This window comes from Plecotus auritus, assembly GCF_963455305.1.
Source record: "Plecotus auritus genome assembly, chromosome: 9".
Lineage (NCBI taxonomy): Eukaryota > Metazoa > Chordata > Mammalia > Chiroptera > Vespertilionidae > Plecotus > Plecotus auritus.
In genome coordinates, this window is record NC_137783.1 from 108,198,176 (window position 1) to 108,313,466 (window position 115,291).

General features: G+C 39.4%; 1 protein-coding gene and 1 pseudogene across 11 annotated transcripts; one reads left to right on the forward strand and one right to left on the reverse strand.

Annotated features, from left to right (window-relative positions):
• Nucleotides 1–2,438: 2,438 nt before the first annotated feature.
• On the reverse strand, nt 2,439–81,459 carry EMSY (EMSY transcriptional repressor, BRCA2 interacting). Of its 10 annotated transcripts, none has more exons than XM_080642996.1 (21): nt 81,327–81,459; nt 79,498–79,606; nt 71,024–71,123; nt 69,374–69,448; nt 68,038–68,079; nt 64,228–64,403; nt 61,883–62,032; nt 59,484–59,743; nt 51,028–51,304; nt 48,085–48,339; nt 40,616–40,765; nt 37,428–37,598; nt 29,231–29,367; nt 26,358–26,531; nt 25,568–25,763; nt 17,282–17,446; nt 15,404–15,559; nt 11,198–11,349; nt 8,691–9,254; nt 7,240–7,740; nt 2,439–4,480 (listed from the first exon to the last, which is right to left on the reverse strand). In XM_080642996.1, the coding sequence occupies exons 2-21, from the start codon at nt 79,565–79,567 to the stop codon at nt 4,286–4,288; spliced, it is 3,966 nt and encodes a 1,321-aa protein (XP_080499122.1). In that variant the 5' UTR covers nt 79,568–79,606; nt 81,327–81,459; the 3' UTR covers nt 2,439–4,285. The 10 variants fall into 10 exon arrangements, with proteins under 10 accessions (XP_080499122.1, XP_080499120.1, XP_080499124.1 ...); XM_080642994.1 differs by having other exon boundaries at nt 61,883–62,035; XM_080642998.1 differs by lacking the exon at nt 68,038–68,079.
• Nucleotides 75,825–76,143, forward strand: LOC308257677 (cytochrome c-like; annotated as a pseudogene). The gene has a single exon. The product of its transcript is annotated as a cytochrome c-like (transcript).
• Nucleotides 81,460–115,291: the final 33,832 nt, after the last annotated feature.

Genomic DNA, 115,291 nt, shown 5'->3' on the forward strand with positions numbered 1-115,291 from the left:
TAGTCAACCAGTCACTATGATGCACACTGACCACCACGTGCAGAAGCTCAAAGCAGGAGTTGCCCCCTGGTGGTCAGTGTGCTCCCACAGCTGAAGCGCCGCTCAGCTGACCGACCCGTTCCAATGGCCCACCAGCCCGGCAGCAGCCACGCACGCCCTCAGTAGTCCTGCAGGTCCAATCTCTGGAGAATGGGCCAGACACCGAAGGACCAGCACCACTGGCATAATCCCAACAGTGCCACCGGCCTCCTGAAAGGCAGCCTTGGGCCCCACAGCTGCTTCCCCTCCCTAGACGCACCACAAGAAATGATATAAAAGCGGCCACCAGATGGCTCCTGGCATCCAGCGTGACCGTCAGCAGGACAGATCCGGATCCCAGACTGGCAAGGGCATCCCACTGCCCTGCCCAGAGGACTGATTGCATCCCAGCCCCCCAACCACCCCCATTGGGATGGGCGCCAGATGCAGGGCTCATGGCTGGTGAGCGCTGCTGTGGCTGTGCGAGCCTCTCCCTTATCGGGATTGACTGGGCACGAGCCCGCGGCAGGCACAGGGTCGGGATGAGCGGGAGCGGCAGGCAGGAGCTGCAGGCGGCGTTGGACTGTGGGTATCGGCCCGATCCCCACAGGCGACCCTGAGGGACCCCACCTGTGCGCAAATTCATGCACCAGGCCCCTAGTCTATATATATAAAGGTCTAAGCGACCATTCGACCGGTAGCTATGACATGCACTGACCACCAGGGGGCAGACGCTCAACATACAGGCATGGGATCATGGAACAGACTGATGAATCTCAGAGGGAAGCGGGGAGGGCAGGAAGAGATTAACCAAAGATCTTATATGCATACTAGAAGCCTGGTGCAGATTCATACACCGTTGGGGTCCCTCGGCCTGGCCTGTGGGGATCGGGCCAAAACTGGCAGTCTGACATCCCCCGAGGGGTCCTGGATTGCAAGAGGGTTCAGGCCAGGCTGAGGGATCCCACCAGTGCATGAATCCATGCACCGGACCTCTAGTTATATAAGAAATTGGGTGACTTAAAAATAAACAACAAAAAGTGAATCCTTGCCTACACAGAGCACCGTTATGCAATGCAAATAATTTGCAGTAGGTTGGTTATTAATGGTGAGCACTAAGTAAATATGTTTATCCCCAAATGCTAGAGGAACCCAGCAGTGGGGTGGGATGAGTCCTCGTTGAAGAGCTCTGGGAAGTCTTGGGGGAGGGGAAATTCAAGCTGGGCTTTGAGGAATGAGACTTTTAAATGCAGAGCAATAAAATGTGTGTGTGGTGAAGGAGACAGGCAGTAGATCAGGGACGTGAAATGGTTCTGAATCTAGAGACAAAGATTGAAGCTTTGGCTGAGGCCCTGGTATGTCAGATTCAAAGTACAGTATTGGGGAAACCATGGAAGATGTTTGAGAAAAGGACAAAAGGAGTTGAGGCTGGCATCAACAAAAGATATGTCAAATACATTTTTCTGTTCTAATGAACCAATGTAACTCCAAACAATTTGTAACTATGGTAATTCATTTTGCAAACTCCACTGCCTGAAAACTTTTCAATGACGTCTCATTGTTCTTAAAAAGACCCAACCCTTTATCATAATCCACAGGATCCATATAATTCAGTCTGTACTTTCTGCTCCCACCACACTGGCTTACTCTCCATGCTGCTGCCACACTGGCCTATTCAAAGTTCTCCTCCCACCACAGGGCTTTTGTACCTGCTGTCCATATGCTTGGACAGGTGCCCCCCCCGCCCCTTTGCCTAGTTAAATCCTCTTCCTTCAGATCACAGCTTAGGCATTCCATCCTGAGGGAAACTCTCCAATCTCCCCATTTCTATCATGGCACTGCAAATTTCTCCATCACAGCACTTAGTTGCGGGCTCGATCCCCAACAGAGGGCGTGCAGGAGGCAGCCTATCAATGATTCTCATCATTGATATTTCTCTCTTTCCCTCTCCCTTCCTCTCTGAAATCAATAAAAATATATTTTAAAAAATAAAAAATGAAAGGACGCCTGGAGATACACATATAGTGTCACCATACACTTAATCAAGAAACCTGTTTCTTATTTCCTCCTTCCTTTAGCCCTCACATTCACTTCATCAGCAGGAAGTCCTGTTTATAAACTCCATACGGGTAGAATTTTCTGTTTATTCGGTATAGTATCCCTGGTGGCTTAGAATAGGACCTGGCACACATGAGATGCTTAATTAATATTTTTTTGAATAAAAGAATTCATGTTGCCCTTGAAAATACCACCTTTAAGAGAAAACAATTTTAAAACTCTCATTTGAGAATTTGTTAATATGTGCACTAATTTTTAAAAAATGTAGACTATGGAAGTTTCATTTGCCATTCCAGTTGCTGAAACACATTAAAGCTAAATTCTCAAAGGGAGACAGGTATGCTTTGCTGCCAGAATATATATAGAAGTAGAATGTAATAATTTTATTCAAGTTTGTTCTTGTTACCTGATCCACAAATATTTAAAAGATATTTTATTTTATAAAAAATTACACCTGCAAATAATGAATTGACCATAACAGAGGGCTTAACTTGGAATACAGGATATTCTGAGGGGGCCTATAAACCCCTAAAATTATATGCAAAATCTAACATGTATATTGGCATGTGTATCTTTTTGGTGAGAGAGTTCATAGCTTAATCAGATTTTCAAAGAAGTCTATGACCCGAGAGGTTAAAAAAATTACTTAACTATAAACAGTCACAAAGTCTTTTAAACATGAATTTGTACAATAAAATAACATCCAACAGCTCCATCTATGGGTAGGTCATCATCACCTAACAGAAATAATGACAACTACCAGAGATCAGTGCATCTTATGAATGCTTGTGTTTAAATCATGTCACTCTAGTGGGAATTTATTAACTATAGTATCACAGTTTTTCTTTCCAGATATAGATGCAAAAATTAGGAGACTGCTGATGAATTCTACTTACAGTACTTCAGCACCAAAAAATTGGGCAGTTATGCTGATATATGTATGTACAGTTCAACATTTGTCAGTCTTAAAACGCTCATTTATAGTGAAATCTATATAAAACCGTTAAAAACATTTCTATTTACATTTTTTAAAAATGAAAAGTATAATTTCCTTTGCCACAACTTGTCAAAACTGCCTTATCCTCCCACCCTCTTACCCCTCACTCTACTTGCGACAGTGGTCACAAGACCCAAACATATTGCTTAAACAAACTATGTCCTAAAAAGGTAGAATGCTTAAAAACATTACATTTAGAACTGTAAATGAACCTTTTATACATTTCAAAGGGGGTTAAACAAAAGTATGTAAAAGATTTTTCAAAGTCTCAGTCCAACATGAATGTGCAATTTCAATGTAAAGATAGCAACATATGAACAATTTGTTTTCCTGAACATAACTGAACATTTCCTTTGGGTCAGAAAATGTTTCTTTTTCCTCTGCTTCACAATGAAACATTTTCTTGTAAGTTTTCTTAAAGTGGGGAGAGGGGAGGTGGAAATGTAGGCAATCCTGGTTCACAGGAAATTTGTCAGAAGGAATATAGTCTGCTTTAAAATGTTTACATTTAAATAAATAGAAGGCAAGTGTGCTGGCCAGGAGCACAAAGGAACAACAACACAATAAATTAGCATACAATTGGTGAGAATGTACAAACCACCAAAAAAGCACTTCCCACTGTTTAGGGATCTGATTTTTCATCATCCAACAAGGACTCTTTAATGCCAGTATTTTTCTAGTTATTTTATAAACTATGATCTGAGCAAATGTAAAATGTTGAATTGGTTAATTCAACCCTTCCAGGGATTTGCAAAAACATACAAGATTAAAGGGGGGAAAAACTGTTCCTGTCACACTGTTTCAAAGTACAAACTATTCACATTCTCTTTTTTTGATGGTGTTTTGCTCAGTAGAAGCCAGCAGAGGAACATTCACAGAAAAAAAGTCTCTTTCCACTGCAAGGCAAACTTTTCCATCAGCCACGGTCCAACAGAGGAAGAATATCAGGTCTCCTGCCCTGTAGATGTGCATCTCTTTTTCTTTTTTTTTTTTTTTCCTTTTTTCTTTCTTTTCTCTTTTTTAAAAGTACATTCCCTGTTTTATTTTGCTTTAAAATGCTTCTCCTGCAGCAATTCTTGTTGAAACACTGCTGCTGCGGGATCTACAGCCTAAGCATGGGCAAAGTGCTCTCTTTACACATCAAAATACAAGGGCTTCCCTGGACCCTTGGTAACCAAGTAGGTTTTAAAGTGCACTCCTGTGTCCGAAACACTAGGATCGTTCAGCAGAACTCTGAGAGGGACTGGGCTCAGTTCCATCCTCTGTGCTACTGTCTATGTCCTGCTCCATTGCTGTTTCATCGTCATCCAACTGCTGACTGGTGAAGTTGTTTAGCTCAAGGAGCCCGCTGGGCTCTACTACCACATTGGAGCTGGAGTGACAAGGAATAGCATACTGGGGAATGGCCTGGAAGAGAAGACACAGGAGAAAAGCTTTATGGAAAGAAAAGGTAATAGAAAGATTATCCAACAACCCTAAAGAAGGAAAAAGGAGTCTGACATTTATTAGACAATTACTACACGCTGGACACTGTGCTGGGTACTTTCACATGATATTCTACTAAATCCCCATAGTAACACTATAAGGAAAATACTATTCCCATTTTACAAATGAGGAAACTAAGAGGGTCAGTGACTTAATCAACGTCACAAAGTTGGTCAGGGTTAATGTCAGGATTCAAAGCCAAGTCCTATTAAACTCAAAGTAATCCTTCTACTCTTTGACGGTTCCTCTTCTAACAAAGGAGGATGAAAGCTGTGCCTAATTCAAGAGACAGACTTTGAAGGACATTTTCATTTGATCATTAAGCACATTTTAAATGTAAATGTAGTCAGATTTTTTGTTTGCCCCCCCCCCACACACCCACTTTTCACATAGCTAATCCTTGTGAAAAAGTCTCAGAGTCAGGAGATCAGGATTTTTTGTTCAGCTTTGGCTCTAACTGTAGACCTCTGAAAAAATCACTTCACTTCCTTGAGCTTTTATACAAAAACTTTTATACAAAAGTTTGCTTTTGTGTAAAATAAGATAGTTGAAGAAGATATATTCTAAAGATCCTTAGTTTTAAAATTCTATGAATTCCACATATATAGACTCTTTCAGGATAGTAGATATATTCTATCTTGTTTACTACTCTATTATCAGCACCTAGCACAGTGCCTGGAACACAGTTAAATAATACATGTGGAATGAATGAACAAACGAATGAATGAATGAATAAACGAACTATACATTACTAACTCTGTCTACAAAGAATCATGCTTTTCATTCAAAGCATTTACTATCTGCAGACTTCCTTCACTCATCCCCATAGGTATTTTTCCAAATCAGTAAAATCAGTATGTACTTCAGGTCAAAGCTAAGTATAACTAATAAGATCTGAAAATGTTCTAGCAATGCATTAATGATAATTATAATAACATGAGCTATTTTTATTGAATCTAACAGACACTTGACCAGCTGCTTTATATACATCTTCTGACCTAATTCTCAAAACAACACTGTGAAGCAAATGTCATTGTTTCCATTTCATAGATGATAAAACTGAGATTAACTTTGTTGCTCAAAACCAAAATGCTGACAAGGAGTACAGGTGAGATTCAAATCTAGGTATTTCTGACTCCAAAACTTGCTTCTTAATCACTATGCTGCTCTTCCCTCTGACCCAGCAATCTAGCACATGATACATGCTAAAAGTTAGCTGAGTATTCTGAAGAGAAACTATTAAATAGCTATTATCCTGATACATGCAATAGATTGCATTTTCACCCCTGTTCAGAAAGTGCAGAAAATAATTTCCAATTAAGCTATCCAAAATTATTTTCAATTTAGTGAGTATACCAATTTAACCCCCAAGGAGCTATAATAAATTTTAGTAAAAATAGTATTAACTACAATTTATTGGGCAATCACTGTGCCAGGTACTGTGCCAGGTGCTTCATCTCAATTTTATGTAATCCTTACATCAATCATGTAAAGTAGGCATACTTTAGTCCCGCTTTATTGATGAGGAGACTAAGATACAGTGAGGTTAAGTAAGTAGCCTTGCCCAAAGTCACACAGTGAATGGCAAAGCCAGGAAAACATTCCTTTTTCACTACACCTCTTCAGAGAAAAACAACAACAAATCCCTTTGTCAAAGATTATTTAATTCACTAACTTTTGTTTTTTAATAGGGGGGAAAACAAGATATTTAAATAATTCATTGGCCAGTTCAATTTGCCTTTAAGCATTTTCCCCAAAGTTAATTATATCATATTTGGATTAATACTGGTTAATTTGCATTCTCTCAGAGCTTGGCATCATGGAAAAGGAAGTTTACCACAGGAACTGCCAAGTATGAATCTACAGTAAAATCCTAGACTATTCACATTTCATAAATCTAAAAATTCTCAATTAACTAAAATTGTTGCTCTGATACCTTCTGAGACAAGTATCAGTTTATCAAAAAATGACAACTGTCAAACAGCCTGGTACTCTGCAAGGGGAGAGGGAATAAAACACAATTCCTAAGGACTAGTCCAAACCAAATCTTGGCCTATTATGCATGATGAAAGATGAGTTTAGAATGAAGAGAATGTGAGACTCATGTTCACTAGCCTCTACTTACCAAGACAGGGCAGTAACCATAATGAGATTTTTCAATAATAATGATTGAAATAAAAAGCAAAGCTTTACGGTTAATCCCAAGTTAGATATAAAGTTAAATTACTTAGAAAATTTTCTTACTTGTTTCTCCAGACATTTCAGTTAGTTAAGTTTTTATTATCCTAAAAACCATAAATTTGGATCAAGATCAAAAACTGTATTTCCAAGGAAAGATTAGGGAGTCCAAAATTGACCCTAGGAAGTTGCCAATCTTCAGGGGTGACCTACTGAATTTAACATTTTGAAGTGTGACCTGCTTAAATCAAGCTGACATATGGGCTCAGGGCCCTTGACTGTCTCTAAGGTGTGCTGTCTGACAATGTCCATCAATTTTCTGGGATTCACTTACAAAAAATTAGTATAAAATTGTATATTTGAATAAGTATTAAACCAAATTTGTCAAACACCATCTCAAGGTAATCTGTCTTTGGTTTGACTTTTTCTGTGATATCCCAAAATCCACCAAACCCACCACCCCCAAGGTGCCCAAGAGTTCTCATGTTCTTTCCAATTCTTACCTGGATGATAATTTCTGCTGGGCTCTCTTCAGCTTTCTTTTGGCCTACATTCTGAATATGCATGAACTGGCCTGTTGTAGGCATTCCTGCTGCATCGATTTTCCTTGTTGTTAGGGGAGGACCAGCAGCAGATGGACTTGAACAGGACTCTCTACATTTCTGTTGCTGGGGAGTGCAATTCGCCATCCCTGCCACCACCACATGGGTGGAGGATGATGATCCTGCTTCACCAGCGAGCATACTAGTGGCAAGAGCCTTCTTTGGGGAATCCACTACCATATGCTCTACATTTGTATCAATCTGAGCTTCCATCAAAGACATTTTCAAAATGTCTGACACTGCTGTCTTCTCAGAGGCCTGAATGGGAGATATGCTTGTAACAGGTGATGTCAGCTTAGGCACAGAACTGCCACCAGTTATCTTTGTAACTGTGGGTGGCTGGCGCCCCTCAAAAGTTATCTTTGTAACAGAGGATCCTTGGGTTATAATTGGCTGCTCCACCTGAAAACAAATTGGGGTTGTGTGTGTTACAGCTACATCTTTTTGAAAATCTATCAAACACCCCAGACAATATGGCAAAAGAAACATTTGTGAGGTATACTAGGAAGACATTTTGAAGCTTGGTGTTTCGATAAGAGGGCTGGTAGGGAAGAAACTGGCTACTCGTACAGAACCTAGGGAAAGAGGAGGGGTCAAAAGTTCAGCCAGCCAAAGTTCATAGCAAATTAAAGGGGGAAAAGTTACAGCAGTCTTGTTTTCCTTTAAGATTTATACTCCCACACAGTATACCTTTAATCTGTCTCAAATTATTTCATATAATCTTTGGCTTTTTAAAATAAAAAGGTTTTTTTAAATCTTTTGCTTCAAAATACATTTACACAAACATATTCTATATATTTATGTATTTATAATTTACACATACACACGTCACTCCAAAGCCACTGACTTTCCTGAAAATAGTTTTTCTTTCAACTATCCAGAGATAATTTCTCTGCAATCTAGAAGATAATTTATTAACTAGATGGTGATGATGCAAACTACAAAGGAAGACGTTCAATGAAGCGCCTTAAAAGACTATAGTTTACTTAGCATTACTGTCACAGAAATAAGAGTTTACAGGCATAGAAATAAATATTTTATACCTAAACAAATAGAAATAATTTAGGGATATCGCTTCTATGCACTGTTGATCAATGCTGAAGTGATTTCATTAAAAAATGCCTGGAAAATCAACTTCCGAGTGCTATAATTTTTTCCCCTTCCTATATTAATGATGTGCATTTCTTCCCTAATGTCAACCTTCTGATGGGGTAAACTAACACCAGCATAATGAGGCTTTCGAGTTTCCTCTTGCCAGGAGAAAGCACAGCTAATCATGATAGGGTTATGACAGTTTCATTTTTTCTGTGAACAGAGAAGTTTAACTTTGCATGCTATCAATATTCCGTTACCTGGCTTGCCGGCTGTTTCTCTGACGAGGCTGGGAGCGCCATTTGGCTCTGGGGGGTTTGGGGTTGCACGTAGATTTTTGGTTGGTTCGGAGCCTGCTGCAGTTTAGGGAGCTGCTGTGTGGTTTTCACGGCAAGCACCTGAACTACAGTTTGCGGGGGCTGTGCCATTAAGGTAGGAAGCTGCCTGTCTTTGGCCACAATAGGATGCTGTGTGTGCTGTACATCTGGCTTGGGCTGTGCTTGTTCTTGCTGGAGAGGGGTGAGTTTTTGATGCCTGATGGAAAGCTGGGGCATTTGCGGGAGTTTGTGCTGGAGCTGGTCTGCCTGTAGGTGGATGGTCTGCTTCTGTTTAGTCTGGAAGCACTGCAGAGTTTTCACTTGCAGCTGAGTCTGTTCCAGCTGGGGCTGGCTAAGTTTCTGCTGTTTAGCAGACTGTGACTGAGGCAGGGCAGATCGGTAAAACAGACCTGTCTGAGGGTCTAAAGTGTCCATCTCTTCAACCTCACCCTCCTCAGTTCCAAGTTCCTCGCTGTGTTTGGTAAAAGCAGTGTGGCTGCTTAATGCCTAAGTAAAAAAGGCACAAAGTAAGAATGAAATAAGAAAAACACCTATAATGCTACATTTTCCTCAAATTGGAAACGACTGTTATGAGATTCATGCAAAAATTATCAGAGGGAAGAGCCTAAAAAGACCAAGAAACCTCGAGATTTCCAAATCTAAAGGGGGCTTTACATTGAGACTCCTGTAATTTCAACTCTCAGACATTAAGTACTGTAAAAACTATTCTAATCACTTCTACTAGTATCAGAAAAATTTGAGAGGGTCCGAACTTATGGGTAAGAAGAATAAGGTTGCTCTGCAAGCACCGCCCAACACAGGAAAAAAAAGAAAAGGCTGCCCTGGCTAAAGAAACAGCTCTCAAGACTGGTAATCAGAGATGCTAACCATACAAAGATGTAGCAACCCAGGAGTGAGGCGTCCGGAGAAAAGCCAAGGTTCAGAGAAGCCTACTTTGGCTGTGTGCATGCCCAACACTGTCCAGAACAGTGGTCGCCAACTGGTGGTCTGCGAGGTCCAAAAGGTTGGCGACCGCTGGTCCAGAAGGTAAGAATTGTTGCCTGAGGACATGCCCATCCCAGTCCCACAAAGGGCCTCTCTGCTCAGAGTGGAGATGGTTTATCAGGCTTCACAAAGGTCTGCGGAACCACCCTCTGCACTAGCCCTCCTCACCTCACCCCTTTGCTCAGATTCTAGGCCCACCAGGCAACAGCTTCCCAGAGACCTGGCTCCCTGGAGAGAAGGAGGGGGAGGGGACAAGAGCACTTCTGTCAGTGGAAAGGGAGATTGTCTGGTGTTGGTTATAATAGTGTTAGGAGGAGCATCGATCTTGAGTGACATGATTGGGGCCAGCCTGTCTGACCTCTCTGGCTGTCTTGAGAAAGGTCGATGTCAGTACTGGCCAGAAGAGGGTCAGACTCCAGGCTGAGATCTGACACCTAGCAAAACCTCTGGCCATCTGACTTCCCTTAGTGACACCAATCCCATCCTTGTCATATGCTGTACCTCTATAAGATTCAATTAAAACCCTCCCCCCATCTCTTAACGAACTTACACCTACAGGTTTTTAATTCAACATTTTCTTCATTGCCGTTCAGGTAGTTTGCCTACTATTAGGGTCAACTGCTACCGGTAGTTGAGAGCTGGTGATTTATGTAAATACTTAAATGTGATTATCTATGATATCACTTTATAATAAAGGCAGGCTACTTTGAATTTAAATCCTGGCTCTTTCACCTAGGATAAGTTACTAAACTTCTGTAAGCATGCGTTTCCTCATTTGTAAGAGGGATAATACACCCATCTTACAGGATCATAGAATTAAACAAGTTAGTGCATTTAAAGCTCAAAGCACAGTATCCAACAAAAAAAATCAACTTATCAACATGTTTTCTTTCTCCCATTATCCTTGGTACCAGATTATCTGTTTTAATTAATTCATTCTCCCTGTTGAGTCTTTTCCTTCTTCATTGGTCATATAAAATTAAAAAAAAAAAAGGTCAAATATTTATTTACCTACTTATTCATAATGTTCCCATGAGGATTCATTATAAAATCAAAAAGTAAAACAAATAAGAAAAAAACACCTCAGTAACAAAAACCGAAACAAGCCAACTTCTATTTCATTTGAAATTTATCTCAGTGATAAATTCTTTCTTAACAATAAAAATCATAGAAGCAGCGACCAATTCTGATGTCATAAATTCATCTAGATAGCCCCACCCTTTCAAAATAGTAAGAGTTCAAAGAAAATCCAAGAATATTATTTCTTAATTACTTTCTGTTAAGACTTTCAATTCATTTCCTCTATTCACTCCTCACAGATGAAAGAAGTACATAAAACACTCTCTGATTCAGTTATTGCTCCTTTTACAAGAGGAGATGAAACTAAACCTCATTTCAGGCAAAATGCAGTAACAGAAGGTAGGAAGAAAAAGAAGAGGTACAACCTGCTGCATAATGTGGGTGATTGCTCCTGGGGAAGATGCTGGAATAGACTTCACCACCACTGAAGTCTGTGTTGCAGTCTGTGACTGAGCCACATGCTGGAGTAGTGTCCGCTGGGGCTGGGAGGGCTGTTGGGGCTGGGAGCGATGGCTGACTGAAAACAGAGGAAGTGATGATATTTCTCCAGAAACCACTACAGCATATGTAGCTAGTAGTCATTTTAAACAAATATATGTGATACTGCATCACAGAGAAAGTGTGAAGTGAACTAGGAGGCAGAAGACCAGAGTCTGCCCATCTATGAGCTGTGTGACTCTGAGAAAGTCACACCCTCCTATGAGTTGTACTCACTTTCTCCAGTGACCTTTATCCCACTAAATAAAATAATAACCAGTTTCTGTAATGGAATCCCAGATTAATTTCTTTAGGGATCGTAAGACAATACAAGTTTATTTAATCTCTTGACCCCAATTCCAAGTGCAACAAAAACCAGAAGCATCCACTCCTTTATGTTTATACTAGAGGCCCGGTGCATGAAATTTGTGAATGGGGGGAGGGGGGTTCCTCAGCCCGGCCTGCACCCTCTTGCAGTCCGGGATCCCTCGCTCCTTACTGCCCACCTGCTCGCTGCTCCTTACTGCTTGGCTTGCTGCTGCTTAGCACTGCTGCAGAGGAGGGAGAGGCTCCCGCCACCGCCACTGCGCTTGCCAGCCGTGAACCTGACTTCTGGCTGAGCGCACTGACCACCAGGGGACAGCTCCTGCGTTGAGTGTCTGCCCTGTGGTGGTCAGTGCACATCATAGCAACCGGTCATTCTGCCGCAATGGTCGCTTAGGCTTTTATTATATAGACTAGTGGCCTGATGCACGAATGAAGATTCGTGCAAGAATGGGCCTTCGCTCTGGCCGGAGCAACCTTTCCGCTCCGGCCCAGAGCCGCCTTTCTGCCTTCCCACGCTGCCCAGTGGCTGGGGTGGTGCGGAATGCCTGCGTCGTCACCATGGTGATGACGCAAGCATCCTGCCCTGTCCCCTCAGCACCTGTGTATGCAAATTAACCCGCCATCTTTGTTGGGTTGATTTGCATACTCACTCCTGATTGGCTGGTGGGCATCGTGAAGATACGGTCAATTAGCATGTTACTCTTTTATTAGGTAGCTAGCCTTACAGTTCTTAAAGCTATAAGAGGTCAAGATGATACTGCAGAGAGTGTCATCACTAAGAGTCACACCTGGATTCTGCCCCACTCTGCCACCAACCAACTGTGGGAATTTGAAGACATCATGTAAACTTTATTTAACTTCTGAAACTTAAGAGATTTTGTTTGTTTGATTTTTGTTTTTTAATGGGATAATAATAATTTGTTTCTACCTAGAAAAGGACCAAATAAAGTAATAGATTGAAAATATTTCTTAAATTGTTAAGTACTAAAATATAAAGTTAACAAAATAATAGAAAAATCAGTGTTCTTTCATCTTCTCTTAGCTCATCTGACACAAATAAGTAAGAGTATACATTGAAATAACCCCACTTCTTTTTCTTTCGCTACAAAGATCCCATGTAGTAAACTATCTATATTGATGCCAATCGATCATATTTTACCAGCCTGAATTTCAACATTTTAAACAGTATAAACATTCACTGCTTCTTATTCTACACAGCTTTAAACATGTTTATATTTACTGAGAAACCAACTTTCTGAATCAGGAACAGAGTAAAAAATTCTAGAAAATTAGCTAAGAATTTTGAGAATATGAAAACTCAATAATCCATGATTCTAATGCTCATATATATATTTTAAAATATATTTTTATTGATTTCAGAGAGGAAAGGAGAAGGAGAGAGATAGAAACATCAATGATGAGAGGGACTCATTGATCAGCTGCCTCCTGCACGCCCCCTACTGGGGATCAAGCCTGCAACCTGGGCATGTGCCTTTGACCTGAATCAAACCCGGGACCCTTCAGTCCGCAGGCCGACGCTCTATCCACTGGCCAAACCAGTGAGGTCTAATGCTCATATATCTTGATCTACAATTTCAAGTAGTAGTGGTTTCATACTTAGAAAAGTCATCAGTGGGGTATCTAAGTGTAAGATGATCACTACAAAAATCAAGGTAAAAATGCCATTTATGTGTAATAAGTACAGAACTTTAAAACTATCCAGTGAAATATAAACAAGCTTTATTTCTATAACACATTCTATCTATACTCAAAAACGCATTTTTCTGTTGTTGCTGTATGTACATACTAGTATGCCTACATCTGATATGAAAGATTATAGGCATCACCAGTCTTATTTTATAGATGTACTGTAGTATCAGTTTGCTTTATTTTTCATTTTAAATTATATGAATTAATAAAATCTTTCATTTGTGCTCAACCAAACTGGAAAAAAAAAGGAGTTGGCGTTTATATCAAAACAACTAATGAAATCTACAATATGACTGAATAAGAGAAAAATAAATCATATTAAAATTAATCAAGCAAGTTAATGAAATTTTTGATGAAAGCATCATAAAAAATGAAAGGTAATTTTAAAAAAAAGAAACTTCTGATGATATTATCAGATTATATAAAACATTTCTGCTGTCCATACTAATCTTTACACTTATTACTTTAATTTTTAAGAAATGAAATGAATTTAATAGAAGATCAACTAAAACCACTTAAAAATAATCTTTATTCAAATACTATAAATCTCTTCTCCAGAGTACAGGAAAGTTAAGACAGAACTAACACCCATTGCAGGATAATACAAGAGGCCAGGGCCATGAAACTGGCTTTGAAGTCAAAGAAAATGCTGCAGGTGATTGAGGATATTATTGGGAGGAGATTATGAAAGGAGGCCACAGAGTGAACATTGGAAAACAGCTTAACTGGGCCAAATAAATACCATAAAACAATCACTTACTTCTTTAAAGAACTCTTTTTTTTCCCAATGTCAAATTGTTTTTTTCTGAGAAAAAGTCCCACTATTCTGCAAAAAGAAAATCTCTCTTCCTTTCTTTTACTGATTGGAGCTTTCCTTTCCTCTACAAGATCAGAGTAGAGCGCATACATTGAAGTGGTTCTCCCCTAAAACAATCATCTTTTACCTTTGGTTATACAACAAATGGATGCATACCACTCACCTAGAAGGGGAAAAGCAACCTCTCTCCCCTCATCACTGCATTCTGAAAAGGATAAGTATGGGAAGAAATCATAGGTCTTTTCATCTATTTATGATAATCTAGTCTATACCAAGGTCAATACTGATTTCCCTAACATACTGCCCTCTGCTTTATTTAGCTTTCTGCTAAATATCTCTAAAGTACTAGTAAATGCTAGATGGCTTTCCATAATCTTTAAATGGATTTTCCATTTGGCAATTTTAACCCATTAGTCTTAATATCTTCTAAAATGATGCCAAAGAATTCCCTTTCTGCTTCAGTATTTACATCCTTCAAATATTTTTAACTTTATGTTCTCTTTTAATCACTGCTAAGGAATACTTAAGACAGGTGTTCTTTACATAGTGCTTCATAAGTCCTCTCTCCTAACCCTGAATTATTCACATTACTACTCTCTGAACTATTTCAAATCTCAAGGTAATGAAGTGTCCAAAATAGAAAGCAGTATTCCAGGTGTGGTTTCACTAGCATCTGAAAGAATCTATTATCTTTCCTGCTCCATTCTCTATATACGCCATCCAAAAATCTCATTAGTATTTTGCTTCCAGGCTATATTTTAAACAAATACCTAATTCACTTTCCACCAGAACTCCTAAGTATTTATAATAACTTAAAAATTTCCACATTTTTTTTCCTTTACATTAAAAAAGGGTTGGATTTTCTATCTTCTTTCTCCCTTGATCCACCTCTCCCCCTCCCCCAAAATTAAAAAGTTTGGATGCATAAAAATGTTTATTTCTAGATTAAAAAAAAAATATTTATCCTCTCTCTATAAGTGTCAGCCTATAGTCACAGATATTATTTATGGCCAACTTGCAGTTTTATATTACTTGCAAACTGTAGCAACCTATTATCTCCGCCCCCCACCCCCCCAGCCAGTTGTAAGAGTAAATCCCAAGAACAAAGTGAATTTGCTCTCAGAGCAAACTGAAAGAGATCTGGAAATGTAAAAAATATATTCTCCCCCAAACAACCACCCTATGAAATGCAGAAAGGTAGCTCTCCTATCTTAATACTACTTTTCAAAAGGACACCTACCAGTAGTGATGTATTCAGCAACTAGTTCTGACTCTACTACAGCAATTGATGGACTCTCCGGAGAATGTCTCTTTTCCTGGGTCATCTGAATAGGCACTGCCATTTGACTCAAGTCAATAGTAGGTTGTCTTGGTTTAGATTCCAATTTTTCCTTTACTGCATAAAAAAGTCAGGGGAAAAGTTAACTTTTATTACAAACAAGTACCAAAACCAGAGTTGTCCATGGGAATAACGAACCAGACCTCTGGGGTGCCACACTGGCAGTGACTAAGGAGACAATGAGTTGAAAAGGAAAAATCAGACTGCTATGCAAGGGTATAGAGTCCACAACTTGTGCAATCATACCCAAAAGCCTAGCAAAAAGGACTCATATGCAATCAGAGTAAAATCCCCCCTATTATCATTAGGCCAGACAACTGGTTCTGTTTCCCTTATACACATTTCCATTAGAACATTTTCTTTAGCCTTCTGCAAGGTAGTCCCTGGTATCCTTGAGTTCACCAACCTGAAAACCAAGGGTGAATAAGCAGTACAAAGCATGATTTCCACTCAGGCACACCTACCCTGAATAACACAACTCAGTGATCAGTTTAATTTGTTCTATTAAAATTTTAAGATAATCTCTAAAGAAATATTATAATGGTTTCAGTGACTTTTAAAAAATAAAAATTTTCAACATTAGAAAAAATGGCTTCTGTGTTCCTGCAAAAAAAATGTCTTCTGGAATAGTCTGGAATCAGGAATGGTTTCCGTGGACAGATTTATTTTTCTATCTTAACACTTTTTCCACAGAATCTACTCAGTTTCTACCTTCTTATAAGGCATTAATGAAAATGGCTGAGTATGTAAAAAACAAGGAGCTGAGGAAATAAATGACTAAGGCTAAAAATAGTATCAATATTTAAAAATGTTAACTGAAGACTTACATTAAAGACTAGTATTCTTGGGGTAGTGTAGAGTGGATGTCACAACAAAGAGTAGTAACCAATAATCAAGTCCACTGAATGATCATTCAGATTATTCCCACAAAGCATATAATGTGACAAAATCAAGATAATCATTTAAACAAAGAAAACAAAACAAAACCAAAAGAATACAAAAGTCACCCTATAAGTAGAGAGGACATTGAACTAGGAATCAAGACATTGAATCTCGCTCTGCCACTAACCAACTGGGCAACCTCTCTAGGTTTCAGTTTACTTATCCATAAAATGAAAGGGTTGGATGAGATCATTGCTAAGGTCCCTTAAATACTCTGACAATCTTTGACCTATTATAATAGAGAGGTCAGTATTTATAACACAGGTTTTGCCTAGTTTGTTGAAGATATTTAGTAACTAGAAATACTGACAGAATCTTGTGAGGATAGCTTTGCATGAAAGTTCAAGTAAGTAAATTATACAAGGAAACATGAAGATAAAATTAAAACAAATCAGAATGCTAGAAAGGGCCATTAATGGTATTTTATGAACATAAAACTGTCCCACCAATATCAAGGAGGATGACAGGGGCCCTTCAAACTGCCTCCTACTATTCTTGAATAGAGCTGGTTAACTGTATCTATCTTTCCACTTAGAAGTAACAGACCTACTCCTTTCTGGTAACAAGAGCAACAGGATTGTCCACTTAAGTCAGGAGACAGAGAAGAAAGAGCTCTGCCATTTTTTTCTACCTTTCTACTGACTATATCTATCCTTCAGTACTCCTGTGCACATCTTAATGAACTGACAAGTAAGCAGACTGCACCAATGATTATAGACAAGTCCAGAGGGGGGAAATGTGCTCAAATAACAAAGAAAATAGAACAGTGGTAGTATTTTAGCACAACCCATCTCTAGAGAAAACATGCTTCATTCAGTTGAGCATGTGAGTTCATACCTGTTGTCTGTTGGAGTTCTAACAGAGCTTTGATTGTTGAAGTAGCTGATTGTGATTCACTGGATACATCCTGATAAATTATGGTGGGGCTAGTCTCCATTGCAATCTCATGTTCTGACCAATCCTGACGCCGGGAAGCAATTACATGAACTACAGGCTGGGAATCTGTTTTATATTAGTTAAAAAAAAACAAACCCTATAAACAAAGTTTCTCTTAAAAAAAAAAAAAACAATTAGCTTTTTAAAAATCTTTGTATTTATTGTAAACTTCATGCTTTATCTCCCCAAGAAGACTTGTAAGCCCCCAGAGGGCAAATGTCTTTCATGTCTGTATTCACATAATCATTCATTCATTAACTGAACAAACTGGGCACCTATGTGCCAGAGTCTATATTTGGCATTGAGGATACAAAGAAGCTCACAGAATAATCAGAGGATTCTCAAGAAGCACACAATCTGGTTGGGGAGACAGACATGTAAAAAAGACAAGTTACAATTCAATGTGGTAACTGCTGTAATAAATAGGTGTGTACTTGTGTAAGTGGGTATATATTTATGTAAGAACAAAATGCTATAGGAGTCTTATTTTCCCAAATGCAGCTGAAAATGTGCTCTGTATTACAACCTCAACATTCAGTCAACACTCACTGGATGACTGATTTACTGAAAGGAAATCTTGTCCACTGACAACAGGACTGGATAGATAATTTAGAAGCAACCTGATATAATAGGACACATATAACATTTGGAATTCAACATCTGAGGTTACAGCCTCACCTCTATCAATTATTAGCAAGTTGGTTCTTTGGATCTTAGTATCATTATTTAATTATGGCAACTATAAAATCACCTCTCTACCTCACAGAATTTCTGAGGATCTGAGGATATAAGGAAATCATACATGTAAAAGAGCTTTGTAAACTATGAAGGGCAATAGAAATATTGTTGTGGTAGTGGTGCCCTGAAAGTCCTCAATTCTAAGACTTTTTGATAGTTTCAAATTAAATTACACCCTACTTCAGGGTTTATTATATTCATGCTATACCGGTATGCATGTAAACACTAAATGTGCATCAAATCGAGCAACAAATTATTTATGAATTTGCCATCTACAGAATAAGCAGATTGGACTAGACTACTTTTAAGTTCCTAAACTCCTTTGTCCAAGACACCACACAGAAAATTATTCAGGGTATATAAAGGCATGATCCCTACTCCCAAGTTTGGATTATAATGAAAGAGACATAAAATAAAGATATACATATAGCTTTGTATTTTGGGGTAAAATCAAATGATGAGGGCAAATAAGATGAATACATAGAAAGAAAAAGTCTGCTTTGAATTGGAATGGTCAGTGAAAGCATCACAGAATAATAAAAAGAATTCATGTAGCCCCCCAAACAAGAATAAATGCAACCTAAGTTTGGCCTTCTATGAATCTTATATTTTTGAAAACCACAAAATTGTCCCAAAAGGTTGAGGGAGGGGAAACAACTCTTTAAAAAAGAGAGAGAAAGATAAAAACAAAAATAAACCAGTACAGTAGGTCCTCAGGTTACGTCGGAGATCCGTTTGTACGGCTTGACGTAACATGATTTTCGCCCTAAGTTGGAACCCACTACATAAGCACCTACGTCACTCACATGGAGCACATACATAGCAGTAATGAAATGAAACAGTAAAAAAAATTTAAAAGAAAGATAACAATTCCTGAACTTTACTTGTGGTAAATAAATAATAAAAAACATAAAGCACATATGTACATATGTCAAAATGACGAAACTTTTTTTTAATAAATAAATGGGAGATGGCGACGTAACCACTAAACGACGTACGTAACCCAAGGATTGCCTGTAGTCTTCCCAGAGAAAACAAAATCAGTATACAATAAATCTGGAATTTTTAATTAACATTAATAAGTTATTATACACACACACACACCCCCAAGTGGGTAGGACCATAAGGCACATGAAGGATGTATAACATCCATTAAACTTCCTCCAAAATCTAGAAAATTAAAGGATACTATCCTGGAATACCAAATGCTATGTGAAGCATATAACAATTTTTCTTTACTCATTCAAAGTAGATATATAGAACTTAAACTTAAGAGAATTATATTAGAGAACCATTCTTTTTATATAACCTAAGTTCTCAAATTTAAAAAATTCCATTGATGATATACCCCTTGATTGGGTGAGAGGATCTAAAGGCAAAGAATGACTTGGCAACTCCACTCCATATACATCGATTATCTAGAAGAAAGCAAGGACTGCATTTGTAGAGGGATATGGTAGAGACTAGAAAAGGAACACAAATTTCCACATGGGAACACCTATCAGAGACATCACCACAAATAACATCATCCCATAGAGACTGGGGAGATTGCTCACTCTCTGCCCATACTCAGAAAGAGTAGCTGACCATCACAAAGTATTACTAAAACAACCCCAACATCTATGACACAGAATGAGAGAGTGAACTTAGATGTGAAAACCATTTCTTGAGTGATTTTCCTCTCTACCTTTGGCTTATGCTTAGTCTGGATAAATCTACTGCCTATCAAGCCTGATGCTGGGGTAGGAAAGTAATGACTGAGGTACCAGGAGTCTGATCTCATGGTACCATTTGATTATGTGATGTGCATCCATCTTATAGATTTTTTTAAAAGTTTAATGGAAATTATGCATCCCTGGTGTTGAATATTCTACTCAGTGTTGTTGTTTTTTGAAGGGGTATGGGAGGAATACAGTTTTTAAATGGTAATTAAAAATTCCAGATCTATTGTATGTTGATTTTGTTTTCTTTGGGAAGGCTATTTTTTTTAATGACTCTATCTCTCTTGAAGATGGTGGCCTGCTAACCTTCAAATGTCTTTCCCAACAAGTTACTTAGCAAGTATTTATTAAATACCTACCCACATGTGGGTACTAGAGATACACACTGTATCCAAAGGCAGAGTCAGGCATCTCTATGAAAGAATGTCTCCTATGTCTTCACTATAAAATGCCTATATCACATTTTCATAACATCATAAAACCTGTCAGCTAGAAAAGATTTAAAAGTTCATTTAATGCTCTCAGCAATCCTATGCTATAATCTTCACAAAGTACCACCGCCAGTCCAGGAACTCCGCCACCAGAGAACTCACTACTTTCCAAAACAGTTTCCTTCCCAACTCTGCACAATTATGACAATTAGAAAATTTTCTTTTATAGAGTGGAAGCAAGTTTTCCCGTTACTTCTACCCAGTGGTTCTAGTTTCCATCCATGTATCTACAAAGACCAATTCTTTTTCCTTTTCCTCAAGGTAACTGATGACATCTCCCATGCTCCCCCAACCCAACTCAATCTTCATCTTCTCTTCTCCATGATAAATGGTCTGTCTTCACTAACCATTCCTCATATAAAATGATTCCCAGAAGCCTTACCCAACTAAACCATCTCTTCTAAACTAAACCCAAGATGTCTACATCCATTCTATGATGTAACATGTACCTTACCTCTGAAGTATTGTCATAAAGCCTAAGGCCTTCATAGTATTTAATTATCTAGACAGCATCGCCCAAAATATTCCAGAGAACATTAATTTCTAAAGATGTTCTGCAAAAAAAAGGGTCCCATGGTCAAAAAAGTTGGGGAGCATTTTACATTATATACTGCACTCCTCATATTAGCACATAACAGCTCTGAAAAGTTATGCGATAAGTACGCTTTGCTTAACTTTGATTTATTCCTCACCTTCACCAAGACTGCCCAAATCATGAAGCTTCTGGAAGAATCATCCTAGAAACCAAGATGTGGCCTACTTAAAACAATGTCTTGACAGGATGCATTTTTGTATTTGCCTCATGCCTTGCTCTACCATAAATCCCTACCCTTGGTTTTGTCCCCTTATTTCTCTTCCATTTTACTTCACATAACCTTATATTCTATCTAACCCACCTTAAAACTTTTTGGAAATAAACAGAATATAAGAAAAGAAACCTTTAATATTTTTTCTTTTAAGAAAATCTGGAACCCCATAAGTCTAGCCTATTCCTAAGTAAGAAAGGGGGAAAAAAGATACAATTAGGAAGAAAAGATTAGGAGCATATATGGTCCAATCTTCAGTAAGTGACTAGGCAAATAAGGTTTGATCCTTTAGGATTGGTCATCGAATTATCAAATAAGATCTAAAAATACTCCACTTAAAAAGCCCACCTGCAAGGTTAGAGGGAACCCCAGAAAGGAAACAATATTTTGGACTCAGGCAACAAAATGAGTTTATGCCCTGGCCAGTGTGCTCAATGGTTAAAGCATTGACCTGTGCACCAAAGGTCACTGGCTCAATTCCCCGTCAAGGGCACACACCTGGGTTGCAGGTTCAATCCCTGACCTGGTAGCGGTGAGTGTGGGAGGCAACTAATCGATGTGTCTCTCTCACATTGATGTTTCTCTCTCTCTCTCTTTCTCTCTCTCTCTCCCCGTCCCTTCCACTCTCTCTAAAAAAAATATCAATGGAAAAATTATCCTTGGGTGAGGATTAACAACAAAAAAAGAGTTTATAAGTCTGAAGCTTAACACTATGCCATAGATACTATGATTGTTGTTTTACTGTTTGTTCACTCAGTGAAACTTTTATTGAGTGTCTACTTAGTGTTAGTTAACCTATTTCTAATTACTGGCTATATAGAGATAAATATGACCTTTGAGAAGCTAGTAGCCTTGTGGTAAATAATCATTATAAATAAACAAAAAGTACAAAATAAAATGATCCATGATAAAATAGCTGGTAGTACAAAGCAATTCTGGAAGCATAGTGTAGAAAGAATGATGAAGCCTCCAGGGTGATCTAAAAAAGTGGTACAGGAAGGTGAAGATGAAGGCCACTATTCTAGCCTTAGAGGAGATAATTTAAGAATAAGGTATAAGGACAAAACTGTTCCTCTTTGGGGGTGGGAGATAATGGGAAAAGTTAGAAACTATTAAGTAGAATCAAAAAATTCCCCTGGCATAAGAAATATCCTTATTTCCAGGACTTGTGTAAGAGAAATCATCAGAAAAACATCTGAAATCAAAAAAAGGTTGATTTATTTTTACAGTAGAATGCCAACTATCAATATACAAATAATGGACTTTAGAAAATCATCAATGGATGCTAAAACTAGTAGATAAATGTTTAATGAGGAACATGATATTTATATAGTTTCAAAGTATCTCCTCACAAATTAATATAAATCTCAAAGGAAAATATGGTAACTTCACAATGTAAAAAAATGGGGAAGATATCACCTTAGCCAGTTGATCAACATTAAATTAACATCAATATAGGGACAAACTAACATCATGTGCCTACTAATGAGATAAAACTAAGGACACAATATCATATCTGTGGAATTCTTGCTGAATTTAATCAAGAGGAAACATCAGACAAAACAATTGAAGAATATTCTACAAAGTAACTGATCTATACTCTTCAAAAATGTCAAGGTCAAGAAACACAAAGAAAGGCTGAAGGATTAGCTAAAGTTAAAGGAAAATGAAGAGCCATGACAATTAAATGCAACTAAATGCAATGCATAGTCTTAAATTAGATTGTAGACTGAATAAAAAAGTATAAAGAATATTATTAGACAATTGATGACATTTGAATGGATTATAGAATCATAGCATTAAATTTCTTGATTTTGATAACTGCATTTTAGTTATGAATAGACTAACCCTTAAGAAATATGAACCTACAAATGTAAGTATTTAGGGGTAAAGGACATGATATCTACAACTTGTTCTCAAATGGGGGCGGTGGAGGGGTTTAGTTAGAGAATCAACAACAAAGCTAACATGGCAAAATGTAAACTAGTGGTGAATCTAGATAAAGAGTATACACAGGAGTTTTTTCTACTCTTCCTGCTACTTTCTCCTGTCTTAAATTACATTAAAAGAAAATGTTGCTATTTGGGGGGCAGGAGGGGTGGCGCTAAAAATCACAAAAGCAATATAAAATAAAAATGGACTTCTAAGTAGTGCTTAGATTCCTAGCAGTTATGACACTCAAATACTCTGAAAAGCAGCACAATTTTAGACTGACTCAAACCTTTATCCCTTTCTCTTTAAATCACAGCATATATATTCCCAACACCTTGTCTTTGTGAGAACGTACTAAAGAGCTATACAAGGGAAGAAGGGTAAATGCAGATTATAAAAACTGGCTTCATATTCAATTACATTAGATACGCTTAGTCTGAACTATAAAATATGTCTGTATTACAGAATATTTTTAAAAATACAAAATGAAAGAAAACTAATAAATAAAAACAGATGATGCTTATATTATAATAGATCAAAGAACAGAAAACCATATACTTAATCACGCCTAGAAATAGCCAAACTCTTGCACCATTCTTAGAATGACAACTGAAGACTCACTAATGAAGTGACATGTTTGGGAAGTACTGATTGATTTAGGGCTCCCTTAGGAAAAGAAGAGCAATTTCAAAAGATCATCTGAGATTAGATACATATAATCTCAGATACACACACACACACACACACACACACACACACACACACACACACACACACACGAGGCCCAGTGCACGAATTCGTGCACAGATGGGGTCCCTCAGCCTGGCCAGCGATGGGGCCGTCTCACCCAGTCCCAATCAGGGCCCCTTGGGGCTGGCCAGCCAGGGAGGGACCGTGGGAAGTTGGCCGGCCGGGGAGGGACTGCGGGACGGTTCCAGGGCATGTCTGGCCCTCTCGCCCAGTCCCGATTGGCTGGACCCCAGCAGCAAGCTAACCTACCGGTCAGAGCGTCTGCCCACTGATGGTCAGTACACTTCATAGCGATTGGTCGAGCAGTCGACCGAAAGGTCGACCAACAGGTCAGACTCTTAGCATATTATGCTTTTATTATATAGGAGATATATATATGTGTGTGTGTGTGTGTGTGTGTGTATATATACACACATCTACTATTCGTGCCCCCCTTTTAGCACCAATGCATAAACTAAATATTTTACATTATTTTATAAAATGAGTGACATATTGTTCATTTGTTAAAATCAACGTTTTTATTTACTTTGAATTGATGAGTTTCCAAAGACCATTTCAAATGCTACTTCCTTCATGAGGCTTTCTCATTTGCTCCTTGCTGGAGTGTGAACTTTCAGCACTTGGTATTTTTGTTAGTAATAACATTTTGTTACTAATAAAATTCTTATACTGAAGTTGTACATGTAATTTTTTTTTAACCTCTACTCTAGAGTTTAAGCTCCTAACGAGCAAGAACTATATTTTACTCAGCCTTTGTAGGGTCTAGCATAATGCTTAGTACATAGTATAAACTAACAAATAATTTTAAAATTGAATTATTAAATAATTAGCAATCTGAACCATGTAAGACTAACTTGGGATGACTCTACTTGAAGAGTTAAAAAATAAAGTATTTGGCACAATATGAAGAGTCTGTATTAGAAAAGTGCTAACAAAGCACTCCAGAAAGGGTAATGGAAAGGCAGGGACAGAAATAGAGTGACTAAGAAAGACCGAGGGAATATAAACCACTTTGCTTAGATTCATCAGAGTGCATAAGCATGGGCATAACATACTACCTGACAATAAGAGTGATTTAAGGTAATTGAGTATTAGATTTGTAGAAGGTCTCAAAGATTATGATCATGATTTAATTTCAAATGACTTCCTAGAAGAACAAATTAAAACAGTACTGAAAACAAAAAGCTTCCCTACTATGAATTATGGCTTCATAGCCCCTTCCTTATAATTAGGAGAGTTATATAATTATTATCTAAACTGGGATACCTTTGAGAGTGAAAGGGAATGTATTAATAATAATGCTAGAACAGACATAAACTAGGACTTGTCCTATGCCAACTGCAATGCACGATAACCTACTTACAGCCCACTTGTAGCCTACCTCTGGCCACCTTGACTCTTTCTCAAGATTCCGCAACAACCATTTCAAAAGGTATATTCACTTTCTTGCATACTTCTACCTACCCAAAGAAGATAGGAGGAATCATAGCTCTAAGCAGTTTGATAATACCTATCTGTCAAAATCATTATCTTAAGTTTACCAATTTGATGAACATATGCCATGCAGTAAAAAATGGTAGGCCTTACCAAAAACAAAACTTCAGCTCACTAATTACATATCAAACAAAAGAAAATAAAATCAAAAGAAGTGACAAATCAAAGCATATTTGTTTATTTAAAATTTCTAGATGCAACTATTTTGGAACTAGGGCACTATTGTCAGCAGTAATTATATAAAATGAATCTTACCTTGGGAACTTTGGGAGGACTCTGTAGAAGAGGAACTATCTGTATAACTTTGTGGTTCTTCTTTTCCCTCCTGAATAGAAGAATTACTGGCCTCTGCCACCCTGGATGCTTGCTGTAATGTTTCCGTGACCAGCTGCCTTGTTTGTTCACTAACAACTGTGGCTTGAAACGTTACTGGTTTGGGTTTAATAAGAACCTAGAAGAAAAGCAGAAATATACCAAGTTCAAATTTTAGAGCACTATTTAAAATGTTAATCTTCTATGTCATGAGCAATAATATTTCCTTGGTGTACTAAACAGCATTCTGTACATATACTATGTTTTGGGCACCATTGTTCATAAAAGACTAATTCAATCTATGAGCAAATTATAGTCAAGCTACATAAAACATTTTAAGTAGTACATGCCATATTATTACCATGATTCTGACAAGAGCATTTGCCCCTCTTTTTCCTTGCCTATGATGTCTTCAGTAGTCATTTTACAATCTAGGGCAGTGGTCGGCAAACTGTTGCTCAACAATATACAACTTCAACAAATTTTATTCCCAAGGGGATTCTTTTCTCCAATCTTTGCTCGTAATAAGACACAAATATTTAGATATTTTTAAAAAGTGCGAGGAGTGAAACAAAGGGTTTGAAAACAGAAGGATAATTATACACGTGTAGTCATAACTTTTAATAACTTTTTTTAAATATTAGTGATCTTTTCATTCAAATTTCTACTTTGGAATTTTAAGAATTTAAAATATACCTGAGCCAAGAAAAATCACCATTATCTTAGAGCATACCTGTGTTTTCCCTTGTTGCCCATAAACAATTTTTGTTGGGATGATTTTAGCTGCTGGTTGAACTGTGGAACCTATTCCTTTTGGTTGTGTTACAATCATTTTGGTGATGGGTCTTGTAGCAGTGATGATAGCTGGCTTTGCTCCCGTTGGCACTGTTTGAATAGTCTTTTCTCCCTAAATTGAAGTCAGTAACGTAAGAGATTTATAAGCATTTAAATGATAAAAACTGTCCTTTTACTGAAAACTCACAGAAAAGATTTTATCAGGATGATGGGAAAAAGAACTATAAATTGTGCAACAAAGTACAATGTTTCAAGGTGATCAAAAATCCTACACTTAGTTGAAATGATCTTAGAAGTCATCTGGCTAACTTTCTATCCAAAGAAGGCATTAATTATTTCCTGGTGAGTAAATTAAAAGAATTACTGAATAAGAATACCTATACTGCCTCATTCATAGACTACATATATTAGAAGTCAGAAAATTATAGAAATACTAGAAGCCCAGTGCACGGGATTCGTGCACTGGTGGGGGGTGTGCCTGCACAGATCAGCCTGCTGTGGAAGCGCTGCTCATCCTGGTCAGCCAAGTGGCTATGGACCTGCCCTCTGAGCGGCTACTCCTGCTGCGGTTAGCCGAGTGGCGCTTCCACTCTGGGAGTGTACTGATTACTAGGGGGCAGCTCCTGCGTTGAGCGTCTGCCCCCTGGTGGTCAATGTGCATCATAGTGACTAGTCGACCGGTTGTTCTGCTGTTCGGTCACTGGGCTTTTATTATATAGGATACAGAAATATTAACAATGATAGAGTTGGAATTATACGTCTTACCCGACCCCATATTCATCTTTATTTTCTAATTTATCTAAAATAAATATTTATGTAATAAAATTACTGTGCATTATACCTATAGCTAAAGGCACAGATATAAAATAAACTGCCTAAGTCCCCAAATATAAATTACAAGGATAAATAGCATTATGTCTGTGTGAAAAAGCATGGGCAACAGATGAAATCAGCAAAGATCTAACATTCTTTCTGAGGCCATATGGGAAAATACACAGGAAAAACTTAAGGCATTTCCCATGTTTTATTACTAGTATGTTACTAATATCACTTTAGTTTATTGTCTAGATAGCATAAGCCCATTAACTTTTCACCATTTTCTACATTTTCATCTGCTTTATTCTTAAGTTCCATTTCTAGTAATTTATGAAATCAATACTTAAACTTACCTAAATTTAATTCAAATACAGTGATTTTACTAAATTAGTAAAATTTTAGAAATTAAAATCCATAAATAAAAAGAAAAGGATCTGAATTTTTTCACCTTATCAGTTTTTCTTAATTTTTAGTCATTAAATGTATCTGTCTAAACTTAACAGCCACTAAAAACAAAGCACCCAGGTGAGCTGGCAAAAAGATAATCACTATGAACTTAAGAGCCAAAATTATTACACAAATCACAAGATTAACTATCTGCTAGAGGACACATGAAGTGTCTGCCAATTGTGCACGTACTTATTTTAAAACACACATACCCTTCACAGCTGCATTCTCTGGAAAGAGCTCTAGTTCATTTGCCAAGAACTGCTGGTTTATAAGTGGGCATGCCTATCTATTTAAATAGCTTGATGGCCCCTGTCCAAGTATAATGACCCATTCTAAGACAATTCAAAACCAACTAGCAGGCTATTTTTTTAAAAAGCTTTTCTGGGGTGCGTGTGAGCATGCACAGGAGAGCAAGTGGTTAAGTACAGGTGCGTGTACATATGTGGTAAAGAGGATTGGTCTTATACTCTTTCCTTCTTGTAACTGTCATGCCTTGTGCCTACTATAATATATATCTAGCAACTACAATTCACAAATAACTCTTAGATCTACATGACCACAGGACCTAGGTTACATGGCAACCTCTCTTATATATCAAGTTCTATGAAATTACAAAAAGGTTCTGAAAATCTAAATTCTAACTGTGGCTTTACTTTTGGCTTACTATGTGAACTCAGGCTAGGAACAATCTATGTCTTCCCACCAGATGAAAAACTCTAATGCTGGACCCTTATCAACACTGTGAAGGCTGTGATGCCTAGGAAGCTAATAGAGATCTATTATAATGATCTTTTTCAAGCAAAGTAGGGACATTACCGAGCCTAAACAGTTAAGTACTAAGAGTAATAATAAAGAACAAAACACTTATTGAGGACTTTCTATGTGTGAGGCACTGTTCTAAGCACTTTCAAAACAGCTACCAGTTAGTGAAAAAACTCACTGGTAGAGATTATCATTCCCAACATACAAATGAGGAAATTAAGGATGAAAGAAGTTGAATAAATTAGCCAAGGTCAAACAACTATGACACTGAGAGACCCAAGGTTTATCTAACTCCAAACCTCTTAATCACTGCCTATATAAATAAACAAAACTATAACTGAATCTGTTATTTAAATTTTTTTACTAGCTCCAAGGTAAAAATGAAAGTAACAAATCCCTGTCAATTAATTTAGTCTTAATCCCAAATATTTCTCTTTTCCCAGCCTAGGCCAAATACTAGGTCGCTCTCTACTGGCCATATGCAGGAATAAAATATCCTTTAACAGATGTTCCCCAGTAGTTAAGCCAGCGGAATCCTCCATCAGGATCAAACTAAGTATCTAAATCATGGTCATAAGCAACTTGGCTATAAGCAACATGTTTTAGAAATTACTGTGAAAAATGGCATCAGTAGATGGTGTTTTAACAGTTATTACATCACAGCGGTGGTAAATCAAGCCATTCTGGCCATTGTGGGGTTCTGAAGTTCTTAAGCAAATATTTGTATAGCTGGTCTTTCAAGTCCAGTGTATTGCTGAGTCTGCAGTTCAATCTCTTACTTACTCCAGCATTTAGCAATGTTGTGACAACATTTTTGCCCGGGAGGCCTTGAATGGTCGTTCCTTTTCCTGTAGTCTTTTGCACAACAATCACATTGGGCTTGGAAGTCATTGGGATTGTAGTGATTTTGGTAGTCGTTCCTTAGAGAAGGGGGGAGAAAAGGAGGCCTGAGTTAAGAACTAGTGATATTTAACTATTTATGTTGTACATAATTAATACATGTAATCAATGTCATCCCAAGATGACATGAAGGCTGTCATGAAGATGAAAATGAAGGCTTGGAATAGTAAATTACAAGTTGTCCTAGAATGAAAGAATATTAAGAATTGACTCTTATAGCAGACATCTTTTTGGAATGTGAGGACCTACATACCAAACTCAGAATCTAAATATATCACTATCATTTTCTCCATCAATATTCCTCTCCCAACTAGTTAACTGAAACAAATCAGAATCTCTATTCCATGATATATATTTTCCCCAAACATAGCGTCATATATCTATGTAACTATGTAGTGTGATGGAAAAACTCATCAAAAACAACATAAAAAAGAAGTAGTTAAATGCTCATCAAAATTCACATAACACTAGACTCTAGAGAAAATTTATGGGGAAAAAAGTCATGTATTTTTATGTGATCAAAAAAGACTAAATACTGACACTAAGTCACAGGTTAAACATTTGCTGTTATAATCTGCAGTACTGTAAACAGTGAGGATGAAACTCTATTTTTTATTTTTATATACATAAACTTGTATTTCCATCTATTAAGATCTACTTAGTAGAGCTATATCTACTGACCCCTAAACATCGTATTATCTTACCCTCTCCCCCACATCTGCTTCTCTCCTTACCTATGAAGTCTATCTACCTATCAAATTTGTACCCTATATTCTTCTAATTGTCAAAGTTGGAAATCCTGGTGCTAATCTTTTGATTCATGCCTTGTCTTCACTCTGACAAAAATGAAAGTTTCTTGAGGTCCACACTGTATCTTTACACATCACTGATTCCTCAATGCTTAGCACACAGTGTATGGCAATTACTCAGTAATGAGTATGTGAATGAACCCAATTTGTCACCAACATCTGTCTTCTTTCAAAATATTATCAATATCATTTCAATAGACAACCCTCATCTATTTTGGCTTCCCATTATTTTCTCCCTATTTCAACTTTCTCTATTACACAAATAGTTCTGATGGTACCTGTAGCAAATATCCTAAAAAACAAACAAATAAAAAAACCACCTAATTTCATCATGCCAAGAACCCAGAACATGTGAAATTGGTTAAAACCTTCCTAATCCCTCTTGTATTTAGTTCCAACTTCCCATTTTGATTTTCAAATTCCTATATAATTTGCCCTTAATCTACCAATTTAATCTTATTTGTTCTGTGAGAAGAAACAGGTAATCTTTTCAGTCAAAGAAGGGAGTTTAGGCAGCCGACATTTTGGCCTGTGACTTGCAGCTCCCGTGGGGGCTGCCATTTTGAAACAGCAAAGGTCAACTCCTCCCTTTCTCCTCTAGACAATTGCGCAAGACTGTGAGCCTAAGCACCTCCAATCAAGAGTGAGGGACAGATCACATGCATCAGGAATAAAAACCAAGTGACCACCGCTCAGTGTACATGCTACCAGGCTGTTGATACACACCCTTCTGCAGAAGTAAAGATATGTACCTTGCTGCTGGCTCCCAAGGATGCTTCATATTCTATCAGGACCCCTGATTTTGGGGACTCGCCTTATTTCTAACAGTTCCTACTCCATGATACACCCATAATTCTAGTCTAACATGTAACTTCTTGACTATGGCTTCCTATTACCTACCACACAAAGCCAAACTCCTCTGCTTAGCTTTCCAGGTTCCATCAGACTCTAATTTTCAGGATTACCTAGTATATACCTCCCCTTCAGTGTTGGTTTCCACGTGCGTCCTTGAGCCTAACAGTCCCAATGCAACTTTTGCACCTGTGATTTCCTTTGCCTATGAAAACAGGCAAGCCATATTTTTCTTCCATGACTAAGCAAAGGACAGGTACTCATAAAAATACAATGGATTAATATATTCTCAAGGAGAAAAATTAAAATTTTTTTCTACTGAAAAACCTTAGCATTTCATACAAAAGATTTAGAAATAAGATTGTACTAAGAATAAGAATATTCTAGCTATATGTCAATTTTTTATAATCTTGCTACAGTATCTTTGTAATATACTTGCCATCATCTAGTATCTCATCAGCCCAAGGTAACACTCAGGTTACACAAAAAAGCACTTTTATCTATGCACCCCCAGATTCACAAATGTTTCTTCCTTTATCTGTAGTTTCTAAACAGTAAGCTAAGAGCCACAAAAACCAGGCTGCCCATTATTCACTTATATCAACTTTAATTCTTAATTAATTCCAATCCTTCATGTGTTACTGATTATGATGCCTCTCCTTTGGCAATACAGCCTCACATAACTTTGTCTAAGAAAAACTTTTTAGAAAGTAAGCATTAAAAGCTATCTCAAGGAAATGTAAACCAAGCTTTAACTACACCAAAGTACAAGGACCACCAGCTTCACAAATGTGGAGGAGGCATAGCATAAGGCAAAGCAAGTGCAGCATTATATTGAAACTAGTGACCTGGCACATGGATTCGTGCACATTGAAAAGAAATTAATTAGAAGGTGGCCAGTGGGGCGGGACTGGGCAAGACGGGGCTGGATACGCCCTGGAGCCAACCTCCCATGGTCCCTCCTCAGTCTGCCACACCTGGAGCAGTGCCACAGCTCAAAGGGTGTCTGCAAAGTGAGTAGGGTCCCTCTGGCAGGTGGGGTTCCTCAGCCTGGCCTGTGGAGATCCGGCTCCCCGACATCCCCGAGGGGTCCCAGATTGTGAGAGGGTGGCTCTCAGGTGACGCACCCCGGAATCGGGCTCCTTCCACTCTGATTCCGGGGTGCATCACCCGAAAACCACTGCTGCCAAGTCACTGCAACTCGGCAGCTCCTGCATTAAGTGTCTGCCCCGGGGGTCAGTGCACATCATAGCTACCAGTTGGCGCGTCTGCCCCCTGGTGGTCATTGCACATCATAGCTACCAGTTGGATGGTCACTTAGCCTTTTATATATATAGATAGGATACAATTTATAATTGATTAGAATGATCAAATTATAAAACTCTAAAATTTCAGTGAACATGTTGCTATATCTCAGGTGATTCCTATGTTATATTGAAGAAAGTAGTACTACTTGTTTTTTTAAAAGATCTTCCTCTATGCTTTCATAGAATTCAGTCTATAGTTTTCATGTTACAACAGAAAGTATACAAGCTTAGCATTCTTTAGGGCAGAGAATGCACCTCATGTACATCCCTATGTATCACAGCACCCCACCCAGCATCTGGCTCATGGTGTATCACAGAACCCATTTATATATACAGTCTTTACTTATAATGAGTCAAGATATAATGGATGCAAATAACTGTGAATCACATTTGGATCATAGGCTATGACACTGATGCATTCCAGGGATTCCTATTTAACAATAAAAGAATTATGGTAGGGCCCTGACCGGTTTGGCTTAGTGGATAGAGTGTCGGCCTGTGGACTGAGAGGTCCCAGGTTTGATTCCGGTCAAGGGCATGTACCTTGGTTGCGGGCACATCCCCAGTAGGAGGTGTGCAGGAGGCAGCTGCTTGATGTTTTTAACTCTCTATCCCTCTCCCTTCCTCTCTGTAAAAAATCAATAAAATATATTTTAAAAAAAGAATTATGGTAGGCAGGCTTAAAAAACACAAATTTTACTATTTTTTACTATATACTATTTTTTTAAAAAATATATTTTATTGATTTTTTACAGAGAGGAAGGAAGAGGGATAGAGAGTTAGAAACATCGATGAGAGAGAAACATCAATCAGCTGCCTCTTGCACACCTCCTACTGGGGATGTGCCCGCAACCAAGTTACGTGCCCTTGACCGGAATCGAACCTGGGACCTTTCAGTCCGCAGGCTGACGCTCTATCCACTGAGCCAAACCGGTTTTGGCTACTATATACTATTAACCCAGATTTTACTATGCACAGATTCTTTTTTTCCCAGGCTCTACAATTAATTTTATTTACTATCTAAACACATACTTCTCAATCCCTTCACCTTTTTCACCCCATCCCTTAATTCCCCTTCCCTCTGGTAACCATCAGTCTGTTCTCTATATCTGTGAGTCTGTTTCTGTTTTGTTTGTTTATATACTGTTCTTTAGATTCCACATATAAGTGAAAACATATGGTATTTGTCTTTCTGTGACTGACTTATTTCATTTAGTGGAACACCCTGTAGGTTCATCCATGCTGTCACAAATAGTAAGATTTCATTCTTGTTTATGGCCAAGTAATACTCCACTATGTACATGTATCACAGCTTTTTTTAAATCACAGGTTCTTAGGTCACCCTAATAATCTTGGTCTCTTGGGTAATGTTTTGTTTTTGATTTTTCAACCACAGTTTACATTCAATACCATTCTGAGCCAGTTCCAGATGTACCACAAAGTGGCCAGAAAACCAGCACTCTACAGAGTGGTTCCCCACTGCCCCGAGTACCCACCTGGCCCCATACCCAGTTATCTCAACATTATTAACTATAATGTCTTCGGTAATGTTTTATGTTGTTTTGCTCAAAGATAAGCAAATTAATAAATGAATTAAAAAGAACATATTCCCTGTCCAGGTGGCTCAGTTGATTGGAGCACTGTTCCATGCACCAAAAGGCTGCAGGTTCAATTCCCAGTCAGGGCACATACCTAGATTATGGGTTCAGTCCCCTATGGGGGGGAGGGGCGGAGTATGGGAGGCAACCAGTTGGTATTTTTCTCTCACATCTATCTTTCTCTCCCCCTTCCTCTCTCTCTAAAAAATAAATCAATAAAAAAAATATCCTTGCGTGAGAATTAAAAAAAAAAAAAAAAGTACTTAAACACTTGCTTCTTGTTTGGACATTGTACTAAAAATTAAGACAATCAGCCCTGGCCTGGTGGTTCAGTTGGTTGGAGCATCATCCCACACACCAAAAGATTTCAGGTTCCATTCCTGGTCAGGGCACATACCTAGGTTGTAGGTTTGATCTCTGGTCAGAGCACGTATGGGAGGCAACAGATCAATGTTTCTCTCGCACATCGATGTTTCCCTTTACCTCCCTCCCTCCCTCTCTCTCTAAAAAATCAATGAAAACATGTCTTCAGGTGAGGAAAGGAAAAAAAAAGTTAAGTGTATCAAAATCAAGTTTTGCCATTGTCAAGGCTTTTAATAATGTCCTCAGAGTCAAGATAATGAGTTCACCTCTGAAGGATCCAATCATCTCCATAAAATATGCATAATTATTCAACCAACCCACAAAAAACCTTACATATCTCTTAGTCCTCTCTATGCATACATATGTAAGTAAATATTTGACTCTATTAACATATGACTTAAATAACTGCAAAAAAGTCATGCCTTCCATTTAATTGCTTATTCCAATAAAAAGAAAAACTTGACCTTTATAGAATGCACTTCGGAAGCATGAACTTGCTTTATAGGATATTATACAAAGAAAGTAAGGCCTTCACATAATAATATATGTATAATGTTCATCACAGGATTATTGATAATGAACACAAAAAATTGTAAGCAACCTAAAACACTGTGTAACCATTAAGCAGAGTGGGAGGGATATCAAAATACATTTAATGGAATGGAAAAAGAATATTATTATATAAAAAACACTGATTATATTAGCTCTCAAATTAAACACACACACACACACACACACACACACACACACACACACACTTATACAAAGAAATGAGTAGAAAAAGGAATGAACTGAAACATATACACTTAAATTTCAACACATTTCTCTGGATGATAAAAATTCTAAGTTTTTAATTTTCTTTGTACCTTTCTATATTTTCCAAATTCCCCACAGTGAGGGAAAAAAGTCTCAGTTTTTAAAGTCTTATATTCTTACATCTAGATTTTTTAGTGTATTTTAAGAAAAGTACTCTTTTCTTATTGGGAAATAGTGGTGTGGGGTTGGGGTGTGTACAGACTCTAGAATCCAGCATCTATCTGCTCATGGGTGAAAGCAGAAACTGTCTAAATTCATCCAACCAGGATTACCAGTTTACTATAAATAGACAGCTTAGAATTGAAAACTAGTAATAAACTAATCTATAATCTTAGTATCACAGAGAACAAAAATAAGAGAACTATCTTTATAAAGGAAATTGATATGTAGCGTAAGGATCAGCTTAGAACAGTCAGAAATGAGGTAAGTTCTTTAGAATAAAAGTGTCAAACAGTGAGGCAGAGGTCCAGACAAAATGAGCTCCATGCAATAGAGTTGTTTCAACTGTGTGCCAAGTCTTTCCTGTAGTGCTAAAAATTTAAGAACTCTTCTCATGTATACCCACATTCTTGAAACAGCAACTATGAGCTGCTTTATAGCTAAATAGAAGGTGGGTAAAATGTATACATGATAAAATCTATAAATGTTATATCTGACCACCTCTTTGCTTCTAGAAAAATGTGCTTGCTTTGCATTGCTCTAACCTAGTACAAAAGCAGCTAAATCATAAATATCTGAAAACAGAGGCCTTATAACATCTAAACATACCTTCCAACTATATAGTACCATAAATTAATATACAGAGAATAAAGAAAAACACTTAAGAGTCATAAAAAGCTACATACCAATGAAAAACATTATCATTTTAAAGAAATGTTTAACCGACTATGTGTTCTATACTATTTAAAGATATTGTCAGGTAATAAATTATAACTTGGGTTTTAACTGTGTTATTTAAAATAGCCTCTTCTTAAAATCCGGAGTATGATAATTCTTTCCCTACTGGTTTCACCCTCCTCAGTTTGGCAAATGTTAGATTTTCTTACTTATACTTAAAAGTAGAGCCAAAATTAACAGCTTTAAATATAGTACTTTATGCCAGTACCATGCCCTGCTTTGCTTTTTTTTTATTCACTCCCTGGGTTATCAGCAACATCATATTATGCCAGGAATGTCAATCCCTTCATTTTTAAAATAGAACAATTTGCCTGGGGCATACAAGTTCACAGGACTTGCTTGATCAAAGATTATTTACATCATTTTAATTAAAAAATAATAATAATTGAAGAGGTCAATGGGGGGGGGAAGGAGACATATGTAATATTTTAAATAATAAAGAATTTTAAAAATAATATTTATTGCTAAAAAAAAAATCCTATATAATAAAAGGCTAATATACAAATTATCCCCTTGACCATGAATTTGACCAGGAGTTTAACCATGGGGTGGGCCGGCCCACCGCCTGTGGCCCCTTCCCCTGGCCGACCCCACCCCCAACCGGTTCCCCCACGCCAATCAGGGGCAGGGCCAGCCGACCTACCTTCCCCGACCCCTCCCCTGACCAGCCCCACCCCGCTCCAGTCGGGGCAGGCCAGCTGGACCCCACCCATGCACAAATTGGTGCACTGGGCCTCTAGTAATAATAATAATCATTGAAAACAAAAACCATATTAACATTTCACTTCAGAATCCACAACCCAAATTACTTTAGGAATTAATGAGACCATAAAAACCCAGGTAAGGTTCCAAAATACCAATAAATATTAGCCTTCACTATCTAAGTAAAATATTTTTTAAAAGTAAACAGTCCATATAAATGGTGAAAAGCAAAGATATTCAAATATTTTTATTTTTAATAAGCTAAAGTGACATTAGTAATTGAAATTATGAGTTATGGTTCCTCAAACACATTTAGATAAATAAATACTAGTTCTTCCAGTATCTAGACTGTGTGATCTTGGAAGATCAATTTCATCTCTGTAACCTTAAATCTGTATCTGTAAACTGGGGATGATGCCAACTATCTCAGAGTTATGAGGTCTAAATAGATGAATAGAATATTTTATAATGAAAAAATCTCTATGCAAATGTAAGCCATAATCTTTCCATTCTGATTAAAAGCAACATTTATTTCTTTCCATTTTAAAATGATAAAAAACTTAATATGTGAAGATTTAATACCAGAACTAAAAAAAACTGTGATTGCTAAACATCAGGACTAAATAAAAGCTTTAGATTTCTAATCAGAAAACAGAGACCAAACAGAATCTTTCAACAGTTGAAATGTTTCTTCCTCTAATCATCTATATCTTTTACATGTTTCAGAGATACCTACCAGAAACTATATTACTGCTAATTATCTTTCCCCCCAAGGTAGCTAATGATTTGGGTACTACTGTAATGATGCTACCACTGGTAGTTTTCACATAGGTTGCAGCTCCAGGGGTTGTAGCCATCCGACCTATGGATGGGCTCACTGTTGGCCGGGTATAGGTTGCCTGTGTGCCTGTAAAATGGGAAAAGCCAAAAGAAAAACTTGTCATTGCTTATAGAAGAATGACAATTTATACAGTTTTACTATAATTCAATGTAATCTACATTGCTTTAACTTGAAAATGGAATTTCAAGGTGTCAAGACTTAAGTAACAATTTACAGCTAGTTTTCAAAGCACCATACAGAACTATAGCCAAATCAATTTGAAACAATTTTACACATGAAATATAGTGATGTGTTGCATCAAATTACTAACCCCAGAAAAAGTTAACTCTGTTCCTTCTTCCACTACCTTTCTTCCATTAGTTTTAAGCGAAAAGAAACTTAATTATCTTTCCTGCCAGAGCATTTTAGCTACTTCTGTTATAGATTTTAAGGTTCATAGATTTTAAGGTGCATCTGTTTTATGCTGTCTCAGTGCCAAACCCCAATGTCAGCACTCAAGAAATAAGACAGTATTGTTTGCCTAAAATGTTTTAAACTTTTACTGTTTTGTACTCTGCTACCCTGTAAATATATTTCCATCTTTTAAAGAATTATGCCATCATTTTATTAGAGATTAAAGATGCTGCTGCCAAGAATATTTCTTTTTAGCCTAAAAAGTTCACTATTTCCATATTTCCTTAACTTTAATTGACCTGTAAAGATATTTTTTCTCAAAGGATTTTACACTCTTCCCCACTATTTCTAGGATTTTTTCCTTTTCCTAAAGAGGAATTAAAAACTAATCAAATGAGCCTGTTATAGTTTCCTACAAATCTAGTAACTCAGAAATCCCATTCCTAAACTAAGAACTATTTGTCTTGAGGAGAATGAAAATGACTAAAATAACACCTTCTTCAACTGAAAAAAATGTTTTCTATGATAATTAGATTCAAAGGTCACTGTGAAAACCATTTTCAACAACCCCCTTCCCCCCAAAAATGATTTTAGCAAGTTATTTACCACTTAAAAATACAATCTCTATCCAAAAGAGGGAGGAAGGGAGCAACATTAAGTAGAATTAGTTTAAATTGATTACAAACATACATCTGAATCAGAAAAAAAAATTTTAGTGCAAAGTAAATGTTATATAGTTTGAATCAGTTAAATTATAACCAGAAAAAAATTTCAACTTCAGCTTTTGTTTTTTTAAAAAAAGCAACACTCTAATATAGATACATAAGTATAGACATATTATTTTTTGCTACCTTCCATAACATAAGGAATCATATATACATAACACTAATATCTTTGTACCGAGTGGTGAAAAGTTTTTGGGGAAGTATGATAGATTTAATACAAGAATAATGGTATATCAAAAAGCACAGGCTTTGCATAGAGACAGAAAGTAGAGTGGCAGTTGCCAAATCCTGAAAGAAGGTGAGACTAGTTACTATTTAATGTGTACAGAGTTTCAGTTTGGGAAGATGAAAAAGTTCTGGAGCTAGACAGTGGTGATGGCTACAAATGTGAATGTACTCAATACTAACAAACTGCACACTTAAAAATGGTGAAAATAGTAAACTTCATGTTATGTATATTTTACCACAAATTTGTTTGTAAAGCACTGGATTTGGAATCAAACAGATCTGGATTCAAATTCCAGTTCTGCCTTTTATTGAGTATATGAACTTGGGCAAGTTGCTTAATGTAAGTCTTTGTTTTGTCGCTGAAAATGGAGATAATAGAGCCTAAAGGAGATTAAGTGCAATGTTTGTACAGACCTTTACATACGGGCCAATAGCTGATAGCTTATAAACTTCAGACAGGTATCATTTTACACTATCTAAATCCTATCATCTAAATACTGTCCATCCTCAAAAAAATTGGTACGAGTTATGCAAATTTAAAATAATATCAATGAATAATACTAATATTAATTAATAGTAATAGCTATTGAGCACTCTGCTGGAGACTTTACACACTTGATTTCATTTAATACTTACAATAACCTTATGGCATAGGTATTATTATCCCATTTAAATAGACAACAAAAAAGACTGAGGATTGTATTACTTAAAATGTTCTACACACTTGTCCTGGATGATGTGCTCAATGGTTAGTGTCAGCCCACGCACCAAAAGGTCTCGGGTTTGATTCCCTGTTTAGGCACATACCTGGGTTGCAGGTCACTCCCTGACCCTGGTCAGGGCGCATGTGGGAGGCAACTGATCAATATGTCTCCCTCTCCTGCCCTCCCTTCTACTCTCTCTAAAACATCAATGAAAAAAATATCTTCTGGTAAGGATTAACAAAAATAAATAAATAAATAAACAAACAAACAAATAAATAAATGTTCTGCACTGTCTGTCACTTCCTTGAGCATAGCCTGGCTGCTCTCATATCTAGGCACAATGTCATATCTTCTGGTAAGGATTAACAAAAATAAATAAATAAATAAACAAACAAACAAATAAATAAATGTTCTGCACTGTCTGTCACTTCCTTGAGCATAGCCTGGTTGCTCTCATATCTAGGCACAATGTCATCCTGTGCCTCCCTCAGTCTGAGGAATGTTTACTACCTATAATGTAATACAGACTCTCAACCTCATCAAAGTGAGATCCTTATGAACTGGGACTGCATTTTCATTCACTCAACAAATCCTTACTAACCACTTATAGAACAGAATAGCATGTGCTTGCTCTCGCGCTCTCTCTCTCTCTTTATATAAATATATGTGTGTGTGTGTATATATACACACACATACATATACATATATGTAAATATATATAATAAAACAGACATGGTCCCTTATTTCCCTTATCCTTATGGGAGCTTATGGTCTAAAAAGGTGAAAAATATTAAATAAATCAACAAACAGTAGCTAAGTAAATAGAAATTGTAGTACGCACTATGAAGGAAAAGTATAGATGACCATACCACAAAAAGAGAAAAAACTTTTTTTAGTTGGAGGGAAGTGGGAAGTCAAGAAAGGCCTCTTTGAAGAATTGTCTCAATAATATCTGTAACCCCAGTGTCAAACACAGAGAAATTACTCAATGACTATATAATGAATAAATAAACTAATGCTCAAGAAAACTTACCAGTAGGAGTGGTTACCAGTTTAGTTGTCATTATTGCACCGTTACTACTAACCACCATAATAGGGGAATTGCTACTGGTGGGCAGAGTTGCTGTCACTGGTTTGGGTAAGATTTTACTTGGTTGAACTTGTTGTGTGATTATTTTAACACCTTTGAAAGAAGAAAGATAAATATCAGTACAAATTATTTTAAAAAACACATGTCTTATACCAGTGGTCGGCAAACTCATTAGTCAACAGAGCGGCAAACGGCGGTTCGCAAGCCGCAGTTTGCCAACCACTGCCTTATACCAACCCAAGAGGGCAGTAGTTATAAACATTTACTCCATTTACTCCATCTTGACTAAAGAGAAGCTTTAAAGTTCATGTGGATAAAAAGTCTTCACCAACTTTTGTTTCTCAAATTCCTAATTTCTCATTCAAGAATACAATTAAAACATTATAGAAGCTATTGAATTCTTAAAGAAAAACAATTTTTTTTCTTTATCTACGATATATAAGAGCTTTCAAACCAAACAAGCATTGGCCTGAACTTTTACAGACAAATAAACAATGTTTCATGCAGATGGGTATGAAAGATTAGGATAAGAAGTCAAAAACAAATGTTAATGTAGCTTTTATATATTCCCAACTGCACCAAGTAGTTTTCTAACCTCTTAAATTATAAAGACTGTTGTAAACTATAAAGGAGCAAGAACATTTTCTTTTTGAACCTTTATTTTTAAACTAGTGGCCCAGTGCACGAAATTCGTGCACATTAAAAGAGGATTAATTAAAAGGAAATAATTTAATATTGCTATTTGCCCTTTCTCTATAATAGAAGTGTCAGATATGAAAGAAAATTAGTAAAATGTATATGAAAACCTTCCTCCTGTCAGAGTCTGGGGCACACCACGGAACCCAGAGTCAAGTCCCCGCCCACCCACATGCACCTCAAAATCACATGAGACCCAGACCCGGCTGGCCCCCGCCCCCATTGGTCCAGACCTGGCCAGTCCCACCCTTGTCAAGCCCCGCTGGGCAGGGGACGTAGCCTCAGGTCCTCTGGCCCGGCGCCAGGACGGGAGGGGGGGGGGGACGTGGCCTGAGGTCTCCCAGCCCAGACCGGGGTGGGGGCATGCCTTGAGGTCCCCCATCAAGCCCCGCCAGGTGGGGGACATGGCCTGAGATCCTCTGTTAAGCCCCGGTGGGTAGGGGGCATGGCGTGAGGTCCTCCATCAAGGCCCACTGGCAGGGGGGTGCAGCCTCAGGTCCCCTGTCAAGCCCTGCTGGGCGGGGGACGCGGCCTGAGATCCCCCGACCCAGCACTGGGGGTGCACCTTGAGGTCCCCCGTCAAGCCCCGCTGGGTGGGGAGCACGGCCTGAGGTCCCCTGTCAAGCCCCGCCAGCCAGGGGGGCGCAGCCTCAGGTCCCCTGGCCCAGTGCTGAGGCAGGGGGTGCAGCCTGAGGTCCCCCGGCCTGGTGCCAACGCGGGAGGCGCGGCCTGAGGTCTCTGTCAAGCCCTGTTGGGTGGGGAGTGTGGCCTGAAGTCCCCTGTCAAGCCCCACTGGGTGGGGGGCGTGGCCTGAGGTCCCCCATCAAGTCCTGCTGGGCAGGGGGTGTGGTCCTGAGGTCCCCAGGCCTGGTGCTGGGGTGGGGGGTGCGGCCTGAGTTCCCCCGACCCAGCACTGGGGGTGCACCGTGAGGTCCCCTGTCAAGCCCCACCTGGTGGGGAGCGTGGCCTGAGGTACCCCTGCCTGGCGCTGGGGCGGGGGAAGCAGCCTGAGGTCCCCTAGCCCAGCACCAGGACGGAAAGCGCACCTTTAGGTCCCCCATCAAGCCCTGCTGGGAGGAGGGCATGGCCTCAGGTCCCCTGGCCTGGCACCGGGGCGGGGGACGTGGCCTGACGTCCTCCAGCCTGGTCCCCTGTCAAGCCCTGCTGGGTGGGGGGCTCAACCTGAAGTCCCCTGTCAAGCCTCATGGGGGCGGGGGAGGGGGTAGCCTCAGGTCCCTGCTGATTGCTTGTTAAGGCTCCTTATGGGAACTTGGCTTTAGCTGTGGGTGCAGCCATCTTTGTGACGGAGTGATGGTCAATTAGCATATTCCCTCTTTATTAGATAGGATTGACAGCTTTTTAAAAGTATTTGTAATAACACACTTTGTCAAATACATAATAAAGGATACATTATTATTATACTTATAAAAATATGCATTTGGACAAGAAGTTAAAGGCAATATGCAAAAATAAAATAAAATATTAGGGTGGTGAGGTTATGATTCTTTTTTACATTTTTCAAAAATTTTACTTAAATATTATAATTATTACATTGCCTTTCCAAATGTAAAATGTAAAATTTCATGCTAACTACAACTTTAAATAACAATTGTTAACCGAGGAAGAAAAATTTTGGTAACATTTTTTCCTCCATAACTTCACTGAAATAATTCTGGAGTTGAATGTATTACACCAGGACTTTAATTTCATGGAACTGAATGTATTGCCATAGACAACTAAAAATTGTATTACTTTTTTGTATGGTGATTAGATTGAGACATTAGAAAAACAATAAATCTACTTATTTAATAGCCTTAGATAATTTTAAACTTCTTACAGCCAACAAAGAAGTTAAAATTATAACATCTAAGAATAATTAGGCAAATTACTTAATCTCTCTGACTCAATTTGCTCATTTGAAATAAATAGACTACTACTATATACCTTCTAGGGCTATTGTAAAGATTAAATAAATCAAAATTGTAAAGTGCATAGTACATAACAAGAATTCAATAAACAAAGTATTATTATCATCAGAGAAATAAAGAAATCTTAATTATAATAAATCATAAACAGTGAAGTTGGAGGGGAAAATTATTTTTAGTATTATCTCATTGGTGAATTATAATAACAATGCTTAAGGCACATAAAAAGAAGTTCCCAAAGAAATAACCACAGAGGAAAATTTAAAAGGATCATAAGAGACTTTGCTCAGTCCTACAGATAAGTTGAAAATTTGGATGAAATAATTTTCTAGAAAAATACTATTTATCAAAATTGACCTCAGAAAAGAGATGTTTAAATAGACAAATTTCCTTAAAATAAATATGTAAGAGATCCTCCTCCATCACCAAAAAATAGCAGGCCCAGAGCTGCACAGAATAATTCTACAGTCTTTTAAAAAGAAGGTAATTGCAATGTCACAGATATGTAAAGTATAGTATAGGGAATATAGTCAGTAATATTGTAATAACTATATATGGTGCCAGATAGGTACTGGAAATATTGAGGGGAACACTTCATAAAGTATATGATTATCTAACCACTAAGCTGTACACCAGAAACTAATCTATACTAATAAAAAGGGTAATATATTAATTAGACTGGGAGACCTTCCAGATAAAGCCATGGTGGTGGGGCCGAGGCAGAGGCAGTTAGGGGCGATCAGGCCAGGAGGGGAGGGCAGTTGGGGGCAAGGAGGCTGACTGGGGGGCAGTTGGGGAAGCAGGCTGGCAGGTAGAGTGGTTAGGGGTGATCAGGCAGGCAGGCAGGTGAGCAGTTAGGAGCCAGTGGTCCAGATCGTGAGAGGGATGTCCGACTGCCGGTTTAGGCTCGATCCCAGTCGGACATCCTCCGAGGGGTCCCAGAATGAAGAGGGTGCGGGCTGGGCTGAGGGACACCACCCCTGTGCACGAATTTCGTGCACCGGGCCACTAGTATAAAATAATACTGAATGTAAACTTAATTGAAAAAAGTCATTCTGACCTGGGATTTGGCAAGAGATTCTTAATATGATACTGAAAAAAATGAGCAACAAAAGAAAATAATATATGAATTGGACATTATTAAGATTAAATACTTTTGTGCTTCAAAAGACATAATCAAGAAAGTGAAAAGAGAACCCACAGAACAGGATAAAATACTTGTGAATTATACATTTGAGAAGAGCTTAATATCCAAAATACGTATATTAAAAAAAAAAAAAAAACTCATACAACTCAATGATAAAAAGACAGCCCAATTAAAAAGTGGGCAAAAGCTATAAATAGACATTTCTCCAAGGAAGATATATAAAGGGCCAATAAGCACATGGAAAGATGCTCAACATCATTAGTCATCAGAGAAATGCAAATCAAAACCAAAATGAAATACCATTTCACACAAACTAGGATAGCTAGAATCAAAAAGTCAGAGAATGACAAGTATTGAGAAGGATGTAAAGAAACTGCTGATGGGAATGTAAAATGATATAATCACTTTGGAAAACAGTTTAGCCGTTTCTCAAACAATTAAACATAGAATTACCATATAACTCAACAATTCCACTCCTAGGAATACCCTAAAACTTACAAATGAGTATTTTCCACAGAATTATTCATAGCAGCCTACAGTAGAAATAATCCAAATGTATACCAATGGACAAATGGATAAACAAAATGTGAAATAAAATTTAGCTATAAAAAGGAATGAAGTACTAATACCTAGTATAATATGTATTATTATAACATTAAGTGAAAAAAGCCAGTCACAAGAAAATCACACTTTGTATTATTACATTCATATGAAAATCCAGAAGAGTCTGCATGGTCTATAACATGTAGGAAACTCTAACACTGCATATGCACAAGCAAGAGGGGATGATAGGATGTTTTCCTTTGGTGGCTTTGTTACATTATCTGATATACTAGTATATGATGTCCCTACTGCCAAAATTTTCTCCAGAGAGATGTCTGATGGTATTGTTGCCCTAGGATATGAAGAGGCTTTAAAAATACTTTCTAAAAGGAAAAGTGGGAACTACCACGTTCGTCAGATGATCAGTCTTACAATCCAGATGAAAATGAAGTTCAAATTCTCTTTGATCTTTGTTAAACCGGAGAAATAATGGTGTCAATATTTAGCAATGATTTTACCAAGATTAAAGATTTGCCAGAATGTGTGCTCACAGACCTCTTCATGGCCACCACTGCTGTGAAATATATACTCAGTATAATTCCGAGTATCAGGTTACTGGCATTGAAGCGCAGGACAGCAGTCTCGGACACACTGCACATGCCTTGAAGGAGAGAAGGCGAATGAATGCTCTCAATGAAGTTTAACCCCAGAGTGAAGAGAGGAGAAATCTCCAATGCCATCAATCAATATGGTACTGGAACCATCAGCAAGGATGAAGACTGAGTAACATGGAAAGCACTGTGAGGAAGTCCCTGAATTATTAACCAAGGCAGAGAAGAAGGAATGATTTGACAAACTTGGTGAAGTTTCTATCAGCTCTGAGCCTTCCTGCCTTTCAGGGAGTGGTGTGGCATATATTACTACTCCCTCTGGTTCTGTCGCTGACAAGGTTGTGATTGAGGCCTGTGATGAACTGGGGATAATCCTCGCTCACAAGTTCTTTCATCACTGATTTCATCACACATTACTTTAAGGTTTGCTTTTATGTGGGTGAAAAATAATGTGGGAAATTTTGAAAATACTTAAAACATTAAGTCTGCATAATTTTTAAAAAATACTTTAAAAAAGAAATGTGGTATATAGATACCATGAAATATTATTCAACCACGAGAAAGAAGGAAATCCTGCCATTTACAACATGAATGGCATTATGTTAAGTGAAGTAAGTCAGAGAAACATAAACACTGTATTATCTCACTTATATATAGAATCTGAAACAAAACAAAACTAATAGAGCTCACAGATACAAGAGAACAAGCAAGAGGTGAGAGGTTGGCTAAAATGGGTGAAGGTGGTAAAAGGCACAAACTTCCAGTTACAACATAAACTAGAGGTCCGGTGCATGACATTCGTGCACTGGGGCAGGTGTGGGGAGGCGTGGTTGGTCCCTCAGCCTGGCCTGCGCCCTCTCGCGGTCTGGGACCCCTCGGGGGATGTCCGCCTGACGGCTTAGGCCTGCTCAACATCCCCAAGGGGTCCTTAGCACTGCCTCAGAGGTGGGAGAGGCTCCTGCCACCGCTGCTGCACTTGCCAGCCTTGAGCCCAGCTTCTGGCTGAGCAGCGCTCCCCCTGTGAGAGCACAGTGACCACCATGGGGCAGCTCCTACGTTGAGCAACTGCCCCCTGGTGGTCAGTGCACGTCATAACAAACAGTCGTTCAGCTGTTTGGTCGATTTGCATATTAGCCTTTTATTATATAGGATAAGTCCTGGGGATGTAATGTGCAGCATTGTGACTATAGCAAACAATACTGTATTGTATATTTGAGAGTTGCTAAGAAAGTAGATATTAAAAGTTATCATCATAAGAAAGTAAGTTTGTAACTATGTGTGTGACAGATGTTATCTAACTACTTTGCAATATTCAGGGATAGGGAAAAGGAGGTCTACAGTTGTTCAAATGGAAAATAATACAAGAATAAATTGAGTTTTGCATATTCACAACTGTAAATCTACTTTTGCCTACCCTTATATACATATAACAAATCATTATGTTGTACATCTAAAACTAATACAACGTTATACAGCAATTATCTCAAAAAAATAAGTGTTCCTATAAAAAAACAAAATAAAATAGAAAATGTCAGCATCCTCCAAATTACTATTCTATCACCAAATAAAGTCCAGATTCATTAGAGAAAAAATATCCATTTTTTTTCCTTTTAAAGATATTAAGTATGTTAAGAGGCTTTTTAATTTCCCTGTGACTCAGCCTCCATCCTACCTGCCTTTCTATTCAATACTTTTATGATTTGACAATTTATAGTAATTGACTCCTACCTCTGAGTTCCCATTGTGCTGGAGAAGCTTTCAATAAACTGCTAAATTGTTATCTCACAAACCACAAACTTCTTCATTGTACATAATCCTATATAATAAAAGGCTAATATGCAAATTGTCTTCCTAGGAGTTCAACCAGGGGGTGGGGTTGGCCAGCCAACCACCCACAACCTCACCCTCCCTACCCCAATTGGGGGCAGGGCCGGATGGCCATCCACCTGCGGCCCCTCCCCACAACCAGCCCAGCCTGATCGGCCCTGATCAGGGTGGGCCAGCCAGACCTCACCCGAGCACAAATTCATGCACCGGGCCTCTAGTAGTCTATAATCTTAGAACCTCTTCTGCTCTTGAAAATTTTATGTCATATTATTCATAAATATGAACTGCCCTCTAATACACAACTCCCCAGACTAATTTTTCAAGTGTTCACTTCCCATGACCCCAACAGGTCCCAGAGTATAATTCTAAAATCTGGGTTTATTTCCTCAGCATTCTTTCTCTCTCTTGAGAGTTCATTGAAAAAATAACAACAAAAAACCTCTTCCTGCTGTGCAAACTGCTTTTTATTCCTTTTCTATTCCCAAGCTCCAGGTCTTTCTATGTAGGTATTTCCAACAGGAGAGTCTCAAAATACATTTTGGAATTTAAAAATCTGGTAATTGAGGAAACTATATATGGAAGTAAATCCATATATATTAGTGGTATTCTGAGAGCTGGTGATTAGAGAAGGATTATAATATCTTGTAAACATTTCCCAGTTACCTGACTCCTGTTTGATTTGAATTGTAGGCTTAATACCAGGTGGCAAAGGAGACTGCTGAGGCTGCTGCTGATGAGATACTGAAGAAGGCTGAGCCACCTGTTGCTGTGTCTGTTGCTGCACTTGATGTAACTGTTGTTTAGGAGACTGTTGATGCTGTTTAGGAAACTGTGCAAGAATCTGAGTTGGGGTACCCACTAAGCTTTTGGGGGAAGGAAGTCTAGTTGATGCCATTTTGATTGCTGATGTAGATACACCTGTAGAAGAGTGAGGAAAAAGAAAATTCAATAGTAAAGCATAATTGAGGTTACTTCTGGTTATTGTAGTAGATAACACAAACTAGGTAAATCAATAAAAGCAGTAATTTATTAAGCACCCATTGTATGTCAGATATAATGTGTGATATTTTACATATTATATATCTAATCCCCAAAAGCTGCAAGGGAGGAGGCATCATTGCTCTCACTCTCAAAAAAAAAACACTGATTTCCCTTGGTGAAGGGTTAACACAAAAGAAACAAAAATATCAAGCAGGATATTCTCAAACTTGTTTCTCAATAGATTTTCCATTAGAAAATATAAGTTCTTAATGTAATATAAAAGCAAAGTAAACTAAGTTTTAAATCTTATTTCTAATACATTTCTTTTTAGGTTCTAGCAAGCCAATTTAAATAATTTAAACATGGCATGAAATAAAATAACTGCCCTGGCTGGTGTGGTTCAGTTAGTTGGGTGTCATTCCATGCACCAAAAGGTTGCTGGTTTGATTCCCAGTCAGGGCACATGCCCAGATTGTGGGCTCAATCCACCGCCTCCTCCCCACGCCAGTATGGGGTATGCAGGAGGCAGCCGATTGAGGTTCCGCTCTCACATCCATGTTTCTCTTTCTCTCTCCCTCTTCCTGCTTCTCTCTTAAAAAAACAGTAAAAATATCTTTAAATAAAATAATTCACAATGAAACATTTACCTTTTGAATTATTTAGCAGGGCAAAGTAGCTTTTCTTTATTTCGCTTCAATAATCTATAAATTAAAGTCATTTCTTAAGAACTCTAACTGGGTCATTAAATAATCATTTGTCCCCCACGTACTCACACAGGGGCTACAGAAGCTCTGTAGTCAGAATCACAACTACAGTCTGTATGTTATCATCCCATTAAATTTTACCTTTTAAAAAAGAAGATGCCTTAATTTCTTAGAATAATATAAAACTTAAATATCTCAAACAGAAACTCAAATCATCATACAATTTCCTTCACTATTTACATTCAGATACTTTTATATCCCTCATGCTCTACTGAATTCCAGTGAATTCATGAGAAATCTCTGAGACGGCTTGTCCAGCTCCCCTGTAACTAACTACTTAAGGCTCACAGAGAGATATAGGATGCAAGAAGAAAAGAAGAAAATAGGGAAGTCCTAAGTTCCCAAGAGCTTCAGAGGGTAGCTGGAGAAAATTAAGAATGAAAACAGAAGCATGGAATATTCATTTTGTCTAAAGATATTTCATTAGTAACCAAGAAGAATACCCCTCTTATCTCAAATAAAAACTTGGAAGAACAGTAACCTTTCTGATATAGTAAAACTTTAGCAAATTGTAATGAGGACTAGAAGGGAAAAACAACTGTCAATGGATAAGAGTTTTGATATAAGGTCAGGTGAGCAGACAAGTGGCCTTTGCTTCTCTCACCTTCAAACTTTGAAATGATGAATTTAGATCATGTTTACAACCAGCATTTTAAAGACTTTTTATATAAAATTATTTCTATTTTTAATAATGCTATATTATAGTTTACTACTGCACAAATAGAAAAGTTGGAACAACTTTTTTAAAAATCAGTTAAGGTAACAAATAAAAGAAAATTTCAAGCCTGCTATTTCTTGCCAAAAAATAATAATAGATGCTCTCACATTCTACCATTAGGGCTATAGAAAAGGAATACTGACCACACTGCATCTATGTAACCTCTTCCTTACTAACAGTTATATAGAACACATTAAACATGATTAAAGCAATTATGAAAAACACTATTTTCCTACTCAACTGCTTGCATTTGCTACTAGTTCATAAACTATATTTCCCAGTCTCAGTCTATCTTGAGCTATATATTATTCAAGTAAAATCCAATAAAAACTAATATTAAGTTCTGCCCTATGTTGCTTCTATGCTCCTTTTTCATAGATTACACCATAGGTTTGAATTCTATATAATAAATACTTCCTCTGATCCCCATCTTAAGACTTACCAACCCCGCAAAATAAAAATTTCTTAACAGTGTGCTATTCACCTTTCCTCTGGGAGGAACATAAAAATATAGGAGATACCTAAACTGATTTAAGCTAACAGAAAATTGATGTTTCCACATTTCCTTTCCTCTGCTATAAAGAAGCAATTGTCCTTCAGGTCAGCCTCAGTTCCTCTCAATATCTCCCATTACCACCCACACAGAAAAATTTAGGAGATTGAAAAAAGGCAAATGGCATGTCCTTGAAATCATACTCTTCCCCCTACTTTTTATCATTGGGTAACTTATTTTGAAGAGTTACATATTTGATATCTCTGAGTACATAATTATAAACTGAGTGCCTATGAAGAACCAACCTATAGTAAAGAAATTTCATGTTCCTCATTTGAAAATCCCACTATATTAAAGATATTTGTATATACCTTTAAAATTTGTTGTGACAAGATTTAACCTGCATTTGGGGAATGTTAATTACCTTGGTGATTAGATACTATGCATGTGAATTTTAAAAATCTTGAAGTATATTAATATAAGAAAACTGAGTAACCTACTATCTTGACATTCTCAGACTGGGAAAGGGAAAGTGGTAATCTGTGATGAAACAGGAGAGACCTTCAGACCCAAAGCAGAAAAATAAAAGAGTTCTCTTCAAAATTCCCATATAACACAGGAACAAAATTACATCTTGAATTACTACTCACCTTGTGCTACTGTTGACATGACCACAGATGGTGTGGAAGATACCACAGCTGTTACTGCAACTGTATTAGGGATAGGTGAAGGTGTAGAACTGCTGCTGCCACTGCTGCTACTACTGACCAGAGAGGACTGTGAAGCAGTTATAACCACCGGTGGCTTCTGGGTTGTGGAAGCAATTACTGATGTTGGTACAAGCTTAGTGACTGCTGCATAGTTATGGGATTTGGAGAGAATATTGGGCACGAAGGTTGAACTTGGTGATGTGGTCACTATAATAACCTAAGAAACGAAAAATAAGTTATTTTCATATACCTGCTATACTACTAATGTATTTAGACTTGCTGTTCTATATAATTCAAACATAGCTTATGAAACACAAAGTATGAAGAAACAATTTAACAGATAAATACACAAATAAAAATATTTAAATGAAAACTTTTTACCAACCAAATATTTTTAAAGACAACATGCAATGCTGTTCAAGACACAGAAAAGTAAGAATGTTAACATAATGCTTAGGAAATATATATCAGCACAATCTTTCTAGAAAGTAATTTGAATAGTCATTCATTTGTAAATATTTGTTGAGCATCTACTATGTGCCAGGCATGATTCTAGATGCTAGGGATAGTGGGATAAACAAAACAAAGTTTGTACTTCATGGAACTACATTCTAGTGGGGAGACAATAATAATAAACAAATAAAAAATTCATGTCACGTTGGAAGAGACAATAAAGCAAGGTAGTACATAAAAGATAATGGAGTGCTTTATGACTTTTTATCTAATATTTAATGATGACCTCTATGATAAGGTGACATTTGAACAGAAACTAGAAGTAAGCAACGAAGGGGTAAGAAGCATGTTGCTACCGAGAGGAAGAGTATCCAATGGCATAGGGAGTAGCAAACACAGGGGCCCTGAGGCAGAAGCAAACTTGGTATGTTCAAGAAACTTCAAGGACCCAATAAATAGGATTGGAATTTATAAGGTAGAGCGTAGTAGGAGACAGATTCAGAGAAGTAATGGAGGACTAGATGATGTAAGATCATGTTGACAGTAAATACCCTTGATCTGATATGATGAAAATGGCACTTTATATCTGTGGCCTTCCTTCTAAATATCCATAAACTTCGAATAATCATGATAAAACATTAGACAAATTGCAATAGTGGGACATCCTACAAAGCACTTGACTACTACTCCTCAAAACTGTCAAGGTCATCAGACATAAGGAAAGTCTGAGAAACTTTCACAGCCAAGAGGAGCCTAAGAAGACATGCAATAAGGTATCCTGAAACAGAAAATGACAATAGGTTAAAAACTCCAAAAAAATTTGCATAAACCATGGACTTTAGTTAATATCAGTGCATTGATATTGGTTCATTAATTTTAACAAATGTACCATACTAATATAAAATGTTAAAAATAATGGAAACTTAGTGCAATGTATATGAGAACTCTCTGTACTATTTTCTCAAGTTTTCTCTGAATCTAAAACTATTTAAAAATTAAAGTACTTTTTATTTTTATTTTACTTTTAATCCTCACCTGAGGTTATGTTCTATTGATTTTTAGAGAGAGAGGAAGAGGGGAGGCAGGGGAGAGAAAGAGAGGTGTGAAACATCGACCGGCTACCTCCTGTACATACCCTACAAACCTAGGTATGTGCCCTGACCAGGAATCGAACCCACAATCATTTGGTGTATGGGATGACGCTCCAACCAACTGAGCCACCTGGCCCGGGCAAAAAATAAAGTTGTGTGTTTTTTTTAAAAGAAAACATTACTCTATCTGCTAGGTGAAAAGTATAGTACAGCAGAGATTGTAGAAACATAGAAACAGGGAGAAAAATTAAGAGCCTCCTGCAATAAACAGAGATGATGGTGACCAAAGTGTTCATGGTAGAAATAGTGAAAAGTGAACAGATTCTGAATATATTTAAAGAAGAAAACAACAGGATTTGCTCATAGGTTGATACAGAGAACAGAGAAAAAAAAAGGAGGGGGGCAGGGGGCAAGAAAGAAACTTCAAGTTTAGCCAGTATAGCTAAAAACTCTAAAAGACATAGGGACAAAGCATTTCAAAGAGAATAGGATAGAGCAAAGGTCCTAAGGTAGGAATTAGCTCAATGTAGTTATAAACAGAAAGCAAGCCACTGGAACAAAACCATTTAGAGCAAGGAGAGGTGGAAAAATAAGCAGAGGTCAGATCAAACTTGTAAGCCAGAGTAAAGAATTTAAATTGTATACTAAGTATAATGGGAAACCATGGGATGATTTTACAACAAAACTTGATTTTTATTTTAAAAGATCACTCTAGCTGCTATGTGATAAGATGCAAGAGTGGAAGCAGTGAAGCTAGTAAAAAAGCTATTGCAGTAGACCAGGCAATGATAGAGGCTGCTTGAACTGGGATGTTAGTGGAAATAAAGAGAAGTGAGCAGTTTCAGATTATTTTGAGAGGTAAAGTCAATAGAACTTGATGTATGGAAATGATCGGGTTAAAGGAAAAAAATCAAGATTAGCTCCTAGCGCTAATATGCATTGGCTTATTTAAATCTCTCAACAATCCTATGACGCAGATACTATTATTATCCCTATTTTACAGCTGAGAACACAAAAATCATTTACAAATCTGTAATATCACAGTTTTATCCTTGGTGTCATGGTAGTATAGTGATACCCAAAACAGAGCTGAATGTCTTTTTCCTCTTTTACCAAAATTTCTTGTACCAAGGGCAGAAAAATTGTTTTGAAAAATCCAAAGAATTTAAGGGAGAGATTCTTTTTCATTTTTATATCAATCCTAAAGAAGGCCTGAATTTAAATCAGTTAGTCAAAATTTACTGAGTATGTCTATACTCAATACCTACATCTCAAAGAAGCTTTGGCTAAATCTCTATTATATATATTTCAAGTGTTATAGAGAATTAGTACATGTCCATTACTTTAAGGACTCAAGAGACAAATACACATCATGACCAGCATACTTCTATATAGACTTGATCAGCAAATACCTATATAGTTATTACAAAAACAACAATCAGCCATTATGTAAACTGAGAAGAAGTAGACCAATATGGTAAAAAGACCAGAAACTTAAAGAGTCAAAAGAACCTGAGCTTAACCCTGCACTGCCACTGACAAATAGTGACCCCTGGACATGTTTCAAATCTCTGTGCTCCAACTTTCATCTATAAAATAGGGATAATAATACCTACCTTGCAAATCATTACAAGGATTAAATGAGAAAATGATGTGAAGCATCTAACATAGTGCTAGGCACATAGCAGATGGTCAATATTTGGCAGTCAACAAATGGTACTTTTTAGTAGCTTATTATTACTACTTAATAAGTGTTAATAGGATATCAGCAAAGGTGTTATAAACCATATCAATCTGGAAATAAAATGTACTTATTTTTGTTACATTAAAAAATCTTAGATAGCTTTTTCCAAAATTCTGATACCCCTGTATATTCAAAGAATTCACAAAGCTACTAACACAGCCAAACCAATTAGCGTAGTAATGGCAATTAGGTTTCACATTTGCCAATTCTGAACTAGTAGTAGTAGCTTTCTCAAGCACAGTGTTTATAAGGTCTCTGTGGCACAGATGAGGATTGGCCAAGGTTTGGCAAGAAAGTATGACACAGTTAATTTGCAATGTCTGTCATGGGCAAGGGAAGGGGAAGCATTCACACTTGTGTCAAATATTTGCAATTTCAGAATTGGAATATGAATATAGGCTTCTAACATTAAGACAACATAATTTTAGCAAAATAAATCTGGAGTCTTTAAGAGCATGTTTTAGGTTATAGATACAAAGATAAAACATATTTGAAATTTCAGTCTTCGGGTTGATTTTTTTTATCTGAAAAGGGATTACTGAAAATTAGAGATCCACCTTGAAGAAAATTTACTTGCACTTTAAAGTTACTTATTACAACAGGGAAAATAAAGGGATTTTGAAACCAAGTGAACCAAACAGTGTTTATTCAGGCCATAATTCAAATTACTGACCTTCTAGCACTCACAAAAACTCCTTAAGAGTGCTGGGACTTGCACCCTAAGGATAAAATGAAAAATATAAATCAAGCACATGAAAGCATAAAGCTATATTCTGTTGCTTTGTTTATATTAAGTGCTATACAATGTTATACTTAAAATGATGGCACCACATTAACATAGGTGGAAGTTTGTCTACCCTGAAAATATATGACCTATTAGAATTTGAATCAAGTCCACAAAATCATAAATAATTATATTTAATGTAAAAGTCACTTTACCTAAAATAATTCCTAAGTTGACTTACATAGGATTTGTGAGAAATCCAAGGTGAATACAATAATGTCAACAGCCTTACAAAGTTTTCAAAAAAAATCCATCTACCCAGCAAAATGAAAACAAAAAAACCAACAATATCTATTAGTCCTACCCATACTCAGCTTGTCCAAGAAATAATAAAACTAATGGTACTGAGTGTACATGAAGTAAGAGTAGTTTTATATTTTGAACACAGTAAATAATAAATATTTGAGGAATCAATGAATCTTATTTTTAACATAATTTGTTTTAAATGTTTATTTTTTAAACACAGTAGAACAAATCTAAAGTTCTGAGCCTGAAATCTCATGGTATGACTCATATATGACTTTGGAGATAAATATGCCCTCTTATAAACATCACAAGTGTTAACGACCTCAACTATCCATTTTCATAAGTCAGAAAGAAAAAAAAAAAGTCACTAAATTAAAAAAAAAATAAGTTCACCAACTTTACTTACAAGCAAACCTCCATCTATTACAAGTATATTTATATAGGTCTACCAAAGAAGATTGAAAGGTTAATAATGTTAGGTGACATTTACTGAAAATTGAACATATGCACTGTGTGTAAAGCACTTTCCATGAATCATCTCATTTAATTATCCTGATAACTCTAGGAAGTAAGTACTGTCATTAACTTTGTTTTATAGCAAACTGAGGTTCAAGAATAGTGATAGAGCCAGTACTGGAACTAAATCTATTCATTCATTCATTCATTCATTCATTCATTCACTCATTCAACAAATATTAACACCTACTACATGCCAGACACTATTCTAACCACTGAAGAATACATTGATGAGTAAGGCAAAGTCTCTACTCTTAGCAATTTCTACTCTAATAGGAAATAAACAAATATGTAATATGATGTCAACTAGTTATAAGCATAATAAATAAAAATAAAACAGTAAGGAAATAGAAAAGCATGGATAGGAGGTGGGTGCTCTTTTAGCTATAACTTTGCTACACTATTACTCAAATTTAGAAAGTAGGAGAGAAGGTAGGGGAGAGAAGAATTACTGATAAAATAAGATCCAGCAAAGAAGTCAGTAAAAAAGTTATAATACATTGCCACATACTATAGGGCTAGCCCAGAAAGCAATAATTATATTATAATAATATATAAAAAGTGATATTCAAAAAGACTACCTTGGAGACATCAAATTACAAATGCAAAATTTATGTTCAGTGTAACTTTTAAGAAGTCATCAAAAATAGTCAATTTCTATATATTAAGGGGTAAGCTTCAGTTAATTGATGAGTTCAGTTACTTGAAACAACTCACTCACAATGGTGCAAATAAATAAACACTGCTTTCCATAAAATAACTGCATTGGAAAGGAGCTAACATTTTTGAGTACACACATGATGTTGTACTTTAAAATACCCAATCTCACTTAATCCTCACAATAATCTTTTAAGACTGGCATTATTCTCAACTCACAAATGGGTAAACAGATTTAAAAAGACTAATTTATCTTATATCAAACTGAAAGAACTGGGGTTCCATCCCAGGCCTCTTTACCTAGAAAAATCCTTGTTTGATTTTAACACTACACCATAATGCCTCATTCTAAGATGGAAAATAGAATTATAATTCCACAGATCAACTCATTATCACTTCTACTTTATTAAGAAAATGATATTTTTATATATTATCTAATGGTATCCTTCTAGAAAACTCAAGGAGATTCTTTAAATGAAAGTTATAATGTATCTGAAGATTGAAAGGTGGGAAGATCACACACTGAACACAAAAATTTACCTCCACTCTCTCTCCCAAATTCCTCTAACAGTATGAACAGATTTTTTTAAAGGAAAGAGCCACATAAACCTGGAAAGTCAAAATGGAAAGGAGACAATAGCTATAAAACGTTTGGAAACTGGAAAACATACAAGCAATAATTGATCAAGCATTCCCAAGAAAGTGAAAACCTAAGACAGCAAACAGAACAAAAACAAGACAACTTGCATCAGAGAATCCCAGAAAGACTCAGCAACTGAGAGCACAAAATACTTCTGAAGTGGGGATAAAAGTAGAACTAGAGAGAAAAAAATAAGCTGAAAGTCTGTTTAAATAGCATTTAGATCCCCAGTTATCCTCCCCCATCCTAAAGAAAGACTAAATACAAGGGAATTTGATGACACCAAGATTTACTGTTCTATGTAGGAAACTGGAAGATTCTCCTCTGAGGAAACTGAGAGGAGTGGGTGCTATGTTGAAAACAGAGATAAAGTTTATATACTTAATGATGGGGTTATCCAGCCCTCTCTCTCCATTTACTTTCAAAATAAGGGCAGAAAGATTTACTGCTCTAGGTAGAAAACTGGGAGATTCCCTTCTGAGGAAACTGACCAGTTCCTGAAAAAGCCCCAAATTAGAGTGATAGCTTAATGGAGGTAAAGGGATAGTCAACCAGCTAGGTCAACCTACAAAAAAAGTCACCAGCCACTCTATACACAGAATTTTCTGTCAGCTTTTTAATGCCCACTTTCACATATAAACAAATAGCCAGCATTTAAGAAAACTCTGATATGAGAGATCAAAACAAACAGATAAAAGGAACTTAAAGGTAAAAGAGAAAACATCAAAAATTATCCTGAGCTATCATAAGAGAATATAGTGATTATATGAAAGAGCAGGATGCTGTATTTTTTAAAAAGGAACTTTCGGAGAATAAAAAGGAATTACCAGAAATTTAAAGTATGAGAGCAAAAATAAAAATTTCCATAAAGTAATGAAGGATAAAGTTAAAGAATAAAGAAAAATAATACTTATAAAACATTAATTATGTGCTAGACTTTATTCTAACAGTTTTACATTTATCATCTCACTTATTTATACCCCTAAAATCCTATAAAATGGATATATTATTTTCCCTATTCTACAAATAAGAAAACTTAGGTCTAGAGTTTAGCTTTCCCACAGTCACAGATATTATGTGGCAAATACAATACTGAAATTTGAATTCAGAAAGTCTAATTCCAAAATCCAGGCTTTTAACCATTATACTAAAGCAGAAAGAAAAAGCAAACAAATGGAAAATGTGAGTGAGAAAGGATAAGAACAATGAAAGAATCAATCCAGGCAGTTCAACGTCATGAATAATAGGTGATCCAAAAAGAGAACAGAAAAAAGAAATAAATGAAGGAGGCCATTCAGTACGCAACCCAATGGATGAAAAAAAGGACTCACACTAAAAAAGTTACCTTGAAATTTCAGAACTCTGAAAGTTACTGAGTTTTCAAAAAGAAGAAGATCTGAAATTAGAACAGCATTGGGCTTCTCAAAAGTAATACTGGAAGCCAACGGCGAGTGAAGCAATAGCTTCAAAATTCTTAAGAAAAATGACTGCCGCTCTAGAATACTTCCCCATCAAGAAAGTGGGAGAGTAGAATAAAGAAATTTCCAGTCCACCATGCAAGGTCTCAAAAATATACTCTCCATCCACTTATATACCAAGAAGTTACTGCAGGATATGCTCTAGCAAATGAGTAAATAAACCATGAAAGAGGAATATCAGGATGCAGTGAACGAAGATCCCAGAAATGCAGGTGTGCAAGAAGCCTAGGATGCCATCAACATCCAGATTAGTGTGGGAAGTTAGAGGATTCTAGTAAGATGAAATTGACAGAATACCGATGATTGGAACATACGGAGAGAAGAGTTTAGGAATAAATTGACAATAGCAAACAAAATAAAAAGACAATTATTCATTTAATCATATGCTTCCTTCTTATATGAAACACCTAACTCTGACAACTCTGTTACTCTAGCAAAGTAAAAACTGAGTGCCTAAAGGTAAAGTCATCTTATCTCAGGTAAAAATAATCTTTCATATTTAATTTTTTCCAAGTAGCATTACAATAATAAAATAGAATAAAAGTCTTAGAAGCATGGGATCTGCTAACTGTGGCATATTAGGCAAGTCATTTGGCATCTCTGAGCCTCATCTAGAAAAAGTGAAATACCTATCCCAAAGCTGTATGTGCAGAATTAAGGACATGTGAATATTCCCAGCATAATGCCAAGCACATAGTAAGTACTCAGTGCGTGTTTGTTAAATCTGAACTGTACTGAAAGAGACGGAAATAGCAATTGGCAAGCAGAGACTCCCACCACTATATACCTTCTGTGTTGTTGTGTTTGTCGTCTGTGTTGATGGTTTGGTGAAGGTTATTTTCACAGGAGACATGTGAGGTGGTAAGGAGTTGGCAATGCTCTGCATGATATTGCTCATCTTGGGACTTCCACTCACAGGCACAGTGATCGTCTTTGAGACGGGAACAACAGCTTTTGGAACTTCCTTTAGGACAACAGGGGAGGAACTAGAAGAGTTTGTTCGCCTGCGTTTTCTGGGTTTTTCATCTTCATCTGAACAGCTAACACCTGAAAGACAAGGACAATATTGCTATACTTATAGCAATTTAACATTGCATTTTATACCTTATTTTAATATCTTTGTATCATTAAATCATCCTTGACCTGTCACTTTGTCATACCCAATCAGTCAGTAGTAAGTCCCATCAATCCTCCTTCAGAGAAGTTGTCTCTGAATGCCTTCTTTCCTTTCTTTAACCCTATGTTAATGGCAAGACCCTCTTATTGCCTGCCTGTATTTTAGTAACAACCTCCTAAAAGGTTTACATGCTTTTAATCTCTACTTCTTTTCCACCCTCCAACCTACTACCAGTTATAAAATCTCATGGGAATGCCCTGCTTCAAATTCTTTAACAGTTTCTATCTTCCTACAAGAAAAGGCACAAAATTATTACTATATTAAAGTCCCATATTTTTACAAGAACACAATACCCTGTTCCACTCAACCCTGTGTACCTCTACAATCCTGGTACACTGAACTGCTCACCATTCCCCAAAGCCTTACCACATTCTATCCATCTGAAGTCTCTATATACTGTTGTTCTTTGGGGAATACTACCTCCCATCAACGACCACTTCACCATGGTGCAATCATCATCCTGCAAGCCATCTCCTCAGTGAATCCATGTCGCCTCTGAGCTTATAAAGCACTTTGTATATTCTCTTCTTATCACTTACTCCATGACAATGTGACTGTCATTCTGCATATCTCCCATAATTAAGGGATACCAGAGGAAAATGACTAAGTCTTATTGGTTGTTTCCCTGGCATCATGCCTTGCACATGATGAATTATTCTATCCCAAACTAATGTTGCCTGTGTAATTTCTGAGAATAAAGCAATATACTTCCTGTTACTTCAAACTATATGTTATGTAAAATGGTTACTTTATGTTTAGGTTCACTTTCAAGGTTTTAAAAAACTATTAAAAAGTAGATCTCTAAAGTTATTTTAGAAGACCATCTTGGATAAATCCACAGAAATCAGACATAAATTTAATAGTCCCAAATTCTCAGTTTTTTATGTACTAAAGTCTCAACTGGTTTTTTTTTTTTAAATCAAGTAAGAAACATAAAACCTTGCAACACACATACAAAATCTCTACAGAGAAGATATTTTTTATAAGGATACAGCATGACTCCTGGAACTTGTAATAAAATACAACTCCTTACATGTTTAATTTTTAGACTCTAATTTAAACAACATTGACAATGACCTAAAATCATTCCTGTCTAAAACAGCTAATTCCACCTCTAAAAGTTACAAAGAAATCAAGTTTATAATTATATTGACAAAAATTAAAATCAAATATTAATGATCTCTAAAGATCAAAAGCAGAAAAATAGACATAGATATTAAAAACCAAAGAAGTGATCACCCTAGCTGGTTTTGCTCAGTGGTTAGAGAGTAGGCCCACGGACTGAAGGGTCCCAGGTTCCATTCTGGCCAAGGGCCCATGCCTCGGTTGCAGGGTCGATCCCCTGGCCCCAATCTGGGCATGTGCAGGAGGTAACCAATCAATGTGTCTCTCTCACATTGATGTCTCTCTCTCTCTTCTTCTTCTTCTTCTTCTTCTTCTCTTCTACTTTCCCTCCCTCCCTCCAAAAATCAATGGAGAAGAAAAAAAAAATGAACTGGACATTAAACTGCTTTACAGGGTAAAATCAAGGGGTTAAAAACTGCAAATAAACTTCAAAAAATTATAGTCAATTAGAAATATAAAAGATGGACCATCTAGAATGCTTCACTGAATCTAACAGATAATGTCTGTAATTTTTTAAAGCACTACAAAGATTACAATTGTAGGAGTAAACACTGAATGACTTACTTAAGCACATTCCTTCATTTCTACTCCCATTTCTATTCCATGACAATCAAAACAAGTAAATACTTGAAGGATAGCACTGTTCAAGGCATATTCCCCACAGAGAAAAAAAGAAAAGTAATTTCTCAACCCCAGAACTAATTAAAAAGCAATACATAGCTAGTCACATGTAAAGAAAAGAATTCTTTAGAACCTCCAAAATCTAACCACTGCTAATAGCCAGTGGATCAATGATTTAATCCAAGAAAGCAGATCTAATCAGAGCCTATGCTGCAGCATTTAGCCAAGAAGATCCTAATAACAACACTGAGAATATCACTTACTTTTGACATAAACAGTACTTCCACTTGGCAAGACAACTACATTGGAGGCAGGACTGGCAGGTCTTGGAGACTTAACCGTTGCTATGCTGCCACTTGGAACAGGGGTAGAGGTTGGGGTTGACGTGGTACTTGTGTAGGAATAGCAAACCACTACTGAAGGAACGATAAAAAAAGTCTGCTGTTAACTTTCACGAAAACTGTCCATTCAAATAGAAAAATTAGTTTTTACTGCAGGCTAATTTTAACGTTTTCATGCGATCAGAAGTTAAAGGGCAGGGCTAGGTATTAGGTTTACAAGTTAAAAGGTATTAATAACCTTTCCTAAAAATCATCACATAACTGGGTTTCCCCCAAGTATTTAACAGGTGACACTGCCAATAGAGAAAAGTGCAGTTACAAAGAAATCAAGTCTAAAACTATCTAAAAAAAATTAAAATCGTTTTCCATTCATGGCAGGAGTTAAACAGTACTTGTATTCCCTTTTAATATTAATACCAGCACCAATGATAGAGTGATGGATAATTTTTTCCTAACCATAGCAATTTCCAACTTGGCTACTAGGGGGAAACCAAGGCAAGGTTCCTTTATTATAAACCAACTCTCTAGTCACTTGCCATCCAAGCAGTGCAACAATAACTCAACTAAAGTAATGACAACATATATTTCAATATCTTGAATAACAACAAGAAACAAAAATAACTCATAGGCACCATTTACTGAGTACCATGTACTACACTAAATCTTTGTCTTCTATTATTACTAACTAGAGGCCTGGTGCATGAAATTCGTACACGGGAGGGGGGGGGGTCCCTTCAGCCCAGCCTGCACCCTCTCCATTCTGGGATCCCTCTAACAATCCTGGACCGCTGGCTCCTAATTGCTCACCTGCCTGCCTGCCTGGTCACCCTTTACTGCCCGCCCCCCCTGCAGCCTGGTCACCCCTAACTGCCCCCCTCTACCAGCCTGGTCGCCTCTAACTGCCCCCCTCTGCCAGCCTGGTTACCCCCACATGCCCCCCCTGCTGGCCTAGTCGCCCCTTACTACCCCCCTGCCAGCCTAATCACCCCCAACTGCCACCCCCCGCCAGCCTGGTCACCCCTGCCTCCCCCCCCCCAATCTGATCACCCCTCACTCCCCACCTCCCCCGGCGCCGGCCTGGTCGCCCCACGCAGCCTGCTGTTCATTCGTTTGGTCGTCCCTCACTAACCCTCCTGCCGGCCTGGTTGTCCCACACAGCCTGCTTGTTCATTCGTTTGGTTGTACCTCACTAACCCCCCTGCTGGCCTGGTCGTAGGCAGCCGTCTTGTGAGGGTGTGAGGGTCAATTTGCATATTACCTCTTTATTATATAGGATTGTTACAATACCAACCTACATTTTAAAGATGAGGAACCCAAGGTTGACAGAAGCTAAAAAACTTGCTGGAGATCACATAGCTAGGAAATGGCAAAACTGGTATTCAAACATAGATTTGACTATTGGAAATCCTATATTCTTTCCACTCTACCAGAGTTGTGGATAGAAAGGGTTAAGTGGGAAGAAAATATACCTCTCCTACAACAAACAAATCAGAAACTCAATGGAGGTCAAGTTTGCACACTGGTAACTGTCTCTGACTATAACTGTCTCAGCTTAAAGAGAACCTGGCATGCACAAAAAGGGTACCTCACTCTGCTCCACAGCCCACTGCTATTCCAAAAAGACAATTCCCTAAAGTCAGCTGACAACTACATTATTTTCAGGGTCATTTCCATGCAACACCAGTAAGCTACTAAAAGTTAATCCAATGTGCACTCTCAAATTTAATATTACTTTTGGCAACCTCAGGAGAATTCAAAGATTTTTAAAGTATGTGTCAACTACCAGATTAAGTAACAGTAAGAAAGCTTTCTTCATCTGCCAGGTAATCCCTAATGGATTTGGCACATTGAGTGGAATAGAGAAGCAGCATACACCACTGATTCCAGAAGACAAAAACAGAACTTTATATTGTAAAGTATAAGTTCAGCATCTTTCCCCAGCAGCTAAGTGACTTCTATCATCTTACTTATTTTCCATGTCACCCATTAAAACCTTTTATTCACTCCTAACAAAACACACAAATCTCAAAAATTCATTCCAAGAAGGCTTTTTGCAATTTTGTGATTAATATAATTTACACTATGCATAAAAGGGAGAATTAATTCTGGCTGAGACTAAAAACTTAGCAGTTTCTAGTTTCAGAATAAAAATTGCTCACTGATTTGCAACCTTTAAACACTGAGATATAAACAGATAAAAAATAAGACAACTTTTCTTGAAGAATCTAGGAAAGGTCATCTCTATACACAAATATTTTTCTACTCACCTTCCTTGCTTCCTGTTTCTGCAGGCACTGGAAGAGATGCATTGTGCTGGATAGCTGCATTGGCAACAGCGTTAGCTGTTACAGTGAAGGCAGTTTGAGGAACCAGCCGGGGCATCAGTGGTACCAATCGACGACCTTCAATGGACCATTCTGAAGAGCTATTAGGTCCAGACATACTGAACAAAAAAGAAAACGCTGCTACAAGAGTTCTCAATCACTGAAAGTGAATCAAATATGTTTGCTCAAACAAATACAACTTTTTACATTTAAAAAGTACCCTAGGTGAATAGGAGAGGCTTCATTTTAAGCAAGTAAGATCAAAATTATGAATAATGAAAATTCAAGGAATTTCATATATACTTAGCTTCTTACATATCTTATTCCATCATCTGATTATAATGAACATAATTGAAACTATAAAAAATTTTCCTATGCTTTCTAAATAAATATCGATATTATTTTCATTAGTTTAAATCTAGTAGTATGGATGAAATCTAGTTTTCTACTAACTTTTATAACTTAATTTTATAATTAAACTAGAAAGGTAAAAAGTACTCAATTTTAAAAATCAAAATTTTCCTCAATAATCAAGGATGGAATTCAGTGAACCTTTGCAAAATTATCTAACTGCCTGCATGGCCAGAGGTTCTAAGGCTTTCAAGGATGGAAAACTGAGGCAGTAAACGAGGGAGACTTGAGGGGTAGAAGGCAGCTGTATATATCACTGCATATTTCACTGGCAATATTATTATATATTATTAACCTTATATTGTTTTTAAAAAGACTAGATCTGAGGACACTGGGAGAAATCTGCCACTATTTTAATTTTATTTATTTATACCACTCTTCACTGTTAAGTATTTTGATGCTGCTGAACTCTAACCTTAAGCAGACACTATTCTCAGTTTCTGTACTCTAAACTTCTTGAGCAAAAATTTTTTTGTTTGTTAGTTCTCACCTGAGGATATTTTTTCCATTGATTTTTAAAGAAAGTGTAAAGGAGCAGGAAATACAAGAGAGAAACATCAATGTGAGAGAGACACATTGACTGGTTGCCTCCTGCATGTGTGCCCCGACTGCAACCAAGGTACGTGCCCTAGCCCAGAATTGAACCCAAGACCCTTCAGTCTGAGCAAAACTGGCTAGGCTCTTGAGCAAATTTTATCCCAGGAATCCAAACAGAGGTTGAAATATGACAAGATAGTTGCATCTCCTCTCTTTACTTGGCTCCGTAAAAGGTAGTTGTGTCACTTCTCCTGATTAATGATTAGGGTTGAAGTTTAAAATTCACTCAGAGTCAATCAATCAATCTCTTCACTAAATCAGAAATATTTCTGTACCTTTATCAAAACCAAAGATTCTACAACCCAACCTAGAGTTTAAGACTCTCTCTGTCCACTGATTCTTCATATTTAGAGTACAGAAAAGCCTTTATTAGGGGACAGTGGAATAATGATAATGATGATGGTAATTTTGATAGCTAACATCAATTAACCACTTACTCTATCTCTGCTATAGCACTATTCTAAACATTTTACATGTAATTAACTCATGTAATTCTTTCAAAAATCCTATGAAAATTGGTAATACTATCTTCATTTTGTAGATGGGGAAACTGAGAGTTTAACTAACCTGCCTAAGGTCACACAGCTACTAAATGCCTCCTTCAACAAGCATTTATCATGCTACTGAAATTATTCACATTACAAGTAGAGCATATAAAGATTTTCAAATGTGTTTATGTCTAACTTTTGCTTTTGATTTATACTAATCAGGCACTGCTATGCTATCTAATTACTACCAACTTTCACTAAGTAGAACAAATAAAATTACAACTTGAGAAGGATTTACATTCCGTTCAGAAAGGAATTTCTAGGAGTTGAATTCAATTGGGTTACTGTGGGAAATATGCAAATTTCCTCATCATTTAACACAGTCTTACCTAAGACAAGAGAAAGGATTTCCTAAGACCCACTCACAGATCTATTAACACATTATCTCCACATTGATGCTAGTTCTGAAACAGAGTGGTATAAACTAGAGAGGCAGGAAACAGCTATAGCTAATTGTCAAAGGAAAAAATTCGAAAAGATATTCAACATTTTCTTGGCTAACTCCTATTTTGCTACCATTTTATTAGAATATCACTAATAAATGTGCTTAGTAAGAGTTTACCACACAAATAAAGTGTTATCTACACTTACCTGGTGCATTGTTTAAATGGTGGTAGAAATTATGGAAGATTAATAATTTCAAACACATGAATATATGCTATTGAAAAGACAAAATTTGCAGCGCAAAAGACACACTGCAGCTTTTAATCTATAAATCTTCCAAATTTCTACTCATGCAAATATGCTCAAACTTTTTTAAGTTATGAAAAATTAAACATCATGTTAGAATTAGATAAAAAATTCCTCTCTGCTTAGCAATGAAGGTATAAATATGCATTAGTTGCACAAATCACCTAAACTAAATTTTAGAAATTTTTGTAAACATCTTACTCCAGGCCTTCTCTGGCACACCTAAGTTATATTAAGATGGCAAAGGAGGGTGGAAACCTTGTTCCAGTCCCTTTTCTGAGAGATCTAACATGATACTAATAAAACTACCTTGGCCCGCACATCCTTTGGTGTGCAGGGCATTAGCAAGAAATCCTCATCCTCACATAGAAACTCACACAGTCTCCTATGATGTTGGGCTGATGAAAAAGGGGTAAGAACAATAATTCCAGATTACCACTTTCTTTGAACTCTAGAGACAATGCTGGCAAGAGTGGACAAATTAAAGACTCTGAAGCCCCTTGACATTCCAGGCTTTAATACTATAATATTCTGACATGTTTCAAAACTGAATTTGAGAATCAAACTTAATAAATGGCCTGGTACCAAATAATAAATAAGTGTTATGCTTCAAGCCACAGGCAATGTTTTTCTTTGATCCCAGACATCCCACTCCTTTTGTTTCTACCTCCTTTGTGCTCAATCTTCTCAGTTTTCTCTTCACCTTTCAACCACATTCCTTGGGCCTAAGCTGATATTTTGAGTGGGGGAAGGAAGGGAGAGAAGGGGAATGCAGTCAATTCAGATGCATTCTTCCTTGGCTAGAGTTGCTTTTTTCAGGCTCAGAGTATGACACCCTCCTACAGATATTCTTTGAAACCAGGTTCTGTTGCTACCTCTTAGGGAAAGGCAGAGGAGATTGAGCAAATGAGGGATCTAGGCCTTCCTCACCACTGCCACTCTGACGTTTGGGCTCAACAAATAAATGTGACATCTGATCAAACTAAATGCACAATATAAAATATTAAAACAGAAATATGGAAAGACCTAAGAAGCTTAAAATTATACACGGAAGTAAACTCTTCAAAAAATTAAATTCGTGTATTAAAGAAATCAGAAGGGGGGAGGGGAACACAGGCAGATAAAAACCAACTCTCAATTATCCATGCTAATAGATAGAGGAGGGAAAGGGAGAGGTCAAACAGATTAAAGAAACCCAAATATTATCTAAAAATACTTTGGCAAATACTTGAAAATTATTCCACCAAACTTCTCCAGGACAACTAATAATAAAATAACTAATTAAAAATTTCACCTCCTCTCCCTTCCCACCCTCTGACTAGAGTACTCCCAAGCAACAAAATGGCTAAAGGGTGGACAGTATTAGGTGAGGGAGAAGGGGAAGAAAAGGAAAAGCAAGGGGCAAGGTTAATTTGTAAATGGAATATGCGCCCCTGAATAATTGAGAGCTTCAATTTTGAAATAAATACAAGAAAAAGCCTGAAATAATAATAACCTATTTGCATACCTGTAACTTGGTCTTTCACCCAAATATAAGGATAAATTCATTCTTTAAAGGGGAAAAAAGGAAAAGGAGACTAAATAAATGTTATCCTTTAAGTATGACACTGATGCATCAACTTACAACTATTGCCCCACAATACTGTTCCAATGATTTTAAGGTTTACTAATATTGTATCTAAGTGCCTCTGTATACAAGCTACTGTTAACTATTTTATTATCTAGCACATTACTTTCCCATTACCAGTTCTCAAATTAGAATCTAGGCTCAGTTATTACTTTTTGAGCATACCAATTCAAAAATTTACAGCAAATTAAAGAAGGAACACATTAATATTTTGTTCCATGTTGGCCTGACAACTAAATATTTAATATCTCTAATGGAAAACTGCCAGCTTTCTACAGTGCATACATATCTACCACTGAAAGCTCTCAAAATTCAAATAGCTAAACTTTCAAACTATGAGGTTAAAAAGATAGCACTCCATTTTATAGATTAAGTAAAATGAGAAACAGTGAAGCACAACATGAAGCTAATGGATCTTCAGGGCCAATTAATTTAAATGCACTATTTATCACATCATAAAAATAAAAAACAAATGAATTATAATATATTTTATGAAATGTTCCTATCATCTTGCATTAACATTTAAAGGATTAATTTCTGTTCCTTTCTATTCTTTAGAAGGCACTGTCTCCATACATACTCTACTATTTTATCCTTGCCCTTAGTCCTCCACCACCCTCTACCCCATCCGCCAAACAGTTATAATGATTTAAAAATAATTTGATAAGAATCCTTTATAATTGTATTTTGTTGGCTTTTAAAAAATATATTATATTCATATTTCTTAACAGCAGAACATATATTTTATAATCTTTTTGTGAATCTCAAAACATGTGACATATTAGTTATCAAAAAATTTAGAATGCCTATTTATAAAGCCATATATATATATATATATATATATATATATATATATATATATACACCAAATGCCATTACAAAGAACCTCTAAGGGAATGTCAAATTTGGGGAGCACACTACTTTGTTACTGAACTTTGCTTCAAGTGAATCATCTGCTAAATTCTGGGGGCCTTTAGTTTTATAGAGATTACATTGTAACGGGATTTGAACTGAGTATTTAGAGCTTGCCTAACCAAATGCAAAAACATAACCAATTGAATAAACAGTTAATAGCATTATGGTCAGGATCCCTGAGTAGAGCAGTATTACTATTAAGAAAAAAGACTCAGGAATCTGCTACACAATAGGAAGACTGTTTCAAAACTATATTATACTATGTCATAAAAAATCAGGGGTGGTATGACTAATGGCTTACTTATGTGCAATTGTTGTTAACCGTTCATCGTTTACTGCTCTCCGAACTTCAGCACGGTGGCGTTCTGTTGAGATGCTATGAAAAAAAATAGCCATTATAGAACTCTGTCAAGCAGGCAGCTCTTTTCTATACTTTTATTAATGTTTAAGCCAACATTTTGCTTGGAGTGGGAGGGCAAAGTTGATTTGTGAAAAGATATAGATGAGATCTAACATTTATCTTTAAATGCTTTATTTAATTAAATTCAAAGAAAAAGGTTCAGACTGATTCTGTGTAACTGCAGAAAGAATTAGCTGAAAATCTGAAACCACAGGAAGACAAATTTAGCTTGATCTGAAGTCATTGCCTCAAAAACTCAGTAATGTCAGACCATGTTCAAATTAGTATAGGTTCCTATGTAAACAGCCACTGAATGACCCCTAATCACTCAGGAGAAAGTCTTCTGAAGTCCTTTCTAAAGCTCATGCACAAGTCTATAATTTTATGTTCAATTAATATAATAAAGAAATGAAAGTGACAAGATAATCTGTTTCTAGTGGCAACTTGCTATGAAACTTAACACCAGGATATTATTCCTTTATTACTCCATATTTCAGCTATGTGTCTTTACAGTATGTCATGTTACCACTATGGTAAAAATGTGGTTACATTGAACCTGGTTAAATACATGTAAAGTTAATACTAAACAACTGAAAAAAGGCTACAGCATTCCATTCAAAAGTAATAAAATAAATACCACTCTTCAAATTGTAGTGTTTACTGTGTAAGCTAAATCTATACCATGGACTAAAATAAATTTAAGGGGCTAGAAAGCAGAATTTATGAGGAAGTATACACAACAAACAAACAAAAACATAAATTATTAAATATGAAGACAGTAAGATTGAGGATTTGGCTTAATAATGTCCCTGTATTAATGTTAATATAGGAAAAGCCTCTTCCCTACTTTCACTTTTTAAAAAATTGTTTTTAAATGCAGAAAGGAAACTTCAGTTAAAACAGAACATTTTCTGAGAAAGCTCAAGATATTAGAATGGCTTAATCAAAATATCAAAGAACCCCTTCTACAAGAATTTTTTAATGGATTCAAGTGCCACTCTAATGGGAAGCTGAAGGGATAAACTACCTTAAGGCTATGACTACATAATTACCACCCATTTCTATAAATTAAGACAACTGCCTAGTATCTCCTTTTTCTCCTCAAAAAAATGTAAGCCCGGCGGGTGTGCCCCAGTGGTTGAGCATCGACCCATGGACCAAGAGGTCGCAGGTTCAATTCCCAGTCAGGGCACATGCCCGGGTTGGGGGCCATGCAGGAGGTAGCTGATCAGTGTTTCTATCTCTTTATCCCTCTCCCTTCCTTTCTCTCTAAAATCAATAAAAACATATATATTTTTTTAAAAAGTAATTGAGCCTAGACTCTAAATCTTCAAATCCAGTTGCTGCCAGCTCTTCTTTCCTCTACCCATATGAAAAATACTTTCCTTTCGCAGCTGGCCCAAGCCTAAAATAACCTGCCTTAAACCCTTTCTGGGATCTTTAAGCACCAACAACTTGAAGACCTGTCTTCAATCTGAGTGTGAAAAGTACTGAAACCCCTCAAAATGAAAATTCTAGAGTCATGTCTCACAAACTTTTATGATAATTTACCTAAGAACTTTTGAGAGTTCTCCAAGAAGATCTTTCTTTTCCTTGGTGAGATCCCCCTGTGCCCGAAGTGCACTGATAACTCCAGCATATGCTTCCAATTCTAGAAGAAGAAAATTATTTTATCAAGAAAGGCCTTCAATATTTTAATACTGTGGCAACATATAGTGAAGCTTCAGGGGAAGAACCTAAAAATCGATAAAAAATCAATATACAAATATTTTTTTAAATTCCTCTCAAAAATTTTATCTAATAACATAGATTAAAATGTAGCTTTTATAATTTTATATCACTTTCTTTTTACTGCCTCAAGTAGTCATGAATTTAAAATATGGAGGCAGAAATTCTAACGGTAAATATTTTGTCTCACACATTATCACTAAAGGACATTTAACTCAGATGCTACCAACAACTGGAAACAGACTCTAAATCAGCCGTGGGCAAAATACGGCCCCCAGGCCGGATCCGCCCCGTTCGGCTGTTCTATCCGGCCAGCGGAGCCGAAAGAGCGGAGGGTTCTCTTGCTCTCCCCTCCGCTCCTTTACTTTGAATTTATATTAGTTCACACAAACACTCCATCCCTGCTTTTGTTCCGGCCCTCCGGTCCAGTTTAAGAACCCATTGTGGCCCTCGAGTCAAAAAGTTTGCCCACCCCTGCTCTAAATGATATAATAAGGGTGATAAAGGTTTTAGCATTACTGAATGGTATCTTCACCTCTAATCCTTGAAATAATTCCTGAGGCTCACTTAAGAAGTCAAACTATAATCCACATACCTCCTTGATAGTTGAGAGTACTATTGAGTACTGTGCAACTGAAAAATTACTGGAACAAGAGTCAAGTGACCAGATTCTGGCTCCAACACTGCCACTTACAAGTTGTATGACGTTGGGCAAGTCCTTTCTCATCTCTGAGCCCCAGTTTCTTTATCTAAAAGAGACTTTGAAGAGCCTGGCCAGTGTTGCTCAGTGGTTGAGCATCAACCTATGAACCAGGAAGTCTTGGTTCAATTCCTGTCAGGGCACATGCCCAAGTTGCGGACTCAATCCCCAATGTGAGGTGTGCAGGGGGTAGCCAATCAATGATTCTCTCTCCTCATTAATATTTCTCTCTCTCCCTCTCCCTTTCTCTCTGAAGTCAGTAAAAATCCCATCTCATAAAAGAGTAATATGCAAATTGACCGTCACTCCAACACACATGATGGCTGCCTCCATGTGAACACAAGATGGCCCCCACAAGATGGCCCCCACAAGATGGCCAGCAGGGGAGGGCAGATGGGAGGGATCGGGCCTGCAGGGAAGGGCAGTTGGGGGCAATCAAGCCTGCAGGTGAGGGCAGTTAGGGGTGACCAGGCCGGCAGAGGAGGGAAGTTGGGGGCGACCGGGCCTGCAGGGAAGGGCAGTTAGGGGAGACCAGGCCTGTAGGGGAGGTCAGTTAGGGGTGACCAGGCCTGCAGGGGAGAGCAGTTAGGGGCAATAAGGCTGGTAGGGGAGCAGTTAGGCATCAATCAGATTGGCAGGGGAGTGGTTAGGGGGTGATCAGGCTTGGAGGCAGAAGCGGTTAGGGGCAATCAGGAAGGCAGGCAGGCAAGCAGTCGGGAGCCAGCAGCCCTGGATTGTGAGAGGGGTCCTAGTTTGGAGAGGGTGCAGGCTGGGCTGAGGGACAAAGACCCCTGTGCACGAATTCCGTGCACCGGGCCTCTAGTGTGTGTGTGTGTGTGTGTGTGTGTGTGTGTGTGTGTGTGTGTGTGTATATATATATATGAGAGACTCTGAAGGTACCTTCCAGATCTAAGAGCTTCTCCAGCTATAAAAACAACCATCAAAATGATTAAGGCAGATTAGGAAACATGAATTACTCTTACAGTAACCAGGACTTAATATTACCAACACAGCAACAACCATTATGAAATAAAACTGTCAATCCCTAGAACTGGTAAAACCAAAAAGTCCTCAATGGCTCCCAATGAACCATGCCTCTCCCTTGATTTGGCATGTGGCTAGCTTTAGCCCTTAAAACCAGCATACGTAATGCAAGCAGACAAGCACACAGGGCCTGGCTCTCTTGGAATTCTGAAATCACCAAGCCATGAAAAAGCCCAGAATGAAAGGCCACATGGAGAGAGAGGCTCAGCCATGTCAGCTGAGCCCAGTCAACCAGCTAAACTACCAACTGAAAACAGCCAAATGAAAGAGCTCAGGCAAGACCAGCAATCCACAGAATCTTGAGAAATAATAAAATAGTTGTTGTTTTAAATCACTAATACTAGGAGACAGGTAGCTGGATAAAACAAAATGATGGGAAATAAGTGCCCAGGCTACAGTTATCTTCTTATTAAATTCAAGTTGCTACCAGTATTTGCCACTAGCCAATGCCTGACACAAAAGACACTCAAAGTTAGCCAAATAATGAAAGCAAGGATACTTGCATCCTCAGCACTTATATCAGTAATAAACTAATAGCCTCATTCAGTTCCTATTATTCACAGTTCTAATTGAAAAAAAAAAAGCTTTATATGGAAAGCTGAGCTGACCATATTAAATAGAAATCTCTGGACCAAACGAATTATCCCAGCTGTAAACATCCTGCATGTCCACTCTGTGCTGGATACTAGATCAATGTTTCATGAGATCTCTCTGGAAGAACAAAGCTCTCTGCTGCTCTGGAATAGTGAAGGAAATACTCAGCTCCAGAAAACATGTATTTTAGCTATTATCAGGACCCAAAGTAGAGGATAACCAACTAAGAAATCACTGCACTCTAAATGTTTATGCCCCATTTATGAAATATTTCATGCAACAAATCAATATTGAGTCCTGTTATATATACACCAGATAGTATGCTAAATCCTGCCCTCAAGGAGTTAACTCCAGAATATAGCTACAGTCAAACAAGTCATCAGACAATTATGATACAGTTTATAATACAGTGGTAGGGGCACAGAGGAGAAACACATCATCTAGTCTGGAAGCATAGGTTTTAATCAAAAAGATATCTGTGCTCCAGGCAAGCAGGGGGGAAAAAGGCAAGTGTGCAAAAGGAATAGAGAATAAGACAGCAGATAATGTTTCATACAGACATCAAACTTCCACTAAGTCAGTGACTACTTCGAGAGTTTTACACTAGGGGAAGTAAAAATATGTCTGTACTTGCATAGTCACTAATTCAAACCGAACTAGTAGTTGAACATTACTACTACAAGGGACCATGGAGAATATTTACATAAACAAAATGAAGTTCCTATCCTCAAGGGGATTAAAATCCAACAAGGGGTGCATGTAAGGGAATAGAGGATAAAAATGGAAAAGTAGTTTGGTGCCAGACTAAGAAAAGCCTCTAATTCCAGTCTAAAAAGTTCTTATTTGATAGGACTCAGTAACTGAATGTGGACTCAGTAACTGAATAGCAGAAAGAAAGGTTTTGCAGTTTACAAGATATTTAGGAGAATGTCAATATCATAAAGAAATGGAGAGGTCAGAGAAAAGTGGTTTGAGGAAACAAAAAAAGAAATTGACTTTGGGGCTCTGGAATTTATAATGATCAAGACACTATTTCAGAAAAAGTGAAATTAACTAAAGAAATGTGATAAAGATTTTTGACATATCAAGTCTCACTCCAAGTCTAACTAAAAAGTCATGCACAAAAGTAAGGTGGCAACCTCACAAAATACTGGGACTCAGAACAGTTACCATAGCTACAAAATCAAAGACCCTTCCTCTCCTTCTCCAGAAATTCACTCATTGTAAAGAACTTTTAACAGCTTCCCAACCTCCTTCACATTTATTGATTTCCATTTTGATGCGTATCCTCAGATCCTGACAAATACCAATTTCTGACATTAATTTTGATGCCATTCTATTATAGTGTTAACTCTAATGATACATAAGTATAATGAAATAATAAACACATGCAAACACCACCAAAAAAACCCAAAGGATTTACCTTACCATTTTTATAAAGTCCTCAACCCATCCCCTTTAAAGAAATCAACAATTCAATTATACTATTGTTCATAAAGCCCCTGTTAAGAGTTACAGCTCAAGAATTTGCATTTATACATATACTAGAGGCCCGGTGCACGATATTCATGCACTTGGGGGGGGGGGGAGTCTCCTCAGCCCGGCCTGCGCCCTCTCGCAGTCCAGGAGCCCTCGGAGGATGTCCAACTGCTGGCATTAGTCAGACATCCTTAGCACTGCCGCAGAGGGAGGAGAGGCTCCTACCACCGCCGCTGCGCTCACCAGCCATGAGCCCGGCTTCTGGCTGAGCGGCGCTCCCCGTGGGAGCACACTGACCACCAGGGGCCAGCACCTGTGTTGAGCTGGATCGGGCCAAAATCGTGCACGAAACCATGCATGAAACTGTCCACGGGTGCACGATCAGGGCCAGGGAGGGACACGGGAGGTTGGCCAGCTGGGGAGGGACTGCAGGAGGGCTCCAGGGCACATCCAGCCCATATCGCTCAGTCCCAATCTGCTGAACTCCAGCAGCAAGCTAACCTACTGGTTGGAGTGTCTTCCCCCTGGTGGTCAGTGCACGTCAGAGCAGCAGTTGAGCAGGCCTTAGCATTCATTAGCATATACTCTGATTGGCTGAACGGCTGACTAGACGACCGGACACTAAGCTTATTAGGCTTTTATTATATAGGATGGCAGGGGAGAGACAGGATAAAAGAAAGGAAGCATTTAACTATCAATGGTATGTTCAGTACACCATAAAAAAATTCTCTATCCCAACTTAAAGAGTGGGACATCCGGCTTGCGAGTGGGGATCTCCGTGTTGCGCGACTAACAATTGATTTAAAAATGGGTGATGTTGAGAAGGGCAAGAAGATTTTTGTTCAGAAGTGTGCCCAGTGCCATATTGTGGAAAAGGGAGGCAAGCACAAGAGTGGGCCAAATCTCCATAGTCTCTTTGGGCAAAAGATAGGTGAGGCCCCTGGATTTACTTACACGGATGCCAACAAGAACAAAGGTATCACCTGGGAGTAAGGCTACACTGATGGACTATTTGGAGAACCCCAAGAAGTACATCCCTGGAACAAAAATGATCTTCGCTGGCATTAAGAAGAGAGCAGAAAGGGCAAACTTGATAGCTTATCTCAAAAAAGCTACTAATGAGTAATAGTTGGCCACTGCCTTACTTATTACAAATGTCTCATGACTTTTTTTTTTATGTGTACCATATTTAAATTGATCTCATACACCAGAATTCAGATCATGAATGGCTAATAGAGCATTTCTTTCGGGCCGTCCTGATTTAAATAAGATTGGCTTGTGGTTAAATGAATATGGTCAGCTTTTTGAGCTTTGATGATCATTTTGGTTCAGCAAGCACTGTCACTGTCCTCCCTTCCAAAAATATGGTTGGACTTGATTCCTAGTGTTCAACTTTTCACAGAGGTGGTGAGTGCCATCTCAAAAACTGTAGGAGATTGGCTTATATTTAGATTTATATGACTGGTTGTATTAATACGTTTAAATTCTGAGGCAATCCCTTCACTGTCTCTTAGACCTGCAAGACTTGCTTGTATTTCAAGTTGTGTTCATTAGCCTATTAAAAGGAAAGGCTGCAGATAAGCTGGCAGTGACCATTTTATCTCTTTGGTCCCAACTATGCCAATTTAATAAAATTCCCTGTATCTTGAAAAAAAAATTTCTCTATCCCAATTCCTTTATATTTAAAGTAAAATCTAAATGTTTAGCATCTTACCTAACAAAGATTTATAACTATTTTTAAAAGGACAAAGGAAATTCTTAAATTATTTTAAACTAATTCTTAAATATAGTAACTTCTCTAAACTTTGAACCTGGAGCTAGAGTTTGAAGGAAAGGATGCATTATTATAAGCAACCAATGGGTGGAGAAAAAGTCTCTGCAAATCACCATCAAGGCTCACTGAAGATGACATTACCCTGTAGGAAGGCTGTTTTTTTTGTATAGGGCAGCTCTCCAGTAGCATTACCCACACAGCACTGACTAAAATTAAGCGTAAATTTAGACTTAAAGGTTACCATTTTTATATTTAAACATAATGTCTTGATTTAAGGCCGCAAAAGCCCAAAAACCTTAATCAATCTACTGTAGTTATGAACTGTTCCTCTTAATTATTTCAGCTATGAAACAAATACAAGCCCTACTTTATAGTTGGTAGCTAGAAATTATAGCAACTGCATGTAAGTGTGTAGAAAACCATCCTTAAATTAGTACTAAAAGTTTGGATATAAAGTTAAAGGGAAAAAAAAGATAAAGGAATGACTGACCAAAGACAAAAACAAACCAAATGTCTAGTTGTACTAAAACACAATGCTAAGTTTTTAAAATAGAGAAATCTTCATAGTGGCCTGAAGGGAAATAAAAACAGCCAAAGTTATTAAAAGGCAGAGTAAGGCCAAAACCGGTTTGGCTCAGTGGATAGAGCGTCGGCCTGCGGACTGAAGGGTCCCGGGTTCGATTCCGGTCAAGGGCATGTAACTTGGTTGTGGGCACATCCCCAGTAGGAGGTGTGCAAGAGGCAGCTGATCGATGTTTCTCTCTCATCGATGTTTCTGACTCTCTATCCTTCTTCCTTCCTCTCTGTAAAAAATCAATAAAATATATTTAAAAAAAAAAAAAAAGGCAGAGTAAGAAAAGCTATGACCAGATTTATACATAGGAATTCCTGACAAACATTTCTTTTAAAGAAAACATTCTGCCCTAGCCTGTTTGGCTCAGTGGATAGAGCATAGGCCTGCGGACTGAAGGGTCCCGGGTTTGATTCCGGTAAGGGGCACATGCCTGGGTTGCGGGTCCAATCCCCAGTGGAGGGTGTGCAGGAAGCAGCAGAAACAATGATTCCCTCTCATCATTGATGTTTCTATCTCTCTCTCCCTCTCACTTTCGCTCTGAAATCAATAAAGATATATTTAAAAAGAAGATTCATAGATTCATCTGCAAAAAAAATGTCTAAAAGTTGTTTAAAATACTGTACGCTCAGATGTCAAGCCCTGTAACAGGCCCTTTTTATATACAGTTAATCCACATAACAAACTTATGCAGCAGATATTGTTATCCTTCCTTTACAAAAGTGCTAGCAGATTTAGGGAGAATAAATAACTTGTCCTTGATCATGTGGATCATCAGTAACAGAACCAAGACCCCAAGCCTGTCTGAATTCAAGGTCCACACTTACCCCTTCAAAATCATAGATACCTAAATAATTCATATCTACTGTAAAAACATTTAATGTTCTTTTCAAATATTTTTTCATTTATTGAACACCTACTATATGCTAGCCTGAGACTACAGTGGTAAATGAGACAAGGTCCTTCTTCTACCTTGCAGTCTAAAGCAGCATTTCTCAACCAAGGATCCTCATTTGAACCAGAGAATACAGAAAATTATTTGAATTACTCTTTTTCTCAATTTCCTCATAACTAATACCATTCTGGATGCATAAGAAGTTAGTTCATTATATACAACAGATACTTTAGTATTAGGGCTTAAGTCCCTAAATGCTAGTTGAGAAAGGCTGTGCTAAAGAAAAATATAATAAATGAGAGGCCTGGTACACAAAAATTCGTGCACTTGGCGGGGGGGCCCTCAGCTCAGCCTGCGCCCTCTCGCTCCCAGGGGATTGGGCCTAAGCTGGCAGTCAGACATCCCTCTGGCAGCAGGGAGCAGGCCTAAGCAGTTAGGTCAGACATCCTTAGCGCTGCCATGGAGACGGGAGAGGCCACCACCACCACCACCACCACCACCACGCTGGCCAGCCATGAGCCGGCTTCTGGCTGAGCAAAGCTCCCCCTGTGGAAGCGCACTGACCACCAGGGGGCAGCTCCTGCGTTGAGCGTCTGCCCCCTGGTGATCAGTGAGTGTCACAGCAAGTGGTTGTTCCTGATCATTCCGTTCTTAGGGTCAGTTTGCATATTACCCTTTTATTATATAGGATTACTATATAATTCATTACAACCACAAAGGGTATTTTATTACTGAGAGTAAAATATAATTTGGGAAAGACAGCATAGCTTACATTAACTTACAATTCAGAAACAATATGTAATTCACATATACGTTCATGAAGGTTAAAAGTATGCTAAAGTGAGACAGGAATCATATTCCCCAGGTTGAAATACTGACTCCAGGACTTACTATCAGCATTATCTTGAGTTCTAAGCTTCAGTTATATCATCTGTAAAATGGGGACAAAAAAAGAAAAATACCTCCTTTTTTAGTTTGAGGATTAAATAAGAATGTAAAGAACTCAGAATAGCCCAGTATCCCTCAAGAATTTTAGTTGTTATGATTATTATGATTCATGCACTACTATGTACAAAACACTATGGTAGGCACTGGGGAATAACAATGAGTAAGACAAGAACGATACCACTAAAGAATTTCTAATGTAGCAAGAAATATGTCATCCCTGCAAACAGACATGATCCAAACAAAAAGAGAAAAGTATCATGGAGGCATAAAACACAGAAAATTAAAAGCATACCCAATTTTCGAAGAATCCTTTTGCATTCATCCCTGCTGAGATCCAAAAGGGTTGGCCACACAACAGGCATTGCTGCTTCTTTTTGGTAGCCCCAAAGAGCTTGTCTTCTCTACCAAAACAAAAAATCAAATTATCAAGTACATTCAAAAGGCCACTCACCTGGAGATCCAGGCTAGGAAGTGAAACCAACAATAAGAATATCTCACAACCACTCTTTCACCACCACACTTTCCAACTTCTGACAAATGAATAACTAAACAATCATTTGGGAGCATACTACTCCAGCCTATGACTGGAAAAAGCACAGAGTCAGACACCTCTAAATTCTAGTTCCATGTTTTCAACTTACTGGCTGTGTGATCCTGGGAAAATTGGCCTATCTGAGCATACCTTTTACACATTTCTAAAGCAGAGGTATCATCACCTAGTTTGTTATGAGGATTAAAGAAGTGTGTATGTGAAGTTATCATCGTGGCTGGTACATTGTTTAATAAACAGGCACTACTACCTTTGTAACCTTGGACAAGTTACTTGATTTCTGTTGGCTTTTTCATTTATGAGTTACATGAGATAAAATATGTTAAAACTCCTAGCACAATACATGGCTTAATGGAACTTAATAAAGAACTTTCTCCTCAATCCTAACAATGACAGATGAATGCACACCCTGTAGTCTTTAGCCATTTACCAAAAGTTTAGATGCTAGGAACTTACTTGGTAATGGGAATTCCCTAATCTGGAAGATAAAAAGACAACGGAGCTGGGCACTTGTGCAATACCTGCTTAGCACACAGTGGGTCCGCTGTAAATATTTGTTAAATAGATAAATGAATGACTGAGAAGAGTAAACTGAATGAGTGAGTGAATGAATGAATGAACGAACGAACGAACGAGCGAGCTCACGGTCTGGTCTAGGAGTCAGGCACTGAACCCTAAGAACAGTTATATCCCGTTCCAGGCGCCGAGGCTGCTGACTCCCAACTCCTCGCCTGGAGTTGGGCCCCCCTCCCCCTACTTCCCATCGTCCTCTCAGCTAAGAACCTACCCAGAACAAGGAGAAATGGACTGCGCGCCCCAGCCGGCAGGATGACATAAAGAAAAGGGGTGGGGAAGAGGAAGAAGGGGCAGAGCTAAAAGAATCCGCTCCCTCCACAAGCCAGTCCCCGCCTCCCGACAGGATTTTGGAGGCGGCCGGCGACCGACCGCCGGAATCGAGCACCACGTCACGGCATCCCGACGCGTCCCCCCGCCAGCGGTACCCACCGCGGGACCGCATCGCTCTGGAAACCTGGGCAGCAGTGGCCGGAGCCTGGTCCCGGAACCGGGATCTCGTATAATCTTTCCCCGACTCAAGTGTCAAGGAGACAAGCCCGCCCCGCCCCCTCCCCAAACATGCACTCTCGCAGCGCCACAAGAGTGTCCAGCCCACCCTCCTCACCGCGGCCGGTGCGCCGGTCGGAGCCGACCCTAACACCGAGCCCGCGACCCAAGCCTTTCGGGGCCAGCAGCCGGTGTCAGGGGCCCCGGCCAACCTCAGCGCTTCGCTCCCTCCTCTGCGGAGAGGACAACGAAGACAGAGGAGGCGCGTGGACAGCCAGGCAGATGACCGAGACTCAGCAGGAGGCTCCCTGGGCTGAAACCCCAGATCCCCCAGCACGAGGCCTGCCAGAGTCCCCCTCAACCCACCTCGGGAACCCAACGATCCCGTTAGGAGACAACGGAGGATGGGGCTGGGCGCCCCAAGCCGGGCTCTGCATGCTTAGCCCAGAGCTCCTCCAGCCTGACTAATCTGCCAGCTCTTTCCAGCGCCCTGTCTGAGAGTCACCCACCTGCCCGGCCTTTCGGGGCTCATCTAAAAGGCTCCTCCGCCAAGACTAGGGGACACCAGGAATTGGGTTTGTTTGCGGTGCCTCAGAAGGGGCAAGATGGCGACAGGTATAAGGGCGCAGGCGCAGCTGCGCGCTGCCAGTCGGGAAATGTAGTTCGCCTTTCCCGCCTTTGGGAGAAAAACCCACAGAAGGCCTCCTTTCTCCCGGTTCCTCTTTTCCTCTGCATTTTGAAAGGAAACGAGAGACATCGCGAGGGGTGTTGGGAGTTGTGGTCCGAACCCAAACTCTTCGGTCGGCTGTCGCACGCGCAAGGAGGACTGGGATTGTAGTTTCCTTTGCTTCTCCTCCATCCCCTCCGCTCCGGCTTCGCGCGCCTTGTCTCTGGCTGCCATCTCCCAGCCAATCAGCTGCGCTCTCTGCTACGTGTGGCGTCACACGTAGCGGTCAAAATGGCGTTGGTAGCTGGAGCCGTGGTTTTTCCGCGACCTTTATTCCAAGTGAGGTTAGGGCTAGAAGGAGAGCAGTTATGTCCCTGAAGTGACGTGGAGGATTAGGATCAGATTCATGGGAGTCTTGGGAGCAATTATTAGCTGCTTTTAACCCTGCCCCTTCCCCCCGACGCAACTCGGGAGAGTTCATCTGCGCTACGAGAATCCATGTAGTGGACAGCACAGGTGGCTTGTACCTGATCTGGGGGTTGCGCGGTTGCGGAGAATGGGAACCCTAAGCGTCCTCGAATTCGGGTTTCTCCACCTGTGAAGTGGGAATGATAGTGCTGTCTCGTGCTCTATCTGTCAAAGGCAAGAAGGAGAAGGGATTTATTTGAGGCTCTGGGCTAAGCAAATTTAGATTGAGTAGGTCTGGATATGGCCTAAGATCCTATATTTATGACCTGGTAGGTTCACCCTTTAGCTTTTGTTCTTACAGAACAGTTGTGTGAAGAAGGTACTGTCCCTGTTTTGCAGATGAGAAAGGGGGCCCAGTATAAGATTATTCGCGGCCATAAAATCGAAGTCAATACCTGGTATTGAAGATTTAGTCAAATTTTGTGATTGCCCTCCCTCTTAAATTTTGTACTTTTGGAAACATAGGAACTGGTAAAAAAATTTCAAGTCAAAGAGGTTTTTAATATGCTTTCTGATATTAACAAAGTTTCCTTAAAAAAAAGGGGGGGGGGGGGTCAGTACTACCCTGTGGGGAAGTTGTGATAACACAGAGAAAAAAGGTTATTTGTAAATTGTGGACACTATACAAATGTGTGAGACTGTTCATGTTTTTGAATGGTGCTGTAGGTTAGAAAGAGAAAATAAGTAACACCATTTAAGTTTCCTACTATTTTCCCATTAGCTGAAAATAGTCTGAGGTCCGGGAAAATTGTTACTGTAAAACCCAAGCCTGCCCCTTCAGAAAGTCATAAAGTGGGACAAGAAATCACCAGCTCTCCCCCCTTGCTCTCTGTGATCTTTCAATGCATTCTCTTCCATCTATTTCCCACTAATTTGAGGTACCACCTGTTTTCAGTCCAATTACTTAAGACTCTTGGAAAGATGATAAATGAAACCTTAATAGATTTTGTAGTTTAAAGAACATTCTTTGAATTGAGCCTCACAGCATCTCAATGAGGCAGGTATAGTTAAGATTCCTCCCTTCAATGAATGAGAAAAACACAGATATTCAAGAACTTTCCCAATGTCACAAAGCTGGGATTTGAAGGGACCTGGGCTTTATAACCCCAGGTCTTCTGATTGCCAGGTGTCTTGCTCTACAACAAACATCAGGGCAACAGGTAGTGGAGTAGAAATGGAAAGACAGGTTGTTTATAAAATCAACCCTGACATAATAAGTAGCATATTAGTCAAGCATTATAGCTTATGAGGTGCCAATACTGTCCTAAACATTTCACATATTAATTCATTTAGTCCTTAATTTTATGAGGTAGAAACTTCAAAGGAGGAAATGGAGGCATAGGAAGGAGATGAAATAGCTTGTCTAAAAATAAAAATAAAAAAGGAAACACATTTGCAAACACATAAACCAGCACACACACACACACACACACACACACACATACACACACACACACACATACACACACACACACACACACACACAATAGCTTGTCTAAAGTCACACATGATAAGAAATGGTAAAGCCAGGATTTAAACCTAGGAAGGTGGGCTCCAGAATATGCTCTAGACCAGTGGTTATCAAACTTTAATGTTCAGCAGGAACCATTTGAGGATCTTGTTAAAGTGCAAATTTAGAGATCCAAGATGGCAGCGTAGGTAAACACCTAAACTGCTGCCTCGCACAACAATTTCAAAACTACAACTAAAAGACAAAACGTCTATCACCCAGAACCACGGGAAAGCTGGCTGAATGGAAGTTCTACAACTAGAAGGAAAGAGCAAACAGCATTGAGGGGTGCACAAGCGCTAAAAAGCTGAGGTATGGAGACGAGCGAATCGGGCTGGCGACGGGTGACTGGGAGCGCTGCTGTTTTCAACCCGAAGGGAGATAAGCTCCCGATTACTCTGAACTCCAGTTTCTGGGGAGACGCGGGGGACCCAAACTCCTACGGGGAGAAGCTGGACTGTCTGCCGTGGGGTCGGAAAGTGAGGGAGGCTTGCTTGCAGGGCTGCGTGCAGGAACAATTGTTTATTGTGCTGGGGCGCTGGACGCGGGGACACGGTCGGAGAGACGCAGAGCCGGCTTACTGGCAGCCATTGCTGTTTGCCACGCCCTAGCCTAGTCATGCCCTGAGACCCCGCCCTGCACAATCTACGAACCCACCCAAGCTCCAAGCAGCGGCTTTAGCATATGAATGGCCTGCCCTATCGCAGCTTAACCTAGCAAACTTGCAGCCCGGGTCAGACAGCTCCAAAACCTCCAAACCCCAAGCAAAGAAGAGAAAACTGTAGTTCTTGCTGTAGCTCCTGCTGGGTGGCCTCAGACAGTAGCTGACCTGCACCCCATTGGAGATCCAGAAGCCAGTGTACCTAGTGGTCAGTGTGAGACACCAGATTTCAACTCCTCACATCCATAAGTGACACATTCAAGAGGCAGACTCAGTGAGCACCAAAGCCCCACTGAAACAAGTCCTGCACCATAAGTGTGTCTCCAGCGCAGCAGTTCTTCCATTATAGACACAGCGGGTCCTCACAGCCAATTGGCCTGGAGGTCACTTCCTCCCAGTGTACCAACAGCAATCAAGGCATAACTACACCAAGGCTTTGCACTCAGCCCACAAAGGGGTGTACCAAAGGTGTCCACCTCAGGTGATTAGGGAGGCTGAGCTACTGGCCCCTATAGGTCACCTACCACACAAAGCCACTCCATCAACACAAGGAAGCAACAAAATGCGGAGACAAAGAAACATGTCACGAATGAGAGAAATGGAGGAAAGCAAACTAATGGACGACATAGAGTTCAGAACCACATTTATAAGGTTACTCAAGAATCTTCTAAAAACTGCCAAGAAACTTGATGAGACCTCCGAGGAGCTTAGTGAGACCTTCAAGGACCTTAATGAGAATACCAAAAAAATGGAAAAGGACCAGTCAGAAATTAAGCATACACTGTCTGAAATAAAGAATATACAGAAACTCAACTGTAGATCAACATACCCCAAGAATCAAACCAAAGATATGAAATATGAGGAAACAAAAAACACCCAACCAGAAAAACAAAAAGAAAAAATCCAAAAATATGAAGATAGTGTAAGGAGCCTCTGGGACAACTTTAAGCGTACCAACATCCGAATTTTTGGGGTGCCAGAAGAAGAGAGAGAGCAAAATATTGAAAACCTATTAGAAGAAATAATGACAGAAAACTTTCCCTACCTGGTGAAAGAAATAGACTTACAAGTTCAGGAAGCACACAGAACCCCATACAAGAGGAATCCAAAGAGGACCACACCAAGACACATCATAATTAAAATGCCAAGGGCAAAAGACAAAGAGAGAATCTTGAAAGCAGCAAGAGTAAAACGGTTAGTTACCTACAAGGGAGCACCCATATGACTGTCAGCTGATTTCTCAGCAGAAACTATGCAGGCCAGAAGGGAGTGGCAAGAAATATACAAAGTGATGAACAGCAAGAACCTACAACCAAGATTACTCTACCCAGCAAGGCTATCATTCAGAGTTGAAGGTCAGATAAAGAGCTTCACAGATAAGAAAAAGCTAAAGGAGTTCATCACCACCAAACCAGGATTACATGAAATGCTGAAGGGTGTTCTTTAAGAAGAGGAAGAAGAAGAAAAAGGTAAAGATAAAAATTATGAACAACAAAATGACATCAAATACATACCTACCAACAAGTGAATCTAAAAATCAAGTGAATAAAAAATCTGAAGAACAGAATGGACTGGTGAATATAACAGAATCAGGGACATAGAAAGGGAGTGGACTGACAATTCTCAGGGGGGAGAGGGTGTGAGAGGTGCGGGAAGAGACTGGACAAAAAGCTTACACCTATGGATGAAGACAGTGGCGGGGGTAAGGGCATGGGGTGGGGTGGGGAATCAGGTGGAGGGGAGCTATGGGGGCAAAAAAGAGGAACACCTGTAATAATCTGAACAATAAAGATTTATTTAAAAAAAATAAAAATCAATAACAAATCTTGAAAAAATAAATAAATAAAATAAAAATAAATAAAGTGCAAATTTAGATTGAGTAGGTCTGGATATGGCCTAAGATCCTATATTTATAACAAACTTTTAAGTGATGTTGATGCTCCGGCATCAAGTACCTATAATCTACCACATATCCTCCCTTTCCTCCTACCCCTATTATCTTTTGTAGCCATGGCCTTCCCCATGCTGCCTCTGACTGCTCCACATTTCCCAAATTAAATTACCTTCCTTAAGGATCAAACTTCACCCTCAAAAAGCTAATCCTGCCCCTACCTTTCTTGCAAGGATGAGAGGCATTCCCGCCTCTGCTCCTACATCACTTACTATACGTCTTGTTACAGAACTCAAAACATTGAGTTACAGTCATTTGGATGATTTAAGAAGAGAGACCAGATCTATGCACACTAACGCCCAGTACAAGAATAATAGCTAATACTTATCCAGGGCCTTCTCTATTCCAAATGCTATTACATGCATTAACTTGTTTAATCTCCACAATATGAGAAACAGTATTACCCCCATTTTATGGATGAAGAAACATAGAGGTTAAGTAGTTTGCCCAAGGTAACAAGCTAGTAGGTAGCAGAGCCGTGGCTTCAAGCGAAGGCACTTTTACTTCAGGAGATGTGTGGTAAATCAAATGAGAGCCACCCTCCACTTCCAAGGAAGGAAAAGTAAGACTTATCCTACAAAACATAACTATCCTAGTCTGGGAAACTGTATTGGAGTACAATACCTGTTCAAACTTTATTTATTAAGCAGGTTTCTTAAAACAGACTTCTTCAAGATGTGTATGCACCATTCTAATTTTATAGTGCTATATTAGACAAGGTAGATTTCACTGTTGTCATGAAAATATGTTAACCTATAGTATTGCACAGGTATGCAAATCGAAATGGATAAGACCTTGGAGATTTATTTTCTAAATGAAAAAAAAAACTGAGTTCAAAAGAGTTAACCAAAATCATACAGGAAATTCATGGCAGGCCTGGGACTAGAAACCAGCCCTTTCGAGTTACAGGATGCTGCACATTCCACTGTACCACACTGCCCCTAGATTTTTACCTTCAGAAAGTTTTATTACCACACTGATTTAGTCAAGGTGTGCACTAAAAATGGGAATAGCAAGACCAAAATATATATATATATATGTTTAAAAAAAAACAAAACAAGTAGAGCCAGGCCAGCATGGCTCAGTGGTTGAGCATTGATCTATGAACCAGGAGGTAACAGTTTGATACCCAGTGAGGGTACAGGCCTGGGTTGCAGGCTCAATCCCTAGTGTAGGGCATATGGGAGGCAGCCGATCAATGATTCTCTCTCATCATTGATGTTTCTATCTCTCCCTCTCCCTTCCTCTCTGAAATCAATAAAAATATTTTTTAAAAAATAATAAAATAAAATAAGTAGAATATTAAATAGAGCAAGATGAGTGGATTTGGGAGACAGAAAAGAAAGAAGGAAGTAAACTGAGGATAACTGGCAATTACATATCCAGGTTCAATGGAGGATCAAAAGTGCTTTGAACAATGCAGGATCAGAAGTGCTAGAACAGCTTCATAACGGAGGTGAAAGTTTGGCCACTGCCTTTATTCCTTTCCTTCACGGTAGTCTCTACTTCCTAAACCGCTGACCCCATTGTTTTGGTGGGCTAATGATAAGACCTCATCACCTATATGGAATGCACCTTTTTACCAACCCTTTATTCCAAAGGAATCTCTGTATTCCTTGCACAGTGCATCCACCATACTACCTGTGCTGTGAGGGTGAGAGTTCTAAAAGTCAAAGCTCATCATGTCACTCCCTTGCATAACACTTTCCCAGTTGCCAACAGAATGAAGTTCCAGCTTTTTTATAAGCAAACTGATGCCAATGCAAAGAAACTTCTTTATGCATCCAACCTTTTCCTAGAGCACTGCTGTCACCTCTTTATCTTGTCTAAAATGTGACATTTAACTTAAGCCCTTTCAAATAGAGTTCTTCCTTCTCCCCCCCCCCCCCCATCTTCAATATCATGAGCCAAAAGTTAAGGCTGGCATTTTCCTAACTTGTCACTACAACTTCCAGACCAGCTATCCCTGCATTGAGGCTTTCACCATCAAGCCATGCAAATTTCATTCCACCTTCATTCCATCACTAGGGATGAAGGGATCTTAGGAAGAAAGTTTTTAACAGTCTGCTGTCATCAGCTTAGGTTTCCCCATTTTCCTCTCTGCCTCTGTACTCAAAAGAGGTGTATAAACCTTTCCCCAGCACTGCCATTCAAACATCCACTTATGAGACCATGTTCTGTACTTTTTTCTCCAGAACTGTTCCACCTCTGAAACCAATAACCAAAGTATTCCACATTCTAAACAAAACTTTCTTTTATTCCAGATTTCTTACTCCTTTACCCTCACCAAACCTGCTCTCCAACTTCAGTGAAATCTGCAGTTTACAGTCTCATTTCCAGGTCTGTTGCCCTCCCCAGCTTTACTTTCTACTCTGAACCCCATTATTATTTAATTCAAACTCGATCTCATCAGCACTTTCAAATTCATTCACATAGTCCCTAAAACAGTCCTCAACCTTGGATCAGTTTCTCTTCTACATCCCTTTCCATGTTGATATATCTATTAGTTAGCTATTATTGCATAATAAATTATTCCAAACCATAGTGACTTAAAAGAACAAGGAAATGTTTCATACAGGTTTTGCAGTTTCTGTTGGAATCAAGAGTGGCTTAGTTGGGCGGTTCTGGCTTGGGATCTTTAAGAGGTTGCAGTCACGATGTCAGTGGGGGTTGCGGTATAAAGGCTGGCTCAGGCTAGGGTCAGCTTGCACGGCAGCTCACTCACATGGTTGGCAAGTTAGTGAGGCAAGAGGTCTGTTTCTGACTATGTGGATCTCCCTGTAAGGCTGCCTAAGCACCTATACTATTGCAGGTTAGCTGACTTACTTCAAAGTGAGTGATCTGAGAGAGCATATAGAAGCTATATGTTGCAATGTGCCTGTGTGTGCCTGTGTATGTGTATATATACACAAAATCAGGTTTTATATTTGTGTGTATAAAAAGTAAATATAGAACAACTTGATGGAAATAAATTGAGGTAATATTAGGTAGCATTTATTGAAGTCCCATTATAAAAAGAACATCTCGTGTGTATTACTATCTCATTTAAATTTCACAACATTCCCAATGACATAGTAATTATTGTTTTATTTTACAATGAAAACAAGGCCTACAGAGATGAAGACTTTTTCTGAAGTCAAATATCACCAGAAGACTCTTTCCAAGAACACACAGATATTATGGAATTCTGGTTATCTGGTTGCATAATAAACCATTGCTGTGGCTTAAACAATTTATTTTGCTCATGAATCTCCATGTTGGTAGGGCTTAGTGGGGACAGCTGATTTCTACTCCAGGCATCAGCCAGGGCAGCTTGAAGGCTCAGATCAGGAATCATGTGAGTGCTCATTAATTCATATGACCAGCAGTCAATGCTGGCTGATTCTTGGAATCTTTGCTGGGATTATCAGTGGGAACATCTGTATATGACAGCTCCATGTGGCCTGGGCTTTGTTACAACATGTGGCCACATTCCACAGGCAAGTGACAAGAGAGAAAGAGACAAGAGAAAACTATATTATTTTTATGATCAAGCTATGGGAGTCATAGCATTATTTCTGCCATGCTCTTGATTAGAACAGTTAGGCCCACCCAGGTTCAAGGGAAAGGGGAATAGATTCCATTTCTTGATGGAAGAGTGGTAGAGTTCTGAACATGTGAGACCAGAAATATTGTGGCCATTTTTTAAAAACATTATCTGCCACAGTCAATCCTCTGTCTACAACAATGTCCCTCTCACATGCAAAACACACTCATTCCTTCCCCTAAAATCCCCCAAAGTCTCTTACAATGGGCTTGGGTTGCTAAGAGGCTAAGAGGTTGCAGTCATACTATGAGATTCCATTTATGTAAAGTTTAAAAGCAGTCAAAAATTATAGTAATAACCCTGGTGGGTGTGGCTAGGTTGGAGCGTCGTGCCCTGTGCTGAAAAGTTGCCATTTTGATTCTTGGTCAGGGCACATACCTAAGTTGCAGGTTCGATCCCCGGTGGGGGCATGTACGGAAGGCTGCTGATCGATGTTTCTCTCCTCTCTCTCTCTCTCTCTCTTTCTCTCAAATCAGAAAAACACATCTTCAGATAAGGGTTTAAAAAAAAAGCTATTCAGGATAGAAATCTGAATAGTAAATACCTTTAAGGGAGCATCTATTTGGATGGAGCCTGTAGGTACCTACTAGGTGCTTGAAATGTTCTGTATCTGGGTAGAGGTTATATAAATAGATATGTAAAAGTTTATCCAGCTGTACGTATAAGATTGTGTCCTTTCTGTAAGTTATACCTCAGTAAAAAGGCACTAGCTATAGTGGTGAATACAAGCAGTACACGTGTCAGAACCCATAGAATGTACAACACCAAGAGAACCCTAATGTAAATTATAGACTTTGGGTGATGATAATGTCATGTAGGTTCATCAGTTGTAACAAATGTACTGCTGTGGTGTGGGATGTTGATAGTGAGGAGGGGAGGGGACTTTCCACTCATTTTGCTGTGAACCTAAAACTGCTCTTAAAAAATAAAGTTTATTAATTTTTTGAAGGGATTAAAACAAAAACCTACCTGTACTAGTTAGGGGCATGTGTGTGTGAGAGAGAAAGAGGCAGGAGGAGGGGAGAGGAAGAGAGAGAGAGAGAGAGAGAGAGAGAGAGAGAGAGAGAGAGAGAGAGAGAGAGAGAAGGGGATTATAGATGAATGAATAAGTTTAAGGAACATTGGACAATTTTTCTTCAGTTTACTTAAAAGTAAGTCCTGGGGTTGTCTGGCTTCAGGCATTACTGAGTCCAGGGATTCAAACAGGGCCAGTCTTAGTATTTCTCGATCCCTCAACTCTGTCTTCTACTGTATGGCTTCATTCTCAGGTTCCATGTGTTGGCTCCTAGCAGTTCTAGGCTTATATCATCCTCCCTACTCATAGCCTCAGTAGAAAAGAGCACATTCCATCTCTTCCAACAGTCTTTTTTTTAAACATGTTTTTATTGATTTCAGAGAGAGAAAGGGAGAGGGAGAGAAAGATAGAAATATCAGTGATGAGAGAGAATCATTGATCAGCTGCTTTCTGCACGCCCCTACTGAGGATCAAGCCCGCAACCCAGGCATGTGCCCCAACCAGGAATCGAATAGTAACCTCCTGGTTCATGGGTCAACATTCAACCGCTGAGCCAGACCAGCTGGGCTCTTCCAACAATCTTATCAAAAGCCTTCTTGGGGCGGGGGGTTGGGGGGCGGAGTCTTAATATATGGTATCAGGAGAAGATTTGACTTTGGGCACATGGTGCAATACACAGATCTTGTAAGATAGAAACTCACACCTGAAACCTTTATGTTCATGTTGATCAAAGTCACCCCAATAAATTTAATAATTTTTTTAAAAGTCTTCTTGCTCTGTTGCTGTTGGTTCCCTCTGAGTCACATACCCATGACTGAACTGTGGGCAGAGAAACATAATGCCCTGATTTGCCGGACCTGACCACATGATACTCTCTAGGAACAGGGGAAGGGGTGGGTAAAGTCAATTATTTCCAAAGCACATGGAGTGGGTGTGAGGGTGGGCTTGGTTTCCATTAGAAAAATTAGCGTACAGTTTATCGGAGGAAGGTGAAATAATGCTGCACAGGAAAATCACAGACATTTACTAAAATAAACCATGGCAATATGTGATGAGTCACAAAAAATGTTCATACCCCTTGATACAGGATTCCCATTTGTGGGAATAATCCGAAATATGGGAAAGATATTTATAGAGATTTTAATTTCAGTACTGTCAAGAAATTGCAACCTAATAATAGAAGAGTATTACATATCCTACTCATTACATAGTCATTTAAATTAATAGTCACAAATAATTAACATCAAGGAACATGCATATGATACGTGGAAAAAAACATATACATTAAAAAATGGAAGAAAACATGCCAAAACAATAACATATTACAGTGAAAAAACTATGATTCTTTTTCCTTTACTCTTTTACAAGTTTTCTTTTAGTTATTCATATTATGATGATGATTTTATAAAGCTCCTTGGTCTCTTATTAAGAATACTACATTCTCCTAAGTATGGAGTAGAACCAAATAAAGAAACTGCTGGATCACTTGACTGATGATTCTGGTTAAGGTAATAGAACCTCAGATAAATAATTTAACCTCCCATTTTACAGAAGAGGTATCTGAGATCCAGAAAGGTGAAATAATTTGTACAAAGGCACACAGGAACCAGAGGGCAGTTCCGATTTTTAAGCTAACATTGCCTACACTGATTTAAACATCAGTTAAGGTTTGGATTTTTGTGAGATTGTTTGATTTATTTGAAAACATTTCCTCAAATTCAAATTGATATCGAGCCTTCCATTACTAATTCAGATCAAATCAGCTATTACTGCTTTTGTTGGGAAAGTAATATTTTTAAAAGAATATTAAAAGCTAATAACATGACCCTTTAAGTTCTTCCTTTTCACATCCTTGCACATCTTTCTTTGTAAGTAACAGTGAATAAATGCAGAAGAAGCTCAAATCTGGCTAAATTAATTGGACCAAAGTAAAGTTACTTTACTTCTTTTGGGTATCAACCTCCTCATTCATTCAGTGAATGAGTGTCAGGCCACGTAGCAGGCTCGGAAGATAGGAAATTGAATAAAATAATACAACTATTATCCTCCTGGAACTCATAGTGGAGAATTTAGACACATGCAGGTAGCTCTATATAAGATAGGAGAACCTGTAACACAGAATGTTCATAAAGGTGTTTAAGAAGTGCTCTGGGGTCAGGGAGGGTTATTTCCATCACAGAAGGCTTCACAGCAGAGTAGCATTTGGGATGGGCCTCAGGGTGAACAGGATTTGACCAGGCAGAAAAGTGAGGAGAGGATGGGGTATCATGGCAGAGGAAATTGGAAAAGCAAAGGGGTGGAAGCATAAAAGGATGCATAGAATGGCAACCTCAAGGAGCAAAATGAGGGATGTTGGATTCTTAGTGGTTCTCAACTGGGAGTACTTGTCAGAATAACTTGGAGGTCTATCAGATTTCAAAAAATGGCGATGTACACCCGTAGCTAAAAACTATAGATGGCCACTGATATCTTGATTTTACCCTAAAAGTCTCTGGGTTTGTGATTACCAGAGTAACTCACAAGAGAGCACCGACTTAATAACACGTTATTGCCATTTAATCTATGTTGGAACCCAAGTGGCAAAATACTGTCTGTGCTCTGGAAGGTGATTTGACACTGATTAATGACTCAATCATTAAAAAGCCAAAGGGAATTGCAAATGAAAATAGAAATACATAATCTCACACATTGAGCTTTCCCTAGTTCATTTTTTATTTTTTTTAGGTTCACCCAAGTGCTAAGCCACCTCAGGTGAAGAGCTGATAATAATCAGTAATTATCCAAGGTGAGATCCAAGATATTTCATAAAGATGGAAATAATAACCCTGTCAGAAATGGAAATCAACTATCATGGGGAAGGGGGCTATAAATTCAAACATAATATACAGCTTGTCTTCACCTCAGAGAGTTTCCAGCTGTTTATGACGTTCTGCTGTGATTTGCCAGAGACAAAATGCATTTTTAAAACTGCTCCAGCCATCTGAACCAAAGGCTGGAGCCATATTATCTTTCAAGACGTGTTGAGCACATGTAAAGTCTGCAGAGAAATGTTAGAAGGTGTCCACTTTCGTGTCAGTTCCAATGAAGATCTTTTCCTTGCAACCCTAGGGTTGATCATTATTTTTCAAGTGAGCTAGTGGAAGATCATGTTAGGTCTCTCTTGGGTTGAAAGGACACTTGTTGAGATGCTATGGGCTTTAAACTTATCACATCAAGGCCAAGCCTTGCTAAAGGCAGAGGCTGTAAAAGAATACACTCTTATGGAGAGCCCAGGGAATGTGGGGAGGAAATGGTCCAAACAACACTTGTGTAAGTATGCACACGTGCGCGCTCAAACACACCACACACACATACATACACAACACCCTGAGCTGAAGTGTACAAAATAATCAGTGACACCAGTTACCTCAGCACACTCTAATTAGATTGGAGATTCCTTGAGAGCAAGGGCTAAGGTTTTCAAGCTCAGAATCCCCTGCACTGTTGAGTGAATTACTGAATGGCATGTTGAAGCCAAGAAGATAGTGGTGTAGGCACACAGTAAAGTCTTCCCACAGTCGCCCCAGACTGCCTGCGATGCCCCAGATCAGCCTTGTACCTTCACACCTGGCCTGGGGCTGTTCTCCTCTCAGAATACTTTTACCCCATCCTTTCCACTCCCTTGTCTTTTGAAGCCTGTCAAAATCCTCATTTTTTTATAGTCCATCTCAAATGTCTTTTTGAAAATAATCCTCCAAGCACAGATGGGATCAGGGCATGTTCTTGGAAGTCAGATCTGGGTTTGAATCCCAATTCTACCACTTTCAAGTTTTTGAACAAGTTACCACACTTCTTTGTGCTTCAGTTGCCTCCAGATGGGTTTTGGGGATAATGTATGTACAGCGCCTACCTCAGTGACTGGCATAGGATAGATGATCAGCAAATCATTATTAGCTCTCTCCCCTGATTGACCTTCCTCTGTTAAACCCAGCTTGGTGCTTAATAAATGTTAGCCTGCTCTGCCTATATATTATTTAACACTTAGACTTCTTTTCCCCACCCCACCTTTCCCTTAATGGGTATAATTGCTGCCTCTGTTCCATGGTGCTTTGTTTATGCCTCTTTTCCAGCACTTACTATTGGCTGACTTGTGCTGTAACTCATTGTTTACCACCCTTTTTAACTGAAAATGCTTCAAGGTAATGTCTCTAGCAACTAGCATAGGAACTACTTTAGGACAGACATTCCATAAATGGTTGTCTCATTGAAACAATTAAATCCAGCCTTCCAGGAGGCAAAGTGAACATATAATGTGTCTTCTCCCAAGAAGTGCTAAATGGTAATAAGGAGGAAATTCCCTGGCAATTAAGTGGTTCAGAGTTGATTGCTGTCTGTCCAGCCCCAGTGAGCAGAGCCTCCACTTCCAGATGTCTTTGTTTCTCCTTCTTCCAGCCCAGCCTGGCCAGAGGCACAGTCCCATAAGGGTAACCCAATGTGTCTTTTTTTTTTTTTTTTTCAGATCTGATTAGAATGTGAAATACTTTCTTTGGAGAAAATGCACAAGAGAGAGGCTTTTCTCTGTTTTTGGAAGGGATGGAAGATGAGGGAGGGATAAGAAAATTGAAGCCAGAGGAAAATCTATCATACTCCCAGGAGATGAAGAATACATGTAGCCAGCACAGCAGTCCTGAGTCAAAACTTCAGACTCTGAGCCATAAAGGACTCCATACCCCTTGTATTGATCCTAAGAATTAAACAGAAGCAAAAAAAAAAACCCACTTCTTCCCTGGAAACTATTCTTTGTAATGATATCTTTACCAATGAAGAACTAGAAGCAATGTAAAAATTCAATGACATTGAACAACTATTTACTAAACTAAATGTGCAGAGGCACTAGAGTTATGGTGAAACTGACTTTTAACTTTAGTCGGTTCTATCCACTCAATTATTTTCATTTTTGGGAAAAGCACAGCATTTCAGTCAGTGTTCAACTAAGGAAGCAGAACAACTGTGAGTTATGGGATAAGGGATTTTCTATAAGAATTAGGACTTACACAGTTGTAGAAGGAGCTGGGACAGTACAGCTCTGAAAGTGGAGGGGGTAGGGATCAGTGGAGTCACCAACCAATCAATCACAGAAGAAGCCAGTCACACCAGCTTCTATGAAGGGGAGGCTGGGGGAAAAGTATGGGAGAAGTCTGTGGGTCCACAGCCAAATGTCTGGTGGTGGGCTTGGAGCTACTATTGGTCAGGAGAGTCAGCAGTTGGAAAGAGCTGGATGTGGAATGCAGGAGAGTGAAGACAAGCTGGAATTTACTGGCACCTCTATGTCTGTTGTTGCTATAACTAATCCCATGGTCTTCAGAGAGCAATGGCTGCTGATTCACTCCTGCTTCCCAAATCTCAAGCAACTATCATTTTTCACCAACTTTAATCTAGATCCATACAGTTGCAGTTTAACCAAGCTGACACACATAAATTCCCTCATCACCATAAAGTCATTTCTGTCTTCTCCCAATGTCCTACAATGGAAAAAGAGTAGTCTGAGAGGCCTGGGTTCTCATCCTGGTTCTCCTCCCTAGCTCTATGACCTCAAGTAAATTACCATCTCTGGGCTTTAATGGATCGGGAGCCCGTCCTCTGTGCTATCATAGCCCCCTGGGCTTCCCTCTGTGTAACATTTGTTTCATCTTCTTGTCATTGTATGTTCATTTCCTTCACCGACCACATGCTCAAGCACAGGAATTATACCTGATTCTCTCTATAGTTAATGGTGCCTAACAATGGCTGGCACAGACTAGATGCCCAATAGATGTTTGCTGAAAGAAAAAAATCCTTGAAATGGCAAACAGAAACTCATCCCACTATCAAGCTGATAGTGGAGCCCAGTACTAAGACATTAAAGCAGTAAGACCTATCTCTGTTCCTATCACATCTCGGCACCAGGTAAAAACAGGCTCCAGACACCCTTAACTCATCCATACTTCTATCTTAAGTCATTCTACTTTCCAACCTGTTTTAATCATCCTGATTCCTGACTCCTGGGCTTGTCTTCTGTTTATCATGTGGTATCACCTCTTGGACATACTACTTGAAATGTTCAAGCCTCTGGCTTTCTATCTTGTTTGAATTTTCATTGTTCCCTGTGATGAAACTATTTTTACTTTGTGTATTTATCATTATCCTACTCTAGGTTCTCAGGCTAGTGCACAACAGATAAGAAAGCCAGAAATTTCAGGGGAGTGTGGTAGGAGGTCTGGTTGAAGTATGTTCAGGGTACTGTGGGAGCATAGAAAGAATGAAGAGCACCTAATCTTGCAAAGAAAAGGGTAGCTTTCAGAAGAAAGTATAGTTTGATCTGAATCTTGAGAAATTGCTTAAAAGATTCCCAAGCAGAAAAAGGAGAATGTGCCTTGCAGACAAAGACCAGCAGAGGTGTGAAGACAGAAGATCAGAGTCTAGGGCACTGCGTGTGCGTTGGTGTGGTGGGAACAGCATGGAAGCACGGTTGGGAAGTGGAAGGAAATGAGCAAAAGTTAGGTCATAAATGGCTTGAGTTCCAAGCTAAGGAGCTTAGACCAAACCCTGTTGTTTCATCAACATTTTAAAATTGGGAGATTTCACATAAAATTCTGGATCTCCTGCTTCTGTTGAAAGATCAGAAGATCTAGCCACACTAGGCTCTCTTTCCCACATGAGCTAAGTATTGTTTATCCCTTCCAGATGCCATATGTGTTTTGTAACTTGCTCATCTCCACCACACCCTTTTGTCATCATACTTGCATTCTTGTTTTTCTTTAAGGAGAGAAATATTTCTAAGTACCTGTGTCTCTGTGGAAACTGGGGAAATGGAGTTTAGACCACAAGAACCAGGCATTCAAAAAAAAAAAAAAAATGAGGACTAGCATATTTCTTTGTGAAAGTCGAGAAACCAGTGTATTTGTTGGAAAACTTCAAATTTCTCTTAAACCCATCCCCTTCCCTTATTTATGTTACCTGCAGGATTTACTTTATAGAGTGATGACTTCATGGGGCCACCTTTTCATAAAACTTAATGGCGGTGTACACAGACCATCAAGAAGGAATGTGCCAGGAATGCTAGTCTTAAAGTAGGTGTAGGAAAGAAACATGTACATGTCTGGCCAGAGTTTGTCAGAGAGGAGCCAACACTGATTCTCAGAGTCTCACATAGGTGATGAATCAGGTAGAAAGAAATTAAGAGGACTCATAAAAGGGCTCGTCCATGGCTCAGAGGCAGCTAATGGTATGAATACTCTCTAGCCAATGACAATGCAGAGGAAATGCAATGCAACCCCCACGTCTAGATCCAGGGCCAGAAGACTGAGCTGCTCCCAGAAATCATGCAGAACTGGCCCATCTTCTCAGTAAGAGTGTTACTGGATCCTCCAGGCGCCTCCTCAATCCTCACATTCTGGGACTGCACTGCACTTCCAAGTATCTAAGGCCTCCAGCCCTCCCAGAGCCTAGAACTCCTCCTCTGAGCTCCTTGCAGCTGGCTGAGAAGAAGCTGCCTTGGGTTCCTTCGGGGCCTTCTGTCTTTAGTGATGATTCTCTGCACTTGGCTTTGGCAGTCTTACCTCCTCTCCATGTGTAGCTGATCCCAGTCCACTGGTCTGTCAGCACCTCTGCAGTGTGCGCCATGACGTGTGTGAGCTTTGAGCCGGCAGGAATCTTGAGAGAGAGGTGTGAGTTTCTTCCAGGGCCACTGATGCTGCTTTTCAGCAGTACGCCAGATACTTGGGCTCTGCTGATTGCAAAGCAGTGCCTTCATTAGGTGGTCAGGGAGAAGGGATTCCTTAAGTCTTCAAATTCATCTCCCTGCTCTCCATCTTTTCCAACTTCAATTGTGCTTGTACCTGCCGAATTAATATATAGTAACGCAAACTGCCTATTGTGTTATGTTTCTGATTAAAAGTCTCATTGGCTCCTCATATCCTACCAAATCCAAATCAACTCATCTGCCCTGATATGTTGGACCTTTCAGAGGACAACCCCAAATGTCTTTTCTAGGTTTATCTTCCACTATAAACACCAAATACTCCAACCAGGAGAACACTTGCCATTCTCTGCAGACATGGAGTTTTCTTTCTTTTTTTTTTTTTTATTGTTTGAAGTATTACAAATAGTAGTACATATGTCTCCTTTTTTTTCCCCCATTGACCTCCCCCCCGGCCTCCCCTACCCCCCAGTACATGCCTTTAGCTGCCCCCCCCAGTGTCTTGTATCCATTGGTTATGCTTATATGCATGCGTACAAGTCCTTCAGTTGATCTCTTACAGCGCCCCCCAACCTTCCCTGCCTTCCTGCTGTAGTTTGACAGTCTGTTTAATGCTTCTTTGCCTCTGTATCTATTTTTTCCCATTTCTTTCCTTTAAAAAATCTTGCCTCTGCAGACTAGAAATCCTATCTAATAAAAGAATAATATGCAAATTAACCATAACTCCGCTTCACCCACAAGCCACACCCACCAGCCAATCAGGAGCCAATATGCAAATAAACCCAACCAAGATGGCTACGGCCACAGAGAGCAGGAGGGAGGCTTGGGTTTCCCTGGAAAAGGAGGAAGCCAAGCTTCCCGCCTGCCCTTGCCGGCCTAGGCCTCCACTCAAGGCTACAAAGTTTCAATGATAGAAGATACATAAACTCAAACAGAAATGGCGGCAGCCACGGAGCTGGAAAGAGCAGGAGGCTAGGGTTGCCCCCGGTGATGGAGGAAGCCAAGTTTTCCGCACACCCTGGCCGGCCCAGGCCTCCGCTTAAGGCTACAAAGTTTCAATTATAGAAGATACATAAATCCCAATAGAAATGGCTGCAGCCACGGAGCAAGCAGAAGGCTTGGCTCCGCTCCAGGCTACTAAGTTTCAATTGTAGAAGATAAATAAACCCCAGATCCCAGGGCCTCCACTTGGGTCGCCAGGGGGCGTGGCCGGCCTGCAAACCACCACAGGCCCCTCGCCCAGGCCGCCCCACACCCCAAGGGAACCCCCACCCTGATCTGGGACACCCTTCAGGGCAAACCAGCTGGCCCCCACCCGTGCACCAGGCCTCTATCCTATCTAATAAAAGAGTAATATGCAGATTGACCATCACTCCAACACACAAGATGGCTGCCCCCATGTGGTCAAAGATCCTGCCCCCATGTGGACACAAGATGGCCACCACAAGATGGCCAGCAATGGAGGGCAGTTGGGAGGGACCAGGCCTGCAAGGGAGGACAGTTGGGGGCGATCAAGCCTGCAGGGGAAGGCAGTTAGGGGTGACCCAGGCCTGCAGGGGAGAGCAGTTGGGGGGACCAGGCCTGCAGGGGAGGGCAGTTAAGGGTGACCAGGCCTGCAGGGGAGGGCAGTAAGGAGTGACCAGGCCTGCAGGGGAGGGTAATTAGGGGCAAACAGGCTGGCAGGGAGCAATTAGGCATCAATCAGGCTGGCAGGGGAGTGGTTAGGGGATGATCAGGCTGGCAGGCAGAAGCGTTTAGGGGAAATCAGGAAGGCAGGCAGGTGAGCAGTTGGGAGCCAGCAGTCCTGGATTGTGAGAGGGATGTCTGACTGCCCGTTTGGGATCAGGCCTAAATGGGCAGTCGGACATCCCTCGAGGGGTCCCAGATTGGAGAGGGTGCAGGCTGGGCTGAGGGACACCCCCCCACCCCCCCGCCACCATGCATGAATTTCATGCACCGGACCTCTAGTTTATTATAATTGTATATAACTATTGCTGGAGTACTATAGTTCTCTAGCAAGCGTTCCTGGAGTTGACCTCAGCCTGAAAGGCTCAAAAGCATGAGCCCTAGAAACATTTCATACTTCATGTTCTATAGTTATGATTGTGTGCATTAATTTTCTGTGCCCTAATTCTTCAAGAACAGTTGTGCATGCCCGTTAGTTCTCTCTTTGTGTCAGGAGACCCAGTAAGACAATGATTCCTTCTAGGTGGCCACTGTCCTGGTGCTCTTGTCACAAGAGGGCATTACAGGCAATCTCACCTCCCCCACTGAAGGATTCGATTGCCTAAGATCAACAAGTCACCCACCACCAAGAGTAGATCTCATTTCCTGGCCTTTGAGTCCTCAGCTTAGGATGGGAGCTTAAGGGGCAGGAACTATCTTCTGTCTCCTTTGTTCCTCCACAGCATCTAGGACTATAGCTGTGTCAGATCCAAGTTCCCATCCCAGCTCTACCACTTACACTGATGGATCTTACAGCAGCATGACCTTAAGCAAAGCTCTTATCTCTCTTTGAATATAATTTTCCTCACCTGTAAAATAGAGATGATAGTATGATATCATTCATAGAGTTCTGGTAAAGATTAAATGAGATGGTAGCTATACATAATGCTTGTCAAATTGAGTGAGTCTTGATAAACAGTGTGAGTTCTTATAAGCACTCAATAACTATTTGTGATTTGTTATAGAAAGTAAATCCATGCACATACACACTTGAAGCACTTGAGGACAGTGGTAATTAACATAGGTCCTTACACTTTTACAAACTAAGTTTTCCCTGGAGAGATAATATAAATTAGCCTTATCCCAATTTTTACACATGATGATGATAAAGCTCAGAGAATAAGATCTTGGTTAGAATTACACTGCAAGTTAGTGGCAGAGCAGAGATTTGAACCCATGTACCTGTGATGCCAAAGCCCCTACTCTTCCACTGACCCATATTTCTCTTTTAATTTACTCACTTAGCCTCCTCTCTGAAGGCAGAGATCCTCGTTGACTACACCTTCCACATCCCTGCATTGTGGTCTTGCTAACCTCTGAGTTCCTAGAACACTTGCTTGAGCCTCTCAGTGGTTCACACTTTTGAGTACCTCCAGTTAGCCAGGCCAAAAGCCTGGGCTCACCTTTGACCCTTCCCTCTCCCACACTCCTCATGACTAATAGGTCTGTCAATTCTACCTTTTGTGCTTCCGCCATCCCACTGACCACCCTGTTTCAGGCCTCCAACATCTCCTGCCTGGAGTAATGCAGCAGTCTCTCAACTACTCTCTCTGCCCTCATGTCGTCCTCCAGAATGACATTTTCTGACAGAGAAAATTAACTGTGTCACTCATGCACTTAAAACTCTTTCAGAACAGGTGATTCTCCTCACCTGTGCAGCTTCATCTTTCGTCACCTTCCCCTCAAATTCTAGTTACTTGGAATGACCTGCTGTTCTTGAACAGACCATCTGTCTCTATTCTACAAGCCTTTTCACATGCTAGGAACAGCCAACCCCACTCTCATCCTTGCCTGGAAAATCCCTCCTCATCCTCCCACATGAGGTTCAGGAAGTATCTTTCTCCACCTCCTACCCACACACAGCTCAAGTGATCCCGAAGCACCTTGCACTTCTTTCTATCATTTTGCATTGATCTCCCTGGATTGTAACTGTCTTTTCCTTCTGTCTTTAGCATTAGATTATAAGAGCATGAGTTGAGGTCAGACTTCCCCAAATTATTCATTGCTCCACCCTCAGATACGTAGAGTGTTAAGTATTATCACTGCATTGAAATCTTAATCAGTGAAGGGAACTCTGCTGTTTCCAGTGAAGTTACCATGAATGTTCTGTAGAGCCCCAAATAGCACCACAGAGCCATTCACCCTCCCTCCCTCTTTGCCCCCAGAATCCCAGCAACAACAAAATAGCATGATGGAGTGCAGAATCTCAGAGGGGAGGTGGGGGATGGTGGGGGAGGGGGGGAAGTAATCAACCAAAGATTGTATGCATATATGCATAACCCATGGACACAAACAGTAGGGTGCTGAAGGCCTGGGGCAAGGTGGAGGGGAGGGGCAGGATGGAGGGGGTCAATGGGGGTAAAAGGGGACATATGTAATACTTTCAACAATAAAGAATTTTTTAAAAAAATAATATGATGACTTACTTCTTTGGGAGACTTCCAGCAATTGGAGTCCTGTTACTCCTTGCCATCTTCCATGGGGTTGGGGTTCTTCCATGACACACTATCCCATTTTCCACTGTGAATCACTGAATTCAAGACCAATCAGGTCACATAATAATCCCAGATTCCCATCTTTGAGTGTCAGTTTCCCATGACCACTTTCCGTATCAACTACCATATCAGCCAATGTCCTATCACTAAAACAAATCATTCTAGATCTGTGCTGCCCAATACAGCAGTCATTAACCACATTTACATGTAATTGTTAAAATTAGACAAAATTAAAAATTCAGGTCCTCAGTTCCACTAGCCATAATTCAAGAGCTCAGTAATCATATCTGACTGGTAAATATGTATTGGTCAGCTCTGTTCCTATCATCACAGAGCATTCTATGAGACAGCATTACTCTAGATCACATCAAGCAGAAAGGTATTTAAAGCAAGAAATTGTTTATAGAGATGTTGGGCAAATGGGAGTAGCCCAAGGAAGAAAGGGCTTAGAAGGGTTAGAGAGGGAAAGGGGAAATCAGGAAGGTGCTGCCACCACTGGGTGAAACCAGCGCACAGTAGGTACTGACTTAGGGGTTCTGCTGCTGAGGAGGAACACAAGACCCTGCCTTTACAGCTGCTGCTGCTGGAGGCACCACCAAAAAGCAGATGAAAAATGGTTTCTTCCCTCCATATGCCTTTCATTCTCCTGTCAACACCTTCCCTCTGGCAAGGGAGTCTACAAACATGGAACTTGCACATTTCCACACTTCCTGTAATACTAAAAAGAGGCCCCGGCCAGTGTGGCTTGGTGGTTGAGCATTGACCCATGAACCAGGAGGTCACGGTTCAATTCCCCATCAGGGCACATGCTCAGGTTGCCAGCTCGATCCTCAGTGGGAGGCTTGCAGGAGGCAGCCAATTGATTCATGCACCAGTGGGGTTCCTCGGCCTGGCCTGCAAGGATCGGGCCAAAACCGGCTCTCCAACATCGCCCAAGGGGTTCCAGATTGTGAGAGGGCAGTTCTCGGGTATGCACCCCAGAATTGGTCTCCTTCCTCTCTGGTTCTGGGTGTGTCACCCAAGAACCGCAACTGCCAAGTCACCGCAGCTTGGCAGCTCCTGTGTTGAGCGTCTGCTCCCTGGTGGTCATTGCCTGCCATAGCTACCAGCCAGTCAGCTGGTTGCTTAGGCTTTTATATAGATTATTAGGAGGTGCCAGGGCTCCCAATCTGTAGCTTACAACCATTCCCTTACCTGTAGGAACTGCCCTCTACCCTTTATGTTCCAACCATATAGAATTGTTTTCAGTTCCTCTCTAAAGCCTTACTAGTATAATCTTGCTCCTCCTCAGATCTGGCACATAATGTTTCCTCTGCTTGGAACAGTCTTTCCTTTGCTCTTCACATAGCTGGCTATTCTCATCCTTCAGATATCAAGTCAGATGTCACCTCTTCAGAAACACCTTCTGTGATCTTAACCAACATGCCTAAAATAGCCCACCCCTACCACCACCTCTTTCCCTGGCCATCGCCATCATGCCACCCTGTTTATTTTTTTCTATTGAAAATTATCTTCTTTGTTTATTATCTGCCTCTACTCCTAGAATGTAAGCTCCAGGAAGGCAGAGACCTTGTCTAGGTTGTGCAGTACTGTGTTTTCAGCATTTAGAACAGTTCCCAGCAAGTAAAAGGCACTCAGTAAATAGATTTTGTCTGAATGAATAGTTTCTATCCATCCATCAGGTCTGAAATCTTTTCTGTCTCTGCAGTTGGGTGAGGTATTTCTGCTATGTGTTCCAATAGAAGCCATACTTCTCTCATTGTAACATTTAAAGCAATTATAATTACTTGTATCTGACCCCTTGCTAAACTACAAAGTTATTGAAAGCAAGGACATATCTACCTTGTTCACAGTTGAGTCCCCATGGCTTGTCACAGTACCTAGTATATAGCTGGAAGTGAGAAGTTATCTGATTTGGTCATGATATTGTTCTATCAAAGAGTTTTGAAGAAGATTTAGCAATGGCTATATAGAAACTAAGCCAAAGAAAACAACAAGGCAATTGTTAATTCTAGAAAAAAAAAACTAAAAATTTACCAAGAATTTAAATATAATTGCAAAACCCTACAACAGCTTGGCTGTGAATAATATTTATTTAGTCATAATCAGGACCAACAGGGCTGTATTCATTCTCTTAGACTGTATTAGTTGTTAAAGCGTTGAAATTTTTTTGTAGTGGTTAGTAAATAGTAGCTACCCTTAAGCTCCCTGAATACCAATGCTCCAGCTGCCCCAGCTTCCTATCTTAGCACTTTAACTGTCTCAGAATCCATCAACTAAAGAGGTAATACCTGGCATACCAGGGGCTCCAGAACCCTGCTAGAAAAGACAGCACCTGTTTGGCTCAGTCACTGCCTGTGCCAATCAGCAGCCTCCAGCCCCTCCTGGGCACTGCCTCTGGCTCCCCCAGAAGGCTTATCTCAGCCTTGCTTGCTACACCTACCTTGGCCCAGGGAGCCCTGCATGGAAACCATTCCGAGACTATTCTGGTGCCCACTACCTGCCGCACCAATGGCCAGCCTGCCCTACCTCCCACACATTAGCCCCTCAGACCTCACCAGGAAGGGCAGCAGTCCCGGAGGGGATGCTGGCAACTCAGAGGCAAATATTTTTAACGGTACTCCTCGTTATAATATGTAAATGCCACATAACAATTTAACCAAAAACTGTGGTACAATTATATTGAAGGATGGGGCAGAGAAGTGGTATTAGAGAAATTCTCTATTGTTCAAAGTCAGTAGATAATTTCTGAACTTAAAAATCGAGAGCAACAGCATAGTTATATTATTTGGAAAACAGAAGTAAATACCAAAACAAAACAAAACAAAACAAAAACACCACAACGGAAAGAGATGAAAGTGGCTAGTTGTCTCTAAGGAGCAGGGCTTGGGGTATGGACATGTGGGACAGAAATCTATTGTTATTTATTAAAAGCCTTAGGGAAAAATTTGACTTTTGAACAATGTACATATTACTCTTTTTTTCTTTCTTTAGGAAACTATTGCTGGAATCCTAAAGAGAGTTGTTGGTCAATGATGATGGCAATAAGACAGAGATAAGTGGATCTAAGAATATTTAGGATATGAATTGGTATAAATTGATAATTGCCCAGTGGGAAGGAGGGAAAGTGGGAGGAGAATCATACCGATTTGGACATGTAGCTCAGGTTAGGGGATGACTATTTCTGGGTGACAGCTTGGATGCCCAGTGTCCCTTCTGGCACCACAAAAAACAAAAGTGACTAACTCTGCCTGGGAGAATTGGAACTAGTTCACAGAGAAAGGGTATCTGAGCTGGGTCTTGAAAAGAACATACCTGGTAGAAGTTCCCAGTTTCACAAAGGGTGAGCTCTAAGGTGAGAGGGTGTGTTAAAGGAAGGCTATTCTCACACAAAGGTGATGGAGAATAATAGGAGGTACAAAGGCACAAAGCATGGGAGCATCGTTTTGAGTGGAAAACAGTGAGTTGTCCATGTGGCTGCAGAGGGGGAAGATAATGGTGGGAAACAAAGTAAGAGGGGAATTTGTGGCCAGAGTCCAAGAGCCCATATAATGTAGTCCAAGTGATCTCCTTGCAGCTGGTGGCAGAATAGCAGGTACAAACCTCATCAGAAGTCATAAGATGTTTCTAACCTTTATCCTAGTGATTCTATTCTTTGGGATTGTTCCTAAGGAAATGCATGTGTGTTTTTAAATATATTTTTATTGATTTCAGAGAGGCCAGGAGAGGGAGAGAGAGATAGAAACATCAATGATGAGAGAGAACCATTGATCGGCTGCCTCCTGCCCGCCCAGTCGAGCCTGCAACCCGGGCATATGCCTTGACCAGAATCAAACCTGGGACCCTTCAATCATAGGCTGAAACTCTATCCACTGAGCCAAACCAGCTAGGGCAGGAAATGCGTTTTTTAAAGGATGGCATGAGCAATAATACATTAAGATATTTATTGCATCATTATTAGAAATAGTGAAAAATTGGAAAACAACCAACATTTCCATCAGAGGAGAGTACTTAAGTAAAAGATGGTGCATTCATCCAATGAATAATAAATATGCAGATTGGTGTGCCTATCAGAATTTAGATGGGCTCATCCAGGAGGCCTGCTGGGCCCCATGAGAGGGGAAAAGGTCCAAGATGGGCAAGAAAGGAAAGGTGGAAGTAGAGTGCACCATAGGTTGTCTCAGCAAGGGCACAGGAAGGGGAACTACCATTTATTTATTGGGCATTTCCCTTCTGGCATCTGATTTCATCTTCACAGCAATCCCATGAGGGTGGTATTAATACCATACCCATTTTACAGACAAGGACCTGAGGCTCAAAGAGATAGAGTGGGATTGGGCCAGGGCCATCTAGATTTGAAGCAGAGGAGCTGAGATTCCAATCCCGGTCTATGTGAAGGCAAAGCAGTCAGTGGATGCCAATTGTCAGTGACAACCATGTTATCTATGAGGTACCACTTTTACATGGCCCTGGCATCTTTCTTCAGTCATGGGCAAGCAGGGCCATGTCTGTGTGGAGACCAGGTGTTGGCAGTAGCTAAATGGAAAAAGCTGTATGATACACTTCTCAGCAATAAATATAGAATATATAATTGTATCAATGATGAAAGCAGCCAAAAAAAATTATGCTCATAGTCAACAGCAGGAAGAGGCAAGGAGGAATGGAAACAGATAATGTGTGAGTAGTGTTCTCTTTCCTTTCTCTTAATTTTGGGATTTATGTACTTTTCACTGTATTCTTTGTACAATAAAAAAACAATTTATAGTGAAAATGGGAAGACAGAAAATATGAGCCCCTGGGCTGTCCCCTGCCATACCTTGACCTCAGCTGCAGCTCCCAGCCCTCCAAAGGTACTCTGACAGCAGTACTCATAAAGAAGTTGGCTTCTTTAGACAAAGCAGGAAAGGAGAGAAACAGCCTGCGTGACCCATGCCAAGAGTCTTCAGGTCTTCGTCATCATGCTCCAGACAATGGTGTTATTGCTGCATTCATGTGAAGCTCTCACCTGGGCTGGGGAGGTATGGCTGTGACTGGCACTTCTCAGCCCAGCTGCTTTGCATCCAATGGTTGTTGCTGTTCCCTGTTCATTCACTGATGGCTCGCCTGCCTGGGGCTTGGATTCAGCCTTGCTGGAGGAAGGACCAGTATGGAATTCTCTCTGATTAGGACAGAGAGGCCAAGGTGACCCCAGCCAGCAAAGAGAACGATGAAACAGCAGCATCCATGCCTGGATTTCAGAGCTGGGACCCAGTGATTTTCCTTTGTTTATGCTCACACCCCATACCTCACTGATTATATTCTGACCATTCCTTTCAGGATTCCATGCATTTGTCCAAGCTGTTACCTCAGTCTGGAGCACCCTTTCCCGCACTTCCTGACAGAGCTAAACCTGCCCATCCTTTAATACCACTTCCTTGAGGAAACATTTCCCATTCTCCCCTGGCTCCCACAGCACTCGATTTGTATCTCTCCTATAGTAATTGTTTTTTCTGCAGTATGCTTTAGTTATTTATGTCCCGATCTGTTTCTCCCACTAACTGGTGAGCTTCTCAAAGTGGCCAAGGAACATGCCTTATCCAACTCTGATTCCCTACACAGTGTGGCCAACATCTGGCATATGGTAGGTGCTCAATCAATGTGTAGAAAGACGTTAAATTACAATGGCTGAATTCTTCCTCTTTCTGTGTCATGGACTGTCTGGGGAAACTGTTAAAACTGTAGGCAGATATGACCAGTTGGTTTTATACTCTTTTCTTTCCTGTTCATTTTGAAGGGGCAGGAAGAGGAAGAGAGTTAAATCTAGCTGTGGATCCTTATTCCAGAGCTTTCAGCCAGGAGTTCTTCAAGGCTGTAATGATATGAATAATAACTAACATGTACAGAGACTCTTTCTTACACTTTCACACACCTGAACTCTGCTGGGCCTCACCAGGATTCTAGGAAGTAGGGTGGGTGGGCAGTAGTAATTGGCTTGTCCCAGTGTTGCAGCTGAGGAAACCAAGGCTCAGAAAAATGAAGTGATTTGCTCAAGATTACATCAACTGAAAGCAGAGCTGGGACTCTAACCTGGATCTGTTGACTCCAAATCTCATGCTTTGGGGATTGCAGAGGTGACAAGAACACACTCTCCTCCCATTAATAAACATTTGCAGAATGAAAGAAGGAAGCCCATGATTTAACCCTTGATAAGGTGTACTTGCATCACGTTCCAGTTGTTACTTTTCTAAGCATCTATAATTTAACTCTTCAAGGATAGGGACCTCCCTTCTCTTTTATTTCTCTCCCCAACGCTCAGGTGTCTAGCAAGCCCCACATATTTGCTGGGTCTTGGTTTCCATGTCTACAGAATGAGGAGGCTTAGCTAGAAGTTTAAATTGGTTTGCATTCCCTCCAGCACCCAGCATAGAGCTTAGTCCACAATTTCCATCACCCTCCCGGTGGATGACTCCCAGCTCCAACACTAGAGGCCTCCAGGACTCCAGCTGACATGATGGAGTGTGTACCATGCACGTTGCAGCCTCTTCCGAGGTTGGCTGTGGAAACTGAGCCTCCTCCAGACAGCAGGGCTGCTCCGCTCACATGGATCAAGTTGGGAGCCTCATCAGTCATGTCAGATGACATAGTTAACACTTGGGGCCAGTACAGCCAGTTCATCAAAAGTTCCTATGTGCCTGGCTCCATGGCTGCAGCTGAGGAACTACTGTATGTGGAGCAGGCAGCACATCAGAGGAGCAGCGCCAGAGTGCTTCCAAATTGGTTTTGATTAATTGCATAGACATGTCTTTAATTGGTGCCAGGGTAGCGGCCAGAGAACTTATGGGAAAGCAGGATGTTATGCTTTCATTCCCTGAAGTCCCATAAAGCATGAAAGATGAGGAACAGAATCACTGCTCATTGAAAATTTATCGACCGTGCAGACCCAGAAAACACAAATAACTATCTGAGTTGAAACCTAACCTCATTTTCCCCACTCACTGGAAGCCATGCATGTTCCCCTCTGTGCCCCTGCCTGCCTGCTGAGATGTACAACTGAGCAAAAGGTGTGATTTCTAAGAAACAAGTGCTCTACTACTGAGATGGTCAGGTGGGAGCGGAGGTATCTGGGATGGCCTCTCCCCTCAAAAACACCTCTCCCTCCAGCCTATCACCATCCTATGAACTGATATCAGAAGCTGGTTCACTTTGGGTCAACATTCATACTTTCTTTTCCACTCCTTGGATGTTTAAGACTCATATACTGAACATGTACAAACTCAAAGCACTGTGTGGGTGTCATGCAAAATACAGAATGGAGTCATGTACAGATCCTTCCTTTAGGGAAATGGCTATCTAGGAGAAAAGAGAGGACAGGTTCACGTATTAACTACATAGAAGATGAAGCATTGGGTGTTGGTGTCAAAAAACCTGGGTTCAAATCTCAGCTCTGATTCTTATTACTGAGTTGCCTCAGAAGTCACTTTGATTCTCTGAGTTTCAACTACAGAATAATATAACACTACACATGATGGTCATGAGGTAGGCGGGGGAGGATGGGTGGGTAGGAAGAGATCAACAAAAGATTGTCTGTGTCCATGTATGCATAACCCATGGACACAGACAATAGGATGGTGAAAGCCTGGGGATCAATGGGGGGGGGGGGAAAGAGGGACATATGTAATATTTCAACAATAAAGATTTAATTACAAAAAATGCATTAGCAGAGTTGAAAGTACTCCACATAGGACCTGGCTCTGATCAATTAATACTTGATAATTCTGAATAAGTGTCACCAAGGAGATATGTGAGAGTTCATATATTCAGGGAACAAATGTTTACTGATCACAGACTCCGTGCCAGGCTCTGTACTGGGCATTGGGGGTTGAGTTAGGAAGCTCTGCCCTGAGGTCCACTAGGGAGTAGCGATGCTATACTATGGTAAGAATGTGCCTACAGAAGCATACTCAGAGTCAATGGTGAGGAAAGGAGACAGTGGTCACTTCTACCTGGGGAAATCAGGAGAGGTTTGCCTGAAGATGCAATGCTTAAGCCAAGTCCTAAAACATGAGAAGATTTTCATTTGCAGATAAAGTGCACAATGCCAGGATCCTTGTTTTTGTTCCTAGAGCAAACGAAGGTTAGGATCTTGGAATTAGCTGCTCTCCTTGTATAGAAAGTTCTTCCGAAAGCCGACTCCTTGACATTTATAACCTGCTATTTTCTTATTTGTTCCTTTGTTTATTGTATGTCTTTCCACTACAATGAATGGTCCATGAGAACCATGGATCAAATGACAGGTCCATGAGCACCTGAGACCTTGGCTGTCTTTTTCTTCACTCTATTACAGCACCTAGAACATTGCAGGATGTTCAATATATGTTTGTTGCTTGAATAAATAAATAAACAAGAGGAGATACAGAAGGACATACTCATTATTTTTTCTCATATAATTGAACAATGAGGAATGACTAAAACATAGGAATTGAGGTGGGAGGTAATAGAAGAGGTGGCCTTTGAGCTCCACCATGAAGGCAGAGAAGGATGGCAGCATGATAAGAATGTTGAGAATGGGATCAGGAGGATTAAATCAGATAACTTTTAAATCCCTTCCAACCTTGAGCTTCTAATGATTTCTCCCAAATCATCTCTTGCCAGCCTTCCTAGTCCCCTCACTCACACCCCTCCTTTCATCTCCACCTTGTCTGGAGGCTATAAGGACATCTGACACACCATTTCCTGCCAATGTAAATCATGGACTGATGTGTGATGCTTGTTCTCAGTTTTTACCATCCCCCAGGTGGAGATGGCCCCATAACTCAGGGTGGAGGCCCCAAGCAAAGCCAGCCTTCCCACAGGATGGCAAATAAAGGGGAATTATTTACCCACCAGCACCTTCCTGGCCCTGCTCCCAGATAATTTTATGTCCTCTGGTCCTGGATCTGCTCCTTAGTTGGATGCACCTCAGTTCACTTGCTAGAGCACTGATGTGTGACTGTTTAACTGCCGCTGCTTCCTGTCCCAGGGATCCTGGGCTTAAAAAGCATGGGAAAGAGACAAGAAAGAGAGCTTTATATGAGCTAAACTTTGACAGTAATAATAAAGGCCCCAAACTAACTTATGCTTACATAGTGCTTAACAACTTACAAAGCCCTAGAGAACTCCTATTTATCCTTCAAGACCCTCCATAAATGTTACCTGTTTTCACCAACCCTCAGCTCTCCCAGGAAGAGCTAATCTTTCCTCCCACACTTTGTAAAACTTCCATTAGAGCCCTTATTACCTTTTAATGCATTTATTTGTGAATGTGTCTCACTTCCTCCATTAAGCCATCAGCTTCCTGGGGCAGATCTCTTCTCTCCCAGTAAAATATGTTTATTTCTTAAAAAGTAATTTTCATTATACATATTTTTCTAATTACAAAGAAATATTTATAGTTATGATAATCAAAAATTATATATATAAAATTATACTGAAGAAAATTTAAAATCACCTATGATTTCATCATCCAGATAAAACCACTGGTAATATCTTGAGCCTTTTTTTGGCATATAAAAAGTAAAAATGGGACCTATAATTCATGTAATTTAATAGTCTATTTTATCACCTATTCTATTGTAAATATCTTCAAACATCATTGACAATTCTCCAAAAATATCATTTTAAATGACTGCATTATTTCACTTCATGAGTACACCAAAATTTACCCTACATTTTCCCCATTGTGGTATTTGGGTTATTTACTTCTTTTTACTATTTTGCAAATAAAATGAATAACTGTATACATAAATCTTTGTATGCCTCTTTGACTATTTCCCTAAGAAAGATTCAAAGGAGTGAAATTTCTAGGTCAACTGATTTAAACTCTTTAAAGGTTCATGATGCTTATTGCCAAATTGCTCTGAGAAAATGATACCACTTTACAATGCATGAGTGGTCCCATGTCACAGTGCCCTGACCCTCATTAAGCATTATCCCATTGGAATCTTTATGAAGTCCAGTTTTCTTTTCACAATGCCCCGCAAGGTGAGTAATTTTTCTTACACAGCAGAAATTATACGACCAAATTTAGAAATGTGTTCTTCCAAGATATTGACATGCAAAGGTATAGTTTTTTCAATAGTGCTTCTGCTACTTTAAATTTTTCTATCATCTTGATTTTAAAATTGCCTGCAGAGCATTCAACTCGTTCTTTTGCATCTAAATTACAATACAATTCTGTCTGGGGAATGATTTTTTATTTTTGGCAATAGTCAAAAGCCATTTGGTAAATGAGATGAGGAGCTGCAGCTGGGTTTGGGATCAGACATGAGGTGTATTTTACAGTAATGGGATTGAGGTCTTTTCATGACTTGTAAAGGAAAAGTCCCACAGGAATTCTGGGCAGTAGTGCTATCATCAGAACAAGTGCCAAGCCTTCCAGTGTGACCATTCCAAAGTGACTACACTTAGGTGGAGGCACACGTCTAGCACGTGTAGTTACGGAGTCTCTTCTCATGACTTCTTTACTACTCCATGAAGAGCTCCAGGGATAGGCATCAACTTATTTCAGAGCTGATCCTTTTCTACCTTCTCTTTTCATCAAGCCCACTTGGGCCTAACGTGATTCTAAGACCAAGACCCAAGAGGCTAGTTTAAGGGGAGGGCAAGTCATGGAGTAGCAATGAAAAGAGCCCTCCGACTGAAGTCAGAAAGAACTGGGTCTAAGGTCTGGCTCTACCTTTTACCAGCTGTGCATTAGGCCTCATTTGTAGAGCATTCTACTTCATGGGATTGTTAGGAGAAATGGAGAACACATATAACCACCCCCCGCCCACACACACACCACAGGCATACAAAATAGCTAACATGTGTTGAGTACTTAGTGCCAAATACACTGCTTTATATGCATGTGGCACAACCCATCAGGTGGCCACCCAGAAGCCATTTCTCATCAAAGCTCCCTTGTGGTTAAGGTGACTATGTACAAGCCAATGAGATTTAGTAGAATTCTACTCCCAGTAGAATTCTGCTGGGAGTTATTGGAAGAGCTTTTGCTTTCCTGATGAAACAGAACTGCTGAGTCTGACTGTCCTCCCATCTCTACCTCTTCCCACCTTGAACTTGAAGGTGATGCCTGGGTATCATAGCCATCTTGTAATCCAGACAGAAAGGCCAGCCCTGGCCAGTTTTGTTAAGTGGTAAGAGCATCAGCCCCTAGACCAAAGGATCTTGGGTTCAATTCCTGGTCAAGGGCACATACCTGGATTGTAGGTTCTATCCCTGGCCCTGGTCCAGGCTTAAGCAGGAGACAACCAATCAATGTATCTCCTCTCTCTTTTTCTCTCTCTCTCTCCCTCTCTGCTCCTTTTCACTGTCTCTAAATATCAATAGAAAAAATATCCTCACTCCTTGGGTGAGGATTAAAAAAAAAAAAAAGATGGAAAGGCCAAAGGAGCACCTCTGGAATTCTTGGTATGTCAGAAAATATAGCTACCTATTTGCTTGTCATGGTTAGTTATTACTTGCAACTAAAAAATTCCAATACACATGCACACAGTGTCCACATATAATAGATGCTCAACAAAGGGTTTCTATTTACACTCATATTCATATACAATTCCTCCCTCTAAAGAACTAAAGATATTAATAATGGTTGTCTCATATTTATGAAGCACTTGGAATTTTTCAAGAGATTTTCACATCTTTTTTGATATTTGATCCTCACAACTCTGCAAAGAAGTCAACTTTTTATCCTAAGACTCTTCTTTTTTTTTTTTTTTAAATATATCTTTATTGATTTCAGAGAGGAAGGGAGAGGGAAAGAGAGATAGAAACATCAGTGATGAGAGAGAATCATTGATTGGCTGCCTCCTGCACATCCCTTAATGGGGATCAAGTTCACAACCCAGGCACGTGCCCTTGACTGGAATCGAACCTGGGACCCTTCAGTCCGCAGGCTGACGCTCTATCCACTGAGCCAAACCAGCGAGGGCCTAAGACACTTCTTAATTGCAAAAGGATATATAAAAAGTATTTTAGAATGCTTACATGTTACATATAGACTCACCTTCCATTCTCTCTTTCCTTCCTCCTTCCCTCCGTCTTTCCCTTTATCCCTTCCTTCCTTCCCTCACTGCACAAGTGGGGGATGCTTCCAGATGGTGGTGAAAATGCCTATTGGCTTTCACTTCCTCCCCGCCAAATGCTCCTATCAGCAGCTCTCAGGTTCAGGCGCCCAGAGCTTACTTTCTACTCCCTCCCCTTATCTCCCAAATAGCCTTACCTAATAGTAGGAGGAGTCTTTTCCAGAGTATTTGCCTTAGCAAAATGCCAGGGGTGAACTGACCATAAAGGCTAACAATGGAGAGAAGCCAGAGGTATCGAGCTACTGTTAAGATATCTACATATCTGGCATGGGGTTTTGTAGACAAACAGACTGAACACAAAACCTTTTTTCCCCATTTGAAGTTTTATGGCTTTGGCAATTTAGACAACCATTCTGAACTTCCATTTTCTTATCTATAAAACTAGAGGCCCGGTGCACGAAATTCGTGCACTGGGGGGGGGGTGTCCCTCAGCCTAGCCTGCACCCTCTCCAATCTGGGACCCCTCGGGGAATGTCCAACTGCCAGTTTAGGCCCAATCCAGGATCAGGCCTAAACCAGCAGTTGGACATCCCTCTCACAATCCGGGACTGCTGGCTCCTAACCACTCACCTGCCTGC

Bases quoted from the DNA above. Each gene is read 5' to 3' on its own strand.
- EMSY (XM_080642994.1), bottom strand. From the start codon at position 79,567: ATGCCTGTTGTGTGGCCAACCCTTTTGGATCTCAGCAGGGATGAATGC. The intron at 59,744-61,882 runs GTAAGTGATATT...CTTGTCTTTCAG, and splicing joins AAGTACTGTTTATGTCAAAA to GTGTTAGCTGTTCAGATGAA. The intron at 40,766-48,084 runs GTAACTGGGAAA...CTTCTTTCAAAG, and splicing joins TCAAATCAAACAGGAGTCAG to GTGTTAAAATAATCACACAA.